This window comes from Microcebus murinus, chromosome 12, assembly GCF_040939455.1.
Source record: "Microcebus murinus isolate Inina chromosome 12, M.murinus_Inina_mat1.0, whole genome shotgun sequence".
NCBI classification, from domain to species: Eukaryota; Metazoa; Chordata; class Mammalia; order Primates; family Cheirogaleidae; genus Microcebus; species Microcebus murinus.
The window spans coordinates 48175739-48319917 of record NC_134115.1 but is presented as its reverse complement, the minus strand read 5'-3'; positions in this window follow the sequence as shown (position 1 = coordinate 48319917).

Genomic DNA, 144179 nt, shown 5'->3' with positions numbered 1-144179 from the left:
TCATGCACAAAACTATTAAAAATATTACATAAAATTATTTTCAGATTATGAATTAATATATAAGGTATATGTAAAACATAAATGAATTTTGTGTCTAGATTTGTGCCCCATCCCCAAGATGTCTCAGTATATACATGCATATATTCCCAAATCCAAAAAAAATCTGAAGTCCAAAAACACTTCTGGTCCCAAGCATTTTGGATAAAGGATAATCAATCTGTATTGTACTAAGTTAGACTCACAAAATACTTGTTCCCAACAGTTTCAGCTCTTGATTAGTAAGTTGGTATTCTTGTGGTAGCTAAATCTAAAAATTTTTCAGTATATCACTATTAGTACACGTCAATATAAAATTTATTCTTAGCTTAGATTTAAGTTTATTGGCTTCTCTGGAATGAAACAAGCCAATGAAACAAGCCAATATGTTTCTCTGGAATGAAATAAGCCAAACAAGCAATATAATGAGTATCTTCAAATTAAAAATACTACTGCTCAAGAGTAAAATAAGTTTAGTGATTAGAAAAAGAACCTGAGAAATTTCTTGAAATATAAATAGTGTGGCCTTTCATTATAAAGCATTTTTTAGAAAAGGGAATTAGTAGCCAACAATTTGGTTTCAAAACCTCAAATAAGATGAATTCTAGATACCTTACTGGTAACTTTATTTCCTTTTTTTTTTTTTTTTTTTTTTTTGAGGAAATCATCCATGCTAAGGAAAAACTCACTAAGAAAAAGTTTTGTAAGTCAAACAGAAGAATGGTTGCCCCTATTAGAGGCTCAATTATGGTTCCTATATTGAAATTTGTCCTATGACTAAAATATTTCCAGATTATGTCAATATATGATCAGAGACACACAAAAAAGTCCATTGTCAATTGTAATTGTCAAGTTCCCGAAGTTTGGCTTCATACTCCCTATTCTGTTCTTTTTTATGTTTTCATTGTGTTGCCCTCTCTTCTTTGAAATTTTGGATATCCTGTGTGTTACTTTGGGCTGCTATAATATACAATAGACTGAGTGGCTTAAATGGCAAACATTTATTTCTCACAATTCTGGAGTCTGGGAAGTCCAAGATCAAGGTGTCAGAAGATCCTGTGTTTTGTGAAGACCTGTTTCCTGGTTTGCAGATGGCCACTTTCATGGAGGAAAGCAGAGACAGCAACCTGTCTCATGTCCCTTCTTATAAGGGCATTATCCCATTCGTAAAGGCTCCACCCTCCTGACCTAATTACCTCCCAAAGGATCTACTTCTAACTACCATCATTTTAGGGATTAAGATCGGACATATGAACTAGGCGGTTGAGGGGTAAATTTAGTCCATAGCATCCTGTGATGTCCTCTTCTCTTCCTCTCTACCAACCCTTGAAAACCAGTAGGAAATTGACACTAACTGTGTAACTATAGGCTCATATTTTTCTAGTCCCATCTGTTGCTACATCATTTTCTGTGCCATCCTTGCATTATTGCCTTCCAGATTATGAGTTGATTCATAGAGAGCTCATTGCTTCCCAAGACTGCTCAATTATGATTTAGATAATACTAATTACATTTCTTTTTCAAAAGTTATTTCTTGAATTGAACCAAAAATCTTCATTCCATTATTTTCCTCCAGTGGGTTCTAGTCTGCTACCCATTTTCTACACAACAGCCCCTTTAAAATATTAGAAGTAGGATTTCATGTGTTTCTGAGTTATTTTACTTCCCTACACAACAAGTATCAACAGTTATTTATACCCTTCCTTGTATAAGGCACTGTTTGTTGTCACTTAGGGACACCATGGCCTCTACCCAAGAAGGGGAAACTATACATATTTGAAGCCGTGAAGAAACTGAAATTGAGTGTGGGTAGGAATTGAGTGTGAGAGGTAAGAGTGGGTGGGGTGAGAATCCTGAAGAAACATTAATGTTAAGAGAATGTGGTCAAAGAAGATATTCTTAGACAGTTCTCACTGGAGTGCCTAAGGATCTCTTGCTTTATAAAAAATTATTTTAGAGCAGAGATTCTGTAGTGAGAACACCTGGTTTCGAGTGCCAGGTCTACAGCAACCATAGATATGTCATGTTGGTCTAACTTCTCACGTCTCTGAGAAGTGGGAAAAATAGTAAATAATTTGAAGTTAAGTGAGAGAATATATATAAACTGCCTTAGTCAGCGGTGAGCTCATGATAGCTCACTAAAAACTAGTCTATGTTATTATATTTTCACTGGAACAAACTTAATAGCTTTCCTATATGAACAAATTGATCACAAAATGGAAAAAAAAATACAGATTTTATCATTTTGACTGGGAAGGGAACTTAGTACCTAGAATGGTAATAAATATGTTGCCAAATTTCATAATTGGAATTTTTGATTAATAACTGAACTTAATTATCATTTACTATCATCTTTTGGAAAGCCAAGAAAAGAAGCACTTTTAAAAATGAATTTGAATGACTTGGCTGGAGTTCCGATCCCTGATGATTATAAACATGATTTTGAAGCATTAGCTGCCAGACAGGAGGTCACCAATTAGCAGTGGTAAAAGTAATACTATTTTCCTGCAACAAAATTATTAGAATATATTATCGTAGAATAAAGCAGTAAAAGCTGATGGTTGAAATGTGAAAATCTCAAATTCTGATCACTGAAATGGCTAGTAGCATCCAAATTTAAACTAATAATTTCTAATATATTTCTATATTTTACTTAATATATAAATACATATTATATTTAATGTAGATTTATATATAACATAGAAATATATAAATATGTTTATACTTACAGGTAAAAGCAAATGTATGTGTATATATATAAATTTAAAAATAAAAAAATAAAAGAATTGGGTATTGAAACATTTAATATTAATATTTACTTTTTCGGTATAGCAAGTTATAAGCACCTTGTGTTTTGAATTTCTTTGTTTCCATTAGATTTTTTTCAGGGATTTGATTGGTCAGTGGAGAATTTAACTTTCAATGCACTGGTCTAATAATTGCATGTGTAAATCCTAGGCGAACTAGTAAACAAATATTTGCTGTGCATCCACTATATACCAGGCACCACGCAATGTATTTTACATAAATCATCTAATTTAATCATCCCAACAGCCATAGGCCTGTTGTGCTAAACTAAAGTTGCGCCATTTGACAGGTGAGGACAAAATGAGGAACAGCAACTTTTTGAGGCAGAGTAATTTGTCTGAGGCTTGGAGCTAAATGAATCAGGTTTGAATCCAGGTCTGTCTGAGACCCAAATCTATGCCTCTCATAGGTTTGGTAGGGTTACTTTCATGAGGAAGAAGTAAGACTGTGGATATTTTTTTTTTTTATTTTTTTTTATTTTGGCATATTATGGGGGTACAGATTTTAAGGTTTCAATAAATGCCCATTCCCCCCCCCAAAAGTCTGAGTCTCCATCATGACCATCCCCCAGATGGTGCACATCTCACTCACTATGTATGTATATACCCGCCCCCCTCCCCCCTCCCACCTGCCCAATACCCTATTACTGTAGCACCTATGTGTCTACTTAGGTGCTACTCAGTTAATACCAGTTTGCTGGAGAATATATCTGGTGCTTGTTTTTCCATTCTTGGGATACTTCACTTAGTAGTATGGGTTCCAGCTCTAACCAGGAAAATATAAGGTGTGCTATATCACCATTGTTTCTTAGAGCTGAATAGTACTCCATGGTGTACATATACCACATTTTATTAATCCATTCTTTGATTGATGGGCACTTGGGCTGTTTCCACAGCCTTGCAATTATGAATTGTGCTGCTATAAACATTCGAGTGCAGGTGTCTTTTTTGTAGAGTGTCACTGGATCATTTGGGTAGATGCCCAGCAATGGGATTGCTGGATCAAATGGTAGATTCACTTGGATCGCTTTAAGGTATCTCCATATTGCTTTCCACAGAGGTTGAACTAGTTTGCAGTCCCACCAGCAGTGTAGGAGTGTTCCTCTCTCTCCGCAACCACGCCAGCATTTATTGTTTGGAGATTTTTTGATAAAGGCCATTCTCACTGGGGTTAAGTGATATCTCATTGTGGTTTTGATTTGCATTTCCCTGATGATTAGAGATGTTGAGCATTTCTTCATATGTTTGTTGGCCATTCTTCTGTCTTCTTTAGAAAAATTTCTGTTCAAGTCCTTTGCCCACTTTTTAATGGGGTTATTTGATTTTTTCTTCCTAATTTTCGTGAGTTCTAAGTATATTCTAGTTATCAGTCCCTTATCGGATGCATAGGATGCAAAAATTTTCTCCCATTCTGTAGGCTGTCTGTTTACTTTCGTGACTATTTCTTTGGCTGTGCAGAAGCTTTGTAGTTTGATCATGTCCCATTTATTTATTTTTGTTGCTGCTGTGATTGCCTTTGGGGACTTCTTCATAAACTCTTTGCCCAGGCCGATGTCTAGGAGAGTGTTTCCAACTTTTTCCTCTAGAGTTCTAATAGTTTCATATCTTAGGTTTAAGTCTGTTATCCAACGTGAGTTGGTTTTTGTGAGAGGTGAAAGGTGTGGGTCCTGTTTTAGCCTTCTACAGGTGGCTATCCAGTTTTCCCAGCACCATTTATTGAAGAGGGATTCTTTTCCCCAGCGTATGTTTTTGTCTGCTTTGTCAAAGATGAGATGGCTATATGAGGATGGTTTTATATCAGGATTCTCACATCTGTTCCACTGGTCAATATTCCTGTTTTTGTGCCAATACCATATTGTTTTAATTACTACAGCTTTGTAGTATAGTTTGATATCTGGCATATTAATGCCTCCCATTTTGTTTTTGTTGCCTAGAATTGCTCTTGATATTCGGGGTCTTCTTTGGTTCCATACGAAGCGCAAAATTATTTTTTCTATATCTGTGAAGAATGCTGATGGGATTTTAATAGGTATTGCATTGAATCTGTAGATCAGTTTGGGTAGTATAGACATTTTGATGATATTGAGTCTGCCGATCCACGAGCATGGTATGGATTTCCATCTGTTTACATCCTCTGCTATTTCCTTCCTCAGTGTTTCATAGTTCTCCCTGTAGAGGTCTTTTACCTCTTTGGTTAAATATATTCCTAGGTACTTTAATTTCTTTGTTGCTATTGTGAAGGGAATTGAGTCTTTGATTTGGTTCTCAATTAGATTGTTGTTGGCGTATATGAATGCCTCTGATTTCTGTGTATTAATTTTGTATCCTGAGACTTTACTAAATTCATTGATCAGTTCCAGGAGTTTCTTGGTTGAATCCTTGGGGTTTTCTAGATACAATATCATATCATCAGCAAACAGTGAAAGTTTGATCTCTTCTGCCCCTATTTGGATACCTTTGATTCCATTTTCTTGTCTGATTGCTGTAGCCAAGACTTCCAGCACTATGTTGAACAGAAGTGGAGATAGTGGGCAGCCTTGTCTGGTTCCAGTTCTAAGTGGGAATGATTTCAATCTTTCCCCATTCAGTATGATGTTGGCTATGGGTCTGTCATATATGGCTTGTATCATTTTTAGGTATGTCCCTTCTATGCCTATTTTCTTAAGTGTTCGTATCATGAAAGGTTGTTGAATTTTGTCAAAAGCTTTTTCTGCATCTATTGAAAGGATCATGTGGTCTTTGTTTTTGCTTCTGTTTATGTGGTGAATTGCATTTATAGATTTACGTATGTTGAACCATCCCTGCATCCCTGGGATGAAGCCCACTTGGTCGTGGTGGATTATTTTTTTGATAAGTGTCTGTATTCGGTTAGCTAAGATTTTGTTGAAAATTTTTGCATCTATATTCATTAGGGATATTGGTCTGTAGTTTTCTTTTTTTGTTGCATCCTTTCCTGGTTTTGGTATCAGAGTAATATTCGCTTCATAAAAGGTGTAGGGGAGGTTTCCGTTCTTCTCGATGTTGTGGAATAGTTTCTGCAAGATAGGTACTAGTTCTTCTTTGTAAGTATGGTAAAATTCAGGTGTGAAGCCATCTGGACCGGGACTTTTCTTTTTAGGGAGATTTTTAATTGCTGTTTCTATTTCAGCTGTTGAGATTGGTCTGTTCAGGGAATCTATTTCTTCCTGGTTGAGCCTAGGGAGGCTGTGTGTTTCTAGAAATTTGTCCATTTCCTCCACATTTTCCAGTTTGTGTGCATAAAGATTTTTGTAGTATTCATAAATTGTATCTTGTATCTCTTTGGGATCAGTTGTGATATCTCCTTTTTTATTCCTGATGGAGCTTATTAGAGATTTCTCTTTTCTGCTTTTCGTTAGCTTAGCCAACGGCGTGTCAATCTTGTTTATTTTTTCAAAGAACCAACTTTTTGTTTTATTAATCTCCTGAATAGCTTTCCTGTTTTCAATTTCGTTTAGTTCTGATTTGATCTTGTTGATTTCACTTCTTCTGCTGGGTTTGGGGTTGGTCTGTTCTTCTTTTTCCAGCTCTTTGAGTCGTTTCATTAGATTGTCTATTTGTGATCTTCTTGCCTTTTGGTTATAGGCATTTATGGAGATAAACTTTCCTCTCAGAACTGCTTTAGCTGTGTCCCAGAGGAGTTGATAACTTGTCTCTCCATTGTCGTTTTCTTCATAGAAGTTTTTTATTTCCGTCTTGATTTCTTCATTTACGAAGTAATCATTTAGTAGGAGGTTGTTTAATTTCCACGTTTTTGTGTAGAAATGTGAGTTTCTGTTAGGGTTGATTTCTAGTTTTATTCCACTGTGATCTGAGAAGGTACATGGTATGATTTCTATTTTTTTAAATTTCTTGAGATTTTCTTTGTGTCCTAGGATATGGTCAATCTTAGAGAATGTCCCGTGAGCTGATGAGAAGAACGTATATTCAGTGGATTTTGGGTAGAATGTTCTGTAGATGTCTGTCAGACCCAATTGTTCTAGAGTTTTGTTTAAGTCCATTATTTCTTTATTAATTTTCTGTTTGGAGGATCTGTCTCGTGCCGTCAGTGGGGTGTTGAAATCCCCGGCTATTATGGAGTTGCTATTAATCCAATTGCTTAGCTCCAGTAAGGTTTGCTTTATGAATCTGGGTGCACCTAAGTTGGGTGCATATATATTTAAAATTGTTATCTCTTCTTGTTGGACTGTGCCCTTCACCATTATATAATGACCCTCTTTGTCTTTTACTACTTTTGTTGGCTTAAAAACTAAATCGTCTGAAATTAGAACTGCCACACCAGCCTTCTTTTGGCTTCTGTTTGCTTGGAATATTGATCTCCACCCTTTTATTTTTAGTCTATGTGCATCCTTGCAGGTTAAATGTGTTTCCTGAAGACAGCATATACTTGGCCTGTATTTTCTTATCCATTCAGCCAGCCTATGTCTCTTGAGTGGAGAGTTTAAGCCATTCACATTTATTGAGAGAACTGATAGGTAAGGTAGATTACTGATCATTCTGTTGGGTTGGATGTTGTTGCTATGATTTGTGTCTTGAGCCATTGTAATATCTGGCCTTTAATATCTTTGGGTTTTGGTTGTTTTTATATCCGTGGATTATTATTATGATGTTCCGTGCATAACGCTGTTTTAAGTACTTCTTGTAGGGCTGGTCTTGTCTTGGTGAATTCTCTGAGCCTTTGCTTGTCTGCGAATGTTTTTATTTCTCCTTCATATATGAAGCTTAGTTTTGCAGGGAATAATATTCTAGGCTGGGCATTGTTTTGTTTCAAAAGAGTGAGAATGGGGCCCCAGTCTCTCCTTGCTTGTAAAGTCTCATTAGAGAAGTCTGATGTTATTCGAATTGGCTTTCCCTTGTATGTCACTTGCTTCTTTTGTCTTACAGCTCTTAGAAGGGCCTCTTTAGTTGATACTTTGGTCAGTCTGATGACTGCATGACGTGACGTCTTCCTGTTTGCATTGAATCTCCCAGGGGTCCTCTGGGCTTCTTGAACTTGTATATCGAGATTTTGAGCAAGACCTGGGAAATTTTCCTCTATTATATCTTCAAAAAGCTTGTCCAGCCCTTGAGTGTTGTCTTCCTCCCCTTCGGCTAAACCTATGACCCTCACGTTAGGTTTTTTCACATAATCCCACAGCTCTTGTAGACTTTGGTCTTTTCTCTTGTTTCTCTGCTGTATTTCTGTGACTGATTTATTTAATTGGAAGGTGTTATCTTCAAGCTCTGAGATTCTTTCTTCTGCTTGATCTACCCTGTTCTTGAGACTTTCCACAGTATTTTGTAGTTCTCTGAGTTGATTCTTCATCTCCAGGACTTCGGTTAAAGTTTTCTTCACTGTGTCAATCTCTTTGTTGAACCTTTGTTCCATTTCTTGGAGGTTTTTTGTGTTTTCTTGGTGTTGGTTATTGAGTTGTTGTTGCAGCTGGGTGAGTGTTCTTATGATCCACATACGAAATTCCTTTTCTGTCATATTGGTTGCCTGATTTTGGTCGGTGTCCGTTTCTAGGGGGCTGGTGCTCCTCCTTGGGGGTGTGTTTTCCGTTTGGTTCTTCATATTTCCTGAGTTCTTTCGCTGATTTCTTCCCATGTCGATCAGTTGTTGTTTCTTTCCTTAGGTTGTTGTTTGGGTATTCACACACCTTGTTTAGTTTCTGAGGCGTTAGGTGGTGCCTGTGGGTGAAATTGGACCACTCCCTGTATATTGAGTCAGTGGGTGCCGTGGAAAGGCTGTGCAAGATGCTGTCCCTGTCAGTAGGTGGCGTTTGCTTGGAGGAACAGGCTATGGTGTTGATTTTGAGTCCTGTTATCAGCTCTCGTTCTGGGCGGAGCTGGGTTGGGTAAGCCTGCCCTCAGGCCGTTAGCAGGGGTCAAAGTTCTGTTCTCTGCTGTCAGGGCAGGGCTGGAATGGTCCCGCTCAACCAGAAAGTCTGGGTGTGGGGGTGGGGCTGTCTGAGACCCACAGTCTGCAGCAGGCCTCGCTTCTTTCCACCCTCCCCAACTCCGCAGCTACTCCTGAGCCTCTGCCAGCAGGCCAGACCACAAGCCACCAGGCCTCCCCGGACTGTGATGCCGGCGGGGAGGTTCCCTGCACAGGAACGCCACCTGGGTTGGGCGCACAGCCTCCTCCTGGGACGCCGTTCCGCCCGATCCGCCCCTGGAGGCACACAGACCTCAGTAGGCTGTTCACGTATAATCCTTCTGTGCCCCGGGCAATGCTAGCCCTAGGTGCAGGGGATCTGGTCTGCAGGTCCGACCTCTGGGTCCCAGAGTTCAAACTGTATTCCCACCAGGGAGAGGATTTCTGGTCCTAATTCACCCACAGGGAGCCCAAGCTGGGTCTATGTCTCTCAGCCTCTGAGTCGGCACCGTTTTCCTGGGAACACGGTGCCAGCAGCACCGGGGAGGGCGGGCGGGGTCCCAAACGGGAAGGTCCCGTTCCCTGGAGGTGCCTCCGGCTGGTGGCTGTATTGTCTCTCTGGGCAGCCAGGGGTAGGGTCGGCGGAGGGGGGGAGGAGGCAATATGGCGCCTGCCGCGCGGCTCTCCGTGCACACAGAGGTGCCCGGAGGAAGTTGGGAACCTGGTGCCACGTCTGCTACAGGCTCACCGTTGGCAGGCGGCGGCAGTCTCTGGGCTGATGTCCGCAGGTCTCTCCACCCGCTGGGGAGCCCACCAGCAGTCCCGAATGCAGGGGAGGCGAAACAGCAAATCCACCTACCCTTGCCGCTGGTCTCCGGGCTGCTCCGGTGGTCTCAGCCTCCAGTTCTCCTCCGCAGCCTCCTCCCGTGGAGTCTCCCGGGGTCTCAGGTACCCCTCCTTCCGGCCCTTGTCCGCTGTATGCTCGTCTTCTTGCTTCTTTCCTCTAGTTTCTGCTAGAATCGGTCTTTTCTGCAGAGACCCTCTGTCTGGCGGTGTTATTCGTCCGCCATCTTGCTCCCTATTCTCTCAGACTGTGGATATTTTTATGACTTAGAAAATTATTCTCTGGTATTCAAGTCCTGTTTTTACATAATGTAACAATGTATGGGTTTCAATTTTGTTGGGAACATTTTGAAAATCTTGTGACATTTCAAAGTTTTACTATATTAAATATTGACAGGAATGTATGGCATAGGCGTTTTCCAAAGAGTTTAAAGTACTTTTCTAGATCCTCTTTACCTGTCTTTACGTGCTTTTTGTAAGAATTCTAAGAAAAAGGGTTTTCTCTATGATGCAGGATATGAGAAAAGTGTTCTGTCTCTACAATGCAGTATATAACTCTAAAGTGACTTTATTAAAAAGAAGAGGAGACACCACCATGCCTGTTGCAGAGGTCTGGATTCCCTGCCTCACTGCAAACTGCTGCTTATTTTTACCTGACTGTGCTGTTTTCCATTTCTTTACAGAAAAGGACACTTGAAAATTATATTTCAGACCCTGCACTCAACTCTATGATATAGACAGTCAATTTTAAGATCCACTGGGAGATGTAGAAACTCCTCAAAATACAGTAAAGAAGTTAATTTGTGGTGCCAAGGCTATAGAGAATTTTAGGAGTCTGTCTCATAAGTGGGGTCTCTTTTCATACTTTGTGCTCCACTTCTGTTTAAAGCCCTGATTATAGTAATATTAGGCAGCATTTTCAATTTTCTTTCTCTTAAAAGCTCTATAATTGCAAAAATTGGAATCATGTGCACTGTTCAACATATCACTCTTATACAGTGATCTGGGAGGCTGGCTATTTGGAAGGTAAGTGTTTTAATTTACATGGCAGATTACCAGGCTATATAATTACTCTAGTATGATAGGCTGATTAGAAATATTTTAAGTGTATGCTTTCTGCTTACTAGCTGATTTTAAGAAACTGCATGGCTCTTTTTCATTTAACATGTTGACCTTAGAGAAGCCATTTCTTTCATCTTTAAAAAAAAGTCCTTCCTTACATTTCAACTTAATTCATCTAGAATTTACCTAGGCAATTATTACACACATGCAATAAAGCAACTAGGTAAAGTCTGGCTGAACTAATAACCAAACATTTTCTGCAGACCTATTGTGTGCCAGGTACCATGGAAGGTGCCTCACATAAATCATCCCATTTAATCTTCTTTTTTTTTTTTTTTTTTTTTTTGAGACAGAGTCTCGCTTTGTTGTCCAGGCTAGAGTGAGTGCCGTGGCGTCAGCCTAGCTCACAGCAACCTCAAACTCCTGGGCTCGAGTGATCCTTCTGCCTCAGCCTCCCGGGTAGCTGGGACTACAGGCATGCGCCACCATGCCCGGCTAATTTTATATATATATATCAGTTGGCCAATTAATTTCTTTCTGTTTATAGTAGAGACGGGGTCTCGCTCTTGCTCAGGCTGGTTTTGAACTCCTGACCTTGAGCAATCCGCCCGCCTCGGCCTCCCAAGAGCTAGGATTACAGGCGTGAGCCACAGCGCCCGGCCCCATTTAATCTTCTTGACATTTATGAGACATAACTGAAATTGCTCTATTTCACAAATGAGGAGCAATGATTTAGACTAAGTGAATTCTAATTTGCTCAATCTAATACTAGATTCTCAATAAACTTGCATTTTAAACTCAAAAGACATAGCAAAATGAAGTAGTTTATTTTTACAAAAAAAAGAGAGAGATGGTTTTGAGTAATATGCAATCCAGATTCCATGAATTTAATTAATATATTCAACCTCTATTTTTTAATCAAACACTTCAAGTCCTTCCTCAGAATACCACTTACCCTGAAGCTGAGATTAAAATTTATTTACACTTAATATATGGCCTAGCACTCTTATCTCAGATCTCTTTTTTGGTCTATAGCTCCTCATTTGGGAATTTTTTTTGTTGCATGTTTATTCATGTTTTTGTATTTAACATATCCAGATTCTCTTGCAAATCCTCTCAAATATGTCTGGTTGTCTGTTCTAGTCAAACAGGCAAGTAGTCAGGATCAAAAAGTCCCCAAGGCAGGAATTGTGAACAAGAAAAGGAAACTAGGGTAAAGACTAAGTTATTTATGATCTGGCCCATCCTGCCATAAATAGGAGACCTGAGCTATTTTCAACTGCTCAAGATTGCTGTGTAAAATTCATGCATTTCCAAAGGAAATTTTCAAAAAAGAAAAAAAACTTTTGCCCAGTTCTACCTTACCTCAACTACCGATGAACACAGTTATCGCTGTGGATTCCATGCACACTGATAATATTTACCATATAACTGAGAGTGGAAGACCTACCGGATTAGAATATGACCATGTGTGTCAGGACAAGCATGTAAATAACTTTCTGATCACTGGTCCATGATGTGGACATGGTATTTCCTTTTCTCGTCTTAAATTCCTTGAAATTATGCATTACACTCCTGTCCACTGCTTCATCACAGTGTGAAATAATAACCTAACTGGAAAAGGAAATCTAGTAGTAATCAAGCACTTGGCTTAGCAGCAAAAATGATGTGAAATCTGTTGATAGTGAGTCTGAGTTCCTGAGCTGTAAAGTTAATTTTTATAAACATTTCTAGTTAAATGGCAACAGACCTCTTACTTTTACAGGCTCTGTTACATCTGGAAACAACAGTGAAGCTTTCTATCCAACCAAATAAATATTTGAAAGGCACTGTGTGTGATTTTCTGTGAATATCAAAAATAATAGCTAATACTAATTTTGGATATTATCATCCAGGTACTATATTAGCAACTTTACATGTGTCATCACAGATAAGGAAATGAAGCTTTATAGAGGTTAAGTAACTTGTCCAAGTAACATAGCTGGCAAATGGCAGAACCAAGATTTGAACATAAAACTGTTTCTTTACAGGGATGGCTTCTTAAGTGCCACTCTAATACTGTTTTTCTGAAAAATAACAAACAATAATGTTTTGTTCTCTGCCTATACGCTCATTTTCAATGAAAGAGATAGATAGGGACAGACATAGAGGCAAACAAAACATTAATAAAGATAGCAAATCACAGTTGCTATCAAAGTGTAAAACAAAACAAGCCAAGCAAGAGATAAAAGAAATGAGAGAAGGGATAATTTCAAATGGAGAGTAATATTAATTCTGCCTAACATGGTGTGAGAAAAAGTTGTTACGCATGCTTATAGTTCCCTTTCTCTTTTCAAGATATTCGTTTTCCTCATTTTGCCTGAATCCCTCCCCATGATAGACACTACCAATTATCTCTCAGCATTTGTTTTTCCTTCAACAGAAATAGATATTGTGTTATTTTAGTTTGGCACACAACTACCGGGAATAGAGACTAAATTTCAATAACCCCCACTTGCTCTCTTGTGTTTTCTTGCCCTTCTAACTTCCCCTACAAGATAAAACAGCAAGAGGGTCCTCACCAGTTTCCAGCCCCTTAATTTTAAACTTCCCAGCTTCTAGCATTGCAAGAAATAAATCTATGTTCTTTATAAATTACCAAAATTGGGCCGGGCGTGGTGGCTCACGCCTGTAATCCTAGCTCTCTGGGAGGCCAAGGCGGGCGGATTGCTCGAGGTCAGGAGTTCGAAACCAGCCTGAGCAAGAGCGAGACCCCGTCTCTACTATAAATAGAAAGAAATTAATTGGCCAACTAATACATATAGAAAAAACTAGCCGGGCATGGTGGCGCATGCCTGTAGTCCCAGCTACTTGGGAAGCTGAGGCAGGAGGATCGCTTGAGCCCAGGAGTTTGAGGTTGCTGTGAGCTAGGCTGACGCCACGGCACTCACTCTAGCCTGGGTGACAAAGCAAGACTCTGTCTCAAAAAATAAATAAATTAATAAATTAATAAATTACCAAAATTGTCATATTTCATCATAGCAAGAGAAAATGAAGACAGAAAATGGTATTGAATAGTAAGCTGTTGCTATAACAAATGCCTGAAAATGTGGAAACAGCTTTGGAATCGTGTAATGGGTAGAGACTGAAAGAATTTGGAGAAGCAGGTGACTAAAAAAAGCTCAGATTGCCATGAATGGAACATTAAGGGCAATTCTAGTGATGCCCAGAAGAATACAAGAACTAAATGGAAAGCCTAAATCTTCATAAGGATTACTTTAGTACTCATGATCAGAATGTTGGTAAAAATATGGACAGGAAAGGTCATTATGATGAGTTTTCAAATGGAACTGACGAACAAGATGCTGGAAACTGGAGTACAGGTCGCCTTTGTAGTATACTTGCAAACAACTTGGTGGAATTGTGTCTGTGTCCTAAGACTTTGTAGAAGACAGAATTTAAGAGCAATAAGTGAGGATATCTGATGAAAGAAATTTACAAGCAAAATATTGAAGGAGCTGCATGACTACTTTTAAATGCATGCTGTGAGATGTGAAATGGAGACATGACTTTAAGATGGAATTTGTAATTAAAAGAAAAGCAGAGAAGAAAAACTTGGAAAATTTTCAGCCTAGTCATATAAACAGTGAAAAGGGTGTTTAGAAGAGCAAACCAAGGGTATGGCCAAATTACCATTCAATAAGGAGAGAAATACGGGGGGAAGAGAGCCAAGTGCTATTCACCAACACAATAGGAGAATGACCATGAAGGGGTTTCAGAAAGAGGCGAGAGGGATCTCAGGATTCCCTAATCTGCACCACCTCAAGTCCCTACTCCATGAATTTCCTGCACAGTGCTTCCTTGGCCCAGGGACAATCGTGCTGCTGCTCCAGAGAGCACAGGTGTTAAACCTTGGTGGTGTCTACATGATGCTAACTCTGCAAGTGCACACAATGTAAAAGATGTGAGGCCATGGTGACCTCCACCTAGATTTCAAGGGATGTCACATACATCCTTGGGGCACAGGTAGAGTCTGGTTTCAGGAGTGGAACTACCACAAAGAGTCCCCACTAGGGCAATACCTGGTATGCAACTCCAGCCTGAGAAAACTACAGGCACAACAGTCCAAATCATCCGAGCTTCTGTAGATTTAGCAAAGTCACACTGGCAAGGCTGCCTGAGACCTTCAGGGCCCAACTGTCACCCAAATGTTCCCAGGACGTGGGGCATGGAATCAGAGGAGATTGTTCTCCAGATTTAAGACTTAATGTGTTAGGTTCTGGACTTACTAAGAGTCTGTTACTCCTTTCTTTTTGCCCATTTCTCCCTTTTGGAATGAGAATATATATCCTATGCCTGTCCCACCATTGTATTTTGGAAGCATTTAATTTGTTTTGATTTCAGAGCCTCATAACTGGAGGGGAATTTGCCTTAGGATGAATTGTGTCTCGCCCATATCTTATTTAGATGAAAATCAAGAACTTTGGACTTTTGAGTTAGTACTTGAACAAGTTAACACTTTGAGAACTACTGGAATAAAATGAGTACATTTTGCATTGTGAGAAGGATGTAAATTTGGGGGGCCAAAGGAAGAATTGTATGTTTGAATGTGTACCCCAGAGTTCATGTGTTAGGAACTTAATCACCAATGTAATAGTGTTGAGATGTGGAACCTTTAAGAGATGATTAGGTCATGAGGGCACTGCCCTCATAAGTGGATTCATGTCATTATCACAGGAGGAGGTTCTTTAAAGGGGGTTTGTTACAAAACAGAGGTCAGCCCCTGCTTGTTGTCTTGTGTTCTACCTTCCCCCATAGGATGACACAACAAGAAGGGCCTTGCCAGATGTGGGTCCCTTGACCTTGAACTTCCCAGACTCCAGAACCATAAGAAAAAAATCTGTTCTTTTTGTTCTGCCCTTTTTTTAAAATTTTAGCATATTATGGGTGTACAAATGTTAAGGTTACATATATTGTCCATGCCCACCTTTTCCTCCCACCCACCCAACACCTGATAAATGTTATTCCAATATGTCCACTTAAGTGTTGATCTGTTAATACCAATTTGCTGGTGAGTACATGTGGTGCTTGTTTTTCCATTCTTGAGATACTTCACTTAGTAGAATGGGTTCCAGCTCTATCCAGGAAAATAAAAGAGGTGCTATATCACCATTGTTTCTTAAAGCTGAATAGAACTCCATGGTATACATATACCACATTTTATTAATCCACTAATGTATTGATGGGCACCTGGGTTGTTTCCACACCTTTACGATTGCTAACTGTAATGCTATAAACATTAGAGTGTAGGTGTCTTTTTGGTAGCGTGTCATTGGATCTTTTGGGTAGATGCTCAGTAGTGGAATTGCTGGATCAAATGGTAGGTCTACATGTATCACTTTGAGGTATCTCCATATTACTTTCCACAGAGGCTGAAACAGTTTGCAGTCCCACCAGCAGTGTAGGAGTGTTCCTTTCTCTCTGCATCCATGCCAACATTTATTGTTTGGGGACTGTTTGATAAAGGCCATTCTTACTAGAGATAAGTGATATCTCATTGCAGTTTTGATTTGCATTTCCCTGATGATTAGAGCTGTTGAGCATTTCTTCATATGTTTGTTGGCCTTTATTCTGTCTTATTTTGAGAAATTTCTGTTCATGTCCATTGCCCACTTTTTGATAGGGTTGTTTGATTTTTTCTTGCTGATTTTCTTGAGTTCTAAATAAATTCTAGTTATCAGCCCTTTATCAAATGTGTAGCTTGCGAAAATTTTCTCCCATTCTGTGGGTTGTCTATTTGCTCTCTTGACAGTTTCTTTGGCTGTACAGAAGCTTTTTAATTTGATCAGGTCCCAAATCAGAGCCAAACGAAACTGATAACAGGAAAACTATACGGAAGATTAATAAAACAAAAAGTTGGTTCTTTGAAAAAAATAAACAACATTAACACACCATTGGCTAGACTAACGAAAAGCAGAAAAGAAAAATCTCTAATAAGCTCCATCAGGAACAATAAAGGAGAAATTACAACTGATGCCACAGAGATAAAAGGTATAATTGATGAATACTACAAAAACCTCTATGCACACAAACTGGTAAATGTAGAGGAAATGGACAATTTCTTAGAAACACACAGTCTCCTAGGCTCAACCAGGAAGAAATAGAATTTCTGAATAGACCAATATCAAGTACTGAAATTGAAACAGCAATAAAAAACCTTCCTAAAAAGAAAAGTCCTGGACCAGATGGTTTCACACCTGAATTTTACCACACCTACAACGAACTGGTGTCTATCCTGCAGAAATTATTCCACAACATCAAGAAGGATGGAAATCTCCCCAACACATTTTATGAAGCGAACATAACCCTGATACCAAAGCCAGGAAAGGATGCAACAAAAAAAGAAAACTACAAACCAATATCCCTTATGAACATAGATGCAAAAATTCTCAACAAAATCCTAGCCAATCAAATCCAGGTGCTTGTCAAGAAAATAATCCATCACAACCAAGTGAGTTTCATCCCAGGGATGCAAAGATGGTTTAACATATACAAATCTATAAATGTAATTCACCATATAAACAGAAGCAAAAATAAAGACCATATGGTCCTCTCAATAGACGCAGAAAAAGCATTTGACAAAATTCAACACCCTTTTATGATAAGAACGCTCAACAAAATAGGCATAGATGGGGCTTACCTAAAAATGATACAAGCCATGTATGACAAACCCACAGCCAATATCATACTGAATGGTGAAAAATTGAAAGCATCCCACTTAGAACTGGAACTAGACAAGGCTGCCCACTATCTCCACTTCTATTCAACATAGTGCTGGAGTCCTTGCTACAGCAATCAGACAAGAGAGTGGAATTAAGGGCGTCCAAATGGGAGCAGAAGAGATCAAACTCTCACTCTGCTGATGACATGATATTATACCTAGAAAACCCCAATGATTCAACCAAAAGACTCCTTGATCTAATAAATGAATTTGGTAAAGTCTCAGGATACAAAATCAGTACACAGAAATCAGAGGCATTCATATACACCAACAACAGTACAAGTGAGAACCAAATCGAAGACACAATTCCCTTCAAAATAGCAACAACGGAAATAAAGTAACTTGGAATATATTTAACTAAGGAGGTAAAATACCTCTACAGGGAAAACTACGAAATATTGAAGAAAGAAATAGCGGAGGATGTAAACAGGTGGAAGAATATCCCATGCTCATGGGTCGGCTGAATCAACATTGTTAAAATGTCTATACTACCCAAAGTGACCTACAGAGTCAATGCAATCACTGTCAAAATACCATCATCATTTTTCAAAGATATAGAAAAAATAATTTTATGCTTCATATGGAACCATAGAAGACCCCATATAGCAAAATCAATCTGAAGCAATAAAAACAAAATAGGAGTTATCAATTTACCAGATTTCAAACTATACTACAAGGCTATAGTAATTAAAACATCTTGGGGAAAAATTGAAAGCATTCCCATTTAGAATTGGAACTGGACAAGGCTGCCCACTATCTCCACTTCTGTTCAACATAGTGCTGGAAGTCCTGGCTACAGCACTCAGACAGGAAAATGGAATTAAAGGTATCCAAATTGGGGCAGAAGAGATCAAACTTTCACTGTTTGCTGATGATATTATATTATATCTAGAAAACCCCAAAGAAACTCCTGGAACTGATCAATGAATTTAGTAAAGTCTCAGGATACAAAATCAATACACAGAAATCAGAGGCATTCATATACGCCAACAACAATCTAATTGAGAACCAAATCAAAGACTCAATTCCCTTCACAATAGCAACAAAGAAATTAAAGTACCTAGGAATATACTTAACAAAGGAGGTAAAAGACCTCTACAGGGAAAACTATGAAACACTGAGGAAGGAAATAGCAGAGGATGTAAACAGATGGATATCCATACCATGCTCATGGATCGGCAGACTCAACATCATTAAAATGTCTATACTACCCAAACTGATCTACAGATTCAATCCAATACCTATTAAAATCCCATCAGCATTCTTCACAGATATAGAAAAAATAATTTTATGCTTCGTATGGAACCAAAGAAGACCCTGAATATCAAAAGCAATTATAGGCAACAAAAACAAAATGGGAGGCATTAATATGCCAGATATCAAACTATACTACAAAGCTGCACTAATTAAATCAATATGGTATTGGCACAAAAATAGGAATATTGACCAGTGGAACAGATGTGAGAATCCTGATATAAAACCATCCTCATATAGCCATCTAATCTTTGACAAAGCAGACAAAAACATATGCTGGGGAAAAGAATCCATTTTCAATAAATGGTGCTGGGAAAACTGGATAGCCACCTGTAGAAGGCTAAAACAGGACCCACACCTTTCACCTCTCACAAAAATCAACTCACGCTGGATAACAGACTTAAACCTAAGGTATGAAACTATTAGAATTCTAGAGGAAAATGTTGGAAACACTCTCCTAGACATCGGCCTAGGCAAAGAGTTTATGAAGAAGTCCCCAAAGGCAATCACAGCAGCTACAAAAATAAATAAATGGGACATGATCAAACTACAAAGATTCTGCACAGCCAAAGAAATAGTCATGAAAGTAAACAGACAACCTACAGAATGGGAGAAAATTTTTGCATCCTACGCATCCAATAAGGGGCTGATAACTAGAATACACTTAGAACTCGCGAAAATCAGGAAGAAAAAATCAAATAACCCTATTAAAAAGTGGGCAAAGGACTTGAACAGAAACTTTTCTAAGGAAGACAGAAGAATGGCCAACAAACATATGAAAAAATGCTCAACATCTCTAACCATCAGGGAAATGCAAATCAAAACCACAATGAGATATCACTTAACTCCAGTGAGAATGGCCTGTATCAAAAAGTCTCCATACAATAAATGCTGGCATGATTGCGGAGAGAGAGAAACACTCCTACACTGCTGGTGGGACTGCAAACTAGTTCAATGTCTGTGGAAAGCAATATGGAGATACCTTAAAGCGATACAAGTGAATCTACCATTTGATCCAGCAATCCCATTGCCGGGCATCTACCCAAAAGTTCCAGTGATACTCTACAAAAAAGACACCTGCACTCGAATATTTATAGCAGCACAATTCATAATTGCAAGGCTGTGGAAACAGCCCAAGTGCCCATCAATCCAAGAATGGATTAATAAAAGTGATATATGTATACCATGGAGTACTATTCAGCTCTAAAAAACAACGAGGATATAGCACATCTTATATTTTCCTGGTTAGAGCTGGAACCCATACTACTAAGTGAAGTTTCCCAAGAATGGAAAAACAAGCACCACATATACTCACCAGCAAACTGGTATTAACTGAGCAGCACCTAAGTGGACACATAGGTACTACAGTAATAGGGTATTGGGCAGGTGGGAGGGGGGAGGGGGCATGTATATACATACATAATGAGTGAGATGTGCACCATCTGGGGGATGGTCATGATGGAGACTCAGACTTGTGGGAGGAGGGGGAGAATGGGCATTTATTGAAACCTTAAAATCTGTACCCCCATAATATGCCGAAATAAAAAAAATAAATTAAAAAAAAAAAATCTTGTGACTGGCACAGGAACAGGGACATTGACCAGTGAAACAGAACAGAGAATCCAGATATAAAACCATCCTCATATAGCCAACTAATCTTCAACAAAGCAGACAAAAACATACACTGGGGAAAAGAATCCTTATTCAATAAATGGTGCTGGGAAAACTGGATAGCCACATGCAGAAGACTGAAACAGGACCCACATCTTTCACCTCTCACAAAAATCAACTCACACTGTGAAACAGACTTTAATATTAGGTGTGAAACTATTAGAATCCTAGAGGAAAATGTTGGAAATCCTCTTCTAGACATTGGTCAGGCAAAGAATTTATGAAGAAGACCCCAAATGCAATCACAGCAGCAACAAAAATAAGTAAAATCTCTGTTCTTTATAAACCAAATACCAGTCTGTGGTATTCTGTTATAGCAGCACAAATGAACTAAGGCAGCAACTTACCCTCAAATGATGCAGAAGAAAAAATTTATTTGCCCTGTGCTTCCAACAGTTCTTTAAGCTTGTGATGTCTTTGAAATAAAAGTGTTTTTAAGAAGTAGACCATGGATGTTTGCATATGTCCAAACTCATCAAATTGTACATATTAAGTATGTATGTTTTTTTGTATATTTATTATACCTCAATGAAGTGGTTAAAATACAGATCTATTGGTTTACATTTTTTAAAAAAGAGTATAAATGCCATGTATTCTACCAAAATAAAATATTGTATCATTAACAATTTTGCCTTACATAGTAAGTCACGAAGCTTTGTATTATGATGAACACCAGATGATTTTGTAAGGCTAATGTCATTATGCAAATTGAGCTATACTGAATAATATGGCAATATATCCAGTGACATGGAGCACTTTGATGGCCTATGACCCCCACTTTTTATAGTTAATTCTTGAGACCCTATTCCTTTCGTCCTTTAATCTTTTTTATGTCTTATTTTTTTTTCAGTTTACATTTGTTCTTAGTACATCTTAAAGGGAGTTTTCTCTAGAAAATTCTGAAATATATTAGCACTTCATGAAATGGGAAAAATTCAGTACTTTCCTGATACAAAGCATCCAGTAGCAATCCCTAGGCTTTTTTTTTTTTCTATTTGTAGTTATAATCATAGGACTACTGATCAAATTTCTTAGCTCTCTGCTTTCTCCATTGGACAATGCAATATAAATGCTTAGTAGTCAATCTATGTGCTCACAGTAGTGTCTAACTGCTATTTCTCAGGCATATGGGCTTTGGTCCCAGGGGTCACTTACAAACTGTACCCACATAAATGTAAAAACATTCACATCATCTAGGTTATTAATAGTGTTGCATTTTGAAATAGGAATCCTATGCTAATTTATTTGAGAAGCCTACCATACCAAAAACATTTATTCAGCCACATTCCCCAAAGAATTTTTTTAGTAACCAGGAAATATAAAAGGTATTTGTACCAAATGTAATCACACAATCTCTGTCAGTTGAGCATCAGGATTTAAACTTTAAAAAATGCAGTTGACTGATGTTGAAAGTGACACATTTCTCAGGTCTTTTTATTCCTTCACATTCTTCTGTCTAGTGGATTTACTTCTATTCTTTTTTTTTTTTTTTTTTTTTTGGCCATAGAAATGCAGTTCTTAAGGTCCTGAACTTGTTTCTTCAGTACAGTGATTGCTACTTAGTACCAAAAGATACTTACATGGATATTATATGATTTTGGTGCTTCTTTTGTTACTGAATCCAATATGTGTGACTATATTTTATTGTTTACTTTTTTAAGTTTTATGCACAAAAACATTATGCCAGCATATATTGAACTCCAAATAAAAAAACAAAAGAGTATCACTTATGGTGTAGTCACCTCCTTCCTATACTTTGAAAGCTTGAATTTAAGTTATGAGAATCTAGCTTCGTGTATTTCAGTTTGGGCTGTTGTTGAAAATTCCTATGATGGTACCTTTTCAGCTCACAGTGATCCCTTTTTCTGAGAGTTGTGTCCTTTTATGTGATTTTGCTCACCCTCTATTGAGTCAGGGAAGTAAATTGGACCCAAATTGAGCCAAATATGTTCTCTCTCTTAGAAACTTGGAATTACAGTTCAGGAAAAAAATATATGTTAGTCTCGGATAGATTCAAGTTTCTATGGCAGACACTAGATACGTTTGGGATAGTTGTAAATACGAAAAATTAAAGAAAGAAATTTGGGGAAATTAAAGCTGATAAGCAGTGAGAAATAGACACAGAGGATAGAAAGAGCAGAGCCTCCTAGATTCCTGAGAGTTCAGTTGTCCTTGAATTTTGTAAGATTCCCAGGATCCTTTCTTTTTAAACGTTTTCTTTTTTTGGCTTAAGCCAGTTTCAAATATTTTTCTTCTATTTTTAAGACATGAGAAATAGAATGCCCAAATCATTCACAGTACTCAAGCTCTGATCAAATGGTGGTTATCAGAGAAGTGACAACTCTATGAAGAATGAGATTCCACTGTACCCAAATCCCTGGCCACTATAGCCCAGTCCATGAAGTCTGCTGGAATATTAAAGAGGAGATTAAGAGTTCAATGTTGAAGGATGTGTGAAGGGAAAGATTATAAGAAAAATAGTTCTCACTTACCTATTCACAATAGATACCACTAGTTTTACTATTTTACCATGAGAAAAACAAAAAGCCCACGTTTCTAAGATGGCTATACATACACTTAAACATATACATACACTTAAAACACACACACACTAAGAATCCACTGTATGTCTATGTATGTATAAAAGTAGTCTGCATACTGCTTGTGTATATGTGTGTGTGTATATAGTCATATTAGAATATATATTCTAATATATATTCTATATATATTCCTTAGAATATATATATTCATAACATTCTATAATGAGATTTATAACTACCATGACCATAGGGTACAGTTTATCCAGGACCATAACAGTTTATGCAGCTGTCTGTACTGATTTCAAATAATACCCCAATAACTAATGAAAGTATCCATTTTGGATGATAAATGTTATGGAAAGTTCAAGTAAACTCAAGTTCAAATCAATTTAAGTTATGGAGACATAATATGGTTAGGAGTAAATTTCTATGCTGCACATTTAAAACAAAATTAATGTAATTTGTAGTTTAAATTTGAAATAATTTTGTGGAGTATAAATTTTATATCAAAAGTTTTAAGAAGTGGAGTCTCTCATATTTTATATCTTCCAAGGTGCATCACAGATTCTCCATGAGGTCTCATAAGGACTTATAAATACAAGGAGTTAATATATAAAGATATTCACTTGATAGGATACACAAGTTACAGGTTACTAGTTACAAGTCCTGTGGCATTAGACTAAGACTGGCCCAGAAAGACGCAATGCATAAAGTGGCCATTTTGTAGGCCACAAAATGTGCAGGCTCCAAGATTTTATTTCAAAGAAAGTTTTTGTAAAATTTCAAGATAAACAGAAAACTACTGTGTACCTGGAGTTGTCAAATTTTGATTTTGCCAAGAAAATCTTTTACAGAAATAAATATCACCTCCTTTACTAGTTTATTAAAACAGAATAGATATTCTCAACCCAAAAACGTAGAAGGACATTTATCTCAGTAACAGTGCACTGACATAGAAAGAATAATAATAATAAAACCATTTTTTTTCAAATTTCAAACCTAAAAATAACCATATATAAATTTTAGATATAATACGATATGATACATACCTTGTCTTTATATAAACTCACCCAAATACATTTTGCAGCAACATAACATGGCAGGCACTTGAATATCAAACTTGCTCAGATACTTTCTTATATCATCAAATATTGAGTTTTAAAGTGGTAGGGATATTGACAAAACACTGAGCAAATGTTATGCCTATTTGTATCAATTTAGTAAAATCTGGTGAACTGAGGGCAACCTGGAAACCAGAGCCTTCAGCATTCCAATTACTTCTCTTACCACTTGATAGGTCTAGGGATCTGGTTAGCAAAAGTCAGGAATGAGGTTGCTTAGAGTATTTGATTGCTGTGATTGTCATAGTGCTCTTGAAAAATGTGGTAGTAACATGTAGTGTGACTTCCCATATATTGTTTTCTTGTTGTCACAACAATCGCCAATTGTCTACATGATGAGGTCTCCATTAGCCAGGATCTCTATGTCAGAAGTCATGGAACAGAGCTCTCAGTTGAACCGAAATAGGTATTTAGTGTAAAAAAAAAATAAATTTAGTGTAAAAAAAATAAATTTATAAGCAATTGCTTATAAAAATTTTAAATTGCTTACAATTTATAAGCCATTTATAGTTTTTTATTACCATAGAATATTATAGTCTATCTTATATAATGTTTACCCCTGCGAAGATACAGAAATATACCTGAAGTGGAAGCAGGAAAATAGTCATAGCGATCAACATATTAAAGGCACTTTGTAATGACAGAACAAATCAAAAGAAAAAAATATGATTCCTTAGGTAAAACAAATGGAGTGAAACTAATAATATATGGGACAACAGAGCTTCAAAACCAGGATAGAGAAACAACACATTCTGATTAGAATGTGATTAGAAAACCATGTATTATAACAAGTATTTGCTTCACTATTAGTGATTAGACACCCACGAGTTGAAAATCACTGGACTAGAAGACAGATTAGTTGGAAATTGACTTCCTTTTAGATTGCAAGCAATCACTAACTAGAAAACTAGAATTAGTAAATATTCAATATGTTTTTTCAAGTCATCTTTATTGAAGTAAAATTACCATATGATAATAAAATTTACCAATTTTAACAGTATAGTCTGATGTATTTTGACAAATGTAAGAAGTATTATATCTAAATTAATCAATATAGGCTATTTAAATTTAAATGCATTAATTAAAATTGAAATGTAAAATCCATTTAATCAGTCACATGAGCCACATTTTAAATGTTCAATAGCTACAGGTAGCTAGTGTTTATTGCATTTGGACAGTGAAGATTTATAAAACAATACCATTGTCACAGAATATTCTGTTGGATAGTGCTAATATAGAACATTTTCATCACCCCACAAAATTTCTCTCATGCCCCTTTGAAGCTAAGCCCTCCACCAAAATAGACTTTAACATCAATTGATCTATTTTCTATCACTATAGTTTCACCTTTTATATAAGTTCACAACAATTATGTCATATAGTATATAATATTTTGTGCCTGGCTTTTTTCACTTAGCATAATGCTTTTGCAATTCATCTATGTTGTTGTTGCATGTACCAGCAGATTTTTCCTTTTTATTGCTGGTAGTGTCTTAATGTATGGATATATCGTAATTTGTTTACTCACCAGTTAATAGGTTTTAGTTGTTTCAAACTTGGGACTATTATAAATAAAGCTATTAGACTCTTCATGTCATCATATATAGTATTGTTTATTTCATTTTAATTTTTAAGTACCATATTGTGCTGACATGTATTTTTGTTTCTCCTGAGTAAATACCTTGGAGTATAATTGAGAGATCATATGATAAGTGTATATTTAACTTCATAAGAAAATTATAAACTGTTTTTTAAAATGGATGTACAATTTTATATTCCTAAAAGCAGTTGCACCAGATTCTTGCCAACACTAGGTAATGTCACCCTTCAGTCATTTTATTCTAGGGTCATCTCTTTGTGATTTCAATTTACATTTTTCTACTAAACAGGTTATAGAATATCTTTTCATGTGTTTATTTGTTATTTATGGTTGTGTGTTTCTAAGCATTTGTCCATTTCCTCCACATTTTCAAGTTTATAAGCATAGAGATTTTTGTAATATTCAGAGATGGCATTTTGCATTTTTGTGATATCAGTTGTAATTTCTCCTTTTTCATTCTTGATTGAGCTTATTAGAGTCCTTTCTTTTCTGCTTCTGATCCATCTAGTGAGAGGTGTGTCAATTTTCTTTATCTTTTCAAAGAATACCAGAGAGATGTATCAATAAGAAGAGAAAGAGCTCCAGAGTGAGGCAGAGGGAAACCCTTGAGTCACCAGTTGAACACTGATCTGAGCCAACATATTTAAAAACTATAAGGCACTAGGGAAAGAATCAACAAAGAGGAATAGGCTAAAATATCTCTGGACTTCACATAACTTGAAAATACATTGTGTTCCCACCAGTCAAAGTGGAAAGACCTCCTAATACAGGGAACATTAGGTAAACTCCTCAGAGTATAATAGCATTAAAAGTGAGCCCAAATTAGTCTTAGAATAAAACAAACTAAACAGTATTTAAAGGAGTATCTCAACATCCAACATCCAATCATGTACATTTCATAATATCTAATATACCATAAATTCTCTAGGAATGCGAAGAAGTAAAACATATGACAAGCCAGGAGTGAAAACCAAACAACTTAATAAGACCCCTCAATATGTCATATATGGCAAAATTAACAGAAACATAACAAAATTATGCAAGAAAGCTATTATAAATAAACAGTATATTCAAGAATATAAAGAAAAATGTGATCATTATAGGGACCGATATGGAAGAGCTAAGAGTCTCCAGTAGACACTCTGGAGATGAAAAATATAACTGCAGAGAAACTACATTGGATATGACTTATAGCAGATCAGAGAAGTGAAAACTATTGAATTTGAAGAGATAAATAAATGATCCAAAATTAAATACATATAGGAAAAACAAAATACTAGAAAAATATTAACACAGCAACAATGAAATGAAGGCAATATTAAGCAGTCTAGCAGAAGAATACTTGAAGGCACAGAAGGAGGGACAAAAGAAGTGAAAAAATAATGTGAAGAAATAATGTGGAAAATTTGCCAAATTTAATGAAAATGAGAAGGCCACAAATCTAAGAAACTCAATAAACCATAGACAGATGAAACAAGAATAGTCATATTCTTTTCTCTTATATTTCTACTTTTGGTGATATTGTTGTCATTCATTTCTACTTATGCTATAAATTCTATACTACTTTTTATTTGAGACAGCCTATTACCTATTAAAATTAAGAAACAACGAAAATATTCACCCATAGTTACCATTTCTGACATTATTTATTCCTCTCCATGGATCTAAGTGTCCATCTGGTATCATTTCCTTTCAGCCTCAAAAAATTTCTTGTATATTTACTATAACATAGTTTTGCTTATGAAAATTTCTTGGCACTTTTATACATTTGAGGATGGTTTTGATTTGCCTTCACTTTTGAAGACATTGTCTAGGTTCACAAATTTAGCTTTTAATTTTGACACTTTAAAGATGGCCTTCCCATTGTCTTGTACCTTGCATTGATTTTATGAAAAGTATACGTAATTATTTGTTATTGTTGCCCTATATACAATGTGTCTTTTTCTATGACTCTTTCTTAGATTTTCTTTTTATATTTTATTTTTAACAATTTGACTATGATGTGTGTAAGTGTGGGTTTCTTTATATTTATTCTGCTTGGTATTCCCTGTGTTTCTTAGCTGTCCTTAATAGTTATCATCAAATTTGGAAATTTTCCAGCTATTACTTCTTTAAAATTTTTCTTCTCCAACATTTTCTGTAATTCTTGGATTTTAATTGCATACATATGCTAGACTTTTTGGCTTATTGTTGTTGTTTGTCTTTTCATATCACTGAGACTTGGTTCTTTTTTATTAGCTTTTTTTGGTTTGTGCATCAATTTCTGTTTCTCTCCATGTTTATTGATCCTTAGTTTCTGCAGTGTTCAATTTTCTATTAAACACACCTGTGATTATTTAAATTCACATATTATACTTTTCAATTCTAACATTTTAATTTAATCATTTTTATGGTTTTTATTTTTCTCTCAAGTTACCCACATGTTCACTTATTATGTACATTTTTCCTTTAAATTTTTACAAGTATTTTTTAAACTTTTAAAATTCATTTCTTTCTGCTAATATTAACATTTCTTCTATCCTATTTGATTTATTTCTTTTTCTGGGTTTAGATGACATTTTCTTGGTCACATTTTTACACAGGTCGAGTAATTTGCATTGTATTCCGGACATTGTAAATCGTACATCAATGAATATATGGATTTTTGTTGTCTTCTTTCAAAAGTATTGAGTTTTGTTTTTGAGAACAGTTAATTTACCAGTGTATCAATTTGTTTTTTAAACTTTAATGAAGAAAGCTTTTTATGGCCCATCCTCAAGGCCTGGAGTAGTCCTATTCATAATGCATGGCTTTTAAGGGGGTCTCAACTAAATTTCCAGCTCTCCCCATGCTGGCTGGTCAGCCCTCCTGCATTTTCAAATACTTTGGCTCTGGAATTTCTGTTCAACTCATCTCGCTACTAGTTGTTCTCTGACATGCTTATCAAAATTTCACTGCCTATGTAACCTTAGGGTTAATCCAAAAAATTAATGCTACTTCTATGACAATTTTTGAAGCTTTTATTCTGTGCACCTTTCATCTCTCTGGAACTCTGCCCATACCAAATTGAGCTGCACCCAAAACTCCAAACTTAGATCTCCAACTTCTCAATTCAGTGAAACCACCACGATGTACTTGGGCTCTTACTTTCCTGCACTGTGGTCCAACACCTGCATGCAGGATGAAATCCTGGGAAATCATGAAGCTCATTCTTTTCTTAGTAATCATAGTTCTCCACTACCTATATAAAATTACTGAAACTATAGTTTCATATATTAATAGTTTTTCCAATTTTTATAGCTGTTTATTTCAAAAGGACTAGAGAAGTTAGCCATTATTCCAGCATGGGCAGTGCAGAAGTGATGCTGTAATGCAATTTTAAATCATAGGATAGATGGCTTATTTTCTTCTCAAAATTGAATTGCAGCTTAATTTTCACAAAGAGAGTGATTGTTCAACCTTTCAAGTAAAGAAGATTTAAAAGAAATTACTTCAAAGAGGATTGATAAGGACCTCAATCTCACATTCTGCTTTATCTTCCATCTCCCCACAACTGCTAGCACTAATGTTAACTTGGGTTAGGGAATTTGGCTTTTCCAAATCTCTGAGCTCTAAATCAACAGCCTCTCAGTCAATGTGAATTTCAGGCTGCAGACTGAAAAAACTGCTCTGAGAACTGCTACATTCTCTTCTCTTTTCACTGTCAGATAAATCTTATTTCAAAGCAAGCTTATTTCATGTAATGGTAAAGGCCTACAAGAAGGATGAGCCTCAACCATGTTTGATAGGGGTTCTGGCTCTGTGATTCTCTTGTCTTCATTCTTTTTCTGTGAGTCAGCTTCATTGCCTGGTTGATGTTCCTTATGTTGGAAACATGATTACAGCATTTCTAAGCATTACATATATGTATCACACCATACCGGGGGAAGAAAGGTCATCTGTGTAACAGAATTTTTGTGAAAATTCTTAAGATGGGACACATGATTGGCTTAATCTAGATCCATGTTTCACCACTGTATCTTGATAGAGTCCCACAAAAACACAGAAGGCTATGGAAAAGGGAACATCAGCTGAATGGTTGGGAGGTAATCATAGTATTTATTACACTTGTATTGTGATTTTATTTAATGTTATATCACAAGCACTTTTCCACTCTTTAAAGTTTGTGGTTAATACCATGTTGACACAATAAACTATGCTTAATAAAACTCTATAATATTTTGAAAACTAAATTATTTTCATGAAGCCTCAAAGAGTAAAAATCTCTTCAGAAAGATCATAAAATAGTCCCTGGGGATAGCTTATTTGAGAGGGCTTATGTTGTTTTTGTTTGTATGCTTTTTCCTTATTATTATTCTGACTTTATCACTATGAAGAAGGTTAAAAGAATACAGGAAGAAATTATTAATCCCCTCCCTAATTTACAGATAATGAAATTCTGTCATATTGTGCTTAAATGGTTAGTCCAAATTCATGGAGAGATCAAATCAGTACAATATGAGATACCACACCAAAATTTCACTCATTGGACTATATCCACTTTAAAATATTCATCTATCTATTTATGTTATGGAAAAGATAGACAAAATTATAATTTCAGTCCATTTACTCAAATTTCAAATAAAGAGTTTTACCTTTTTTCAGATTATTGAAGACAGGATACTATTAATCAGCCAAAGAGTACATAATGGAAATTTATTTGTAAAGGTTAATGTGTAATACATGTTAATGACATGGAATCCTTTGTCCTATTGTTATATTAATCATTACCTATAAATTATTATGTTCCACCAGATATGAATCACTCATTCCACTGAAATTATTTTTGTCTTATTAATTTGGTACTTGGAACTTCGTCTCTCCCTGTCTCAGTTTTTTACTGTCTCCTTCCATTCTTTCCTTTCTTTTTCTTTACCCCTACTTATCTCACTGTCTCAAAAATATAGATAGATAAAGATGAAAAGGCTTAAGTACCAACAATTCTATTGCCATAAAACCCTATGCCTATATCAAACAAAAGAGTATCACTATCACTGCAACCCAACTATATCCAACCTAATTTTATGCCGGAACACTGCAAAACATATTACAATACTATACCTCAATTATATAAGTATTTCTTATGAAAGTTTTATCACCTTATCCTCATACACACTGCTACTAGTCAAGGGAGTAATAAATCATATAATTTATATATAGTACTTAGCACAATGCCTTGACAAAACAATAAATATTAGCTGTCTTTATTAACTATTATTAGAATATAGTACATATGTGTTAATTAAGTTATACTTAAAACAATACATAAAATCTAGAATAAAATTTTCATCCAAAAGATTCATGCAGTGAGAAGCTATGCTGTTCCTTATTCTTAAGTGCTATGTGTCCAGTTTAGCTTATAGATGGCACTACAGATTGTTTCCAACTATTGATGTTTCAATTTATAATTTTTTACCTTTATGATAGTGGGAAAGTGATACACATTCAATAGAAATTATATATTGAGCACTCATAGAACTATTCTGTTTTTCATTAAATTACTTGACATATTCAATATTTCATTATAAAATAGGCTTTGTGTTTGATGACTTTGCTCAACTATAGGCTAATATAAGTGTTCTGAGCACATGTAAGGCAGATTAGGCTAAGCTATGATGTTCGGTACGTGAGGTGTATTAAATACATTTTCAACTTACAATATTTTCAATTTACAATGGGTTTATTGGGATGTAATCCTATCATAAATCCAGAAATATATGTATTCTGCACAGAAAATTAGAGTTTTTTCATTACTACCTTCAAGAATTAGAGCTATCCCTGTTTGGGAATTTCAGGGGGAAAAAATCCAATGAGTCCTATGATTGGAGTTTTAAGAAATTCAATAGAGGAATATAAATTTTATTCAAGAAAAAGATTTGGTGATTAGAAGAGACTGGGAATTGATATTCTTAGGCTATAATTAGCATTTTAAAAGAATGAGATTCCACTGGTCTTTTTGAGCTGCTTGATTTATCCTATTACTTTATTCAAATGATAAGAACAGCTGAAAATTGCATAAGATGAAATATTTTGCATGAGGCCAAAGACTTTGTAACCTTAAGTAAGATTAAAGAGCTTTTCTCTGGAGGATCAACTTAGACAGACCCTGAAGTGTTTTCCTGGTCCTCTGACCTCAGACAGAGCTCTCTAGCTCAGCCTCCCACTGGGCTACTGGTTACCACCCCTCACTGTGGGGCAGAATTAATTAGTGTCTCTGAAGCTCTTCCAAACTACTGTCCAAAGGACATACATAACAGTGGCCCCTCAAGCACAATCATCCTGTCAACCTTTCACCACCCCATGGCCCATTTACATGGCTGGTGTTTTAACACTTCTAGTCCTGCAGTAAATTTAGCACAACAACATGCAAAGTGTTATCATTCTCCAGAGATAGCATATTTAATATTTTCTTTTGCAGATTAGCAGCCCTAAATTTACTCCATCCTTCCTGTTATTCAGAATAGCCAGTATTTTGGCATGCAACCTTAATAGAACTGTTTTTCTAAGCATTTGAAACACAAACAGCATCAGAACAATTTCCAGGCAAAGCACCAAATGAGAGCCTGTCGAAATAGAGGAGCACAAGCTGCAAAAGGATTGAAGACGACTGCACGCACACCATCCATCATGTTTCTGTCTGAGGCACTGAGTGGGGAGAGTTTGTCGCTTCTGCTGCTCCTGGGAGTGTAGAGCCTATCAATCTAGCTATTTCAGCAATGCCCGCTATGCCTTTCACTCTTTACTCGCATTGGAGATCTGAAGCCTTTCTGCAGATGATCCCTGCCCTTCCATCTGCTTTGGCATCTGTGCTAGAAACAGGAGCAAAGCTTCACAGCTGTGGTTTTCCTTGCCCAAGCCTCCAGGACCAACTCTGCAGATGCTCTAAACACAATATAATTGGGATATTCTTTCAATTGCTGCTCACATGTTTCTTTTGAGTTATGCAGAGAAGAAAATAAAATCTATAAGAAGTAATCCTAAAACAAAAAAGTTTCTCTTCTTTATCTAAAGAGCCACAAAAAAAATTTACCTAGGCAAACAATACATCAAGCTTACTTCTAAGGATGACTCAAATCACTGATAGTTTCCTACAGGACAGGTAGACAGAAACACTCTGTGGTACTGAAGATAAGAAAAATAAATATAAATCAAGACTACTAAATTTAGAATGATTTTTATTTTATAACTTGCTTGCGTGCGTGTGTGTATATATATATATATATACACACACATATATGTGTGTGTGTCTCAGTCTGTTTTGTGCTGCTATAACAGAATAACACAGACTGAGTAATTTATAATGAATACAAATTTATTTCTCACACTTCTGGGGACTGGGGAGTCCAAGATCAGAGAACCCACGTCTGGTGAGTTCCTTGCTGCATCCACACACAGTGGCGGGGAGAAGAGCTAAAGTGAGCAACATCTCCCCCCAGCCCTTTTTATAGTGGCATTAATCCATTTAGGAGGGTTCTGACTTCACTACCTAAACACCTCCCCAAATGTCCTACCTCCCAATATTTTTGTATTGAGGATTGCTTTTCCAACACATACGACTTTTGGGGACCACATTTAAACAATATCATTCTGCCCTGTTCTCCAAAGTTCATGTCCTTCTTACATACAAAATATATTCTTCTCCACAGCTCCGAAAATTTTAACTGATTGCAGTATCTACTCAAAACTCCAAAGTCCGAGTCTCATCTAAATCGGTATGGGTGAGACTCAATGTAACATTTATCCTGAGGCAAATTTCCCTCCAGCTGTGAGTGAGATTGTGAAATTTAATACGCTATCTACTTCCAAAATACAATGGTGGGACAGGTATAGGATAGACTTTTCCATTCACTGAGGGAGAAATAGGCAAGAAGAAAAGGATAATTAGTCCCAAGTAAGTCCAAAACTCAACAGGGCAAACATTAAATTATAAGGCTCAGAATAATCTTCCTTAAATCCATGTCCCACCTTCTGGCACAGTAGGGTGGGGGTTGGGCACCTAAAGACTCAGGCAGCCCTGTCCTTTTGGCTTTACTTGATGCAGCCCATGCAGCAGCATCCCAGGCTGGTGTTGCACACTGGGAGGTCTACATTTCTAGGGTCTTAGGGGTGACCCCACCTCCATATCTCCTCTACGGATTGCCCTAGTGGGGGATTTTTGTGGTGGCCCCACCTCATGCAACAAGTCTCTGTCTGGACTCCCAGGATGTCCCTGACATCTCTTGAAATCTAGGTGGAGGAAGCCATACTCTAAACTCTTGCATTCTGCGCACCTGCAGACTTAATACTTGTGGACGCTGCCAAGATTTGTTGCTTGTGCCTTCTAAAGCTGAGGCCTCAGCCACACCTGAGCCTTATTAAGTCATACCTGAGGGAACTAAGATTGCTGAGCCAGGATGCAAAGAGCAAAGACTTGAGGCAGCCCTGTGCGGTGATCCCAGGCCTCTCTTTTGACATATTATCTTTCCCTAGCTAGGCCTGTGCTGAAAAGACAGACACCAGTCATCTCCAAAGTGACTTCAGAGGTCGTTTTTCAATTCTCATGATGAATAGCCTCTGGCTTTGTTCTTGTCCGTACTAATCTCCTTATCAAGCTATTGCTTGGCCACACTTTCGGTGTCCCCTCCTGAAAATGTTCTTTTCATTCTCTACCACATGGTCAGACTGAGAATCCTTCAAATCTCTAAATGCTGTTTCCTTTTTAATTATAAATTCTGTCTATAAATCATTTCTCTCTTCTCTCACTTTACTGTATATAGTTAAAAGAACCCATGCAGCTCCTCCAGTATTTTGCTTAGACATTTCCCCTGCTGAGTGTCCTAGCACATTGCTCTCACATTCTGCCTTCCATAAAGCCCTAGGGCATGGACTCAATTCAGCCAAGTGCTTTGCCACAATGTAGTAATGATGACTTTTACTCCAGTTTCCCATACTTTCTTCCTCTTTTCCATTTGATCCCTCACCAAAATTTTCCTTGATGCTCTGTTTATGGCATCTAGGCTTTTTCTAACCTGCTCTCCAAATTCTTCCAGCCTTGCTCCTCCAACTTCTTCCAGCCTTTACCCACTACCCAGTTCCAAAGCTACTTCCACATTTTCAGATATTTTTGTAGCAATATCCCCATCCCACTTCTCAGTACCAATTTTTCTTTGTCCATTTTTTGCTGTTATCACACACTACCTGAGACTGGGCAATATATAATGAACAGAAATGTATTGGCTCATGGTTTGGAGACTTGGAATTCCAAGATCAAGGGGCTAGAATCTCACAAGGGCCTTTTTCTATGTTATCCCATGGCAAAAGAGCAAAGAATGGTCAAGAGAGAGCAAGAGATTGACCTCAAAGCCTCAAACTCTTTTATGATCAGCAGTAATCCACACTTGAGGGTGGAGTTCTCATGAGCTAAACACCTTCCATTAGGCCCCACCTCCCAACACTGTTGCAGTAGGGATTAAGTTTCCAACAAATACTTTTTGGGGGATACATTCAAACCACAGCAGACCCAAACCTAATGTCACAGGTAAAATTAAAAGTATCAATTCAGCCACACACAAACATGTATAGGTTTTATTTCTCTTAATATATAATATCATTTGTTTGGCAGAAATTCTCCACATCCCCACCACAGAGGTATCTTAAAGATTTTGGCTAGTAATATGTCAGTCCCAATAACTGTGCTATTTCTTATAGTCATTTTTGAGTTCTCTTCAGGAAGGAATTGCAAACATCTGCAGTGAATCACTTCAGAGATGAGTATGGATTGGAGTAAAAAGATCTACTCCTTCTCCTTCCTTCCTTTTCTCCTCTCATACACTTGCTTGTGTAATAAAGAAATGAATGCAGGGTGTGATACTTGACACACATTCTTGGTGGGGAGAAAATACTTCATACCTTTCTATACTAGCTTGTGATCCTAGTCCAACTCACTGTCTTGTCTATAGAATAAGTATGGATAAGGGGTGGGGACCTACAGCCTTCTGATTTCAAGATTGTTCTTTTTTAAGCACCAAAGGAGACAGGAAAAGCTTCATCGTTCTCTGCTGCACCACTTTTAATAAAAGTATTTGTTTTGTAAAATTTGGATTCAGTCAAAAGGCTGCACTCAAGGATCCTGAAGGCCACATGAGATGTCCAGTCATAATTCTGCATTCTTGTAATGGAAATGCCTATTTATCCCTCACTAAGGTGGACTATGATAAGCCTATGAACCCTCATCTGCTATCTATGGCCCCATTGGGAGATATGTAAGAACTGGTGGAAACATTTTTCTTACCACAGAGAAATTATAAGGAATGGAGGAGAAAGGAGGGGAGGGGAGGAAAGCTTTCTTTTTCCTTCCCATATGTTATGCTCTTATACCATCTTTCTGGCATTTTCCTCTATGGTCTTAGATTTTTGAAATGAGTCTGTATCTCCAGACAGAAAATTCTGGTCAGGGAATACTGTGTTTGCACAACCCATGCATTTTGTTGCGGAGTGGTAAAGAAGACGAGCAGCCTTTCTCATCTGCCCCATGAGTGCTCTATTGATCAACATGAGAGATTGGAGCCCATGGTTCTAAAGGAAATAGAGTCACAAGAAATTCAGGATAGAATTCGGGGTTTGGAGAGTTATGATGATGTTCCAGAAGAAGACGACTTAACTATATTTGAATAAATGTAGAATGTTGTATCGTACTTAAAAAAAAATAACACATTCCCTGAAAATAAGCCCTAGGATGTCTTCTTGAAGAAAAATAAATATAAGACCCTGTCTTATTTTCGGGGAAACACGGTAGCTTAGTAGATTCCTCATCTTGGATATGACTTCAAATTTTGATGAAAGATAAACTCACATCCATCTTTTTTTCTGAAACATAAGAGGAGATAGAAGGAATGAAGCATTATTGCTCCACAATATTGTCCTGTCCCAAATCTTCCTCTTCCAAAATGAGATTTTTTTTCTTCCCTTATTTAACCCTTTTTATTAGAAAAGATAGAGGGAAAGTGCAGGGGTCCACTGAACCATCTCTGCTCTGCAAACTCTATGTTGGGCTCTCTAGCATTTCCATCTTTAAATCCCCAGACACTTAAATATCAACACTCTCCACAGCACATTCTTTTTGTTAAATGATATCTAGAAACAATTTTTCTAAAATCTGATTTAGGCTTTCCTGAACAACAAATTCACCATGTTGCCAAAGTGATGATTTATTAAAGTTAAAATGAAATACTTTATGCACCAAAGCATAATGGACTTTTCTGCTGTTGTTGATATTACCCTTGTTTTATTAATATTTCACTCACAGTCTAGTGCTTTACCATTTCTATTTAAGTAGCTGCAATAATGTATATAACTAAGCAAAGATCACACTCCCAATATGATTGAAATACATGTAACTAATTAGTAAATATTTGTGAAACTGGTAAAATGTTAAGTCTGACAAGGAATTATTGTTTCATTTGTTTCTGAGAAAACATGTTTGTGGAATTGAGAAAACAATAAATAATGAGAGATCAAGCTTAAGATGTTGTGGCAATCCTGGATATTAGGCACAGAAAAGACAAAGAACTGAAACTGCTTTATCCTTGCTTTTATCTGCCTGTATACCTTTTTCTGTTAATAAGCATTTCTTATATGTACGTTTAAGTGGAGCCTAAAATTATTCTATAAATTCATAAGAACTTTTATGATAGTTTTTCATTAAAACTTTTTGATCGAAGTGAGGTAAATAGAAAAGAAACTGAAGACTATTTATAAAAATACCTAAAATTGTAAAATTTTTAAAAATGTTTAATTACTAGGACATTTATTTTTAGAGGAACTAGTAAAACATTAGAACTGCAAGCATGGGGGGAGATGAAGGAGAAGGGATCACTCCTTCCCACACTAGCAGCTTTCTAGTTTTCTCCCACTTCTCTTGGAACAATTCTCCATGCATAAAAGAAACAGAATGGAAGTGCTGTAAGTAATGGTGTTTGAGCATTGTGAACATGACCTCCCTTTAAGCATAGCTTAAGTTTTGCCCATGCCTGAAAGGGTTTTCTTCAGTGGTAATTATCTGGTTACATGGAAGAGAAACATAGGCATATCAACTAAGTTAAATGGAGGGAGAAAGGAAGTTGAAAAATTCCACAAAAATCTCAATGAACCCCAGAAAGAGGGAGTAAACTAAGAATTGAAAGTTGCCTGGCATCAAAGTAGCAACAATCTGCAGCTACATGATCTTTTTCTTTTCTGCTTTTCTCTAAATGTCTCTTTTTTATTCTCTATTTTTCTCTACAGACCAACTTTTTCTGATCTACTTCCTTATGAATCACCACTAGCCATTTCTACCTTGTTTAACACCTTAATTGTCATGTGAGTGTATTTAACTCATTCTGGTTTTGAGCCTAGGGCCTCACGGAGTATATGAAATTCACATGTCTCCTCACCTTGGGAGCTGCAAGAACTAGTTTTCAAGTTGTATGTAACTCACGCACAGAAAACAATAAAAAATAACAAATTTTTCATTAAATTAAAAAGAATCATTTTGTTTTTGAAGTTTTTATTCTATTTTTGTAATAAAACACTGTGGCCCCAAGCAAAAAAAGTTGTTTTCTTAGTGCATCAGTCAATGTGTTAAGTGTCCTGATAAGAATGACCAGAATTACTATATCCCAGCTCCAAATTCCTGGGACAGAGAATCTAATTGGCTACCTGCAAGCCAAAGGGTAAGCTCCCGCTGGATTAGGTATGGTCAAGGGGTCTAAGCAATTTAGTGTTAATTTTGTCTTCCCTAAGTCTACCAGGAAAAGATGAGATGGGTTGAAAAATTGACCTAGGTTTTACTACAGTCTGTAGGTGAAAGAGCAGCAGAGATTTCATGTTAGCCTGGGCCTTCATAAACTCCTCTCCAAGAGAACCAAAACCTTACCCAACTCCATCTATGCACAGATTAAAGTATAGATCTAGTTTTATTCCTAGAATATTGACTGGTTGAAGGTTTACCGGTTATAGGAACCAACGAAACCATTTTCTAGAAGCACTCTATCCAATAAAATCTTAATTTTGACATCTTTTAACATGAGTTAGAATGCTACCTATATCAATAAGTATTTAGTCAACAGGACTTAATTTTGACTGCCAGACTTAACTTTACCCATGGTGCCAATTCTCTTAATTAACTGCATGAAAAAACAATGTAAAATCAAAATGCCAAATAATTGGGAAAAAAAGAGTGTTATCATTTCTCACATTCTAATTCTGATGTCAATATTCTTAAGAATTAATATATCTCTTTCTCTTCTTCTTCCCCCTTCCATTTCATTCTCTCCTCTTCCCTCCCCTTCCCTTCTTGAATAATTCAGTCCAAAGGCCATCAGTGGAATCTCTTAAGGTAGCGAGGTGGTCATCCACATAATAAGAAGGGAAGTCACAGCATCCTGGCATGGAGTACTAGAACCCAAGAGAGAGGGTTATGTATGGCCTTTGTGAAGAAAAGTGTCCCAGAGGCAAGGAAAGAAAGGAGGGTGGGTACCCATGCAGAGGGGCATCCTAGGGGGAGGTGTCAGAGCCCAAGCAGAGTGAGGAGGGTACCCACTCAAAGAAAAATAGTGAAAGTGGCCTTATGTTAAAAGCCTGAAAGAGGTGAGTAGAGTGTTCCTCAAGCAGAGAGATGCTATAGGGGTCGGGTGCAGTGAGCCAGAGCCTAAACAGTGTTAAGGAGGATATCTTAGGTGCAAGGTAAAGTGGATGAAGCAATGACAATGGCAGTTTGGATAATTGCTTGAGTATGTAACCAGAATGAAAAATGACTCAAGTAAGTAACTGTATTGGAGATAAAGGGAACCAAGTGTCTTACTGTCAGAGAAAGAAGAAACCTAGAACAAATGCTGCAGTGTTGGATTTAAATTGCAGATATTAGAGTCAACTCATGGTATAAAACATGTAGATATAGAACTATGTAAAGATAGATGTAGATAAATAAATATAGTTAGATATGTATGAATAGATAGAATATTTTCTAGTTCTGTCTACTGAGAGAGAAAATCAACAATACCCCCAAACAATAAACATCCCTGCTTCCAAAATCTTGCTTTCTAAATGCTATTCTCCACATGAAGAAACCATGGATCCCTGGGAAAATAGCTGATTCCAATGTGGGAGCAGGCAAATACCATATGACTCCGAGACATCATTTTTGTGCCAGAAAGTAAAAAAGTGCTCAAAGAATGATGGCAGGCCAAAACAACACAAAATTGAGACGGAAGAGGTTTCTATTGAATAAATCTGGGACAATTTGAGTATACATAGTAAGTTATCAGATGATAAACCATTGAATAAAATTATATTACATGAGTTTGTAGTGATATAAAAACACAAATGAATATATTGAAATTTTGATGAGAACCAGAATTTTACAAAGCCTCTGAAAGTATTTCTTCACAAAACACTTAGTAATTATAATACAAAGGGCAAAAGAATAAATTTATAAGAGTGGAAAAGTCTATCAGATCCTATCTTAATCTAGTAATCAAAATAAATAGCACTTGTAATACGATAAATAAAAAAAGTTCATATGTTCCACTTGATGAGATAAGAATAATACAGCATTACTTTTGTCATATTCTTGCCAAAATGACACAATCTAAATATGATTTATAAGAATACATCACAAATCCAAATACAAATTGTGGCATATTCTATAAAACAAATGGCCTGCAATGTTCAAAATCAACAAAGTCATGAAAATTAAGAAAAGTCTGAAAAAGTGTTCCAGAATTTAAGGAATCTAAAGTGTCACAAATACTAAACACAAGTGTCTTTTTGTTAGAAAGGACATTATTAAGAGAACAGTTAAAACTTGAATGGGAGATTAGATATTGGTAGTAAATAATGCTAATTTCTTGATTTTGATCATTATATTTTGGTTGTATAGAAAGAATCTACTAGAAAAAAACTGAATATTGTTAAGCTCCAGCCATTGCATAGGCCTAGGAAGCAGGAAATTAGATGCAGGCAACAGAAACAAAAGATATATAAATAGAGTGATGAGGACTTTGTATTTAAGTGTTAACTTTAAATAATTAAATATAGAAACTGAACATTCTCTACAATTAATAAAAGAAAATGTTTATTAAGCTCTTTTAGTACAAGGTACTACATTATATTTCATATATGTTATCTTAATATAAAAAAGAAAGAATTATAATTTTTTTTATTTCCAACACAAAAAACTGGTTTAGGCAATGATTGCTTGTCTAAGATTACATCACTTATAAACATTAAGGCCAGTAGTATACTAGTTAACATTTAACTGGCTCCCTAGGGGGGGAAAAACCTGCTTTGTAGTATTTACCAATTTTTGTATTGTAAATACCCACATCAAGGCAATTACAAGGTACCAACAAGCATGAAGTCTCTGAACACAGAATTAGAAAGAGATGCACACAATCTCCTCTTGTAAGCAAACTAGCTTTAAGACAGTACTGGTTAAAGCCATATTTGTAAACAAACAGATTAAGTTCATAGCCCACTATGGTATAATGCCTGAATTTAGAGCTTGATACAAAGGGAAATAAATTATTTCAATGTAAGGGAGGTAGGTATTTGAAAAAAGAAAAAAGATTAGAAGAAAGCACCATTCCAAGACAAAAAGAGGAACCAAAGAAAATCAGAATACTTAGCTATAGATTTTACCAATTACTAGTGAAAAAATGAAAAAAAATAATATAAAATAACATTATATATGACTTCTTACACACATACATTATTTCATTATATATGTATAGATATGAAATTTGATGTGTATATATACATATGTATGTATACAATCTCAAATGCTATAATTCTGAACGTTCGAGTCACAAATGGTCAAAATCCCTAAAGTCTAAAATCCTGAAAATTACAATCTTATCAAAATTCTGAAAATATAATTCTGAAAAAAATAATTTAACAATTTTTTGAAAGACATTTACTTAAAATCAGGTACAGAAAGTCAAATATCCCATATTCTCCCTCGTATGTGGGAGCTAAAAAAGTTGATCCCATGGAGGTAGAGAGTATAGTGATGGTTACTGGAAGTTGAGAAGAGGCAGGGAGACAGTGGAGATGAAGAGAGGTTAATGGATGCAAACATATAGTTAGACAGAAGGAATAAGTTCTAGGGCTTGATAGTACAGTAGGGTGACTATAGTTAGCAATGATTTATTTTATATTTCACAATGGCTAGAAGAGATCTGAAATGTTTCCAACACAAATGATAAATTTTTTCAAATGATGGATATGCCAGATACTTTGATTTGATCATTATACATTATATGCATATATCAAAATACCACAGGTATCTCAAAAATATGTACAATTATTATGTATCAATAAAAATGCAATAAAATAGATCATACATGTAAATAAAGATATCTATCTACATTTTTAAAAAGGGATTTTTTTCAGAAATATGAAAACACAACAGAACACTTTATGGGCCAATTTACACAATAAAATAGACAATAATAACATACATATGTTTGCAAACATAAACATTCAGGTATACTAATGGTAGTCATGAATATAGCAGTTGTGAGCAGACGAAACATACTCAAAGAAATAGGTCAAAAAGTTTGAAATGTATAAATACATATCATTATGATTAGTAATTGTGTGCACTCAGCTTTATAATGGCAGTTATGTGAAATACTACAAAAGACCACCTAAGTGTTTTGAGGGAATCAATTAAAAACAGTGATGGGTCACATGGCATATGAATTTAGAGCTTGATACAAAGAGCCAAAATCTCAAGAAATTTCATCTTTTACAAATGCAGAGTACAAAAAGGACACTCTTCATTTCTTGGGAAAGTTTCAATATTTTTACATATAAAGTACAATGCTCATACATAAAGTCAATAATGTGATAATATATTTTTGTGGAGTCAAATTTGCAAAAAAAATGCATAAAACAAATTAGAACTCTCTAAAAGTCTTTGCACAATATATAACTCCAATATTGGGAATGATACAAAGATGAAATGCATAGCATAGCAAATTGGTGCTCTGTGTGAAGGGGCAGAAGTCATACATGACAGAATAATTTGACAGAGGAGAGTTTTGCATTTTTCATCTGTGATTTCACTTCTATGATCTTCAAAACACTTGCTGTTTTGGAGAGTGGTTGCGGTGTAAAAATTTTGCAAGTATATGCCATCTATTTGAAAGTCTGGTTGTTTCTCCGCCATTGCAATTAAGCTATTTTCTGCTTTCACAGTACCAATAATCATTAGCTTTAAAAATTTTATCTTTCACCATTAAGTAGTCTTGTACACTTAAACTTTTCTCAGCCTTTTTGTGAAGAAACAATTTCACAGACCTCTTCCACTGTGTTGTGAGAAATACAAAGGAAAAAGGAATGATATTCATCTTCCCCAACCTGTAATGGTCAAGGTTTTCCAGACAGACAGAACCAATATGATATACATATATAGATATATAAGACGGGAATTGGCTCTTGTGATAACGGTGGCTGAGAAGTCTCATGACAGGCTGTCTGCAATCTGGAGACCCTGGGAAGGTGGTTGCTTGACTCAGTCCAAGTCTGAAGGCCTCAGAACTAAGGAAGCCAATAGTGTAATTCTCAATCTAAGGCTGAAAACATCAAGACCCAGGAAGCCACTGATTTAAGTTCTAGAGTTTAAAGTCTGAAGTTTCTGAAGTTCTGATTTCCAAGGCAAAAGAAGAAAAGTCTGTTTCAGTTCTAAGAGAGAGACAAGTTCACCTTCTGTATTTGTTCTCTTTGGCTCCTGGACAACTGAATGGCACCAACATTGAGGGCAGACTCCCCCACCTAGTTCATTCAGACTCACATGCTAACCACCTCTGGAAACACCCTCACAGATACACCCAAAATAATGCTTTACCAGGTTTCTGGGAATTCCTTAATCCAGTCAAATTGACACCTAAAATTAAGTCCACAAATCCATCCCTTGTCTACTTGGCACCCATATGCATCTCCTTTGCAACTATCCTGCACACAACTGCAAACTCACTAATCCTTTTCCCAGTATTTGGCTTTCAGGATTTCAGTATTTTAATCTTTGGGAATTATAAATTTGGGGATTATAGATATTAGGGATATTGATCACTAGGGATTTCCACCTGCAGGATTATGGTGTTCGAGGTTGCATCCCAAGATTATGATTGGCATCCATATATAAGATTGGTTGTTATATTAAATATTTTATGAGATTGGTTTATTGACATTATCTAGATGAAAAAAGAAATAGACATGGGTAAAGAAAAATTGAGATTAGATCATTGCATATTATGTTTATTGTACATCATAAATTATATTACATATTGTACATATAATATATTAATATAATAGACAAATGAGATTGTTTGACATCTCTCTCAACCAACCAGTGATTGTTTATTTTATGTGTCACCTTGGCTGGGACTATTCTGCATGTTTCTGTGAGGCTGTTTTTGAATGAGATTTACATTTAAATTGGTATACCCAAGTTGAGAATCATTCACTCCGGAAAGTAGGAAACTACTTCTATCTAGTTAAGCTTTTTCTTCAGATTCATGGAATAACTAACTTAATAATTCTTTGAGTTCCAAGACTTTTACTTGTTTGACAGCCATTTAAATCTCACTCATATCTTTCACTAATATCCACCATATGTTGTCATCAAATGACCTTCCATTTAGTATATGTTTTGTCCTGGGTTTGTTCATTTTTCAGAATCACAGCACTTGGAAAGTTAGAGGAAACAGTACAATTTATCATACTCTTGCTTGAATATCAGACTTATATTTGTGATCAAAGAAGTAGCTATGAATTGACCAAGTCAAGCCTTCACACAGCCCAAGCTGCTGTCAAAACCTTGCCCATCTGAATTGTTTTCAAGACTGCACCACGTGATTGCAACACTGTAAATTCATCTCAACCATCTCTGGGTCACTGGGTCCCCATCTGTGTTATTCTTAGTTGTTTACTTTTTTTTCTGTTTCAGCTTAACAATCTGGTTCCCCTGTGTTATTTGCTACCTCTGCTTTCCCTAAACATGGCAATTATGGATTTTTCCTCTTAATTAGCAAGATCTAGATTAGATTAAGACACAATTTACTTAATAGATGAGGAAACTGAGGCTCAGGTACAATAAGAAATCTACCTGAGGACAGGACAAATGAGAAATAATGAGGTAGTTGGTAGAGCTGAGTTTACAATGTCAGTACAGAGTAGAATGCTGGAGTTGGCAGCTTCTTACAACTGGATTTCCCAGAGAAAACATCCCTTAGAAAACATCTACCTTTAGCAATCTTCAGATATATATTTTATTTTATTAACGACAACTATCTTACAATTACTCGTCATTCTTTATAAATGTGATTATCTTCACAGTCCTATTAATAGGCTGTGCTATTACAAACAGAATCAGTTAAGAAAACAGTCCTGATTCTGTGTGTGATTACTGTATAATCACACAATTTTAGATACATACAAAGTAGATTAGAACTTTGAGATTAATGGAGAAAATATTCTGGATCTGAACAAAATTATCAAAATGTGACTATATTCATACTTTCATTTTTAGTACATTCTTTATACCTTATGTGCCTAAGGGTGAAGGAAGCTGGGAACGGATACTTTAAAAAAAAAGTTGTATAAAACAAGAGAGAAAAATAATAGAATGGAAACACAAGGTCAGAAAAGATAGGATCCCTGTCAACTTATTCTCTGGAGTAGCAAATCTTCCACACAACAGCAATGAAAAGTTGAAATGGCTGTTCTCAGTCTATTCCTCTGGTACCTTCTTTCTTGATTGAATTTAACAACATTCATATTATCAAATAATATAAAATACATTTTCATGCTGCATTGTTTTATGCATGAATTCACATAATCACTATGAAAACTGAGTGAGGTATTATTTTCCTTAATTTATGGAATAGACAATAAAAATCAGACAGGTTAAATAACATTTTAAATATATTAAGTGAGAAAGTAAGAACTTGAGCCTGGAACCTGATGAAGTCAAACCAGTACCTGTACACCATGTCATTTTCATTTGGTATTCTGTAAACCAACCAATATTTGGGGAGGTGAAGCGAGAAGTACTTATGGTCTTATAAAAGTTTATATCAATCTCAACAATGCAACCTCAAGGCAATGTCTTACTCTAGGAACAGAGTTTAGAAATAAAAGAAATTCCAAACAATTTAAGATCTTTATTTGCATTTTTCTAGCACAATGAAGGGTATTTGCAAACCATAATTATGCTTCTTTAAAATGTCTTTTTTCCCTTTAATTTTCATTTCATACTACTATTGCTCCTATGCTTCAAAACTCCCAAAGTCTTTGCAACATTTAGCCCTATCCCTAACCCACATACCCCTTCCCTGCTTTCTCTTATTTTTCTTTATTGTTCTGAATTTCTAAGCTCTGAAAATCTTTGCATAAATTTTCCTATTTAGCCCTAACAATAACAGGGCAAGGTAAATATTAGTCTCAGAGAGGTCAACTTGCTCAAGGCTTTACATCTAGAAAATATCTAAGTAGATGTATCTAATTTCAAAGCCATATTCTTTCTGGTATGCCACACTACCAGTTTTATATGTCAAAACCCCCTAGAAGTTATTATAGAAAAACTTGAATTTTTGGTTTTCAGACACTTTTTTCCTCTGAATAGGTAGTGGCTTCATTCATGCATATATATATATATATATATATATATATATATATATATATATATATATATATATATATGAGTTAGTGTCATTTAACTGAAACTAAAGTAAAAATCCCCAATTAGAATAACCAAAAGATGCTGTTTCACATCATGAGCATCATCCACATTCACACTGATGCTTTACATGAACTGAGCTTGAAATCTCCACATTCCATATGTAAGAGTGATTGTGAGGCTCCCAAGGTTGATGTTAAAGTCACTAATGAGACAGCATGCTGAACCTCCTTTAGTCTTGCCTGTGTAAAAATGGCTTATGAACTATAAGGGGGGGAAGTAGCATTTATTTTCCTACTATTATTAACCCTTAGAAACCCTTTCCAACTTATTTTCTAAAAGGACATTTTACTAAAAATACAATTATTTCCCAATTTAAATATCTACTAATGGAACCCCAATTGTGCTTGTCAACATCATTGTCCTGGTCTAAGTTAAACACAAAGGATCAAATTTAGATGATTCTCAAATCTCTGAAGATTGCACATAATGGAGCCCAAGTGATGCTGCATTATTGGCAATCATCCTGGAACTAATAACAGCAGTAATTGGGCCTATAATCTCCTAAGAATTAATAGCCAATCTCTTTTTTCTCAATTTGCAGGACTTCATCATTACCATTAAAAGGCAGTTAAGATCATAGCGTACCACTGTAACTCAGACAGTGGGCAGTAAAGGGTTATGAATGAAAGTGCTGAGGCAGCAGTCCTGACTCAGACTATAGTCAATCTTGTGTTCTTCTTGGGCAGCTACTTGGAAAAACTTTTAAAGTGACAGAAGAGTGGGCATCTAAGATAAATGCTTTTATTTGTTGGTTTGTTTCTTGAGGATGACTCCCTTCCTAGTGGCCCTGCAGAAAGTCAGTCCTTTCCTACTCAAACAACAGAGTTTCCTGTGAGCCAGTTTCTGCAATAATTTACAATAATAACCAAGATTTTCAGAACAATGGAATGCAATTACAGCACAAAAAGAGTAGAGAAACAGTAGATGTAAGTGAGTAAAAACTACAGAAAACACTTGAAATAAAGCAAGGGCAGGGATATGCAATGCACAGAGTAGAAAAAGTGACAGAGATATATGATTGAAATCAATAAGAATTTGTTGAACTCCTGGTGTTTTGCAGGCATTATGCCATGCATGGATGATGATATGGAGATATGCAGCACACAGGGTCCCTACTCTCTTTGAGCTCACATTTAACAGAGAAGATAAACCCAGGCGATAATATTATAAATACATATGATAAATATTTGTAATGTACAAAAAAAATAAAAAACAGAGGATTTCATGGAAACGTACAGCAAAGGAGTCTAAGCAAAACAAAAAGAGGACAGTACAGAGGAGCACAACAAAACAAAGAGAAAATAGATGAACCAATTAGAATTGATATAGCAAGACCAATAAAGTTTAGAAATCACCAAAATGACTAGAAGTTAAATAACCTGCAGAAGAGGTATTTAAGTCCCTCCTATACTAATATTAATGATGACTACCAAGGGGAATATAGTCTTTTTACTCCTTTCCTCTGGATCCGTGTTACCCCAGGTCACAGTATCTGATCCACCACAGTTTCCCCCTATGTCCCTGCCCATCTCTTTGCTCCAGGGATAAAGACTGGAATTTCTTGTGATCTGCCTGGTAAACAGATGAAAATAAGTATGCAAAGACCGGGGCAAATCAAACTTTTAAAAAAGCAGAAGTTAATTTTGAAGATTGTTTGTTCTCCAGTCAAAAGAAAGAGAAAACGTACCTACTCCTGCTTCTCCATTAATGGAGAGTAAGATGTGGAAAAAGAAAGCAGAGAGTTGCCTGGGCACCATTGCCCCTTAAACAATAGAGCACCTTCCCCTCTGTGGTACTTTAGTACCTACCAGTAATATTATCTCTATTTGAGAAAAATACATCAGAAATCTCAAATATCCTGCCTAAGTTGGTTGAATTCAAACATATATGTTTGAGTTCAAACCCCATAATAGGATATTTTAAAGTTATGCCACTCTAAGGACATTTTGGAGTAATTAATAGGGTCAAAACATGGGAATGATGAGTTCAGACAGAAAGAACAAAAGCAAAACAAGAACATATGTGCATTTAATTAAAATTGGGAGAGGCAGCACAGTGGGTGAATGTTCAGTCTTGGCAAGAAGGAGAGTCAGGCATATCATCTTCTGTGTGATATGACCTTCCTGGGCAAAACACTGGAACCCACAGGGACTCCATTCCTGCATATTGAAGATAACTTGAAAGGGTTATGAAAGAGTTAAGCATATTAATAATTTTTATTTTACCTTCTCCTTTGCTTTAGTTGTCTGTCTCTGTTTTAAATGTCTTTGAAAAGCATGTTAGAGTATAAAGTGCCCAAACTAAATTATAGTCAGAAAAATCAAGGATTTTTTTCCTCTTTTGATCTCAACAACTCTTTATATAATCTGGGATCTGGGACAAATCAGCGTGTCAGTCACTGCCTTTTCAAATTCTTCAGTTCTTTGCTTCAACTTGCAGAATCAGCCCTATGTGTCCTTTAAGACAGTGATCCCCACAATTTTTGGCATGGTGGGAGACAATTGTCCACTGAGAGGGTAGGTTGGAGGGGCAAAGCTCAGGCAGTTCCTAAGTTTCATGGAAGACAATTTTTCCATGTGGAGGGGGAAGGGAGGAGAAGAGCTCAGATTCCTAACTTAACAGGCCACGGACCAGTAGTGGTCTGCTGTGCCTGGGGGTTGGGAATCACAACTTTACTGGGGGCCTTTCCATCCTAAACTTGGCTCCTGGTGTGACTGAAACTACTTGGCTTGAAGGTCTTACTGACAGTGGAATCCTACTGAATTTCGCTCAAGCTCTAAATCCCTGCTTAGTTAGCATCTACCCTGTCCTGTCTTTACCCCACAAGCAGACCAAAAATCAGGCCTCTGCCTCTAGATCTCTAAGATCATGCTCCTGTGGACTGACCAACTATGGCATATTAAAAACTCTCACCTGCCCATGAGGATATAATACATAAATGCATCTCCTGATGACATGCCTTTTCTACCATATTTGACTTCCTTGTCTCTTTTCTCTACCCTGATAAAAGCTTGTCCCTGCTCTCCACCCCTCTGTGGTGTATCCTATACCAAAGTTGTCAGCTGTGTTATTTCCTCCAATACAACTCACTCCTGAACTTACTTTCTCCCCTTCCCCACCTGCCTGCTGTCACTAAGCCAGCACATCCCACTTCATGATAACTTTGTGCTTTGAGCCCTGTGTTCTCCACCTATTTATAAATAATAAGAAAAGTCAGCAAAATGATAAAGAAAACTTTATGATAAAGTTTTTTTGAGAAAACTTTATGATAAAACAAAATGATGAAGAAAAAATGATAAAGAAACTTCTTAAACTCTGAAATTCACTCACAACCATGAATTATGCACTTAATAAATGACTCCAAATGTTTCCTTAGATTTTATAATACATAGAAAGTGTAAGGCTTGGAAGAAGAAACTTATAAAATCACTTTCTATGCATTATTATAAAATCTTAGAGGTTAAGGCCTTTGTATTTTTTATTTCTGTACCTTGCTTTCTTTTCTCCTTTCTCTAACATCAATCTTTCTCCCAGTGGATAGAGTAATGTCTTGCATCTAAGAAGCATTCAAAGTTTGTCCAATTAAATTGAAGGGAAATTATATAACAATGCTACAAGGGGAAGGTCAGAAGGATATTGAAATAAAATAGGACTAGGATGACAGTAATAGCAATGATAAAAGTGGTCACATTGTGGATATTTTTAAAATTAAAATCCAACAGGACTTGCTAAGAGATTGGGTATAAGGTATGAGAGAAGAGAGTATGAATGTCATCAGAATGCTCCCCAAATATTTCTGTTCTCCATTTTTCAGAGCATATAGCAAAATTTCCCTTGTGCTCAGACTTTTTTTATTTTGGCCAGTGAGTGGAAGCCCCTCTTGGGGTGAGCACATAATTGCTGGTTGCCCTCCAGAGTTTCTGTTTTGTCCCCCTCAGTTAGGACAGAGATCAACAAGGTTTGGGATGGTGACTCCTTCACCAAATGAGGAAAGACCCCCCAGACTCCATATGAGTCCTGGTGAACATGTAAAATAAGTGAGAGAGAGAAAACTTTTGGCTGTTTAAAGCACTGAGATTTGGGAGTTGATTCTTATACTAAAATAACTTGGACCTCCTTCTTGATTAAAAAAAAATGTTCCCTAGAAATACAGGGCTGCTCTAATAAAACCTAAAATGTATGGTATTCGTCATGACTGGTTGGGGTGCAAAGCAGAAAGGGTAATGCTGAAGGGTAAAAAGATGATAGTTTATCTTATATGAAAGTATCACCTATGGTGAATTGAAAAGCAGATAATAAACCCAATGAAGTTTTAGATTTATGGGAAAAATGGAAAATGGCATAATATGTAGTGGCTGTCATTGGCAGCATTTGGCAGAGTATTATAAGAATGATTTGTTAAAATACTGACCAGTTTACAAAGGGGAATGAAAAAGAATGGGACAGTTCCAAAATGTGGGGATTTGTAGCACCTAAAGGAACAACTGTAAAAGAAAACAGTGAATGAAAAGTTACGAAATGTGTTAAGTGACAAAGGCCAATCCAATCTCAGCCTGTGGCAAGGATCAAACCAAGAGTGTGATCATCACAGCCATTTTTTAAAATCTCTGAATGACTTAACAGATTGAATGAAGTAAAATGGTACTGGGAAAATCCTAGTAGTTCTGAAAAATGGGCCCTGGAAATGTGCTTCTCCCACCAAAGCCTCATGGGCTGAAGATCTCACAAGGAGGACCATGGGTTTGGTGATTGGCACATGTTGCTGACTAGAAACAAATAGGGGAAAAGTAAATACATTTCTGAGTGGGTTATTCTGGTAAAAAAGACCATCAGTTTGAACTAAATCATACTATAACTACTTAAAAATCTAAAATGACTCATAGGCTCCAACTCTTTTACAGGCAGGAAGCAGGATGAGAAACTTGTTCAGTCATCAATAAAAACATATCCTCCATTGCTTTCAAAAATATGGCCAAGGTGGATAAAAGAGAAAAAGAAAACTCGAGCATGGAGCTACGAGTCATAAAGAATGTTGAACTGGGGAGTGATGAAGGATCTAATTAATCAGCATTCTTCATCCCCGGGAAAGGAGATCTTAAAATATTTCCTCAGTGGGATTTTATATTCAACAAAGCAGAAAAATCTCTGTGCTCCTCCTCATATTTTCCTTTCTCAGTGAAAATATTTATTGTAATTCCTCAAAGGCATATTAGATTTTTGAAGGTGGAAAAGTTTTTTCCCTAGTCCATAGGACCCTGGATCTGGAGGAGCCATATTTGAACTTACTTTAGAGACTATCTTGTCTCAAGTGGTGATCCCAGATTTTGAACTTGAAGTAGTGGAGTGATGATTTGGAGTTGTCTTCCTTGGAGAGGAAGTAGTGAATTTTACATGCAAGAAGGAAGATAAATCAAATATTTGGTGGCAAGAAGGGTGTTTGTGTTAGTTCTGCATTCACAATTTTTTCCTCTTTCAGATCATTGGCATGATTTCCCCTCTAGTTTCCTCAGTACTGTGTCAGAGAAGGAAAAGAAGGATAACGAATGTTCATTAATGAGATCTGAGTGGAAGAAATGCATGTCACTATAGGGCAAAAATTTAATCACCAGTGCAAGACTATCTTTCATCCCTCTGGCATGAGGATCCACAATTTTCAAAACGGTGGCTATTCTAACAGCCTTGATCCCTGAGTGATTAAAATGATAGACTCCCTTGCTTACTCATAGTGGAAAGCTATGGTGAACAAAAAATTAACTTATATTATTTAAGCCACTAAAATTGGAGGTTATTTATTACCACAACATAATATACCTGTGCTGAATGATATAGAAAGAAACATTTCCATCTCAATATTTGTTGCAGCAAATAATTTATTCTTCTATAATTCAATTATATTTTATTTATTTTTATTACTGCTTATAGATAGTATGATTGGTTAGTCAAGGTTAATGGAAGGCATTAATTTCTTATGAGATCCCTCTGTTTCTATTTTTAAGAAAATTTATACCATTTTATTGACTATTTTTTTCTTCAGAAAAACAAAATAAAACAATCAAGTGGTAAAATGACTCAGCACCCCACTGATAAATGTTAACCAGACAGGTATCTGGTTGCTGTACTATAAAATAAACTTTCTTTCAAGTAACTCAAAAATAGTAAAGTAATTCTATTTGGAATTGTCATAAGCTTAGATTGTCATAAGCTTAGATTGACATGCAATCTGTTTTCCTTCTACAATATCATACCATCAAGATTTAAAACATAATGAAAAACTGTAGTGAAAACAAAGAAAAATCAACATAACCACAGATTGCAGATATTCTTTGGACTTAGGATCATGAATTTATTTCAATAAATATCTTTGCCGAGAAGGAAATAGATGAAACTACAGAGATTGAAACCCTTTGGGGTAGTCAAAATTATCTGAATCTCTTAAGAACAATGTCGCCTAACACTATTTCTTTTATGCTAGTGGAAAGTGACAGCTTCAGCTCATTCCCTAGAGCCTATTGCAAATTTTGTGTATTGAGATCTAACTTCTAAAGCCTAAATCTTCCTTGATTCAGAAGTCAGCAATGTGAGTGAAAACAATCATCTTTTCTGCTCAATCCAGTTTTGGGCAAAAAGGCAAATAATGAATTTAACAAGATTGATTTTTTTCCCCAGATCATAATGTTCACCCTTCAGTGAGCCAATGAAGTGGTTAACATGAAGGTTTAGGTAAAAGGAAAGATCTTTTAATTATGTGGATTTCTTATTTGGCCATTATACAGTGGTCAGAATAACAAAGATCAATTTAATTCGATCAACTTAAATCTCTTTGGATATAAGTTAAAAATCACCCAGCAGCATCAGACTACTCATAAAGATATCCCAAACAAACCAATTAAACTTTATATTTTCTTCTAAATATTTGGTTTCTTGGACCCACAGACTCTGCTCTATAACTGGAATCGTTTTTGTGTGTTTCACTGAGAATCTTCTATCATATTGTTTTCTTATTAAAAAACACAATTTTCTATATATGAAAAATTGTCCTTTATAATTCTCTAATATCTAGACTTCACCCCTAAGGATATGCTAACTCATCCAAATACTTGAAAGAAGACAATGATAATATGTTAAGGCTTCACTTGAGATAGACCTTAGGAAAGTTAATCACTCAAAGTCTCTTTCTTGAGTCTGTTAAATGGGTATGATAATAACAACCACAAATGGTGACCATGTGATTTGAATGAGATGATACATAAAACATCATTTAGATACATATAACATCATTTAGCTGCATCTCTAGTGAAAAGTAATCATTCAACAAATGCCAACTGCTATTAGCTCATGATAGGAATGATAAAATACAATACAGGAGTGTCTGGGGTGATAGAGTTGTATCAGGATCTAAAGATAACCCTTGAAATTTTAGTTGATAATAACTTTTTTTGAGAGCAAGGACAGTAGTTCATACAATTTTGGGATGTTTTAGAGCAACTTTCGTGTCTTGTACAAAGTAGATATTTAATAAATGCTTGTTAAGTGACTGAATTTTTACAAATATGAAGCTGAAATTCAGTGCCCATCTTGAATTTTTCTTGCAAGTTTTTGTGTGGTGGTTATGTTTCACATTGAATCTACCAATTTCATAAAGTTTTGATATGAATGCAGATATGAGAGAAGGGACTGATTGCCTACTTTGGAACTCTGTTTTTATTTGGTGGCTGTGTATTGTGTGGACAACATAAAATATTTTTCCATATTTAGAAGCTAGTAAGCTACAACCCAAACTTTGGGGTTTCTAAATTTATTCTCAATTGGCAAAAAGAATATTTTCATTTTTCAACAGGACTTAAAATGCTCAAACAGTTGCAAACAACGCTTGGAAGGAACATTTTAATGAGTCAAATGTAAATATATGTAAATAAATTAAACCCACACAAATTAACTTTCCATGCGAGCACTTATAATTAAGAGAAAAAGTGTCTGACAGTAGAAATTTTAGTTTTACTTAGCTTTAGCCAGCCAAGAGAAACAAATCATGTCCAAGATTATCCTGAATCTATTATGTGAAAATGTTGAAATATCACTAATTTCCTTGGGTTTCCACTGGCAGAATAGTTCCCAGAATTGAAGATAAATTCAACACACAGACGGAACCCATTAGCGTCCAATCCATGTTGTATGTTGTGAATCCATATATATACATAGTAGTAACTTTGAGGGGTGCCCCCAAATACACACACACACACACACACACACACACATGCACACACACACACATATATATACTTATGCATATATATAGACACACACAGACATATATATATACACTTATGCGTATATATAGACACACATAGACATATATATCCCTAACATTTGTAGGCACCTCAGACCTAGGTAAACCCATCCTCAATGTAGCCAATATCAGTCTGTTGTTTATTTGTATCTTAACAGCCACATCAAGTTTTTTAAAATATGAAACTTTAATATATTCACCCTTAATGTATATTTCCTCTCAACATCCACTTTGCTTTCTCCATCCTCACATAGTGACTTCCTAAGAATTGCTTCCTACATCTTTTGTCTGAACTCAGATTATATGAAGAAATTCCCCCAAAATAGCAGTTTTTCACAGTATGTTTTCCACACAATTGTTAAAAGAGTGACTAAGAGAAACAAACCTAAAGGTCCTCCTTAATACCAAGAGTTCTGGGTCCCAGAAGCATCAAGGACTCTATAACAGCTTTAAAGCAGAAACGATGACATTGAGGAGATCCCTCTATTTTCTGGACAATCTTTGTGGCTCCCTCTCTCCTTCAGGTAGGTGAGAACCACTCTGTGTCTGTGAACTCTAACCTAGGCAACTGCTGTGTGAGTTCCAGAAGCTCCAAGCTTGCTTTTTCCTGACTTTTATTACCATGTGGGTCAAGTGCTCATGGTCCCTCCCTCAGCTCCTCTATCAGAACATAGATCATGATGGGAATAGGATCCGTCTCCTGTGGTACTTTCCACTGGATATCTATCTGTGCTCCAGCCAAGCACATCTCTCCATGGGATAATGAGATCTTGGGAGTCCTGTCGAGTCTTTGCTTTTGTCTTCCTCAATAAATCACACTTCACTCTTTGATCATCTGTCCATATCCTCTGGCTCTGCTAATTTTTTCCCATAAAGATCACCCAGATCAACAACCCATGTAATACGAGATCTGTCTATTACATTTTCAACAGATTTTCTAGTGTCTTTAATGGTTCCCTATTGCTTATTTATTCATTGTCACTCATTACAAACAAATTATGACGTACCCACAGTGTTTACTTAGTAAGGCCCTGTTCTAGGATTCAGCAATTAATAATAAAAAACATTGTCCCACAGCATGCAAAATCCTCTGTAACCTGAGATCAATCTACGTTTTTTAGCTTTATCTCTCATTAGTAAAAAGATACTAACACATACAAGTACCTGTTTTAAGCCAGGCACCACACATTTTAATTCTTCTAGTTTTTTAAATCATCTCAGTATTACTACATGAGAAGCATACATGAAGACATCAACTTCTTACCCTAATATTGTTACCCTCCTTAAGGATTAACTCTCATACCTTCTTTGTTTCCTCCAACTCTACTGCCTTAAAAAACACCTGAGGTTTTAAAGATTATTTTTCTTATGTGTTATCACTCTGCTAATAAGTGGCAAGACAGAATTCAGATATGGGTTTATCTGTTTCCAGTGCCCATGTGTTCCACTATACCATGTAGTACTTGTGCCTAGCACAAAGTAGTTATTAATCTATATGTTTAATAAATATTTTTAATAAGTAGACAAATAAAGTAAAATTTTAAAAGCACCATCATTTTGCCATTTTGAAACTGCTTTTGATCTGAGGTCTTTGAAAATTTTGTATTACTTTTTATACAAAAGAAATCATAGTAAACATATGTTCCTTAACAATTTCTGAGACACATATTTTAAGATCATTTTTCTCTAGTTTTTCAGTGATCTCAGAAATAGTTCTCAAATTACTCTGTGTTCCCATCTTCTGCCTTTAATAAATGGATTGACAACTACCAAAACACATTAGCTTTAAAGTGGATAAAATGCTGCTTGACTCGTAGTTTGGATGAACTGCAGAAGTGTGAAGGCAATGTAAGGCCACTGATGAATTTTATTTACTGACTTAAGGGGGAAAATATCACTTAATTTATAAAGCCTGACCTAGATGAAACCCCCAAGAGCTAGGCTCTTACTTGAGAATGCACATCAGTGTCTTCAAATTCGATTAGTGTGATTTTCCAAGACATAATCTCAGCTCCCAGCAAAGTGTCCAGCCACTGGAAATACAATCAATCATGCCGGGCATCATAAGCTTAATGCAAGACCCCTGAGTCCATCACAGAGAGACATGGGAAAAACAACCAGGAAAAAAAAGGTAAAGCCTTTCTAAGTAAACATAATTCACAGTCAGAATTTAAAATTTCTCTTCTCCCATTCAGTGGAAGAAGATTTCATACTGACAATAAATAGTGGAGATTTGATACCTGAGTAAATCTTTAGAAATATCCTTTGACAAGCTAGGGGGCTAAACAAAGGAAAAATATCCAAGAGATATCTTCTCATCTTGGCATATAAATAATATAGATGTAAAGCACCTTCGAGAGCATGCTCTTCCAGGTAAAAATTATGGTGTGAATAAGTGACTTGTTCGAAGTCACAAAACAGTGTGAGCAAGGCTGAAACTCAAAATGAAGCCTCTGGACTCACAGTTCAGAGCTTTAACCACCCTACAGTGAAAGATCTAAGATTATAAAATACTGTTGGTTTGGAATGAGGAGAATGAGAAAGAAGAATAAATGTCCAGTGTCAATAAGTTAATACCTAAAATGATGCACTCTTAGATCTAGATGGACACTTACAGACCTGTACCAGACCTTTGATATTTTGTAGATGAAGAAACAAAAGTCACATAAATAAAAATATTTATTTAAGATTACAAAATTTACCACAAAGTCTGGTCTAAAATTCAGTTGTTGCTTTAAACGTTACCTCATTTTTCCCACACTTTACCATGGTAAGTTATATGCCTAGGCTAGTGCAAGGGTGGTCCTGGCTCAAGGCAGATCAGAGATTTAGATATATTTGTAGAGTGATGTTAAGTAGTATTGCTCAACCTACATTTACACCATGATTTACAGGATGGTAGACGAGTCTCCTGGAAGAATGATGCAGTCACATGCATTGCTGGACTGTAATATCACAGCAATATCTGACAAAAAATATGGACATCCAAAGAAACCAAATTGTCAGGGGAGATTAAAGAATGTCTCCTTCCAACTCCTAATAACTTTTCCTATGTGAGGAAAATATCAGGCACAATGATTAGAACTGAGCAACAAGGATTAAAGGTTGAGAAATTTATGCATTTTCTCTGTGTTTTCTAGTATGTGTATGTAGAGATTTTTGTAGTATTCATGAATGATATTGTATATTTCTGTGGTATCAGTTATCTCTTATTCATTTCTGATTGATCTTATTTGGGTTCCTACTATTTCTGGTTAATCTAGCTAGAGGTTTATCAATTGTGTTTGTCTTTCCAAAGAACCAACTTCTTTTTTCATTGATCATTTGTATAGTATTGTTTGTTTTATTTTGTTTTGTTTTTGGGTTTCCACTTCATTTTTTCTGCTCTGAGCTTTCTTATTCCTTTTATTCTGCTAGATTTGGGTTTGGTTTGTTCTTCTTTTTCTAGTTCCTTGAGGTGTGACATTAGGTGATCTTTCTGTCTTTTTTATGTAGATATTTAAGGCTATGAATTTCCCTCTTAACACTGCTTTTTCTGTATCCTGTAGATTTTCTATACTTGTACCATGATTGACATTCAGTTTGAAATATCTTTTGATTTCCATCTTAATTTTATTTTTGACCCAAGGATAGATCAGCAGCAGGTTGCTTGATTTTGATGACTTTGTGTAGATATCAGAGTTCCTCCTGAAGTTGATTTCTAGTTTTATTCCAATATGATCTGAGAAGACTCATGGAATGATTTTGATTTTTCTAAATTTATTAAAACTTGTTTCGTGGCTAACATGATATAACTTTTTTTTTCTAATATCAAAATAGAGCAATTTATTCAAGACACTGAATATGATCTGTTGATTCTCTCTTGAAACAAATTAGCTAGGACACCCACGGTGATTTTTTTTTCCCAAAGAGCTTGAGGGTGAGCATGAGTGGAGGGGAGAACCGAACGGGGTCGATGTCGTTGGAAGAGAATCTGGAAAACGCTGACAGAGACCACGTCTGGCTGTATGTATGACACAGAAAATAAAAACTGCAGAAGCCAGAAATCAAAACTTCAGTGAGTGGTGGAAGGAACATTTCTGCATCGGACAAGAAACACAATTTAAAAAAATGTGGCACAAAAGGTTAATAGAGAGAAAAATAACTAGGAACGAAGCAGACCCTAACATTTGACAAAGTGCACACACACACGCACACACACACACACCATGCACTACTACTCAGACATAAAAAGCCATGATATAATGTCTTTTGCAGCAACTTAGATAGAGTTGTAATAAGTATCATTACATAAGTATCATAAGTATCTCAGGATGGAAAAACAAACACCACATGTACTCTTTAATCATTAGAAACTTAATTATTGTTACACATGGGCATAAAGACATGTAAAAGACATTGAAAACCAAGAATAGGGGAGGATGTGAAGAAGTGAGGATTAAAACTTACCTATCAGGTACAATGAACACTATTCTGGTGCTTGGCATATTAAAAGCCCCAACTTAAGCATTTTAAGCATTATGCAAGGTATCCATCTAACAAAAACATTTGTATGCTCCTAATATTTTGAAATAAAAAAATGTTGAGGGAGAAGCAGGTCAGGGTGAGCATTACCTCAGACTCAATCAGTAGAATATGTGACATGCCCCAGGGATTCTCCAAATTACTTGAGATAACACAGTACTCTGAAACGGGGACTAAAGTATTATTACACAACAGGGGCTAACAATAAGATTCAAGTAATATTAATAATATAACCTTGCTGTTACTCACAAACTAGAAATACTTGAGTAGTTTTCATTCCCCTTTTAAAAAAATATAAAATAAGACAAGAACATGTTTAATAAAGAGTAATCAGAACCATCAGATTGATATTAACTGGTCGACACTCATATGCGCATATAGTAGTAACATTCTTCAGGTGTCAGGCAGGTGCAGGGGGTAGGGGATGGCTAATTCACACCTAATGGGTGTGATGCGCACCATCTGGAGGATGGACATGCTTGAAGCTCTGACTTGGGAGGAGCAAAGGCAATATATGTAACCTAAATGTTTGTACCCCCATAATATACTGAAATTTTAAAAAAGGCAAAAGAAAAAAGAAAAGAGTAATTACTGGCCTCAGAGATTAGATGTTATGGAATTACAGAGAATGGCATCAATGTAAGCAAAGATAATCAAAATAGTTATAATTATCAGAATGACCAGCTAATAGAAAAAGTAGTAAAATTGGAGAGCAAGGTTGAATAATGGAATTCCATAAACGTTAGCATTTTTTTTTAGGTTCTTGGTCATATCAGTGAGTTCTTATTTTTAATCCCTACCGGAAAAACATCCTAAACATTCTCAGATTCCATATATCAACCTTCTCCTTAAACATTATACGGAATGTAATTTTTAAAATAAACTTAAATATCCAGACTTTCTGAGATAAGTAGAGAATAACTGGGGGGTAAAAACTAGGCCTGGCAATTATGTGAGATACATGAGTTAAATACTACTTGATAAATTATGTATTACTAGTCTACCTTCTAAACAAGATCTCTAAGTTTAGAGCTAATGCTTTATGTATGGTAGGAAATAAGTTTTTAACTAGAGAGAGTACCAGAATTATCTAACTCCTTTGTTTAATCTGGAATGAGTACAGAGACATATGTAAAACTCTGGAAACATCTATATGCCACCTTGGTTCCTGATTTATAAAAGCTCCATTGATGACTTTGATATGCACCTCTAGTTGAGTACCTTTTATCAAATCCATCCTCTTCCTAACACTCTAGCCACAGCAAATGATTAACCAGACATAGCCTGAGTATCTTAAATGTATGCTAGTTCCATTTTTGCATAGTTGTAATCATTTGAGAATTTTTCTAAAAATAATTTATTCCATTTAATATCATATTTCCCTGTATTTTCTAGCCACTTAACTTTATTTCAGAGAAACACAGAAAAAGTCTATTCCCTCCATTGTAAGTTATCCAACTTTTTGAATTTATACATGAGGAAACTACAATTTGCAAAACTAATCTGACTTGTGTCATAACTGGGATTATAATTCAAGCCTTCAAACTTTAGTCCAATACTCTATCCACTATACTAGGCTGAATTCTAAATTTCTTCTCACCAATGAAATGCTTTGAGTTTTTTTTCCATACCCTAAGCCCATGACTATCAATCCTATCAGACTTAAAATATCCTTTTATATAAGAACTATTTTAACTCTCTTTTAGTCTCCTAAAACAAAATTCATGGATAATGCAACCTATGTACACACATAATTTTTAAAAAGCAAAGTGATTGTGATATAAAGTACTATATTTTAAAATATTATGTATTTCAGTATAAATGTTTGGGCATAACTACACCAGATTAGTAAAATGTCTGCACATGTGTGTAGAATAACTGGGAATGTTACAGCCACAGGTGCAGGGTGACTCAGGTGTATTGTCATATCATGAGCAGCACTGCAGAGAGTGACATGCATTTTTAAAATGATGAATAACTCCAGGTAAAGAATGAAATAAAATGCATTTTCAATACAATTTTCAGAATAGTAGCATTCCTGGGAAATTCACTTATGTTCAAACTGGGTGAAATTATTTTGCATTTATATATAAAATTAAGTTTTTTTCTCAGCTCAAAAACTATAAACAGGTGTTTCATGTACATTGATGTCTTGTGAAACATTTAGAAGTTGTGAGGGAAAAGAACGCAATTTATTGTTGAAGACTCTTGATCACTAAAAGCATCTGGTGTCCCTAGTGCAACCCACTAAATACCAGTAATGCTGCCTCCATTTATCAGAACAATGAATATTGTCCCTCAAAATTTCCAAAATATCCCAAGGGAGGAGAACTGCACTTATAGAAAACCAAAGCCCAGGCAATAATGGTAAGAACCACAATAGCTCTCCTGATATTGATTTCTACAGGAACTTATATCAATACTCATACAAAACTTAAATACAAGCAGATATATCTTATTTTCATAGAAAGAAAATTTAATCTGGACCCTTGCCACCAAATATCATAAAGCAGGGAGGTGGAACTCAAGCCTTCTGACTCCAGAGTCAATCTTCAAAAGCCTCTTGATCTTGATCCTCAATAGTGATACATTGAAATCAGTTAAGAGGAATGTGGTAAATATTTTGTTTTTGTTTTAAAAAATGACATAAACTATTGAATTTTTATTTAGATCTCCCATTTTATGAATAAAAAATATTTTATTATAAAATATTTACAAAGAGAGAATTTTACATTACTAATGTGACTGTATATCTTGATTTGTCTTCCGTACTAGCAAAATTATTATGAATAGTGCCCACTTTAACTCTCAAAATGTCCCAATTTTCAAAATAAATTGCTATCATGGATACCTTACTCTCATATCTTATGTTTGCTCTAGGATTTATTGAATGGTTTTGAATGATAAATTAATACTGCTGATTACAAATCATTCTGATGAATATGCATTGTCTCCTTCTCAATCTGCTTTATTCCATCAATTTTCCCCTTGAAAATCTAGTTGTGTTCTTCAAAACATGAGCTGCATAAGATAAAATGGTTGATAACTTCTAGTTAGAGAATGATTTCCTTTGAGCTCATGAGCAGTAGAATTTATATTGGGAAATATAAGAGAAACTGGCCTGGGTTACTCATTCTGCCTCTAGTTCAGAGAATCGGTGTTTCTTTATGATTAGCTAAAAAGAAAGGCCTGTGGTCATGATCTAATTGCAAACAACAAACCATAATGAGATGTGGAGGGTGCTCGTTTGGAAATTCTGTGGATGGAATGTAACCAAAGACAAACATCTATGGGAAGTAAGAAAGAAAGAATTGGAAGAATCACTCATAATGGTGCATTACACATGATCATTTTATTATAGATGGAGACCAAAATAAATTATCCTTAGTGAAATTAAATGGTGACAATATTGTATTACTGTTTCCAAGTTCATCTTTCAAACTGAGTCAGTTTTTGGGGTCCCATGTTTACAAAATTAAAGGAGACAATAACTATTCCTAATGCACCATGCCACTTCTCTCTTTATTTGATAAAAATATTTGCTATAAATAATTTTGAGAGCCTAAATACCCATGGCATGTGTATTAGTATTCAATTGCTACTGTAACAAATTACCACAAATGTAGCAGCTTAACAAATATAAATTTATCATGCCATTCTAGATATCCGAAGTCTGACATAGGTCTCACTGGATTAAGGTGAGCGTTGGTAGGACTGCATTTTTTTCTGGAGGCTCTAGAGGACAATCTATTTGCTTGCTTTTTCCAGCTGTTAAAGATTATATACATTCCTTGATTCATGGCCCCCCTTCCTTTCTCTTCAAAGCAGCAACAGTGGGTTGAATCCTTTTCATAGTGCCTCTCTCTGACAATTCTTTTGTAGTCACCTTTCTTTCTGGCCAGAGTTGAGAAAGCTTCTCTGCTTTTAAATGTTCATCTAATTAGATTGGGTCTGCCCAAACAATCCAGGATAATCTCCCCGTGTCATGGTATCAAACCTGTTTTATATCCACAAACTACCTTTTGCCCTGTAGGGTAATGTTACCTACTCATAAGTCCTGGGGATTGGGATGTGGACATCTTGGAGGTGTCATTATTCTACCTATCATAGTATAAAACCAAGAGTCAAATAATTCAGTCAAATAATTTAGATAGAAGTGCTGTCTTCAATGAGATTAGAAAAACAAAACCAAACAAGAGATTATGTCATACAAATGACTGCTTCCTCATGATGATGTTTATCTCCTATATTGCATTATATTCACAGTTCTGGTTACCTCTTCCTGATATCCCAAGTGGTCCCTAAGTCCTGCACAACCTTTATATCTCCAGAGCTGGTTTATTTCTTTTTTTATAGGTATTCATATTTGAAGGTACTCCAAGATTCTAGTGGAAGCTGTCTATTTAGAAATATGGGGCAGGATGCTTCATATTCATGGGCATTAGTTTTAGGGATGAAATTATGCTGGGTGTTCCCAAGATTAATTGACAGCATGGACTATTGAAAGATCATGTGACATAGAATCAGGTTCTTATTGGTTTGAGTCATAGTTCTACCATTTACCAATTTTGTGAAGCTACTTAACCTCTCTCAGTTTTAGTTTCCTCATCTGTGTAAAAACAAAATATTTTAGGTAGCTGTTAAAAAGACTAAATTAAAAGTATTTAAAAGTAATATATAAAGCACTAGGAAATGTACTTTTAAAAGTATATGTTTTTAAAATATATGTTTTACTTCCCAGAGTATATGTATTCTATTAAACGGTGAAACACATGTGTTTTTTTTTATTTTAGGGTAAACTTCTACAAGGTATAAATGGAACACTGGTTTTGTATAACATGTCATATGTTATTGATTTTAAATTGGGAGTGTATTTTTCTTTAAATATCAAATTTTATTAAAGTAGTAATACATAGTTGTGACTTAAAAAGAAATAAAAATCTTAGTAAGTTTTCTTCAAAATTTTTCACATCAATTCCTTCCTACTTGTGATGATAACTGCTTCCTAGTTGAGGTTTTATATTATGTTCACAAGAAATATTGAGAGAATTTTCTAATTTGTATCCACCTGCAATCCATTTTATAAAATAGTGTTAAAATACTGTTATTGCCATAACTTATTGTGTTTAGTCCCAGCTTTGCTGTGCCCCAGCTGTTAGCCAATAGACATATTTTCCTGAGTATAAAATAACTTCTTCAATATGACTACTTAAATTAAACTGGAGTATAAAATGAAAAAATTATCTAATGCAAACTCATTTTAAACATGTAAAAATTGATGCCAAGGGAGATTAAGCAATTTACTTGGCTGAAGTTGTACACTAGAGTAATTGATAGCAGAACTGGAATTAAAACCAAGGCAGCCTGAGTTTTAGTAAGGATTCTTAAGCTCTACATACTATTTGTAGTTGAAAAAAATCAATTTATCTGTAGGTAGTTACAACTAGTTATGTTAGATAATGTCTTAACTAAATATTTTTACTCCAAGGCCAAAAATTAAGTTGTAAAAGAAGGAACCAGCTTTGTGCGCATGTGTGTATGTATTATTTTTGCCAGACCCACACTAAAATATCCACATCTGTCTCCAATTGATGGGTGACCCTGTTATATCATATTAGGAGTTATTGCTCTTCAATTCACCTCAATATAGAATCAAAATTGAAGTTTATTGGGATTGTGATGGTTGGTCATTTCCAATCTGTGTGTGGAAGACCAAGGTAATGCCAAACTAACATGTTGGCATAAACAATTAGGAAGAAATTGATTCTAATAAATGGTCATTGATTCTAATGGACCCCAAGCATTTGGACATCCAGGTCAATTTATTTTCATTCTGTTTTTACTATTATGCCATTCTATCTATCTTATGATGATTCAAGTTTCTATCTTGGTCTTCACTAATATATGAGTATAAGGCATACACTTAAGGAAAACATGATCAGATCCCATAACTAATGAATACAAACACATACAAAAGGAGAGTGAGAAATTCCATTCCAACTGCTAGTTTATTTTACATTGAACATTTGGCAAATAAGAGAGTCCTGAAGTGTTATTTTGCTATTTATCTAAAGGTAAAAGTATGGCAGTTAGTATGATACTACAACTTATTTTACCCTTAAGAAACAGAAGATAGTTTACCAGAAAAGAGAAAGGGTCAAAAAAAGAGAAAATATAATAAGCTCAATTCCAATTTAGAATCAGAAGATTGAAAAAACCAGAAATAATTTTGATAAAATAATCACCTAGGAGAAGAAAGACTGTTTCTTCTGTCCACATGTTTGAAGCCATGTGGACTTAAATCAGTTCAGCAGACATGAATAAAAGTTCAATAAAATGCATAGGGAAACAAAGTCTAGATTTAAAAGTCTAAATGAAAAAAATAAGGAATAAAATCCTAGGAATAATAATAAAGTACCAAGAACAGAAATACTACAATTCTTTAAAACATAATTCATTTTGTTTATAATTCGTAACTGAGAAATTACATTCTAATTTTGGTACTGTTATAGGGAAGAAAAATCCCTTTATTATGCTTAGGCTCAGCCCTCCAGCATGATTGTGAATACTCTCCTGTGCCTAAGATTAAGAAATAATGGCCAAGACTAATGAAGCTATAGATTACTTACTGCATATTATTTTTTTTTAACTTATGTATCAACTCTATTGGTACTTAATGAACCAAATATCGTCAAGATTTTTGCTAATTTGAATTAAAACAATTTTCTATTTCTTATTGTACCCTCTGCCACCACAACTAAATTAATATTCTCCAGTACTGCAAATCATTTATTCAGTAGCCAAAATTCTGTATTCATTTCTAAATTTTAAGTCTACTTTTACCATCTCTTAATAATTTATCCATAGAATAAGACCATCTCCAAATGAATTGATCTCAAAACCAATGTTGAGTAAAAATATATTGAGACACAGCCAATTTGTATGACAACTATTATGTAAACTTTTAAAAAAAAAGTCTGGCATATTTTCTGCAAAAGTGTATATTTATTATTAAAATTCACCATGGAAAATTCATTCAACTTTCCAGATTCATCTGAGGTACAACTTCTCCAAAGAATTATTTTGGTACATACTTTGGTACTCTACAAGAATTTGTGTTATTTCTATATAGATAATAATAATATCATCTTCTGTTTTACTTTTTATTTCATATATTTATTTATTTTTATTTCAGAATTTTACAGGGGTACACATGCCTTGGTGACACAATTTGCTTTTATATAGTTGGAGTCAATGTTATAAGTGTGCCCTTCAACCAGTTAGTGTGCATTGTGCCCGTTAGGTGTAAATTTACCCATGTTCCCCCTCCCATCTACTTGATTTCCCTTGAGTTTTACTTCCATATGTGGACATAAGTGTTGATCCATGAGTTCCAATTTAGTATGGAGTACATGTGGTGTTTGTTTTTCCATTCTTGTGATACTTTACTAAGAAGAATGGCCTTCAGTTCCATCCTGGTTGTTACAAAAGATACTAGATTGTCTATTTTTTTATGGCTGAGTAGTGTTCCATGGTATACAGATGCCACATTTTATTAATCCACTCATGTATTGATGGGCATTTGGGTGGTTCTACATTTTTGCAATTGTGAATTGTGCTTCTATAAATATTGGAGTACAAGTGCCTTTTTTTATAAAATGTCTTTTTTTCCTTTGTGTAAATACCTAGAAGTGAGATTGCTGGATCAAATAGTAGGTCTACTTTTAGTTCTCTGAAGTATCTTCATACTACTTTCCATAGAGATTGGACTAATTTGCAGTTCCATCGACAGTGTACAACTGTACCTTTCTCTCTGCATCCTCACCAGGATCTGTTGTTTTAGGATTTTTTTATAAAAGCCATTCGCACTGGAGTTAGGCGATATCTCATTGTGGTTTTGATTTACATTTCCTTGATGATTACACACATTGAGCATTTTTTCGTGTGTTTCTTGGCCATTAGTCTATCTTCTTTTGAAAAGTGTCTGTTCATGTCTTTTGCCCACTTTTTAGTGGGGTTGTTTGATGCTTTTCATGTTGATTTTCTGAGTTCTATACAGATTCTTGTTATCAGCCCTTTTTTGGATGTACAGAATGAAAATATTTTCTCCCATTCTGTAAGTTGTCTATTTGCTCTATTGACTGTGCCCTTGGGCTTCTATTTTAATTTGTTCATTCAAATATCTGTTTTTTAGATTTGAATATAAACTTCTTAAAAAATGGGACTTTAATTTTTTCTCAGTAATTTTGGTTTCAAGAGTTCATAGAATTGTGTCTATGTCATAAGTGTTTAACATATAGTTCAGATTTAAAAACAAGTGAATTGCAACTCAACTTTTGATACCCACCCAAGTCAAATGATCCTACTTGAATAATGCATTGCATTAGTTTCCACTACTGCTGTAACAAATTATAAAAACCACTAAGTTTTTGCAAACCATTAAGTTTGTGCAAACGACACAAATTTATCATTTTCCAGTTCTGGAGGTCAGAAATCCAAAATACATCTCACTGGAATAAAATCAACTTTTAGCAGGGCTGCATTCATTCCTGGGGACTCCAGGGAAGAATCCATTTTCTGGCTGTTCTCATCTTCTGCAGGTTGTGTATACTCCTTGACTTGTGCCTATCTTCCATTTCAAAATAAGCTATTGCTGGTCAAGTCTTTCTCACACAGCACCACTCTGATTCTGACTCTTCTACTTCCTTCCTTCACTTTTAAAGACCTTTTTAATTACATTGGAACCATCCATAAAATCCAGAATAATCTCCCCATTTCAAGGTTAACTTATTAGTAACCTTAATTCTCCTATTTCCATGCAACTTAAATATATGGAGTTTCTAGGGATTAGGACATAGAGATTTTGGGGATGACACTATTCTACCTACCATACACAAACACCTTAAAATGGTCTACTTAAACTTCAATGAATTAATAAATAAACATCTGGGATATGTAAATAGTCCTGAAAATCTGTAATACTTTTAATATATGATGCTTTAATATATAATACCTTTAGTTTATAAACAGATAAATTAAAAAACATACGTATAAAAATTCTTAAGAAAATATTGTATTTCCTAGGTCAAAATGTATACCTAAATCAAGGGATAAACATTATTCTACAAGATTAGAACCAAATTAAGTGGAAAGAAAAAGATAGGAAATAATGTTCTTAGATTTAAAATAAGCAATTGTTGAGAATAGACTTTACAGTGTGTGGTGACTTTCAATCTATTCTTTGGAAACTCTAGTGTTTCCCAAGCTCTAGAGAGGCTTTCTGTTCTTAACACTGAATAAGAATGATCTTTTTTTTTTTTTTTTCAATTTGCAGGGGTAAAAATGTAAGTTATTTGAAGATATGTTTTTCCAATTTTAACTTTTTCTCCCTTAAGAAAATCTTTTGGCACCTACTGCCACATTTTTTGCTATTAAATACGAGCAGACAATAAAATCACTGAATAATTGAAAAATAAGTATTTTTAAGTGATAGTAAAATAAAGCACTATCAGGAACAGATCTTCCTTACTTTAACATCTAGTTTTTCTTATTTTCACATGGTTGTAAAGTTTTTCTATGATATTTTGGAGAGAGAAAATAATTAGGCCCTGTAAAAGTTAATTTTATGCCTTTATATCTCTTTTTATAAATAGTTACCCTTCAGATTATTTGTTACATTACCGGAGATGCCCAATGTATATAAACAGTGCTCATTGTGTTACCTCTCTTCTCTCCCTTCTATTTACATTCATTCAATACCTATGTGTCAGATTTAATTCAATTTCACATGCTCCACAGCACTTCCAGATAACACCAGCAAATCTCACCTGATCTTGTTCACTGTATACATGGAATTATATATCACATGGCCATTACATGATGCTAATAACAAAAATAAGACAGTGTGTTATTTCCTATGTACAAGTTTCCCTATACATATTTACATATATATGTGTTTCCCTATGTACAAATTTCTCCCCTGAAAGCCAAACATAGCCATCTGTCCATGGATGAGCTTATTAAAATCACTGAGAGGAATAAAAATAGAAAGAATAGCTAGTATTCAGCTTCCCTTACTCAAAACAAGATTTTGCAGCAAGAAATAGGTTTTGTAATCCTGGTATATTTGAAATGAATTTGGTATACCTCTTAGTTTATATTTGGGTGGTCCAGAAAGAAAGAGGAAGGAGGGAAATTCCTGGCCCGCAGTCCCAGCAAATTAAGGGTAGAATGTGGGACAGGGGTAAATTTTAGAAGCTGCTAGATAAGTAGAGGAGTGGCGAAGCACATCAAGGAAGTGGCACAGTAGCAAGGAGAAAGCAAGTCTCTACATAATCTCCAAGACCAATGGTGCCAGAGTCCCGGGGCTCCACAGGGAAGACTGCAGGTTTATTCAAATAGCTACAAACAACTAGTAATAGTAGTGCAGCAGGCACCACTTCCAGGAGCAGACTACACTTGCAGTAAGTAGCTAAAGAACAGTGGGATGATTGGAGGGCTCCATCTTTTCTGTGCCATGATGACACAATAAACCTCCTTTTCCCTATATACTCAAACACTCTCTGGGAATGGAGCAAGTCTGAAAGACTGAGTTCCTTTCTGAGACATCTAAAAATAGTTTGAATTTCATTTAAAAAAAAAAAAATAGTGTTGTTTTGCCATGAGACCGTAAGATAGGACTGAATGTCTTTCTCTGTTACCCAATGGATTAAAGTTCTTAAGGAAAATCAGAGCACTTGCAGACAGTATACATAACCTATACATTGGTTCCATGTGAGAATTATAGTGTGAATAAATTTGGAGCCACAGCTTGTTCATTAATTGTCTTGCATGTGTATCTTGTCTTTGATGTGCTTTTTCATTTGGCACAGTGCTAGCCACAAAGTAGACATTAATGCTTGATTAACAGAAATACACATACCTTCACAAGTGTTCTTGAGGAGTTTCAGTCCATCTGTGATTCTCAATAAAGGCTGACACTACTCCTTAGGAGGTACTGGCACTATAAGGAAATATTTTTGCTTTTCACAATGGTTAGGAACTGGTACAGCATTTTAGTGAGTGGGAGCCAGGATTGCTAAATGTCAAAAAAGGAGAAGGAATATTCTTCACAATAAAGCATTATCTTACCTCCACTGAGAAACACTGATAAAAAGAGGCACTATAGCTACAGATATGGGACAAATCAATTACAGAACAAGAAAGGAAAGGGAAAGAAAGAGAGGTGAATGTATACCAATACTGCTAAGAGATAAATACTGAAGAATCTAGAAAGAATTCTTTTAAAATACCAAAATCACAGAGCATACCTATATAATGTTCATTTACTAACGTGCACTACTGATAACTTTTGGTTTATGAGCAAATAGCTCTCTCAAACTTCCTGAAAATTTCTAAGATGTGCTGCAGGGCATAGCAGGGGTTGCTGGCAGTGGCCAGAAGGGAGGGAGGAAGAGGTGAACAGATTGGAGATACTAAAGGTGGTAGGTCAACTTCTCCATACTCTGCAAAACTCACCCTCTGAGTAAAGATGCTAGCCTTCTGACATTAGTGGAAACCAGATGGAGGTTAAATTTATAAGTAATAAGTTCAAGGCCCCTCGATGGCAACAGGAGGGGAAAACTTAAAGCTCACCCAGAAATTTCCATAGTTGGAGCCAAAAAATTAAGAAAGACTATTGAAATCTTTTTTGAATTTCCCCTTTTAAATACATGTTTATAGTAACTTAAAAATTTGAGACTGACATCTGTTTCAGAAACTTCAATGTGACTGACTTTTCTCTCTCAACCTTGTGTATTCAACTACCAGCAGAATCAGTGGTTGTGAAAATGACTCAGTTCTGTACAGCACATTCTGGAGCTATGGAACATTTGCTGTTATGCCCATCAAATATAGACATTTTACTCTCTAATAAATATGAATCCATGGACAAGTAAAATGAGTTTAACCCTACTTCCTTGTACCAACCTTGCCAATCAATTTTAGTAAATTGTAAACAGAACAAACAATATACTGAGAAACTAAAAGAAATTTTCATGCTTTACATTTAATATGAAATAACCATGTGCCTTTAGGTTCTTGTTTTCCTTATAGTTTCTCTAATTAGTCTTCATATTCCTGAACCGACCTTGAACTACTTTTCTCTTTTCTAGGTTTTTGGTTGTATATAAAAAACAATTGCTACCCCTGTGAAAAATAATCACAGACTCATGTAACAAATAGAAAAAACTGTAAAGAAATAGAGATAAAAAAGGAAATAAAATTGCGTATAAAAAGACTTTGAGCGTATTTTGATCCCTGTTTTTTATTTTCTCCCCTGTTCCCTATGGTGCTGGTGCAGGATCTTAGAGATCATTAAGAGTAAATGCTTGCATTTTCTGAGCATAGAAAGGTGGAAAATAACGGAAGTCAGATCCAGCTGGCTTGAAAGCAAGCACTTAATAACAAATACAAGTCAAACCAATTCAAACTTTGTCAGTCAATTTACTATTTTTAAAATGATTTAAACTGAGAAATAATCTTCATAACTATATTAATAAAACTGATGACAGTAAGAAGAAACAAGTTCTCCACGTGGTAGACATTTGACCTGTTTTGGTCAACTAATATTAAAGTATCTATGAAGTCACAAACACATACACACACACCACAAAGCCAATTTGCTCTCTTTGCTTAGATAATATCAAAGCCTTTGATTAATACATATGCAAAGATTAAAAAAAAAACAGTGTCCAATCCTTATTTAAAATCCACATTATAAAATCTACCCTAAAAAGGCAGACTTTCAATCATAAAGGAAAATCAAATTTCTTAATTTTTGCTTCTTCACATTTTATTTTTGAGAAATGAACATATTAAAATATACCTTATCTCTTGAAAAAGAGTGTTGATATATGAGAAATTTGACTAATAGGATTTCCTGATGGAAATTAAAGGCTTAAGGAATTCAAAGACATTTATAAAGCCAAAACATGTATTTATATATTGTCATTAGTCTTTGCAAAATGAATTGATAAATAATTTAGAGAATTGAGAATAAAAGAAATGTTAACTTTTATTTTGGTGACTGTTACATCAACTTACTCTGTCTATTAACTCCAATAGGAGAAATTAATTTCTTTTCTGAATAATGGTCCAGGGTTGAGCTGTAAAAAGATGAGTGAATTCTTCTCCACTCTAGGAAAATTTCCATTTGCTCTGCCATTTCCTGCATAATTTAGGTGAACCAACAACAACTTCAGCTACTTTATAGTCCATAGAAAGGGAAAAAAAGAAAACAGAATATAAGTAATATTTGTTTTTAGAGCATATAAGTTTGTATTTATACATATCACATCTCAAGAATCCTATAGGCTGGCTACAAGGAAGACTGAAAAGAGTACTTCTGAGCCAAGCATCCATGCAATCAAATAAAATTTAGATGTCAGTTAACTGAAAGGAATAAAGCAAATTTGTATACTGGGTGCTAATAACAGACTGACAGGTGACTGATTACCTTTCTCAAGGGAGACTAAAGACTTGGGGTTCAGAGTAGGGGAGAGAATTGATTATCATTACACACAGTTTGTTCTGTTTATATTATCTATTATATTTTTCATTTTATACTATGTCAACTTTTATTTTATTAATATATTTTACTTAAAAAATAAGTTCTTCATTCTACCCAAAAACTACAGAATGCACATGCTTCTCATCAGCACATAGGTCATTTTCCAGGATTGATCATGTCTTAGACCACAAAATAAGTCTCAGCAAATGCCAAAAAATTAAAATCAAACCATACCACTGTGGTCCCAGACCACAGTGAAATAAAACTAGAAATCAACTCCGAGAGAAACACTTAAATCCACACACAGTCGATGAAAATTAAATAATCTGCAGGTGAACAATTATTGGGTCAATGATGAAATTAAGATGGAAATCAAAAGATCCTTTGAACTGAATAGCAAAGGGGACATAAGCTTCCAAAAACATGGGATACAGTAAAAGCAGTGCTAAGGGAAAAGTTCATAGTTTTAAACACTTACATCAAAAAGACAGAAAGATCACAAATTAACAACATAGTGTCACACCACAAGGAACTAGAAAAAGAAGAGCAAACCAAACCCAAAGTCAGCAGAAGAAAAGAAATAACAAAGCTGAGAGAAGAACTAAATGGAATGCAATCCAATAAAAAAAAAATAATACAAAGGATCAATGAAACAAAAAGTTGGTTCTTTGAAAAGTTAAACAAAATTGATAGGCCACTAGCTAGATTAACCAGAAATAGAAGGGAAAGGCCTCAAATAAGGTCAATCAAAGATGAAAATAGAAACATTACAACTGATACCACAAAAATACAATATATCATCTATTAACACTACAAAAACTTCTATACACACAAAGCAGAAAATCTGGAGGAAAAAAAGAAATTTCTGGAAACACCCAACTTCCCAAGCTTGAATCAGGAAGAAATAGAAATCCTGAACAGATCGATAATGAGCAACACATTTGAGGCAGTAATTTAAAAATCACACAATAAAAAGAAACCCCAGATCAGATGGGTTCACAGCCAAATTCTACCAGACCTACAAAGAAGAACCGGTACTATCCAACAGAAATTATTCCAAAACATCAAGAAGAAAAGAATCATCCCTAACTCATTCTACAAAGCTAGTATCACCCTGATAACAAAGCCAAGAAAGGACATACACACACAAAAAAGAAAAACACAAACCAATATCCTTTAAAAACAGAGATGCAAAAATCCTCAATAAAATATTAGTAAACTGAATTCAAAAACACATCAAAAAGATAACCCACCATGATCAAGCAAATTTCATCCCAGGGATGTAAGGATGGTTTGACATACGTAAATCAGTACATGTGATTCAATACATAAACAGATGCAAAAACAAAGACATACGATCATCTCAATAGATGTAGAAAAAGCATTCAATAAAATCCAGCACCCTTTTATGATAAAAACCCTCAACAAACTAGGCATAGATTGAACATAGCTCAAAATTATAAAAGCCATATATGACAAACCCATAGCCAACATCATATTAAATGAGGAAAAGTTGAAAGTATTTCCCCTAAGCACTGAAACAAAACAAGCATGCCCACTATCATCATTTCTATTCAACATAGTACTGGAAGTCCTAGCCAAAGCAATGAGGGAAGAGAAAGAAATAACGGACATCCAAATCAGGAAAGATGACATGAAACTATCCATTTTTGCCAATTATATGATCTTGTATCTAGAAAATCCTAAAGACTCCACCAAAAGACTCCTGAAATTAATAAATAAATTCATCTAAGTTTAATTAATTGACACAAATCAAGTACCATTTCTATATTCCAATAATAGTCAAGCTGAAAGTCAAGTCAAAGACTCAATACCATGTACAATAACTACAAATAAAATAAAATAAAATGTATTTTATTAACCTACAAGGTGAAAGATCTCTATGGAGAGAACTACAAAACACTGATGAAAGGAATCATGGATGATGCTAATGAATGGAAAAATATCCCATGTTCATGGACTGGTAGAATCAACATTGTTAAAATGTCATATAACCTAAAGTGATTTACAGATTCAGTGCATCCCCATCTAACTACAAATGTCATGTTTCACAGATCTAGAAAAAAATAATTCTATGTTTCATTTGAAACAACAACAAAAAAACCCAAATAGCCAATGCAATCAGATACCGCCTTACCTCTGTTAGAATAGCCAATACTGAAAGTCAAAAAACCATAGTTGTTGGCATGGATGTAGAGAGAAAGGAATGCTTATACACTTTTAGTTGGATTGCGAATTAGCGCAACCCCTATGGAAAACAGTATGGAGATTCCTCAAAAAAAATCAATGTGTACTTACCGTTTGATCCAGTACTACTCAGTATCTACCCAAAGGACAAAAGGTCATTTTATCAAAAAGACATCTGCACTCAAATATTTATTGCAGCACAATTCATGATTGCAATGATATTGAATCAACCTAAGTGTCCATCAATATATGAGTGGATAAAGAAAATGTGATGCACAAACACACACACACACACACACACACACACACACACACATACACCATAGAGTACTACTCAGCCATTAAAAGGAATGAAATAATGTCTTTTGCAGCAATTTGGATGGAACTGAAGACTATTATCCTAACTGAAGTATCTCGGGAATGGAAAAATGAACACCACATGTTCTCACTAATAAGTGGGAGCTAAAAGATGTGCATACACAGGTACAAAGAAATGTAAAGGCCATTGAAAACCAAGATGAGGGGAGGATGTTAAAGGAGTGAGAAATAAAAACTATTTACAATGAACACTATTCTGGTGATAGGCACACTGGAAGTCCCAACTTCAGCATTATACAAGGTATCCATGTAACAAAAACATTTCTACCACCTTAATATTTTGTAATTTTAAAAAGTTCTTAAAAATAATCTTATAAGGTTTTAAAAGAATGAAGAAGTAAATAAAAATATAATGGTATTTTCCCAATGTGTTCAGCATCCTGACACTAGTTGAAGCTTGATCTTTAGCACTAAAGTATACAAATGCTCATGTGTGAGCTTTAAGATTTATCTTCACATACTTTTAAACTTTGTTAGTGGAGCGATTAAGAGCACTGCTGGGAGCCAGACTGCTAAATTCACACACTAGTATGGTTGCAGCACCTGCTAGCTGTATAACCTAAGGCAAGTTACTTAATCATTCTGTGCATCCAGCTTCCTCATCTATGAAAAGTGTTAATACTAGTATCTTTTTTCTTAGGCTGTTGCACAGATTGACTGGTTAACAATAAATCATTTATAACACATATTAGTGTTTGCTATTGGTATTGATAATTATTTATTAATAAAAGATACTAAAGCAAATATACATAATTGCCTTCCAACAACCATTCTCCTATTCATTACTTAATAACAACCTAATTGTATTCTATAAGGCAAAGGTGTGCAATTAAAAATATCCAGTTTCAACAGTGATATAGCACCTCTTGTATTTTCCTAAATAGAGTTGGAACCCATTCTACTAAGTATCCCAAGAATGGAAAAATAAGCAGCACATGTACTCACTAGCAAATTGTTATTAACTGATCAACACCTAAGTTGACATATAGGAATAACATTTATTGGGCGTTGGGCACAAGGGAGGGGAGAGGAGGGGATGGGTTTATACATACATAATGAGTTCGATGTGCACCATCTGGGAGATGGACAAGCTTGAAGCTCTGACTTGGGGAAGGAGGTGGTGGGGGGGAACAACACACATAACCTAAACATTTGTACCCTCATAACATGCTGAAATTTAAAAAAAAAAAAAAAAAATATATATATATATATATATATATATATATATATATATCTCCAGTTTCATGCTAACCTCAAGATTAGGCATATATATTTGACTGTCCTGGCCAGGGAGATAAAAAGTCACTAGCCTAGGCATGCCTGCTTTTAAGTTATTGTCATTTGTCTTGAGGCTAAAAATATATTTTTTTAAAACTTTGTAGGCATTGGAAACCACCTATCAAGCCCAACAGAGATTTATAAAGCCAGAATAAATTTTCTGGTTAGTCTATTCTTGTTGTATTGATGACATTTTAAAATTCAGATTGTGGCTTCTAAAAATGAGATTCTTCTTGTAAGATTTGAAGGTTGTGTCTATAAAACGTCTAAAATAATAATGTTCTTTCATCTAAGATGTCAGTACTATTACGTGATTCAGGTTTTCATTTATTTCGAACCTTTATTGATTACTCTTTGAAAGCAAACCATCCTTGGTTTCCAAAAGCAATAATATCTCATTTCAATATCAACCAATAAAATGGTATAGCAGGACTAGCACCATGTTTATTATCATTTTTCTTCAGATAAATATAGAAAATTATCTTTAATATCCTCTTTCCCCAAGGTAGCATTCTTATTTTTTCCAGACTGAATAAATTTAGCTTTTTATAAAAGGCAATTTTACTCCAAATAAAAGGGGCATTACAATTTAGAAATGTAAAAGAAAAAGGAGAAATGCTCTGTAACCTTGGCTTAGACTGAAAAATATCTTTTTTTATACTCCAGTGTTCTTCTCTGTCCTACAACCAAGTATAAAGAAGCAGACAAAATGTGTTGTCCCAACCCTCATTAAGTTTGTACTTTAGTGTAAGATAGGGTTAAATATCTCTTCATAGTCACACTAATTGGGTAACGCTACGCTTACAGTTTCCTAGTTGGCCATTTGATGATCTTACTCACCAAGAGACTTCTCTTGCCAGAGGAGAACTATATAAAGAAATTTGAGTCACACCAGTATTTTCTTGATGAAATTACTGATAATACATATGTAATGTGTGTATCATGTAAAACTTAATATTCATGGCAATACCAAACCATTATCAAAGAATTCAGCTTCAATTCTTGTTACACTGATTATTATTTTGTGATTTTAGCATTTGCTATTTATCTATAAGATTACAAAGTTGGAATAAATGACCTCTGATACATTTTCCAATTTTCAAAATTTTTCCAATGCAAAGAAAAGTAATGGACATAATTAATAACCATAGGTTGTAAATTGAAAAGTTATGGTATCATTATGCCATACATTTTTAGCTAGGATGAATTTGTCATCCATATGGCTCTAATTTTTACCCCCCTTTTTGCTTATTGGGAAAAACAATAACTTTTTTCTCAAATTCTCTTGATTATAGATTTATTTTCATTGATCAAATGAAAGAAATATAGTGTTAAATGGAATATTTTATGTCCAGTAACACAACAACAAATGTTCAATTAAATATATGTGAGATATTGAGATCACCCACACATACAAAGCACTTAACTTTGAGAGTTTAAGAAATATTAAGTGTTATCTAGAAATTTGAAATAAACAACAGAAAATCACAGATCCTTTTGGAGAATTATAGTCTAAGAAGATTATGCCAGAATAACTAGTCAAGCACTTATTTAGAGGAACTAGCATGTTTATCTAAACAGGAACAAAATGAAAATTTCATAAACCCTCTAGATGCCTTGGGTCACAGTATGTAGCTTATAACCTAATCAAAGGAAAGAATTTGACAGATTTTACAGGTGAGTCATGATAGAAATAATTTTTATGATTTATCTGACAGGTCCTTTAATATTTTTATTATAGGTAAAGTACAATGGAGACATATATTACACAGTCTACCATGCTCTCAGTCTGACTTTAGTCCATAGCTTTAGTTTCTTCTCTAGTTTTCTCCCTACATATTTAATTTTTTTTTTTTTTGGTAAAATTGAACAACAAATCACCTGAATTGCTTCCCCAAAAAACAGGATAGGATTGGAGTAACATGGAGCACCAGACCCATTTAATTTTTCTCCATGGGTGACTGAGAAGTACTCTGCCTGTATGTGATATTTTGCCAGATTCTGTGATATTTGTGGTGAGAGTCACTGCAGATAGTCTATGGAGCCACTTTTGTCACATACTAGCAGTGTGACCTTGGGCAATGTATTTAACTTCTCTGAGCTTTATTTTCCTATTGTGAGAAATGGGAATAAAAATTGTATTTTTATGCAAATTTATTGTGATACTTAAATGAGATCACTTCTACAAAGCACTTAATAAACCACATTGTATTTATTCTTTTGACAAATATTTATTGAGTTCCTACTACCATCCAGGCACTAAGGCATAGATAGTGCTTATAAATACTAGCCATTATTGTGTTCATTATTAGTAGCAGCATTATCTTATAAGGCCAGTAGTGAAACATACCAAATCAATTATTCATACCACAATTTCAGGAGTCCCTTTGTTGGTCATGATGGGGTGGTAAATAAAAGGTCATTTTTCACCTACTTAAAAAGGCACGCTTTGGGAACAATCTACATTGGTTTATTTCCCTAGATCTCTTTGTTTAAATTACCTGGATTAGTTCTGACTTTGAATGCAAAAACTGAGGTTTGTTGTTACATAATTAATATTTATTCATTTGATAGTTTATTTTTTAAAAGCCCTATCAGGCCACGTGAGAAATTAAAAAAAAAAAAAAAAACACAAGTTGTCTTAAAAGAGGATATTTCAAATCTAGTAAGAAAGACAAAACAAGTGTATAAGAATCAAAATATATGATAAAGGCCACTTTGGTGGTATAAAGTGCTGAAGAAGAAAGCTATATAATAGTGTATACTAAAAATAAACCTATATTAATAATAGCTTCAGTCTCTATGACTCCAATATAAATGTGAAGCCTAGTACTTAACCTCCCTCCCTTCTCACACAATGTGACATCATAAATCAAATCAGTTATTCAAAATGGAATCCCCAAAGAGCAAATAGAGGGCCTCAAAACTGCCATCCTTAGAAGCTGCTGGTGTTCAGAAATTTTATGACTTTTCTTTTTAAACTGATTGTGAAGCCTCCATTTTAGTGAATTTCTTTGGTTCTGCTCCTCTTTCTTTGTAACAAAAGGATAGTTATTTTGAGTCAATCCCCTGACGCCAAGTGAAAAGAGAACAATCTTGTATAGAAGAATTAGACACATTTAGAAGCTAAATATGGCACTCCTGTTAAGCAGTCTTGGAAAATTTCAAGGCAAAGGGATTCATAAGGAAATTGCAGTTGAGAAGAGAATAACAAGCATCTGAAAGCCAGAGAATAGAATGAGAGGATTAGTTACAAGTGCAAGTATAGAACCCGATAATTGAGGCAAAGTGTGTGCAGTGCTGTGAATTCTTCAGAAGAAAGTTACAACAATATAGAAATTAAAAGTAAGCTAACACTGAACGTTCCCAATATAATTAACAACTGAGAAAAAGTACAAGAAAAAAATCATAATATAGTAACCACTCAGCTAAACTTTGAGGTATACAATTGTTTAGATAAAGCATTCAAAATGCCCCAAGGTTGTTGAGAAATGGGTAGTTTCACAAGTTATTTGTCACACCTGCAATTAAGCTGTGAACACAAGCTAGACCACCGTGGCGGAATTCACTGCACCTATGTCCAAAGTCATGATCTCTGTGAGACTTAGAGGTACCACATTTGTGATAAGGTAACTAAATATCTTAAATTCTAGGTAGCCAGGGAATATAAATTAAATCACATGCAAAGGGATTTTAAGACATTTCCCCCACAAAATGTTTTAAAATATTAATATAGAATTTAAAACTCTATGGAGTATTTCCAGAAATAAATCCATGCTAGTTGTGTCAGAATATATTTTATTCCTAAAGATATAATCCTATATGTTCAAACTTTTGGTGCTAAATCCCAGGCTATCTTATTTTGTCCATCTACAGTCTCTCTTTCTTTTTTTCTGTCTCTGGAAATTCTCTTGTAATCTCATGACTTAAATTACAATCTATTTTCTGGCAGTATATCTCCAACCCAGGCTCCAACTTATAAACAAAAACCTACCCATATATATTCCACTGCCTACTGAACTTTACTCCCGAGATGTCTTGCTGGCACTTTATACTCAATGTAACCCAAACTGAGTTCATGAGTTTGACTCCAAGCCTGTTCTTCCTCTGGTCTTCATCATTTTATGAACAGGTGTCATCATTCACTTATCTTCTCAGCAGAGTCTCAGCAGTTTTCTTAGATTCCCTTTCTACAAAACCACCCTGCCTCCTGCTCTTATCTAATTCATCACAGAATCCACATATTCTGCTCTCTAAATGTTGTAGATGTGTCTACAACTGAGATGATGATAAAAGCAAATACCTATATAGCATTTACCCTATATCAAGCCCATCCTAAGCACGTAACTCATTTAAGCCTATCAGTAACCCTCCCAGGTAAGTACTATTATTGTTACTATTCCTATTTTGCTAAAGAGAATCTTAAAGAGAAAGAGGGTAAATAACATGACCAAAGTAGCCAAACTGGTCTGGTGGAGGCAGGATTTGAACTCAAGTAATCTGGTTCCAGGTTCCACTTTGCTACCATTTTACCCTAGCCAGATTTAACAGCAGAACATGGAATTCCCAAAGAGCTAATAGAGGGTGTCAAAGCATCCTTGGAAGTTGCTGATGTTTAGATGGTATAAAACTTTCATATTTGTAAATGTCTTACTTAGATTGTTCAGAGTGTCATAATTTGTCTACTTTTCTTAGCCGCTTTGTTTTCTGTGTTTGTTTGTTTATGCCCACCTCACATGTATTCTCCATTGTAACAAAAATAGGCTTTCTACTATCAAAATCTAGTCAGGGTACACCCTAGTCAAAAACAAACAAGCAAACAAACAAAAATCCTTCCATGTCTTCCTATTGCTTTTAAGCTTGATCTATGGGACTCAGTCCCTGCCAATTTCTTCAGGCAGATCATCTGGCACTCTATGGCTGTCTATGTTAAGGTGTTATATCAGTTTCTTGAGTACATTTCCTTTCTGATTCTAGATTTTGAGGCATGTTGTTTCCGCTTCTGGAATGTTTCTTCCTTCTCACCTCAAATCTCAGTTTAGCTAAATTCTACTCGCCCACAAAACTATATGTTTCATGCAGTCAAGAATTGCAAGTCTGTCTTGTCTTCTCAAGGCTCACCAGGGCCAAGTACATTGTCTGGCACTTAATATGTACTAGATAAATATGATTTTAATAATAATTGAATAAATACTTTTAATTTTGTTCTGTGTGCTATGTTCACATAGAAAACATGCAAATTTTAAAACAATAGAATTTACACTCCTCCCTAAAACCCAACAAAAGCAGTAATGACTTTAACACATAGATAATATTTTTAGTCATTATTTTATATATATATACACACACATATAATTTTAAATCTTATGGTTTTACATCCCTTATAGCTTAATATGATTTAATTGGAATTGCTCACTACTACTTTATTTTTTTTCTTCTTTTCTCTCATGAAGCCAGTAATACCTGTCACTATGTTTAAGTTACAATTAGCAGATAATTATCAAAATCTCAGTTTGTATAAGGCACTATACTGGAAATTAAAGTTCTAAAATATATAAATGAATTCTCCAAAAGGAGTGAGGGATGTTTTAAAGAGACAGAAAACACTTTTGCCATTTTTTTTCAAGGCATTTGTTCTATTATGTTTCTCCCCTCCCCCACTGGTCAATATTACCCTTCAATATCTATGGGAGGAGGGGTGACTACTCTGTTACAGATCTGTGAATAAAAGAATGAAGGAAGGAAGGAAAAAAGGAAGGAAGGAAGGAAGGAAGGAAGGAAGGAAGGAAGGAAGGAAGGAAGGAAGGAAGGAAGGAAGGAAGGAAGGAAGGAAGGAAGGAAAAAACAAACAAGGGAGAATGGACATGTGGTCCCAATGCTGATCACTCTGCACTCAGTTTTCAGTGTAGGGTTCAGTCTTTGATGAAAGTGGATTGAAAGAGGAGGTAGGGAATTAGACAGGAAGAAAGACCACCTAGACATAAGCCTCATCCTGTATCATAAGTCCAAGAAGATACTGGGATAAGTGGGGAAGAAGGGAATACTTCAAATTAGGGGATAAGACCAATGTTTGTTGGCAGTGAAATAAAGGGAGAAGAGTAATACAGATGCCTGGCAATACAGACTTGCTTCCAGATTCTGAATATGGGCATATGAATCAATCCCAAGGTGGCTGGGGTGTGATTAAGCTACAGACAGGTCTACATGGATGGGCTTGGAAACCAGAGCCTGTTTGAGCCTATATCTGGGAGCAGTCTGTGAGTAGGCTGCAGTAGGAATGTGGGAGAATCGTACATGGGAGAAACAAGATAAAGGCCCAAAGCTGAGAAATCTAGGTCCAGAATCAGGCATTGCAAAAAGCCCAAGAATTCCTGGGAAGGAGCCGAAGTGCAGAACAGAGTTATATTTTTTTTTTCCAATTCAAAAAGTCAACCCCTTAAAATGTGTTTGGTCACCTCTGAATTCCCAGGGAATGCCAGAGAGCTTATTCCCACCCTACAGATAGGGAGCTCATTCAAACATCAAAGAACTTTCTAGGTTCATCATGATATCAAACTGGAATTCAACAGTTTTCATAAATGCCCCAGGGTTTCCCAAGTCTGAGATTAAACCCAAAGACATTCCTATACAAGGTCACCAGACATCAAGGAGCTATAAACTTCTTGGTGGCCCTAACAAGTGCCAAAAGATTTGATGCCTCAGGGCAAGTTTCTTGCTGCTTCTTTCAAGAAGAGATGAGTAATGGTGAACAGCACAAGTGGGAAAGAATCTTTGGAAGGGAAATGAAGGCAAAAGCTGAAAAGGGAAGTGCTCATGGAAGGTTTATCTAGATGAAGTAACAAAAGGTAATGGAGCAAGTAGAAATTGTAATTTTCGTGAATTTTGAAAGACAATTGGCATGAAAATATTTTAATTTATTTGAAGTATAATACTTAATTTGAGGTCATGAAATGAAATTAACCAGCTACAGCAAACCGATACTGAATGTATAATCAACTGCTCATTCACTCTGTGTCTGGATGAAGGGGATTGAAAGTGCCAAGGCCCAATTAACCCAAACACGAATTGGAGGGAAAGAAGACATTTGCCCATTTTAATTTGAGTTTATGGCTTAGCTGCTACGTGGTGACTTTTGCACTGCTGTTCCTTTCACAGAAATTTACAAGGAACAACTCCACAGCTGTGTTGATTCTTTTGTTTCTAAAGGAAAATATCAGAAAACTATCTCTTTAGTGCTATTTTAATTATGCTCTGCTTAAAAGTATTATACATGTGTGGATCTTGTGTTCATGATCATAATTAGGATCATAGTTAGATTCAGACTCAAATTGGACTGAATAATCATTCCCATTACCTAGTGTTTGATATAAGACATCAGGTTTGTGCCAGTTGTACTGGGAGCCTTGTACAAATACAGGACCTTATTAGTGCTGTGTTTTTCCTGCCTCTGCCTGGTTTCCTTCCCTTTTCTGAAACCTGATATGTGTGTACAGGAGGCAGCAAAAGCACCCTGTACATGTACCAGCAATTTGGGGAAGTGGTAGGGAGGAGGAGAGGGTAGCAGCATGGGTATAGAGACCACCACATTTTAAAAACATATTTCTAACTCCACTGTGCTCTAATGAAAGTCTCATTCTCTTTCAGGTGGCCGTTGCTACCCATGAGATGCATTGTTTCCACCAGTTCTATTCAGCCCAGAATTCTACTGAAATAAGGGTCATAGCCTTTCTTGAAAAATTGAAGTATTTTTACATAAGGAAATTTGGTATGGCTAGAAAAAAAATAATGGTTTCTATCTTGAGAGGATGTAAAGGATTATGCTGCCTGAGATAATCTATTCAGGACGATATTTCTCTAGTTTAAAAATCACATACAACTTGTAAGTGGCCACTAGCTCTAAGGGGTTTTTTTAAATGAATTAATGTATTGTTTTTCCTTTTAAAGGTGGTGAAAAATGAGTTTCTAGGGGTTTGTTTTCTTGCTGTAGAGAGGGCTGACACAAAAGACAAGTCCAGTAATGCCCCTCTGTGGCAAAAGCGTGGCATCACAGAACGTCCTTACAAAGCATGAAGAAGCAAGTCGACATCAAGCTCACCTGGTCTCCGTTTATAAACTAGGTGCTTTAAAAAAGAATAGAAATAATAGAAATAGAAATAGTCTACATTAACCCAGCAACATAAATGATTAATAAGAGTATACTATATTTAAATAAATCCTGCCACTGCAAAAAGGCTTCTACATATTTGGAAAATGCTAAAGGTGGCAGAATCTTTAAAGAATCAGCTTTTAATATAAAGAATGACTCATTACTTACAGAAACCCATGTTCCTGAGCATGAAAAAAATCCTTAAAATGGCATTGATGATGCATACAGTGAGAAACAGTGGATTTATATTCTTTTTGTTGTTGTTCAATTCTTAGAATCGTAAATACTAAACAAGTAACTAAAAAGAAATTGTAGAGCAGGATAGTATTGCCTTGGAGACATTCATAGTACAATCTCTTAAAGTCAACTCTACTAGTGAGTATATGGAGGAAACTCCAGGCAGCCCATTCATTAGGATGGAGAATATTAGTGTTGGTCATTCTGTCTGTTCACTTTTTCTTTGTAAATGTTGTCTCTTGAGCAAGGAAGGAAAGATGGAAGGAAGGGAGGGAAGGAGGCAGAAAAGGAGGGAGGGGAAAGAGACAAAAAAACAGAAAAAGGGTGATCGAAAGGGAGAAACATAGCCTGTTGGCACGAAGATCCCAAGCCTTGTGGCTTAGGTCCTGCATAAAGTGGACACTTGACAAAGTTTACTGTTTAATCAATGCACACCTAGTTTCAAAGAAAACCAGAAAATATAGTCCTTCAATGGGCAGCCACATGTCCAGCTCAAGCTCTGAGGATTTGATTACCAAATAAGGGGCAAGAGATGTTGGAGGACAATCATCCACCATCACAAGGAGGACACACACTGACTCCCTGGTGTGGCATAGGAGGCCCTCCATGACCTGCCTCTGCTCACCTCTGTGGTGTCGCTGCTCTCCCTGCCAGAGGGGAATTGGATATTAGAAGACAACTAGCAGTCTCGGCTACACTTACCACCACACGGAGGTGCACACTGACGTGCTACTCACAAGAGAGGTTCTCTGTGACCTGGCCTCCTCCTCTCACTTCCTCAGTCTCACCTCACCTCCTCTTCTGACCCCTGTCATACAAGTTTCTCATGTGCCAGTATTTCCTCCTCATGTATCACACCATTCCACACCTTTAGGCCTCTGCCTGTGAATTTCTTGTCCTCTTATTTCTCTTGATTAATTGACAGTCGGCGGTGAAAAGTAGGCTTAGGTGTCTCATCCTCCAAGAAAACATCCCTCATTTTCCAGACTAAATGGCAAGACCCTTCTCTCTGCTCCATTAGCACCTGTCTCACCCTTGTCTTTACACTCCGCATTTTATACAGATGCTCCTCTGCTTAACAAATGTGCAGGTTACAAGGATTCAATAATGTGAGAAAAGGGACAGGACAAAGGAAAAGAATGTCAAGTTGGCCCATCATCTCCACAGCAGGAGTGATTGTCCTCTTAGTTTAGATATGGCCTTGAATAGGTTGTTGGTCTGTAGCATGTGCATCATACTTGAGTGTTGTTTTATTATACATTTATCTGTAATAAAAAGTAAAATTCAATGTATAACCATCTATATATATAGTTTTCTAGAGGATGAAAAAGAAGAGTTAAATTCAATGAACATTTATAGTTCTCACAATAATTGTAGATATGTATATATAAGTCATGTTGAGCAAATGAACTTATATAAGCAATATATGCATTAGAGTTTATTTTTATAAGTAAAAAATAAGTGTCTATATGAAAATATTCTATTTGCTTGACTATTTCCCTTATTAAACTGCAAGCTCCTTAACTCGAGATACCATGTTTTATTTTTCTTTATATCTCAGTACCTAGCACAATTCCTGGTAGGCAGAGTGTTTCTAACTACCTTAAAAATGCTTTTATGGAACCCCAATTGGGTCATATTAGAAGAACCCACATAGATTCACTGTTTTTCCTCTCACAGCATCACACATGGCACTTTCCAAAAGAGATTTGTCCTCCCTGAGTTCAGCTGTTCCATAGGAGGAGAAATCTGAAAATCAGTAAATTAAACTAAGCCTTAAAATATACCAGTGAGGTTAATTTAGCAGTGAAATTTTCTAATATTAGCACATAAGTTTCTGCAAATATGAGTCCCATTTCCCCAAAGTAAGAGAAAGAACTAAGATACTCAGCCTCTCTCACAGCCACGTAATTATCATGAAAATGTGATCCAGGCTCTACTGATCAGGTCGTCCATGGAAGACTTTTCATCCATACATGAGCATGATGTGGGTAACATCAGAAGCATCTGGATGCAAGTTTAATTCCAAATGAAGAGTTAGCATTTATTGCTAGTATCACTAGTAGTTTCAGAAAATCTAGTTGTTGAAATCTTCTGCTTGAAGGTGTCAACAGAACAGGCAATGTTTTCTTCATCAAGCCCAGTGTAGTAGGGCACATTGTTCTTGAAAGTTTGGTGTCAAGTCTATTCCTCCAGAATTCCCAGCAGTTCTGAGACCACTCCGATATCTTTTACTATATGATCCTCAAAATGTGGTCCAGAACCAGCAACATCAGCATCACTGAGAACTTGTAAGGAATTTACACTGTAGGGTCTTATCCTAGATCTACTGAATCAGCAATCTGTATTTAAGCAAGCATTCCAGGTGATTCTGATGCATGATCACATTTGAAGCCCTTTTCTGCTATTTGCAATTAAGATCTCCGATTGGTATATTTACCAATCACTATTTGCTTTTATTAGGAAGCTGCCTTTTGCTGACTACCTAATTAAAGGCCAATACTAATACTAAGGGATTCATATGGTTTCACAGATTGAAAGAAAAACTAGAAAGAGGTCAGAGTATCTTCTACATAGAAATAAATGAAAAAATTTAATACATTTCTTTTCAATACCTTTTATGCCAAATTGAGTCTGTAAACTGAAACTTTTACAGAAGACAATGTTATTATAGTTTGTTTTTGTTTATTTTACTCATGAATGAGATGTTTTAATGAAAAAAATGTGTTCAAATTTTGTAACTGTGGGCCTTCTAAAGCATTTGGCCTTGCCTATAGTCTGGGAATATTATTTTATTCAGTCACATTTTTCCATTGTGCAATCAAAAATTTAAATTTTGAAAGGTAAAAAGACAACGCAATTTTGATAATATTCTAACTTTAAAATCCGACTGTATTTTTTAGCAAATATGGGGAAGAGATAGTTATAAAGTTACTTCCAAGTTGGAAGAGGAGTGGAGAGCCATTCTGCCTTAAAACATCATTGCACACATTTGTTACCGTGTCTTAAATTCTCTTACAAATCATAATAAAATTCCAGGCTAGAAGAGCTATCACAAGTTATCCCATTAAGCTATCTTTAAAAATGTCATATTTACAATATATCTGTCAATGGGAGTTAAGTCTAATGTAGCATCCTCACTGAGAACAAATCACCTTGTTCAGAATGCACAAGGTGCAAGGATCCTTATTACGGGGTTCTTATTGTTAAAAATTTCTTCCTTATATTTAGATAATATCTGTTTATCTTTAACTTTTACCTACTAATCTAATGATTTCTAGGGTTACACCAAAATTTTTCAACTAAAAAAAATTTAAAAACCTTTAGATCATGCACTTGGTGTACCCTATTCTTGTTGGTAGGCTGCATAGATTCTATTCCCTGAAGTTCCGGGCCCTCTTCATGCAACAGAGCTTGAAGCCTCTTTTTGTCCAGTCTGTTCTGGATGTGTTTTAGTTTATCTAATTACCTCTCAATAAATTCTCACTGTTAAACCTAAACAGTCTTTAAAAAGGTGGGCTGGTGCCCATCATTCTAAATTCTATTTATTCAATCGACACATACATCTCCTAAGCCCATATAAGCTTTGGGCACATCCGCATCCCATTGTTGATTTCTAAAGATATGACTGTCATCTAATGCCTCTAAGCATTTTCACACATTCTGCTCAGAAGCTATAACTCCCTTACCCTCTGCAGTTGCATTTGTTTTTTTGACCCAAGTACAGGACCTCACATTTATCCCTGTTAAATTTCATTATGTTATTTCAGCTCAAAATGTTCTGGCCTGTCAAGATATTTTGGAATCCTAATTCTGCCATCAAACACATTCTGTATCCCTCCCGGCTTTGTCATCTGCAAATTTGATGAGACTTCTCTCTATAGTTTTATCTAAGCCACTAATTATAAAATGAATGAATAGGATGACACAGTCCTCAGGTTGTCAATAGAAATTTCTCTCTAGACAGATATATAACAATAAGTCAGGTTGTTTGGTTAATGTTCTGTCAATTACTAGTTCACTTAATACTCATGAAGATACTCACTTCATACTCATCCTTCTTATCCATGAAAATACATGATAAACTTTGCTAAATAAATTATTGAAGTACAAATACTCCATGTCCAATGCTTTATCTCCAATCTAATAACTCTATCAAAGAAAGAGATGAGGTAACTCTGCTTCATTTGCTTTGTGACCATATGGTGATCCCTAGTGACTAACACTTCCTATCACCAGCTAGGATTCTAGATTTAAAGAATTCCTTTCAGTTATATTATTTAGTCTCATGACAAAAGAGCAATGGTGCTGAAGGGTGGTACACTAGTCTGTAATCCTAACCTTTATTTAAAATGGTAAAACCTATTCCTTAAGTTTAAAATATATATATATATATATATACATATATATATAGGTAACATATAGTTTATTTTTATTTTAAACTTATTTAAACTTATTTTAAAATAAGCTTATTTTTTAAGTAGAACTTTTCTGATTAAAATTAAGAGCAGGGGTGCAGTACCCAGAGTCTCAATGGTTTAAAGCTCCAGATCTCTGCAGCTATTCATCAGATTCCATCAAATAATCCCTAGAAAGTCATAGAACACAGTTTAAAAAGCACCTCTCTAAGCCCTTTTAAACCCTTTTAGCTACACATGAATTAGTTTTTATGTCAACTTTCTAAGAAACAGCTAGCTGTGAGCAGGGTCTTAAAACAAAAGTATATTTTGATAAGACAGAAGAACGGGAATATAGGTAGAACCTAAAAACATGCCCAAACTCTCCAATTCTTCAAGGGAATGGCAGGGTAAGACGCCTCTGAATTCTCTGACTGACAAAATAGCCAGCAAGTAAGCATATCCCTTCAGATTTTAACCACAAACTTACTTTATAGGTGAAAGAAGAACCATTATACAATTACAAACATGTAATGCATATTTTCTCATTCACATGACAATAGAAACTAGAAAGACTATAAATGAATAGAAATTGTTTGCCTGTAACATGAGAGCAGGATAAAATGCAAAAAAAAAATATTATATACCTTTGCAATTTAAAGATAATCTTTTTAAACAATCATGTAACTCTTTTATTTGATAGACATTATTTCAGCACTATGTGCTAGGCACCCAGTTAGTTACTTTTGAAAAAGGGAGCTAATTTCTTTAGCATCACACACCCAGTGAGACACACACATGAGCAACCTGAGTCTCAGAGGAGCAAAGTTTCTTGCTCAAGTTTACAAACTAGTAAAAAGTAGAATCAGAATTTAAACCTACATAAGACCAGTCCCTACCTTTCAAGAAGCTCCCTATGTAATTAATGAGGTGATTATGCAAATGAGAAATTGCATAGATTATTGCATCTATACAGTCATACTGATAGCTCTCCTCCTGTAACCGGGTCTTTCTACACCATGCTTGAGAGAAGCATGGAAAAGGGAAGGAAGAGCAGGCAGCAACCAGGAAAATCTATTCCCACACTTAAGAGAGGCATGTGACAGTTGCCATTCTACAAAGAAAACAGCATGTACATTTCCTTCGCGCTCTATGTGTTTGAAGTACTGCCACCTAATAGGCAGCTGCACTGAAGTACGCTCATGACATCTGCTTTTAAAATAGCTTGCCAGAGAACGAGTTTGGAGATTCCTCTCTTAAACTTCTCTAAGACTCTTGCTAATGCTGTGGTCCTGGAAAGGCTAAAGAGCCATTAAATCATGTTTATGTCAACGGCAGCTCTTAAAGCCTTGGTTAATTTTTTTCACGGCAGCGAAGGGAAAGAAACAAGACCAGCATTTGGCATCAATGCATCCCTGGCTACCTCACTGTGCCATCAAGCCTGACTTGAAGCATTTGTAGAGCTTTTCAGCTGCTGCAGATCACCTCTCTGCAACTCAGCAGATGGTTACAGCTGTAGCCGAAGCAGCAGAGGCCATTTTACGCTTCAGGAAATGTAGCACATGCAGGTTCCAAAAGAAAATTATGCCCAACTTTGCCTTTCATCTTTTTCTTCTGTCTTGAGATGTGAGATATTTCCTCCCTATCTTTTGTCTCTGTCTCCACTTAACATGGTGGTAGGGTATATCAATGAGCTGCAGAAGGGGTTAGAAATGTGCAAGGATGATTGCGTAGCAGTTAAGATTAATATTTCTGGGTATCTTATACAGAATGCTGTGTGTTTCCAGATTTTTTACTTGGAGCTTATAGCATGTCCACATATGAATGCATAATTTCACCTTCCTATGAATCCAGAGTTTGACTTGGGGAGAATCTCATAGGATTTAAGATCAGAGGCATTTTAATAAGTAGGTACAGGAAAGTTTGGGAAAGCAGTTGTAGAGAAACTAGACATAGACAAGTTCATGTAACTAGTATTTAAGGCTGTTGAATTGCCTCCTCTTCTCTATGTGCCATTATGCTCAACCAAGAGAAATTATTTTAATACCCCTTTCTCCTGGCTTTCCTCCTTTTTATACCACTCTCCTGGGGTTTTCATTTTCCCACCCCTCATTAGTATTTAGTATTATGCAGGGCTTTATCTTGGGTCTCAATATTTGATATACTATGAATTTTCCCTGATGGCATCATATGAACCCCTGGCTTCATCCAATTCCCATATGCTGATGGTGGCCAGGATATTCTTTTGTTCCAGATTCCCATAATTAGCCAACTCAAATCAGTGACTCTCAATTTTAAGCAACAACTTTTCCTCCCTCTCCCCATTCCAAATCTAAATTTGTTTCCAGGTTTACTGTCTAGATATCACATTCCACCCAGTCTTCCAATCCAGAAACCTGGAAGTTAGACTATACTTCTCTCCCTCATCACCCCAAACCAAATATGTCATTAAGAATTGTCCTTTCTACCATTAAAATATCTCTGGAAAATTTTGTACTTTTTATTTCTACTGCCATTGCTCAGGCACTCAGCTCATCTTGCTTGGACCATGCTACTAACCTCCTGACTTAACCCACCTGTTCATAGTTTATTCCTTTTCTATTTTATCTAAAATACAATTCAAACATATTACTCTCATAATTTTCTTTCACATAACCTTATAATCCAGCCCAAACTTCTCTTCCTTTCCTAACATTCATGAACTCTATACCCAAACCGCACTGCACTACGTATAGTTCCCCTTATGTTCTAATTTATTTTATATTTCCATGCTATTTCTTCTGTCTAAAATTAGCTATCTTTCTTTGAGGTGGCATCATTACCCTGGGAGTTCCTCCATCACAGCCATTAACCCTATGAACGGGGATAAGGTTGGATATAAGCTGGTAAACCACATAGGTTCAGGGGGCACACAGATCCTACTTTAATGCTCAATTGTTCCTCGTACTAGTTGTGAGATCTTGGGCAAATATTCTCATCCTCTCTGAGCCTTTGTGCTTCTCATATGCAAAGTGGAATTAAAAGCTTCCATAATTTCAGATTATTGTGAGGATGAAATGATATAACACATGGAAAATGTTTATAACAAAGCCTGGCAAATTCAAAGTGCACAGTAATCTGTTGTTGTTGCTATTATTGTAAATGATTGGCTTACCTTTTTATGAGCGCCTTGAAGCCCAGGTGCATGACCTTCACCTCCAAAACACACTGCCAGGTGCATAATAAGGACTCAACAGATGTTTATGTGAATGGGTTAAAACGGTCCTTTAAAAATGTTTTGTAAAATTCAATGAGGACATTCAAGCTTCATTTGCAAGAAAGATTGCTAAATTCTTCAGTTTACTACTGTTTTGATAATGGATCCTTAAAAACCTAAGATGTTTTATAATTTTGCAAAAAAGATGCTCTCAGTAAAATTGGATTTTAAAATGTCTAGATATATATTGAGGCTTCATTAGTTATTTTTTCTCTATTATAACATAGCAACTTGCCCTAAATTCCTAGATTTAAGACATTATGACTTGTTTCATTCTTTAGTTTCTAATAATTTTTAAAACATCTATCACGTGCATTATTTACTAAAACTTCATTGTGGAAAACAGTCTTCCCTTTGATCACAGTCTTTATGCTATTACATAGATTAGCTATTGCCTAGGAAGATGTGGGAAGAGTGGTTTTTGAGGATGATGAACTTACTGTGTAAAGAAAGATGACTGCACATGCTGACCTCCCAAAACACAAGGTAAGACTGCATCATATGAAAACACCAGCTCCCTACTGATAACACATAGTAAAAAAGAACAAAAATTATGGTATGTGCCTAACACACAGCCAAGCATGTAGCAGTAAATGTTAACTGCACTCAAATCTAAAACCTTTGCCATACTGAATGACTGTGTGAAAAGTCTATGTCCAATTCTGTGGCAAAAATAGTGTTCATGCACTTTGCAGGTGCACCATTTATTTGTCTTTAAAGAGCTCATTTCAGTTGTTGAAGTTTACTGAACCGAAGGTAGTCAACAGAATAGAATTTGCCTAATATTAGCCTTCAGTGTATGTAATTAAGGTGTTGATGCTGAACTGTTGGTATTTATCACATTAGCTGGAAAGGAAACAGACATCTCCATTAGGACGTTAGATTGGATTAATCACTGATATAAAGAGCATTATAAAGCAAACACCCTGTTAAAAAACAATCTATTGACTAAAATATTCATCTATTGAACAAATGTAGAAGTCCTATTATACTCCATGCTAGCCTAATTAAATCTAAACTAGGTAAATGAATTCAAATATCTAGAAAAAGACATATTTCAGATTTGTTAAAAGAAAAATTGAGAGTATTTCAGTAGACTTTTTAAATATAAGCTCCTTTACTATACCTGAGATAGATAATAGTAACTTTCATAATATAAGTGTTTTCATTTTCCCACTACACATGTAAAGCCATCATCAAGAAAATAACCTTATAACACCATAATTAGAATGGTGATAGAGGTCCAGTGGATGACATTTAGGAGTTGATCAATCATATTTCATGGTTGCTCTAGTCCTTCACATGCCTCTATTGGCTTTTCCTGAAAGACTAACTGGAGAACTGAGTCATATTTCAATAGCTAATGCAACTCTCACATCCTCTGAAATTCTTCTCCAAATAAGTGATTAAAACTGAGTTAGAAGCTTTCTTTTCAGTGACCATGAAGCAATTTGTTTATATTTCAATTGCACTGTTTATCACATTATGTTACAATCTATTGATTTGTCTCTCAATTAAACTGGCTTACTTATCTTTATATGCCTGATGGAAAACACAATGCTAAACACACAAGGAGCATGCAACTAATATTTCTGCATGAATAAATAAATGAAGGAACCAATCAATCATTAGAGTTTTATGTCAGAGATTTTATTTTTTTAGAATAGTTTTAGGTTCATAGCAAATTGGCCAGAAAGTACAGAACGTTTTCATATATCCCTTACCACCCCACACATACAACTTCCCCAACTAGCAACATCCCATATTATAGTGGTACATTTTTTTTTTTTTTTTTTTGAGACAGAGTCTCGCTTTGTTGCCCAGGCTAGAGTGAGTGCCGTGGCGTGAGCCTCGCTCACAGCAACCTCAAACTCCTGGGCTCAAGCAATCCTGCTGCCTCAGCCTCCCAAGTAGCTGGGACTACAGGCATGCGCCACCATGCCCGGCTAATTTTTTCTATATATATTAGTTGGCCAATTAATTTCTTTCTATTTATAGTAGAGATGGGGTCTCGCTCTTGCTCAGGCTGGTTTTGAACTCCTGACCTTGAGCAATCCGCCCACCTCGGCCTCCCAGAGTGCTAGGATTACAGGCGTGAGCCACCACGCCCGGCCAATTTTTTACAATCTATGAACCTACTGTAACACATCATTATTGTCCAAAGTCCATAGTTTACATTAGGGTTCACTCTTAGTATTGTACATTCTATGATTTTGGACAGATATATAATGATATGTATCCACCATTGTAGCATCATATAGACTAGTTTCACTGACTTAAAATCCTCTGTGCTCTATTTATTTATACCTGTTTCCTCCCTTTCCCCTGGTAACCGCTGATCTTTTTACAGTCTCTGTAATTTTGCCTCTTTCAGAATGTCATATACAGTAAATAGCTTTTTCAGATTGGCTTCTTTCATTAAGTAACATGTATTTAAAGTTTCTCTATGTCTTCTCATGGCTCAATGCCTTATTTCTTTTCAGTGCTGAATAATTCCTTGTCTGTATGTAACACAGTTTATATTTATCCATTTACCTACTGAAGGATATCTTATTTGCTTCCAAGTTTTGGCAATTATGAATAAAACTGCAATAAACATCTATGTGCAAGTTCTTGTGTGGACGTAAGTTTTCAATTCCTTTGGGTAAATACCAAGGAGTACAATTGTGGGATCATATGGTAAGAGTAGGTTTAGCTTTGTAAGAAATTGCGAACAAAATAGCTTAGCATTTTGCATTCCCACAAGCAATGAATGAGAGTTCCTGTTGATCCACATCCTTGTCAGCATTTAATTTTGTTGGAGTTTGGGATTTTTGCCATTGTAATAGGTATGTCTTGGTATATCAATGTTTTCATTTGCAATTCCCTGATGATGGATAGTGTGGAGCATCTTTTCATATGCTTATTTGCCATCCTTATATCTTTTTTGGTGAGGTATTTGTTCAGATCTGTAGCTCATTTTTAAATTGGGCTGTTTGTTTTCTTATTGTTGAGTTTTAAGAGTCCTTTGTATATTTTGAATAATAGTCCTTTATCACTGTGGTTCTCAACCCCCAGGTCACACACTGGTATGGCACAGGTCTGTGGCCTGTTAGGAACCATCACTCCCATCGATGGAAAAATTGTCTTCCATGAAACTGGTTCCTGGTGCCAAAAAGGCTGGGGACCAGTGCTGCAGATGTGTCTTTTGCAAATGTTTTCCCCACTCAGGCTTGTCTGCTCATTTTCTTGAACCATTAGGATTTAATTCTATAAGACTTCTGATTTATAGTTCCTGAAAAATAGCTTTATATTAATAATTAAGAACTTTGAGACTGTAGCATTCTAATGTTTCCTTCCAGGATCTACTATCAAATCACTATTCTATAACCCAACAGTTCTCATTAAGAAGCACCTAGAAGTTAATTAAAATACATTGTCTAAACCCACAGAGCATCTGATGTGGATGGTTTGGAATGTGATCCGAATCTTTAGTTTTTAAAAATCACTATAGGTATTTCCAATACAAGTAGCACCCAAAGAATACTTTTCAACAGGATGTGCTTCTGTTTGAATGGTCAAGGAGTAATCTTCAATTCTGGCAAGGAAAAAATGCAAGGATTTCAGGTGAGTCAGGTGTATCTTACAGTTCTCTTATTTCTCTAACCTTATTTAACAATCCTTTTCATCATTTACAGATTCCTGAGTCTCTATGGTCTGAAACTTCAGTTTATTATCTGTTTCTCAAACCTATGACAACAGATTACATGCCCGCAATGGCAATTGAAAAGCCACATAAGGATTAATTAAGCCTCTATTTTTCTTTGGATCACTGACCTCACATCAAACCAAAAAATGCTATTGAGCCTCTACCCTACAAACATGCTACTCATGCATACTCTATGACTACAAGACATGCTATGGAGTCTCTACTACCATTTGAGATGCTGAGGACTCAATGATACGAACATGATCCATATCTCATGGTGCATACTCTCCAGTACAACATTTTTGCTGAATAAAGACATTTTGGTCTTTATTCACCTCCCATCTGTCCCACCTCAGGCAGACTTGTTTACTTTTAGATCATAACTTTTTCCAGAGTAGGAAACACAAATTATACCCTGTGTTTCTTGGTACTTTCACATATTTGACTGCCGTTTGAGAGATTTAACAATATAGACAAGTTTTAAAAAATACAAAAAGAAAACATGATTACAGTATCTAGAATGAATTATTTTATTACTTTTTATTTGATTTTTTATTCAATATTCAGAAAATATTACAAACAAAATCAATCTTTTTCTGAAAATCTCCCTCAGTCCCATTTCTCTCTGAATTAACAATCTACCTTCCAGCCCTACTGCACCACTACCAGAAATTTGGTATATAACTTTCTAGTCTACTTACATTATAATTCTGTGTGTTTAAAACTTATGTAAATGCTATCATTTTGTACATATAGTTGATGTATTTATCCCACATTGTTTCACAAAGGAGATTAGGTTACATCAAAAATTATATGTTGAATTTTAAAATCTGCCGTGGCAATTCATAAACTAGCCTTCTGTGGTCTGATTTTTTTCTTAATTGATCAACTTTTCTGGCATTGGGTATATAAAATCCCAATCCAAAACATATATGTAGATGCTACTTTAATGAACTTTTTTCAATAGGAATCAAAGTGAGTTATCTCTCCTTATTGGCGGTGTGATTAAACTATTAGAGATCTACATCTGAAAATCTTATCAAGTGTTACTAACATGCTGTTTTTTAAAAAGTTATATCCTAAATACAAGCCAATAATTATAAATGTAAAAATGCAATCCCTTCAGAGAAGAAAATCTGCAACAAAAATAAATGTATATGCAAAAAAATATAATAAAGATAATCATTAGGATAACCCAATGTTCAAAACACATAAAAATTATAATTTGCATTTCTATCAACTTTGTAATTTGCTGAATGGTTTCATATACATTATCTCATTCCCATCTAAGGTATCAACCAAAGAAGTGGAGGACTTACAAAAAGGAACCACAATCTTTACTTGGGTGCATGCAACTCAACATTGGCAAGCCTGCTGCTCTCCCTTTTCCTTCACTATGTTTTAGCTAGTTAGTAATGTAATTGGAGATTCTATTTCTCCCCCTGGTGATTTCTCTCTACACAAGTTAATCAAGCATAGTGTGTGAGATATATTCAAAACAAATATTTATTTTTTTTACTTCTGCTGCCCCTTTAAAGTTTGTTCAGTAGTGAAAGTTTTTTTTCCCTCACCCTAGAATAAAAATCTCTAGGCTCCATGACCTCCAATGTTCTATAACCAATTTAGATCCAAAATACAGTCTCAATTTAAAAATTAGAATATCCTTTCCCATATAGTGATCAATACACTCATTTTAGAATAGGATTTTTCTGCAGCCAAGGCTGATAGCAGGCATTGGAGAAGGATGAATAGTAGATTTATTCTCTTTCGCCAATCCTCTTGCCCCAGCATGTTAACCTTGACTTCAGGCCTCTGCATGACTGTCACACAGAGACAAAGAAAAGAGAGTAGGATAAGAAAAGACTTACTTGATCTGGCACACTCATAAATGAACTTTGTGGCATCTGGGTCTGCTGGATGTTTAAAGCTGACTATGTCATGGGACACTTTTGTTTACTGGGAAATCCTAGTTAATCTTCACAAGGTGATGTAACAAAATCATTCATCATCAGGGCTAGTTACAACAGCATCCTGGGGAAAGCAAAGGAAAGGATGATGCCACAATGTTGTGAGATATCTGTCTATGTCTCATGCCTGCTCTTACTAAGCCTTTCTTCACCACATTTTTCAACATGTTTATCTGAAGTATCCCCTGCTCCGTAGTAAATGACTTTTGTTCTATGAAATGTATGAAAATTGTCTCTGAAAGAGTCATTTTCAATCCACTCATTACTATCTGCAATATCAAAATCCAGCACAGGCTGGAGAACCAGACTGCATAGGTTCAAATCCCGGCTCTGCTGCTTACCAACAAAGTGACGCTGGGCAAGTTACTCAAACTCTCAGTGTCTCAATTTCCTCCTCTGCACAATAGGAAGGGTGATAGTAGTATCTACCATAGAAGGCTGTTTTGAGGATTAAATGAGTTACCACATGTGCACAGCATATAGTAAGCATTAGTAAATATCAGCTATACTATTATTATAGGTCATATCAAGTGGGCTGGGCCACTGAAATAGCATGGACCAACAGGTCACTTACAGATAGTTTCTCATTACCACATTTACTTAAAATATACTATGTAGAAATATATTTTCTAAATCTCATTAAAACAATTCCATTAAATAAATAACGGTGACTATAACAAAGTGAAATTTCTGTGACACATCAGAGAATGTTAAAGTATATCAAAATCAGTTAATAGCTAGTATGTCACGCTCTTTATATAGAAATATTAGAACCAGTCATTGAAAAACGCTTTGCTTCTCCATTAGTGTAGTCTGTGTGAAATTATTATTGAAGATTAACAATTGGAAGAGAAGGATCCTTTGATGAAATGTTTTAACCTAACAATATGCATATGTGTGACAAGCATATGATGCCATTTTTGTATGTGTATGTTTACCTAAATTGTGCCAAAATATATCCCTAAATTATTCTCATCTTAAAAATACATGAATCCATTATGATAATTTTTGTTGAAACTTTTCTTCTCCAGTCTCCTGTGCTTATTTCACAAATCAGTTAGTAATGGGCTACAGGTACTTAAAATCATCAGTTTCTAAATCATCAAGCTGTATATGCAAAGATTTATATATTTTTTGCATTAAATTATGCTGCTATAGGAAAAAGCTTATTTCAAAAGTCATTACAGTTTCAATTTAGTTCCCTTACAGGCAACTGTTTTAGCATTAAAGAGGAAAAAATCTCCCAGATACAATCAGCAAACATAGAACTTGATTATTGGTCACAATGGACGTGAATGATTCCTGTTCCCATGGCCACTTTGGAGAGAGTCCCCCAAAAGAACTGGTCCAATGTTTCAATCCCCCAAAAGATCTGGAGCAGTGTTCTAATATAAGAAATTCAGTAGCAGATGTCTGAACACATTAATTCCCATAATGCTTCACTGGACACAAGCAAAGTCCAATATCCCTAACCAAATAGTCACTATGTAACACAGACCAGATACTAAATTCAATTTTCTGCTTGGGTAAAATGGAATAATTGTTTGTCTCCTCTTCCTATTTATGGCTAAGACTTCTGAAAACACTCCAAAAGAAATGTTAAAACTTCAAAATAGAGATATTAATGATAATTTCAGCAATTGTCATTTGAAAGGTCTATACATTTTAATTATCTTCAAGTAATGAGATGTCAACCAAAATATAATCATTGCTAATGCTAACTTTTAAATTCCAGGCATTCAAAAGCATTCCGTGCCAGGCTAATCTAACAATTCTCCCCCTAAGTTAACTTTGAAAATGTATAAGACAGTGCTTGTGAATTATAAACAAAACACAGCAAATTTTTTTTAAAAAAACAAATCATATCATCCTGATCAGAAGAAATGTATTGGAGTAAAATGAATCACAAAAATATAATTCAGAAATTTTCATATGCCAGTTATAAAGTCTTGGGACTTGCATTAATATTCCTTAAGTCTAGGTACATGCTGATAATATTTGGCTTTACTTTGGAGTTCAGAAAGTTATACAGACTGCTTCTTACAAGTTTAGATACTTTTAAAAATTAATACAGCTCTTTTAGCAATGGAAAAAAATGAGTACAGTAGTCAAAGCTATCTTTGCCTTCATGCGTTCTCATCTTGTTACAGGGTTTGCCTAAAGCCGAAATGCAGCTGTACAGCTAATTTCAGGCCTACCAGCCCTGACAACACTCCCTTTCATAAGCAGCTGGTGATTAACCATATGGGAAAGTGTGATTGAACTCCAGATGGAGTTGACTTCTTCATATAGCTTCAGACTAGTCAATTTGGGACAGATATCTTTAGTGCTACTGATTATTGAATCACCTATTGCTTTAAAATAAGATAATGCTGGGAGGTTTAATGTCTTAAAGAGAAAAGTGGATTGAGGCAAAGACTGTTTCTTCTCTGTAGAGAAGTAACTATTCATACAACAAAGAGAATATAGAATTGAGTAGCATTCTCCAGGAATGACCTAAGCTAGAGCATATTAATCACATGTTTAGAGGTCAAATTCCTAATGATACAATTAATGCACTATTTCTTTCTATCTTGAGAAGATGAATGTATAACCACTGAAATTTCACAGTAAATCAGTGATATGATAAAACTAAGTGTGATTTGGTCTAAATAACTAAACGTGTTTTACCTCTGGGGAACTTAGCATACAATAATCAAAATGAATGGTTTACTAAATAATTAGCCTATTTCTTTCAAACATTACCAGGAGATGGCAAAGGCAATACGACAGCAAATACAAAGCAAGACAGTAGAATAATTTTTTTCCACAGTTACAAGTGTTAGATTTATAGCCCTTGAATTTGAGAGATTTTGTTTTTACTCAGAATTTACCCAATGCTGAATTGGGTAAATATCTACATTCTAAATTACTGAATATCTACATTCTAAATAAATTCACAAATTTCCACAGAATTATCTCACATAATTTTAAAGTTTAAAAAATTTTTACATTTATTATGTATAGCATCTATGATATACATGACCACCAATTATTTTGCGGTAAATATAACACTGCAACTTCAGGCCAGAGCTTCATCACTGTGATAACAAGATAAAACCTAAATGAGAATTTTTTCTTTTTCTATTAATTCACTATCATTATTATATTATATATTTATGGTATAAAATTATCACTGTTATCATTTGAAATTAAAATAATCTTTAAAATGAATGAAGTAGATTTTCTTTTATTCTTTCTAGTGTTTTTAAAAGCATTACTAAAAACCCGTATTAAAATAAATTTACCATGAATTAAAGCTCAAAAACTAAAGCCAAATATACTTTTTTAAATGATTTGTACATGTATAAAAATTCATTTTTTTACCAAGTCTATCTCAGTCTCTAAATTTCCTTATTTTTTCTAGATTCTAAATCTTTCTAGTTACTAAAGAGAAAATATTCACTAGCTGCTCCATAAGAGTGAGGTTAGTGGACTTACACACAACCCGATAAACATACTTGGTGTACAGCAGAGCTCCTATCAGTGAATATGCAACCTCAAAGTGCATACAGACAAAAAAAAAACCCAAAAAAACAGGCTAACTCATTTCAGCAATGGTATCAATGATTAGTAGACTGAACTGCTTCTCAGATGGAAGGAAAATCAATCATACTTCTTATGCAACCAATTTACCACATGTTAAAATATCTTAATGAAATCAATTTGTCATCTATGATCAATTAGGTAGTCCTAACTTAGAAAGGCATATGTAAATCAAACAGTTTTAAAGAACTGTATAAACAGACTGAAAGAAATATTTACAATGTAACAATAAAACGTAATAATGCCTCATTAAATTTTGACCAACAATAACCTAAAACAATAAATAGCATAATTACATATTTCTAACCATTAGATTAATTTAACCCTTTTATGAATAAAACACACACAAAACACAGCATCACTGACAGACAACCTGGGCTCTCTCACAAAAACATGAATGACCTAGAAGAACCATTCAGAATAGCACTGCTAAGAATCAAATGCTACCGCCCCACATCATGCTCATTCCTATTTCTATGTTTTTCATACTTTAACACCCTGAAATATCTCCTTCCAAAGCCAACTATCTAAATCTATCAAGGGCCACCTCCTTGATAGATTGGATAGTGAAACTTGATAGATGGAAAGTGAAACTTTCCATCATATTCAAGCCAATATTGATTGCTTCCACTTTTGACTTCTTACAGAATATACGTTGAAGTATTTGAATATTTTAAAATAATAATAATGCTTAAAATTTCTTGCACACTTTCCATTTACCAGACCTTAAGTTAAAGGCTTTATGTGCATAATATTAGTTGCACCTCAGCCATACAAGCTACGTGTTATAAATTTACACGTGAAAAAAAACCCTGAAACTTAGAGAAATTAAGAAACATGTTCAGGGTCACATAACTAGTAAGTGACAAAGTCAGGATTTTAATCCCATATGAAGTATCTGATTTGTCTGTCTTAAGTTCCAAACTAATTATTTTTTGTGTAAACATCATGTGCTCAGATTATATTCTTTGGGTCTTTACATCCCTCACATCACCCAGGAGGTTGATTGTAGACACATAGTTTATAGTTCAGAAATAATTCTTGGCTTGTATTGAATCTAAAGGAATGTAAGAAGAATGATTGTATCTTCTGTACTCCCTAATTCAGCCCTCTTTCTGGTACTCTAACTGCAAACCTCTTATCCTCTCAAATTGTCTCATTTATTCCATGTCTTTTATTTTTTTATGAAGTAGAGATGAATTAAAATTTGTTGTCAACTGAGACCAATTCATGTATAAGAGAGAAACAAAAATCAATTATCTTTTTTGACAAGAAATAAAATTGTAATAAAACAAGTACAACCCAATTTACATTTGGTTTTGGTTCAAGACTTTGATACATACAAATAGGAAACAGTTTAGCACAATAGTTAAGAGAACATTCTCTGGAGTCAAACTGTTTGCTTTTAAATCCCACCCTACCCTCAGTAGTTACATGACCAGAAAAAAAATTATTTACTGCAGTAACCTGCAGTATTCTTATAGGTGTAATGAAGACAACATCTCCTATATTACTGAATTTAAGATTCAGTGAGATGATTTACGTGTGGCATCTATCAAAAAGTAAGCTCTCAACCACTATCATCTATTATTATCAGTGTTATAGCATGCATATATGGAAAAGTAATGGTTTAGTGATGTGATTCATTGAATTAAGCCAGCACCATTTTCCAGGTTTACATAAAAACCACCTTGAATTCTCCAGCCCCAGCTGAGTAATCACAGCTGACACTGGTGAAAAGGGAAAAGTTTTTTCTACAGAGATTTGCTCACATTTTAGATTTATAAACAAAATAAATTTCTGTCGTTTTTTTAAGGCACTAAGTTTTGTGCTGGTTTGTTACTTAGCAAAAGATAGCTATTAAAATATTGATACCAAAGATGAGATACTGCCATAATAAAAACTCAAACATGTGCCATCTATTGGTTTTGGACAATAGATCAGTAGAAACTGGACAGCCTTGAGAAGACTACTAGTTAAAGCTTAACGAGCTTCAACTTCAAGAAGGCTATTTGTAAAGCCCTAAAGGAGAGTGGAAAAAAATATTAAGGGAAACAAAAGGAAAGGAACCCTTAGCAGAAAACTTTGTAATGCCCACAGTACTATGAAAAATGGAAATGTAGATGCCTTTTGAACTGAATGGTTTAGCTAAGGAGGTTTTTATGAAGAACATTGAAAGTGCTACCTGGATTCTTTCTGCTTCTTATGATAAAATTCAAGAAGAAAGAGATAAATCAAAGAACAAAGTGCTAAATATAAAGGAGCTAGGACACACTGAGTTAGAAAATAAAGCTGTTTCTTTTTCACAAATTCTCCAGACACTAAATTATTCTCAAAATAAGAAAATGACTCAAACCAAAAACCAAATGTCAAGGGAGTCTGCAATATACACTTTGTTAAGATACTCTCATAGCAGCATACACATTCACAAAAGGCCTTTATGCATCTTAAGGGCAAGCTTCCTGGATCCTCTTTATTAAACGATAGGGTTTCTAAGAATCTTAACAGGATTATCCCACAGACCCCTCACAGTAACCTCAAGGTAGAGAAATGTTTATCTCAAAAACATAAATGGGAGTAGTTTTTGTCTAATAGAGCGAACATTAGCAAGAGTTATAGAAAACCCACAAAGTTTTTTAAGAGAATTGGTCTAGCAGAAGCACCACCATGTTGGAAGAAGGAATACCGAGACAGTGTAAAATAAAAATAGGCCTTTGGATTCTAAACTTCATGAGCAGGAAGCAGGCAAAGAAGGCTATTCAGTTGAAAACTCAGTTTTCTAAAAGAAAAGGGAAGAAAATTCAAATGGCAGAACCAAGCACCTGGAAGGCAGAACAAAGAGTCACAGAGAATAATCTTCAGATTATTAGTCAGCTCTAATCAAAGAACTGGTGATGTGTGTACACTTGCTATGGACCTATTGCGTTGTGTCTTCCATTTTTCCCTTTTTGAACAAATGTGTTACTAGTAGTAATCTTATGTCTTGATGAAGAGAATATACTTATATCTTTAGTTCAAAGATCTTCAGATCAAGAAGAAAGGTGCTCAGAGAATCATCCCCAAGGAATTACATCTGAGGATCTTCCCCTACACCTGCACAGGTTTAAGTAATGAGATCCTCAGATTCTTAGTCTCATTGAGACTGAGGTTCATGCCACAGTGAGATGAGATATTTTGAGTTCTTAAGGGAGCAATGAATGTATTTGGCTTATAGATAGGTTCCAGATTGTGGCCACAGTACAAAGCATGGCAAATTGTATTTACTGAAGATGGTTACAACAGTATTTCCCATCCCATATACTCTTATTGAACCTTCCACTCTCCGTCAAAAGGAAGAGTCTTCCCTTTCACCCCAAGTAGGCTACTGTGATTAGCTCGATCAAAAAAGTATGATGGAAACAGAGCTGTGATTTCTGATAGGTATATCCTCAAAAATGCTATGCTCTTCCACTTTGTTCTCTTATAATATTCACTCTTGAAATCTGGCCATGTGGTGAGGAAGCTCATGAAGTCCACGGAGAATAACATGTGCAGAACACACAAGTTTCCTAGTCCCCACCTTTGGCTGAGTTCCAGCCAGCAGCCTGAACCAACTTCCAAGCCATGTGAGGGGGCCATTTTGAAAGAGAATCCTTCAGCTCCCCAGTCAAGCCACTTCAGCTGATGCTTCATAAGCACAAGCCATCTTCTTCAAAAAAGCATGCCCAGACTTTTAAGAAAACACATGGTTGCTGTTGTTTCAAGATACTAGTTTTGGGCTGGTTTGTTTCAAAGCAGTGGATACTGACATAGATTTTCAGTACTTCATAGGTGAATTGTTGCCAAGTGAAAGTTCTATGATTTTCATTTTACTGTTTTATCTATGTTTCAATTATGTTTTTTCTTCAAAATTTCAAATTGTATTTGAAATTACAAATTGTATTAAATTTGTAATTTCAAATGACAAAATTAAAATAGAAATACTTGTTATGTGACAAGAAAAAAGTTTGTTAAGGTAATTTCTGCCACTTACAAGTAGATGCATGTAAAAAATAACTTTTTAAAGTGAAATTTTACTATTCTAAAATAAATATGCCCACTGTACTTATCTATGGGAAATTTGTGGTTTAAAATGTAAAGATGGAATTTTTATTTGTTTTCTTTGAATATTTTTTTATTTTGTCTTACTTTTGTTTTTGTTTGCAAAATAGCATTTAATTTTAATTTCTTTGACCAGTTAATCACGTTTTCCCCAAACAGAAAATATCTATACAAATTACTAAATCCTAGTTTGATATACAAGATTTTGTACTTGTAATTCTCTGTAGAAGAAAAAAAAATAGTATTTTTTTAATGTTACAGACTTTGACATTTTTTTCTCTAATCAACATACTAATGTCTGTTTTAGACATATGTATTGAATTGTTCTCATCATAATCAATTCAGAGGATGTGGGCCATATTAAAACTGTTTTTCTTCAGTATATTGAATCACTTAGGGCATATAGTATCTATTTAGCTTTGTCCTTGATCTGAAAATATCCTGAAATGCTTCTTTTCAGTTTGACATAGTCTTTGAAGCTAATGTTCAATAGAAAACGTGTTTGACCAATCTTTTTTGTACCAAGTCATCTGCAAGTAGACAATTATACATTTTCTGTTGCTATCCATAGCTTCCATTATGTTAAAATATTCTTTTTTCATTTGATACATCATTTTTACAATAAAAAAGAAAAACAGAGAGAAATAAGGAAAAAGACTCTACAAACTGTAATAGATATATATTTATTGAAAATAGCTATCATTTTCTGAGTATCATCTATAAGCCAGGCATTTTATATACCTTTTAAAATTTTATCTATGCACCTGGAGAGAAAATATTTGCAAATCATATATCTAATAAGGGGTTAGTATACCAAATATAAAAAGATCTCCTACAACTCAACAACAACAACAAAAATTTAAAAATAGACAAAGGACTTTATATTAGTTTGACAGGACTGCCATAACAAAGTACCATAGACTGGGTGGCTTAAAAAATAAAAATTTACTTTCTCACAGTTCTGGAGACTAGAAGTCTGAGAGCAAGGTGTTGGCAAGGCAGATTTCTTATGCAGCCTCTCTCCTTGACTCATAGATAGCTATCTTCACTGTCTGCCTTCGCATGGTCTTTGCTATGTGTATACACAAGAGTAAATTTCCTTTTCTTATAAGACACTAGTCATACTGGATCAAGATCCACCCTGAATACTTCATTTTAAGTGAATTACATCTTTAAAGAACTTATCTCAAAATATGGTTATATTCTGAGGTTAGAGGTTAGGGCTTAAATATATGAATTTTAAGGGGACACAGTTTAGTCTATAAAGGAGTTGAATAGACATTTCTGCAAAGAAGATATACAAATGGCCAATAAGCACATGAAAAGATTCTCAACATCACTAATCATCTGGAAAATGCATGTCAAACACACAGTGAAATATCACTTCACACCCTTTAGGATGGCTATAATTGAAAAAATTCAAACAAAAAATAAAAAGTGTTGGTGAAGATGCAGAGAAATTGGATTCTTTGTATATGACTGATGGGAATGTAAAATGGTGTAACTACTAGGGAAAAGAGTATGGTTGTTCCTCAAAACTTTAAAAACAGAATAACCATATTATCTAGAATTCTACTTCTGGAAATAGACCCACAAAAATTGAAATCAAGGACTTGAAGAAATATTTCTATAGCCATGTTTGTAGTAGCATTATTCACAATAGCCAAAAGGTGGAAGCAACCAACTGTCTACCAATGGATTAATGGATTTAAAAATATGATAAGAAAGAAATTCTGATATATACTAAAAACTGGATGAAACTTAAGGACATTATGATAAATGAAATATACTAGTCACAAAAGGACAAGTACTATATGATTTCTCTTATATGAGTTTCCTAGAGTAGTTAAATTCACAGAGATAGAAATTAGAATGGTGTTTGTCAGGGACTAGGGAGAGAAAGAAATGAGGAATTTTTGTTTAGTAACTACAGAGTCTCCATTTTGCAAGATAAAAAAATGTTCTATAGATGGATAGTGATCATGGTTGCCCAACAATGTGAATGAACTCAATACTACTGAACTAACACTTATAAATGGTAAAAATGATAAATTTTATCTTACATATATTTTACCACAATGAAAATAATAATTGATACAGCAAATTATACCCAGAAAATATTAATATATATTCTTATTTTCATTTTTGCAGATAAAGTGACAGAGGCTCAGGAAGATCAGAGAGGTTATATACTTAATGAGAAGCAGATTCACATTTCAAATACATTTCTGTCTCACACTAAAGACTTGCATGCACAAAGATAGAAAAATAACCTTCACCAACAACACTTCTTCAGCATGGTTCAAGTATCATTTGGAGAAAATATTGACGAGTGTTATAAGAGACTGTGAAACATAGGAATCTATTAAGAAAGTTCAGTTTATTAATGCTATATTGGCCCTAAGTGTTAGTGAAGTTTTCTCTCTAATGTCTTTTCTTCTTGGGCAGCAAAGATTCAGTACACTCGTATGAGAAGAGTTTATCATTCCAAAGAATTCTCAGTATAAGGTCTTAAATATCAATATGAGGAAGAAAAACACATTCTGTTGCTGCTCATTCTTTTTAGGAAACAAGTATTTGGTTTTCTACCTTCCATGTGAGAGAAGCAATTATCGAACTGCTTAGGAACCTGAATTACAAAAGATCCAATGCTTTGCCCTAGTTTGTAAAAGAAATTAGTGTTAATGCTTATGTAAGATTTCTGGACTGCCAAGCTTTGTGCTTCGTTTTCACACTAGTAAGCCAGGCTTTTCTAAAGCTCCAAGGTTAGACTCTCCAGAGAAATTATTTCTTCAGCCAATTTCTTTTTGACTTCATAGTTTATAAAATAAAACATGATCTGAGATACAAAGAAAATACAAATTAATAAAACACAGGACTAGAGCCTCATATCAGTGTGTAGAGGATTTATGCACAAATACTGCCAAGAACAGGTTTTGAAACAGACCCTATAGACTTGCAGTTGCCATAGTAACTACACAGTTTTATTGAATGTAAAAGTGTAAACAGATGAGTACAGCTCAGGTAAACCATCAGCGTTGCCATTGTTGGCCTCTGAGTGGCGGAAATAAGAAGTGCATGGTGTTGCTTCCCAGAATAAAATAATCGTAATCATAATTTACACCCTAGACTTCTTGGTCTGTGAATGCCATCCCCTTAGAACCTTCTTTCAGTGCTGCTTGACTAATTACTCATGAAAGGAAAGGTTCTAGTGAATTATTAATAATTTTGTTATTGAAACAGGTCGGGGAACTACACTACAAACAGCAGTGATTGTAAATATAGCAATCCTGCCAAACATTTGCATTCTGTTCTCATTCTCTTCATCTGAAATTGTTCTTTAATTTACCTATGAAAAAAGAAGAATGAGATAGGGTGTAAAATCACTAGTAGAAGTGCAAGCCCTGCTCTGAGAGATTGCAGGTTACTTTCACAAAAAATAAAATAAAATGCAAAGCTTTCAGTTAGAATAACTAAAAACATAAAATGTTGGTGGAGAAAGATAATAAAGAGCCATAATTGTTACAATACTTGAAAACTAAACTAATGTTTCTATAGGGGATCTTTCTTTTCTTTTTTTTTATTTTTTTTTTTTTTTTGGGATGATTTTTGGTATAGGGATCTTTCTTTTCTCAAAAATAAAAGTATATGTGATTACCCAGAGTCCTAATTCTTTAATTAGACCTAATCTAAAATATTTGGGGAAGATAAGAGATGATAAGGCAATAAAAAATAACCCAATAACACAAGCATGTTTTTTTAATGGGAAGAAGAAGATCTGGAGTACTAAAATAATATGTTCAAGGAGATGGTCAAAACATTAGCTAGTTCCATAGCTAAGATTTAGATACCATAGAATTTCTTCTTTTAGAAAACAAATGAGAATATGAAATGCTTATTCCTAATGCTATGAAGTTGTTAGAGAAGGGTATGTTTGATTTACTATTTGAACATAGGAATAAAAATCTGGAATTTTCTAATGTTTTTTAATTTACTGAAGAAAACGTTAATAGAAAAGGAAAACCTTGCTAAATAGTAGTATAAAGTTTCTGAATGTCTGTGACAATAATAGACTAGAATGTGTAATTTATTCACTCATTAACAAGCCCTCAAATATTAAGCAAAGGCATGTTTCATACTAATAAAATGGCTATAACATATCAAATATTTAATATAAACTGAGCATTATGTTAAATGCTTACATACATTATAATTTACTGGTTAGGAACATAAGTTTTGAACTCTACGTTGGGCTCAAATCTTATCCCACTGCTTATGAGCTATATAATCTTGAGCGAGTTTCTTAATACCTAAACCTTAGTTTCTTCATAAAATAAAGATAATAATAGCCCTTGCCTCAGTGTTACTCAAAGAATTATCATAGGCATTAAATTAAATACCCATGTGAAATATTCAGTTATAGTATTAGCAATGCGTAAAGGTTAGTTAGCAATTTTGTATCATTACCTCATTAGTCCTTACAACAACAGCAGGAGTTTGATAAAATTACCCTCATTTCACAAATAACAAAATTTAGGCTTAAAGCATTTAACTACCTTGGCCAAGTAGTGGAGCCAAGATATAAAATCTGAGATCTATCTTGTTCTAAAATCTATGTTTTTCACTGCCACACCACACTGAATGAAAGTGGGAACTAATGTTGAGGCCTGGATAGATGTCTTACTCTTTCTCTGCAGTCTTGAGAAAGGCCTTCGGCCAACTTATGTTTATTAATTTCTACCATGTCCTAATGCTTTTCTGCATCTCAAAGGGACACAAGAAAGGTACAACTCCTGACTTCCTGGGGGTCACAATTTATTTGCAACATTGAAATAAGGACCCTAAGAGATTAAATGGATTTCATGCCTAAGATTCAGTATTCAGTTACACAAAGCAAAGGTTTAGATGTATAGGAATTGTCAAAGAAGAGTACAGCACTAAGTTGAGTTTTGGAAGATGAATATATGTAGATATGCTTACAGAAGAGAGGAGAGTATTTTAAGTATAAGAAACAGAATGAGGAAAGGCATCAAAAGTGCTATTGAAAAATAATTTGGACTTAAATTTGGAAGCTCTAAAGTATGAAGCCACAAGTGGAAAGTAATGGGTAAATTAGTGATGTAATTGATTTAAAAAAATAATAGTACTTAGGAACAGATTTGAAAATAAATGTGTAGACAAGAAAAAAAAAACAATATGACTTCACTTACAAATAGGAAAAAACTTTACATATCAGAGACAAAAGTAGAGTAACTCAGAAAGAGAACAGTTTTACTAGGGAAGGAGAACACATGATAATGGCATATTTAGCTTGGCAGTTACTGTATTTGAGAAACTGCTAGAATAATCACTTATTCTGAAGACAGTTGGTAAGCAAATAATACCAGCACAATGATAGCCAAGAATGGGGTAAAGTACTTTTAAAATAATATGCATGTAATGATAATGAAAGACATAAGATAGGTTGGGTCCTTTGCAGAATAGTTGGGAATATACAGTTTTGGCAGAAATATTAGAAATAAGAACTATCAAAATCCAATGTAAGCAAATTACAGTCAGAAATGAGAAAGCTATGAAAATAGAGTTTTACCAAAGCCAAGGAAATGTCATGAAAGTGTTAAAATTGAGTTTTATCAAGATATTTCTCCTCTTATAACACCTATACTCCCCATTCTGGAATCTGCAAACAAAGACAATATAAATTTATATAGGTTGAATTAAGTATCTTAATTTATTAATAGTATTTCTGTACTATCTTATAAAAGCTTGATTAGTCTTAGTGCCTCTGCTATGTGGACAAATTTTATTTCCTCATTTCAACAAGGAAAGTTATATACCCCTCTGAAAAAGTCACAGCAAGGTAGCTGATAATAGGTGTCCATTAAATGGTAGGAATATTTATTTCTGCTTTTTTATTTCAGAATATTATGAGGAGAACAAATGTTTTGGTTACATGGATTGCTTTTGCACAGCTTGAGTCAAAGTTATAAGTGTGTCCATCACCCAGATAGTGTACATTGTACCCATTAGATGTGATTTCCCCCATCCCCACCTCTCCCCTCCCACCTGCTTGATTTCCATTGAGTTTTATTTCCTTATATGCTCATGAACACTGATCAGTCAGTTCCAATTTAATAGTGAGTGCATGTGGTGTTTGTTTTTCCATTCTTATGATACTTCACTTAGGAGAATAGTCTCCAGTTCCATCCAGGTTGCTACACAAGGTATTAATTTATTATTTTTTATGGCTTAGTAGAACTCCATGGTATATATATACCACATTTTATTAATCCACTTATCTGTTATGGGCACTTGGGTTGTTTCTACATCTTTGCAATTGTGAATTGTACATATAACACATATTATTAATCCACTCATCAGTTGATGGGCACTTGAATTGATTCTACATTGATTCTACATCTTTGCAATTGTGAATTGTTATGCTGCAATAAACATTCGAGTATAGGTGTCTTTTTGGTAAAATGTCTTTTTTTCCCTTTGGTAAATACCCAGTTGTAGTATTGTGGATCAAATGGTAGGTCTATATTTCTGATTTTATTTGAACAAAAAATATATTCAATTGAGATAGTTATCCTGCAAATATAAATCAAATATATATCTCATCTGCTTTGGCCTAAAAGATCTTTAATTTCCTATGTCTAAATTTGGGGTCGTGGCATCTCAGAAGATATTTTATAAATGAAAAACAACTGCTATTGCAACCTCAAAAGACATTTATATGTCATTGAATTCCAGGAGTGCTATCACCCTATCTCATATTTACCCTTTAATATCCATGTGCAGAATTGGTTGTAATGTCCTCCCCCATGTGTATGCCTTCAAGTATCCTCTTCAGTCTTCAAGATCAATTTCTAAGACTTCTTCCGAGGAAGGTGCTAAGGTGTAGGTTCAATTCTTTTGTCCATAGGACCTCCTCACCCAACTTCAGTACTACTCTTGCTCTCCACCTCAGTAATGCTTAGTACAGAGGGAAATTTTAGTCTTCGCCTTATGCTTCACATATAAATAAATTCACTGCATATGTGTGTGTGTGTGTGTGTGTATAATACTTACATTGAACAATACATTCTCATAAACTTTATTTTCCAAAAAAGTCCTGAGTTTATAAAAAACAAATGTTCTGGGAGTAAAGAGTATATTCTGTGAACCTGATAACAAAAACTGTCACAAAAAACTCTACTGCACAAAGGCCATTGCAATCTTGCATGAAAAATACTTCTGTGACGACATCTCTTCACCAATGGCCTATCCAAACTCGGACTGCAGCCACCTGTGTTACTGATCTTTATAGTCAAGGATAATCATTTCAAAACAACTAAACAATTACATAGTAATCCTTCTTATTTTTCCTTTAAAACCCTTGGTCTTCGTTTATCTCCCTGAATACGCAGAGTTTTCTATAGCATATGTATACCCATTGCAGTGTCCTACTCCTGAATAAATACCATTTTATTTTAGAAAACCTATATGTGTTTGCTATTTATGTTGACAGTTTGCATATGGAGCTTTTCTCAGCATTGAAAAGTTGAGTTCAGATTCACATCTAGAGTTCTAGAGAGTGCCAACTTAGGAACCAAAGTCTCAAGATGACAGTTTCTCTTAGTCTTAAGTACTAGAAAATATAAATATAAAAGTGTGTATATATTTGGCTTTATCAAAATTTCTTAAAACTAAGAAGAAGTCTGATTCTTGTTTAACTTCAAGTATCTCTTCAATCCCTTCCTCATCCATCATCTCCCCAAGAAATGATAAAATTCCAGCTTTTCTCTAGGAAGGGAAGAATTTTTCAGGAATAAAAGTAGTTAAAATTATATTAACAGCTAGATAGTGGTCCATAGCACTGTAGGGTAATTATAGTTAACAATGATTTATTGTATGTTTTCAGAAGCCAGAAGAGAAGATTTTGAATGTTCCCAACACACACACACAAAATAATGATAAATGTTTGGTGATAGATATGCTACTTATCCTGATTTTATCATTACACATTATATACATTTATTGAAATGTAACTCTGTACCCCATAAATATGTACAAGTATTGTATGTCAATTGAAAATAATAAATAAATAAATGTAGTAAATATTGGGAAAATAATTAATGTTTGGATACCAAGGAGTGCTTAAGAAGGAAATGTAAAAGAATTAGCATAATAATTGGTACATAATTGACTTAATTTTTCTCTTCTCATAAGTCTTTTAAAGATATTCTACAGCAATATGTGGAGCCAGAATTTGGCATCTGTGTGTAACAGATACTTTTTAAAGAACCAATAAATGTAAAAAGCTCCCAAGGATGCTTTAAAAAATGTAAATCATATTTTTGCACATTTCAGAGCATTTGGTACAATCTCTCTTTTGATCTCTTAACACCAAAAGAACAACATTATCATAGAATCATTTCACTGGAAATAAAGAGGAAGAATGAATGGAAGAAAATATCACTGAAGGTAGAGCTGAGTACCGATGCATGCACTGTGACTGCCATAGTGGACATTTGCTTAAGACAATCAGATAAATACAAGGAGATAAATACTTGTAACCTAGAAAATATGTTTGTCTGTCTGTAACTGTTGGGCTCATGCTTTCAAGTTTCCTATCATCTTTGGGATCAGATATTTATCAGGCAATCCTCTGCAAATAGCATCTGACAGATATTCATCTAATATCTTCAACCAGTTAACATCATCTAACAGCACAGTATGCTGAAACACTAGTGTGTGTTTAGAGAATGCTGAAATCACTAGGATGGAACCTCAACTATGGAAATAACTTGCTTTATTACACATTCCCACACATCTGTAGGTTTGACTTTTTATATCACATGCCAACAAAAATCATTCTGTTCTTCCCAAAGCAAATATGACCGCAGCTCTTACTCAGCATCTTTGAAAGCCTGGCTTATATATTTATAGATGCAAACATTCTAATGTTATCATAGGCTAAACTGGTTAAGTCTTGTCAAGGCACATTTAGCTTTTGCCATATGCAGAAGCAATAAGGATCTGCTAAATGCTGTTATCAAATGCAGTCCTATCAGCACTGAACAGTTGGCTTGGCATTTTGATAATAACATTTTCAAGGAAGTGGACAAGATGGGATTCTTCTTTATATGGTAAATGGATAATAAATAAGAAGCATCTCTTATTGGGTTAGTAACTTAAAAAACTACGTAGAGCTTGTAACATAAGAAACCTAAGAGATGGTATCCATGATAAATTCTTACTCTGGGAAAAGAACACTTTAAATAGCTGTTTCTGAATTTGTGCTCTAATTCCAGTTGAAGGCCTGTTCATTTATACAACTATTTTACAAGTGATATTTACAGGCCTCGCAATGTTAATGCAGAAAGACATTCTACTTCAACTATAGCTTGTCTCCATGAGGAAATCCTTATTCACAACTTACGGAAAGAATAGGAAAATTTCCCTACATCAGAGAAGGAGCACTATGTGGATATAGTGATAGAAATTGGACTGAAGAAGGAAAAAAAAAAAAAGGTAACTATCTCTTGACCACAGCAAACCTATTTTCCTTCACCAGCCTGCTTTTCTGTGTTCCTGCTTGGCCTTTCACTGTGCCTTTCTGGTTTGTGGCTTTTCTTGCTTCTTGCTAAAATTAAGAAAAAAGGAAAAAATGTTGCCTGCTGATTTTTAAATTTTTCTCTCAGTAATATATGTTTAAAAAATCTGAGAACTCAGCACTCATTTAAAAGTGCAGAGAAGGAGCTTTTCTGCCATTGCAACTGTACCTTTTAGCAGTTTAGTGGATAGGTACCTCTATAAGGATCATAACAGAGCAGAAAACAAGTCCAAAGTGACTAAAGATAGATATCTAAGATACCTGGTGAGCACAAGGCAAAGGCATGTTTTCACTGACCTCTTCTAAAATCAAACCTCACATTCCTCCCATACTACTGTACTCTCCTCTCAAAAGAATGAGAGTACAACACAAGCAAGAATAGTCAGTGTGGTTTTCTCTAGTGACCACAATTTCTAAAGAAATCTAAATCTGCAAGACTGCCCCTATTACCTTATATAAAGTACCTCCCACCTATATCCACCATGCTCAATCTCAACTCTTTATTTCCTGCTTGCCACTTACCACAATGTATAACTAAAATATTTTTCTGGTTACTTACTTGTCTCTCTTATACACTAGACCATAATCTCTCTGAGGGCAGAACAGTGCATGTTTTATTTATGGCACTCATTTTGTCCAGCTGCTAGCACATAGTAGAGTTACCATAAACATTTGCTAAATGTGTAACTAGTTAATTTTCTTTATAATTTACACAGAAAAATCAAGCAGAGTTTGTTGTGATATCACTTAGAATCAAATCCTCCAAGTGCTCAAATTAAGCTAACGAAAAGCAGAAAAGAGAAATCTCTAATAAGCTCCATCAGGAATAAAAAAGGAGATATCACAACTTATCCCAAAGAGATACAAGATACAATTTATGAATACTACAAAAATCTTTATGCACACAAACTGGAAAATGTGGAGGAAATGGACAAATTTCTAGAAACACACAGCCTCCCTAGGCTCAACCAGGAAGAAATAGATTCCCTGAACAGACCAATCTCAACTGCTGAAATAGAAACAGAAATTAAAAATCTCCCTAAAAAAAAAAAATTCCGGTCCAGATGGCTTCACACCTGAATTTTACCACATTTACGAAGAATAACTAGTACCTATCTTGCAGAAACTATTCCACAATATCGAGAAGAACGGAAACCTCCCCGACACCTTTTATGAAGCGAATATTACTCTGATACCAAAACGAGGAAAGGATGCAACAAAAAAAGAAAACTACAGACCAATATCCCTAATGAATATAGATGCAAAAATTTTCAACAAAATCTTAGCTAACCGAATCCAGACACTTATCAAAAAAATAATCCACCACGAACAAGTGGGCTTCATCCCAGGGATGCAGGGATGGTTCAACATACGTAAATCTATAAATGCAATTCACCACATAAACAGAAGCAAAAACAAAGACCACATGATTCTTTCAATAGATGCAGAAAAAGCTTTCGACAAAATTCAACACCCTTTCATGATACGAACACTTAAGAAAATAGGCATAGAAGGGACATACCTAAAAATGATACAAGCCATATATGACACACCCATAGCCAACATTATACTGAATGGGGAAAAATTGAAATCATTCCCACTTAGAACTGGAACCAGACAAGGCTGCCCACTATCTCCACTTCTGTTCAACATAGTGCTGGAAGTCTTGGCTACAGCAATCAGACAGGAAAATGGAATCAAAGGTATCCAAATAGGGGCAGAAGAGATCAAACTTTCACTGTTTGCTGATGATATGATATTGTATCTAGAAAACCCCAAGGATTCAACCAAGAAACTCCTGGAACTGATCAATGAATTTAGTAAAGTCTCAGGATAAATCAATACAATAAATCAATACACAGAAATCAGAGGCATTCATATACGCCAACAACAATCTCATTGAGAACCAAATCAAAGACTCAATTCCCTTCACAATAGCAACAAAGAAATTAAAGTACCTAGGAATATACTTAACCAAGGACGTACAAGACCTCTACAGGGAGAACTATGAAACACTGAGGAAGGAAATAGCAGAGGATGTAAACAGATGGAAATCCATACCATGCTCGTGGATTGGTAGACTCAATATCATCAAAATGTCTATACTACCCAAACTGATCTACAGATTCAATGCAATACCTATTAAAATCCCATCAGCATTCTTCACAGATATAGAAAAAATAATTTTACGCTTCGTATGGAACCAAAGAAGACCCCGAATATCAAGAGCAATTCTAGGCAACAAAAACAAAATGGGAGGCATTAATATGCCAGATATCAAACTATACTACAAAGCTGTAGTAATTAAAACAATATGGTATTGGCACAAAAATAGGAATATTGACCAGTGGAACAGATGTGAGAATCCTGATATAAAACCATCCTCATATAGCCATCTAATCTTTGACAAAGCAGACAAAAATATACGCTGGGAAAAAGAATCCCTTTTCAATAAATGGTGCTGGGAAAACTGGATAGCCACCTGTAGAAGGCTAAAACAGGACCCACACCTTTCACCTCTCACAAAAACCAACTCACGCTGGATAACAGACTTAAACCTAAGGTATGAAACTATTAGAACTCTAGAGGAAAATGTTGGAAACACTCTCCTAGACATCGGCCTGGGCAAAGAGTTTATGAAGAAGTCCCCAAAGGCAATCACAGCAGCAACAAAAATAAATAAATGGGACATGATCAAACTACAAAGCTTCTGCACAGCCAAAGAAATAGTCATGAAAGTAAACAGACAACCTACAGAATGGGAGAAAATTTTTGCATCCTATGCATCCGATAAGGGACTGATAACTAGAATATACTTAGAACTCACGAAAATCAGGAAGAAAAAGTCAAATAACCCCACTAAAAAGTGGGCAAAGGACTTGAACAGAAACTTTTCTAAAGAAGACAGAAGAATGGCCAACAAACATATGAAAAAATGCTCAACATCTCTAATCATCAGGGAAATGCAAATCAAAACCACAATGAGATATCACTTAACCCCAGTGAGAATGGCCTTTATCAAAAAATCTCCAAACAATAAATGCTGGTGTAGTTGCAGAGAGAGAGGAACACTCCTACACTGCTGGTGGGACTGCAAACTAGTTCAACCTCTGTGGAAAGCAATATGGAGATACCTTAAAGCGATACAAATGATTCTACCATTTGATCCAGCAATCCCATTGCTGGGCATCTACCCAAAAGATCTAATGACACTCTACAAGAAAGACACCTGCACTAGAATGTTTATAGCAACACAATTCATAATTGCAAGGCTGTGGAAACAGCCCAAGTGCCCATCAATCCAAGAATGGATTAATAAAATGTGGTATATGTATACCATGGAGTACTATTCAGCTCTAAGAAACAATGGTGACATAGCACATGTTATATTTTCCTGGTTAGAGCTGGAACCCATACTATTAAGTGAAGTTTCCCAAGAATGGAAAAACAAGCACCACATATACTCACCAGCAAATTGGTATTAACTGAACAGCACCTAAGTGGTCACATAGGTACTACAGTAATAGGGTATTGGGCAGGTGGGAGGGGTGAGGGGGGCAGGTATATACATACATAATGAGTGAGATGTGCACCATCTGGGGGATGGTCATGATGGAGACTCCGACTTGTGGGGGGAGGGGGGAAATGGGCATTTATTGAAACCTTAAAATCTGTACCCCCATAATATGCCGAAAATTAAAAAAAAAAAATTTGGAATTTTAGAACAGTAGAGGGCTTTAGAAAACCATTTAGTTTAACCATTTTGTCTAGCCAAATCCCTGAATCCCAGAGAGGTTAATCAGCTTACTCAAAGTCACACAGTTAGCCACAGAGCTGGGACTAGAACTGACTGAGCATTATTAACTTTATCTAGTTGTATCTGTCATTACTGAACAAAGGATCTAGGGAAATTGACTGTAATATTTAGACAAGGCAAAAGTTAGTACATTACAACCAAGTTTAATGGCAATTTTTCTTAAAGGTTGAAATACTTTATTTAGCTTCCAAATAATACTGATTTATACAACAAAATATGGTTCATTATATATCACTGATGAAATCAGGCATTCTGCTTCATAATTTATTATACTACATATCAGAATAGAAAGCATTTTAAAACATATTTTAGTCCTCCACACTTCCTCCAAAAATCTAGCACTTCTGAAATAAAGGATTTGAGAAGCTAAAGTAATATAACAAATAAACCATAGATAAATGTTTTATATCTAACTTTCCAATTTCTGCATCAACTCAGAGAAAATCTTTAGCCTTCTTGTGGCATCAAGAAAATGGAAGCAAAATGTTTTCCCACTCGTCTACTAAATATTAATATACCATCTTGGGTACTTAACATATAACATTTTGCATCTTAGAACAAAGAGTGCTCATAAATATATACCAAGGATCATTAATGTTATTAATATTTGAAGTTTATACCATTGTATAACAAAAAGAAGGGGGAAAATGTCCAGACTGAAATCATCTGTATTTCACACCATGGCAAGTGGTTATTACAGCCCATATGGAGTGAAGATCACCCACAGCTGAAAGTTCTGTGAGAGTGTGCAAGGTGACATGCAGGAGTCAAGTGTTGTATGCTAGGTGGCAGCTCATTTTGTAGGGGCACAGAACTCGAGATAGAAAAAGGATGTACAAAAGCAGCAATGTCAACAGGAGTGAAAACTGGAGAATCTAACAAATGTTGCTAATTCAAAGTTGCTCTCCTATGATAATAACCAGCACCAAATGAGTTGCCATGGTGGAGAGCAAGCTGTGCTCAGAGACTAATTGCTGCACTTGTTAGAGTGTGCAAGAAGGTGTTTATTTGTTTTACATGTGTTTGGTGCCAAGGCATCCCAGGGATCTGGAGCTGAAGCGGAAACAGAATGACAGTGTTTAGAAAACTAAACACAAAACAAAAGGGAAGGAGAGTGTTTTTTTTTTTGTGAAAGTGACTTGAGCATTAAACGTATGAAAAGCTGGAGGCTCTTATCCTGGGTGATTAATTCTTCAGTCTCCTTTAGATCAACCCGTGGGAGCACACGCTGGAATGGAGTGTATTAAGTCTGGGATTCTTTGATGTTGTTACTTTTATTTAGATGGTGAATTATTCAAAGCAGGGAGGATCAGTCTGAGAGCTACCAATAGAAATAAAAGAGAATGAACTCAGGAAAAGGAAGGAAGTGAAGCACAAAATGTGGGTGTTCAAACAGTTCCACCTGAATGCCAAAGTTTAGAATATGTACTATGGGGAATTTGCCACACTGTGTTTTTCCAGCTTCAGAAATAATAACTAGATTTTGACTGACATTTTTAAAGGTTTAATGATGGAAATACTTATACTGAAAAACCTTGGGTTTCTTCTCTCATACTTTATAGACTTCCAGAGTTTTTCTTTGGATAGAAATTTGCTACTCCAGATTTAAATCCAAAATATTTCTGGGATATGGTTAAGGATTAAATTAATTCCTCCAAGCAATGAACATGGTTAAGTATTAAAAAGAATTATTTTTACTCGTTGCTTTTCTTTTGATGCACAGAGATATTTGAGCATGAATAAACTCCTCAAGCACAAGTTTGATACTATTGTATTTTTATATAATTAACATCTGTAGATTATTTGTTAATTAAAATTGAGGAATAATATTAGCAATATTTATTATGTATCATATATCATTTTGAAGTACCTGTTTTACATAATCTGTGTGACAAAAATCAAGCTATCAGTTAGATTTTTTTTTAAATGTTCCCTTTATTACTTCAACCATTTGTACATAAAAATTTTGCTTGGTTCATGACATTCTCTCTCTCTCTCTCTCTCTCTCTCTCTCTCTCTCTCTCTTCTCTATCCCAAGTTTTTGAAAATTTGTCAAAAAAAAGAAGTTATAACCTTAATTTTTCATACAAGGTCAATAACACAAATCTATACCCACCAAAGATTTTTTAAAGCCCTTCATTTTAACGTCATTCACTTTCTATTTTTCACTGCTTCCTGCCACATATAGTGTGAATGGTTCATTAATGTAGTGAAAAACATATGTCAAATTGGGATTCATGCAAATCATCCATCCTGCACAAAAAGCAAATTTCCTATCCATGAAAATTTTGTAACTCTTTTAAGATTAAACTTATATTTAACTTCAAAACTATACTCTGTTGATCTTTGAAAGCTATCAGGGAGAAGATAGAGTTTGTATCCTCTCTAAGTAGTCTAATAAAAATTCAATTCATGCTTTTTATTTGGTCTTTCATACATGTGAAGAAATTTATTTGCATACATCCTTATGGCAAAGAAAAGTCAACTTGCTTGCTAAGAAAATAATCCTTTGTTTCTGGTTTAATGCAAAATACAATAAGTAAGTCAGCCACATGTATTTTTAGCCCAACTATTGCAACTACATAGATTCTCTTCTGTCTCACCAAAGCACCTTAAACAGAGAAGCCAGAAAACCCAATAAATGAACAATTATATGTAAAAGTGTTTGTGTGTGTGCATATGTATGTGTGCGTTTGCGTGTGTGTGTGATGACATAATTCTAATCCAATATCAGAGATTACTCCTTGCTCTCCCATAATCTTTATTTTTATCTCTAGTCTATCTGCATCCCCTTCAACAAGCACTCAGCTCCAAGAGCAGGGGTGTCACTTAGAGAATCATTTGCCACTGTCCCCACTGCCAGCTCTAGAGCCGTGGCTCAGAGATTTTGCCAGCAAACTGTAAAACAGATGGCCCCTTCCCATCTCTTCCCAAAGGAACTGGCTTCATTTCCAACAGAATGTGGAGAAATTTAAACCTGAAGGTACTCTCATAAATAGTAGAGGTTGTGGTAAAAGGAGATTCATGGATCTAATGAAGGTACAGCCTAGACTGTTGGCTGGCTATCCCACAGCAAAGAACTGGGAAATAAGAAAACTGGGAGAAGTCCTTATGAGGTCAGAACAAATATCCAAACAGTGACCTCAGAAATTATTCCATCCTTTGAAGGAGCTATAATTTTATTTAATTAGCTTTTAAAGAAATGTATGTCCCCAAAGTATTGCTGAAAACAATAAAGCAATCAAATGGAGATCAGTGGAGTTTAATAGGTTGGTGTGGCCAGGAAGAGTAGAAGAGAATTCTACCAGAACTATTGTTGTCCCAGGGTAATCATGGGCAAACCTGTGCCTCCCTGAAGAGCAACATCAGAGGCTTAACACTGAAAGGCAGAGAAAATGGACCTTGTTAAAATAATGCTGCCACTTACTAGCCAAATAAAGAAGTAAATAACAAAAGCCCTGGAAAAAGGGTAAGATTATCCAGAATTGCTATAGTATATTATTTAAAATACCCAGTTTCCAAAAAGCTATTATCTGATATATAAGCAAAAAGAAAAAAAATGACCCATACACTGGTGAGGAGGGTAAAGTATCCAGCAGATGTCAAATTTCACAGAAAATTATTTCAAAGTAACCATTATAAATAAGTTCACAGAACTAAAGGAAAGCATGATTAAAGAAATAAAAGAAGATCTGATAACAATGCTGCATTGAATAAAGAATATCAATAAGGAGATAGACGCTTTTAAAAAAAATAATCCAAATAGAAAATATGTAGTTAAAACTACAGTAACTGAATTTTTTTTTAAAAAAAGTTAACTAAAGAGGCTTACCAATACATTTGAAGAAAGCAAAGAATTAGCAAACTTGAAGACAGATGAATGGATATTACACAAGCCTAAACAGAGGGGTAAATGAAGAAAAATAAAGACTCAGAGAGATGGAAGACAATATTAAGTACAACAATATAGTTATAATACCAGAAGGAGAGGGAAAAGGAAATTATAAAATATATTCAAAGAAATAATGGCTAAAACCTGCCCAAATTTATTTAAAAAACTATAATCTACACATCCAGAAAGTTTAACATACTCTAAGTAGGATAAATGCAGAGATCCACAAACCCACTATAGTAAAAATGCTCAACAACAAAGACAAGGAGAAAATCTTGAAAGCAACAAGACAGAAATAATGCATAATTTACCATGGAACCCCAGTAAGATTAACAAATGAATTCTCAGCAGAAATAATGGGGGCCAGAAGGCAGCGGGATTACATATTCAAAGTAATCAATGAAAAACAAAACTGTCAACAAAGAATCCTATACCTAGCAAAACTATCATTCCCAAATGAAGGTGAAATGAAGACTATCTCATATTAAAACAAAAAAAAATTTAAAAAAACAGAATTTGTTGCTAGTAGACTTTCCTTACAATAGATATAAAAAGAAGTTCTTCATACTGAAAGCAAGTGACTTCAGAGAGCAATTCAATTGACACAAAGAACACTGGTAGAAGTAATTATGTAATTATAAAACACACTATAACTGCATATTTTTTCTTATTTCTTTTCTTAATGGATTTTTAAAAAACAATTGTATATCTGTAGAATGTATTTTTTGGGTTATTGCATATAGAAATGTAATAAATGAGTAATATATTTGCCAAAAGCAGTAAAGAAGAAGTTGGTTAAAGCAAAGCTATAATAGGCTAAGAAATAGTAAGATATGGTAAAGTACTAATTAACATAATATATCATTGGGTTTGTAACATTGATGGATATAACATGTATAATAATACCAAAAGGGGGGAAATGGGAATACAGTTAAATAGAAGTAACATTTCTATACCTGATAGAAATTAGCATAATCTGAGACTGATTCTGATAAGTTTAATTGTATATGGTAAACCCTGGAGAAAATATTAAAAATAATAACTCAAAAAGAATAATGAGAAAATCATTAATGAAGTTAAAATGGAACAAAAAAAGTGATGCATATAGAAAACAAAAAATAAAATGATAGACATAAATTTACCTATATCAATATTATCATTGAATTTTGCATGAATTAACTAATCCAACCAAAAGGCAAAAATTATTAGACTGGATTTTAAAGATCCAACTTTATGTCATTTATAAGAGAAGCACTTTAGGTTCAAAAACACACATACATTGAAAGTAAGAGGATGGAAAAAGAGATATCATACAAACAACAACCATAGGAAAACTGGAGTAGCTATACTAATATCAGACAAAATAGATTTCAAAACAAAAAAAATGCTACCGGAGATAAAGAAAAAAATCTGTATAAAAATTTTAATTTAGCAGAATATATAACAATTATAAGTGTATATGTACTTAATAACAGAGTACCAAAATATATAAGATGAAAACTGACCAAAATGAAGGAAAAAATAGACAGCTCAACAATAATAGTTGAAAACTTTAATATCCTGCTTTTGATAATAGATAAAACAACTAGACAGAAGATCAATAAGGAAATATTAATAGAGGACTTGAGCAACAGCATAAACCAACCAGAACTAACAAACTTGTATATAACACTTGACCCAACAATAGGCTAGACATTCTACTCAAGTGAAAATGAAACATTTTCCAAAATAAACCATACACTAGACCATAACACAAACTTAATTAAATTTAAAAGACACAACAACAACAACAAAACAGAAATCAACAACAAGGAGAAATTAGGGAAAACTCATAAATATGTGAAATTGAACAATACCCTCAACCAATGGGTCAAAAGAGAAATATCAAAAGAAAAATCAGAAAACACTTGGAGATGAATGAAAATAAAGATGCTATATATCAAAACATATGAGATGCAGCTAAAACAATGCTTAGAGTAAAATATATAGCTCTAAATATCTACATTAAAAAGAAAAATACCTCAAATCAACAACCTAAACTTCCACCTTAAGACATTGGAAAATGAAAAGCAAAGTAAACCTAAAGTAAGCAGAAGGACAGTTAAATATTACAGTGGAAATGAATGAAATAGAGAATAGAAAAATAAATTATTTTTAAAAAGCAAAAAAATTGGCTGCCTTTACCTAGTTTGACAAAGAGAAAAATAGAAGAGATTCAAATTATTATAATCAGCAATAAAAGAGAGGACATTACTACCGCCCTTATGTTAAAAAAATAGGATTATAAAGAAATACTGTAAGCAATTGTACACCAACATTTAGACAACTTAGAAGAAAGGGGAAAATTCTTAGAAAGACACAAACTCTTGAAATTGACTCATGAATTAATAGACAATCTGAATAGAACTATAAAAAGTGAAGATGCCAAATTTATAATTTAAAAAATCTAACCACAAAGAAGCATAGACACAATCCACACGGCATAATCAGTCATCCTTCTGGCTTCAGCGACCTTGAGTGCATGTACCACGAGGAACCACTGGGTTTCTAATTTGCATGACTACATTGGGGATCATGCTAAGTGCAATAAGTAACAAATGGAGAAAAATAAGTCTAGAATTTGAAAGAAAGAAAATAAAAGCATAGACAAATACAGTTTCACTGTTGAATTCTATAAACCATTCAAAGAATTAACACAGTTCTGTTCCACTGGTCAATGTCCCTATTCTTATGCCAGTCCCAAGCTAATTTAATTACTATAGTCTTGTAGTGTAGTTTGAAATTTGGCAAATTGATACCTCCCATTTTGTTTTTATTGCCTAGAATTGCTTTTGCTATAAACTCAGATATAAAACCATCCTCATACAGCCATCTAATCTTTGACAAAGCAGACAAAAACATACACTGGGGAAACTGCTAATAGTATTTTATTGCCTCATCCTTATACTTGAGCTCTGGTTTTGTTGCAGGAGAGGGTCTCAGCATTGTGTATTTGTCTTTGTTTTTTGTAGCAGAGGAGAGAAGCCAGTTTTCCTTTACACTGCTATTTTAGAACTGGAAGTCCTCTGATTGCAATTTTCATAGATCTACACAACTCTCTTTATGGAAAAAGAAGGTCATAATTTTCTCTTTTGCTCTCCAGATTTTTGAAAGTAACATCTCCTTCCAAGAGCCCCAGCAATCATCAATATTATCAATCCTATATGTACTTTGAAGTATGAGGTGTCAGTCAGGAAGTTAAATCTTATGTAGCTCTATATTTGTAGAGAGGATAGGCAAACATTTCAAACAAGTCCATGATGTGGTTTTATGTTTTTGACCCACCAGGTTTGCCTGTCATGCCCAATGTGTGTGAAAATGTTTTATCCAATTCTGATACTCCTCAAAGTGATTTTATCAGTAATGCCTCTGGAGGGCCAAATGAAACTTGTTCAACTAGAACTAGAGGCAATGACAGTAGCAAGCCTCAGGCAATTCCTGCTCTTGAAATGTTAAAGGTCAATGTTAAAATTTATAACATATTGTTATCTAACATTAACACTTCCAGTGATATACTTTCAAAAAAATTTTCACTTTGATATGTCTGAATCAAAGTTTGTTTCATGATCTAGGTTCTTAAATGTGTCCCTTTACAGCAAGCACAGAGTAGTCAATCTATTGAAATATTTATACAGACACATCCACAGGTTGTGAATTAGTTGGTTCTCTGGTTCTGAGCACAGACTTTGAAGAAAATATTATTTTTGCTTTGACTCTAATTATAACTGATTTGGTAGTCTTTTCTCTACTTACTCACACTTACAATTTTATAAATAAATCTGTCATGTAAAGGATGACACACATACCATTATGATCACATATGATCACACATACCATTAATGCTACAATGTATTTTTTAATTAAAAACAAAGAAGTAGTATAACATACGCAATCCTTCAAAGTCTCATTTGCTCCACAATGGTGACTATGCCTAAGTTGGGCATAGCTATATTACATACAACAAGGAAAAGCTCCAGGCAAGGTGTCTACCTTCATAAGCTTCTACATAGAGGAAAAGGAGCAAAGCAGTACTACAGGGAAGACGTAGGCTCCCAAAAAACCAATAGCGGTCCTCCAAAGAGGAAAGCGGCCCTGTTAGAAATAATTGGGGTGGTGGAGAAGACTCAGCCTCTGGTATAAGCCTGTTCTTCTCTTGAATTAACTCAGACTTACTGAGCCAGCTGCCTGTTAAACTAGCAAAAGGTGAGAAGAAATGCACCTCCATTGCCATCCAAGACCATTTTCTCTCCTTCAAATGTCTTGTTGGATATAACAAAACACTATGCTGCCAATATTGTATGAAGTTTGGACATCCCAGTCAAGATTGAACCTTTCTCTGGTGTCCACCTCCCTTACCCCTACAACCCTGCCCTTCAGATAAGAATAACTTCTGTTCCTCCCCAACAAGCCCTACTTTCAAAAAGGGAATTATACCTGCTCAGCTCAATGCCCCAGACACAACAGCCATCTAATAATTTCTTTCTATTGATTGTGATGAAAAAGTGATCCCTTACACAAAGCTCAAAAGAAAATTATTTTGATGCTTTACTTAGTTATCTTTCTGTTTTCTTTTTTTTTTTTTTTTGACTTTACATAAACATTATTTTATTTTCCTGGGTAAGTAAGAGATTAATTACTTAATTTTGCCATTCAAAGCATAGAATAAAGTGCGCAATTTTTTTTAACAAGGCAACAAGACCACAGCAAACAATTATGACTATGCACCTGAGATAGTCCTGTTTACTCAAGTCATCTTTGTAGAAGGACATAAATGTTCTTTCCTCAATCCTTTTAAATATTATTAGAATGATATTAATGCACAACAAAAGACCAGAGATGCAGGTGGTGGCACTCTCAGATACGCTAAAGATGGCACAGATTAGACCAGTAGTTTTCACCCTTGGTCACTTATTATAACCACCTGGAGACATTTAAACATTATAGATTTCTGGTGTCTAAGCCCTGAGATTGTGACTTAATTGGTCTTAGGTGTGTCATGGGCATGGCGATTTTGAAAGTTCCCTTGGTGAGGCTAATGTACAGTCACAGCTAAGGATCACTGGTTTAGATTGATCTAGTGATTCTTCTTTAAAAATATTTTTTATTCCAGCATATTACAGGGGTAGAAATGTTTAGGTTAAGTATATTGCCTTTGCTCCACTGAAGTCAGAGCTTCTAGCATGTCCATCCCCCAGATGGTGCGCACTGCACCCATTAGATGTGTATATACCCATCCCCCCTCCCATCTGCTGGACACCCAGTGAATATTATTACTATATGTGCACTTAAGTGTTGATCAGTTTATACCAATTTGATGGTGAATACATATGGTGCTTGTTTTTTCTTTTTTTTAAATTCAGGATATTATGGGGGTACAAACATTTTGGTTACATGAAATTCATTTGCCTCACTCAAGTCAGGACTACAAGCATGTCCTTCCCCCATACATTGTGCCCCGTTTCCATTAGCTGTGGATTTACTCCCCCACCCCCTCTGCCCCTCACCTGACTGGCACTCAGTGAGTATTACTACCATGTGAGCACTTAGGTGTTGATCAATTAGTACCAGTTTAATGGTGAGTATATCTGGTGCATGTTTTTCCATCCTTGTGATACCTCACTTCAAAGGATGGGCTCAATCTCTATCCAGGATAACATAAGAGGTGCTAGTTCACCACTGTTTTTTGTAGATGAGTAGTATTTCATGGTATACATGTACCACATTTTATTAATCCATTCATATATTGATGGGCATTTGGGTTGTTTCTACATCTTTGCAATTGTAAATTGTGCTGCTATAAACATTCAAGTGCAGATGTCTTTATTATAGAATGTCTTTTTTTTCTTTTGGATAGATGCCTGGGAGTGGAATTGCTGAATCAAATGGTATTTCTAGTTTTAGCTCTTTGAGGTATCTCCAAATTACTTTCCACAGGGGTTGTACTAATTTACAGTCCCACCAGCAGTGTAGGAGTGTTCCAATCTCTCCACATCCACACCAGCATTTGTTATTTGGGGATTTTTTGATAGAGCCCATTCTCACTGGAGTTAGGTGATATCTCATTATAGTTTTGATTTGCATTTCTCTAATGATTAGAGTTGTTGAGCACTTTTTTATACATTTGCTGGCCATTATTCTGTCTTCTCTTGAAAAGTTTCTGTTCATATCCTTTGCCCATTTTTTAATGTTGTTTGATTTTTTTCTTGTTGATTTTCTTAAGTTTCATATAGATTATAGTTATTAGCCCTTTATTGGATGTTTAGAAAGCAAATATTTTATCCTATTCTGTAGGTTGTTTATTCACTCTAGTGATAGTTCCCTTGGCTGTGCAGAAGCTTTTTAATTTTATTATGTCCCATTGGTTTATTTTTGTTGCTGCTGTGGGGGATCTTCTTCATAAAGTCTTTACCTAGACTGATGTCTATAAGAGTCTTCCCAACATTGTCTTCCAGAATTATTAAGGTTTCAAGCTTTAGGTTTAAGTCTTTTATCCACTGTGAGTTGATTTTTGTAAGAGGTGAAAGGTGTGGATCTTGTTTCAGTCTTCTACATGTGGCTATCCAATTTTCCCAGTACCATTTATTAAGGATTCTTTTCCCCAGTGTATGTTTTAGTTATCTTTCTGTTCATAAGATCACTCAAGTTTGAAAGTTTTTAAAAAGTTCATCTAATCTGAATACCATTTGAAAAGGGGCAGTGTGGCAAACACCGATGGGTTACTTGGAGGAATATTTATATATTTACATATAAATGGAGTAATAATGCACACTATCTCTTTTGCTTTTACTTATGTTGGAAACTAGCAACCTTATGTAAATTAGTGGCTTAATGTGCTCAGGGAATTGATTCCCTATAAATGCAAATAATATTGTAGTCTTTACCTAATTCAATTTTGTAAGAAATAGAAGGGAGGAGCTACCTATTAAATGGGCTGAGGTGCTTTCCTTTTAGTTAAAGCAACTCTTGGTAACAACAAAACTGTATTTTGTCTCTAGACAGTAATTTGGTGTTTTATTATAGCTTGCCAATGCGATACAACAGTTGGGCATGCTGGCTCTGCGTTAGCACATTTATTACATTATAAAGAAAGAAAACAGAATTTCCTCTGCAGGCAAACAGTTGTATCTGTGTGTTTTCTTCACCAAGATATTTAATTTGGACTTGTTTTAAAATATAATCTAAATATAATTTTACAATTTAGTGGGCAAGTATTTTTATATGTAATATTTACATATACTATTATACATAAAAATATCTTCTCTTCTTTTCCAGTTAAGCATTTATATATTATATATAAATATAGTCACATATAATATTTAAAGATATATATTTGCCTACTGCATTATAAAATTACATTTATATATTATATATACATAAATATGCATACACATGCACACATATATGCATGCACATACAGACATATATAAATTTGTATATATACATGTACATATATGCATATATGCATATATAAATGTGCATGTATAGTGTGTGTGTATGTGTGTGTAAATATATACACATATATATCAAAGAAAGAAACAGCATGCAAAAATGTAAACTAAATATAAACTAGTTTTATAGTTAGATGATCTAGGCTTTAAGTCTAGGTTTTACAGCAGTACTGTTAGGACAACTTGGGAAAATTACTTAACCTTTCTTGGGCTATTTACTCATTTATAAAATTGGGATAAGTATTCTCAAGATATTTGAGAGAATTAATGAAGTGTAATGAAATGTCTAATATAAAGTGCTCAGCACAAGTAAGGATGGCATACACCTGGGGCACCAATCAATAAGGAAAGCTAATACGTCATCAGAATAAATTGAAACTATGGTACAAGTTAAATTGAGCTCCTGAAAAAGGTTCCTTGTGTAACTGGACTTTTGTGATATTTCAATTTGCACAGAAGTAGACAGCGCCCCCAAGTGGAAATTTTAAAAATCTCCTGTTATAGAGTTGACCCATTCTTCTGAGCAAGGTGTAAATAACAGTACAACTATGAGAGCATGCCCAGGAAGAGACACAGCTGAAGTTGCTTAAGACCTGCAGCCATCTCCATCTATAAATCTGAAGCACAAGGTTGTGTGTGGTGTAGTGCCATCTTCCAATAACAAATGAGTTTATCATCTAAATTATAAATCTTTTAAAAATCATAAGTTTCAATTACAGAGACTTAATGCTGGTCATTGTTAAATTGATTAATGAAGATATGTTATTGCTTTTAGGCTTTTCACTGTGTTTTGTAATTCCTTGAATAAATTCTTCATTCCCAGAAGTTCTGTTTGATTTTTCATTAATATTCCAATTTCTTTAGTGAAGGTTTCCTCTAAGTCCTGGATCTTTTGTGTGGTTTCTTTGTGTTAGGTATCCATTTTCTTATAATCCATGTTTGAAATTTTGTCATTTCAGTGTTCTGAATTTGGTTAATATCCATGCTAGAGAGCCAGTGTTCCTCTTTGGGGGTGTGCTTTCCATTTGATTCTTCATACTTTCAGAGTTCTTTCACTGATTTCTTCCCATCTGGAGCAGGCATTACTTCTTATCTTTAGATTCTCATTTACATAATGACAAGCCCAGTTTAGTCCCTCAGCAAGTAGGTGATGTTTGTGGGTGAGATTTGACCACACCCTGGGTGATGAGTCAGAAAATGCAGTAAAAGGGTGTGCAAACTGATCTCCCTGTCAGTAGGTGGTGCTTGCCAGGAGAGGCCAGCTGCAGTGTTGTCTTTGGGTCCTGTAACTAGCTCTCATTCCTCTGGAGAGGCACTAGTGCCTCAGGTGGTAGGTAGAGCCCTGCGACTTCCAGGTGTGTCCTTATCACCTCAGTGGGGGAAGGTGGGGCAGGGTTGAGTGAGCCTGCCCTCAAGCTCCACAAATGCTATTAGCAGGAGTCAAAGGTCTGTTCTCTGCTTCTGGGAAAAGCTGCCAGGGAAGGGCTAAAATGGCCCCACTCAGCCAAAAAGTCTGCGTGTGGAGGTGGGGCTGACTGAGACTTGCAGTCTAGAGCAAGCCTCCCTCCTTTCCACCCTCCCTTATTCTGTGGTTTCTCCACTACCTCTGCAGCAGGCAGGACCTCAAGCCAGTGGAGCTCCTCTGACTGTGATGAAAGCTGGGAGGTTCCCTGCCCAGGATCACAGCCTGAGCTGGGAGCATGGACCTCCTGTGGAGGGAGGGTTGCCCCTCAAGCACGCTGCATCTAGGACCCACTCTGATCTGCCCCTGAAGGCCCACACACCTCAGTCCCTCCTTTTGTTCCCCCCATCCCACTGGCAATGCGATGGAGACCTGGGTGTATGGGATCTGGCCTGCAAGTCTGTCCCCTGGGCCCTGGAGATTAAACTCTGACCCAGCCAGGGAGAAGAATGCTGGTCTCAAGTCACCCACAGGGTGCCCAAGCTTGATCAATCTCTCTGTCTCAGGGTTTGCCCCAATCTGCTGGAGTCACCAAGCAAACAGCACCAGGGAGGGCTGGGGAGTAGGGAGCTCACAGTCCGAGTACCCTTCAGTCCACTGCAGGGCCCCAAAAGGAAAGGTCCTGTTCCCTCTGGATATTTCCAGGTAGTGGCTAAATTTTCTCTTTTGGTAGCCTCGTAAAGGGGAGAGGAAGGAGATAATGAAGCAAAATGGTGCCTGCCCATCAGCTAGGGTCTGTCGGGTGGGACATGCCCCAAGGGAGCTGGGAGCCCCATGCCCTGTCGCAAGAGGCTCACCACTCACTGGCAGCAGCAGTCTCTGTGCTGGTGTCAGCAGGTCTCTTCAGCAGCTCAGGAGCCCACTAGCAGTCTGAGATGCAAGGGAGGGGAAATTTAACTGCTCCACCTACCCTTGTCTCTGGTCTCCAAGGCTCTCAGTGTTTAGACCCTGCCAATGCCTTTGTCCTTCCACTTCTGATCCGCAGTCTCTTCCCATGGAGTCTCCTATAGGTTCAGGCACCCTTACTTCTAACTTTCATCCAATCTGTTTGTCTGCCTGTTTGTTTTTTTCACTTTCATCTGAAATCTTTCCTTGTAGAGACACTCTGGCTGGAAATGTTTCTCTTCCGCCATCTTGCCTCCCCCCATTCAATAATTTTAAAGTCATACTTTGGTAAAAATTTGTTAAAATTTGTTTCTTGTAACTGAACCTATTCACAGTTTCCATCCCTACTTATTTAAAGGTTTCTTGTAAATTAGCATGAAATACATTACATTTTTCCTATATATATAAATATTTTTGCTTATTTTGTTAATGCAGAAAATTATATTGATAAATTTAATGATTTAAGCTATTTATAGATTCCTCAAATACATGACTACAGTGTATTTTTAGATTTTAGATACACAGATGAATTTGATATCCTCATTTCCTTTGATTTAAGATTCTACAAAAATAAATGTTCCCTGTCAGCACTTATCATGTTCTGGTATCAAGATATACCTCAGATGACAAGTTTAACAAGTGCTCTCTCTTCTTCTTTGTCATTAAACAGTTTGTCTGACATAGAGATTATGTGTTTCTTGAATGTTTGGTAAACCTTGCCAGAAACTCTGTGGATCTGATATGTTCTGATGAGAATAAAGGGCTGCATTTTTTTAAAACTACATATTTTATTTCTTTAATGGTGGTTTCTCACCTCCACCAATTTTTAAATAATTTTTAGAAATGCTTGCAATTAATGTAAATTTTCAAAAAAATAGCATTCATAATATTGACATGATGTAATTCTTCTCTGATGTCTCCTATATCATTTGTAATATTACTTATTTATGCCTTCTCTTTCTTTCTTGGTGAGCCTTTCTATAAAGATTTGTCTATTTATTAAACTTTCATAGAACATAGGTTTCACCTTTTTGATCTGAACTTTAGTTTTTTCTACTGTACAAATTTTCTTCTCTCACCCTGTTAAGCTGCATTACATTGTGGAATAATTTGTAGCTATCACTCACTTCTAAGTATTTTCACAATACTCCATTGAAATTTTACTTCCTACTAATTACTTGAGGGTTTTTTTCACTTTCTTAAATGTGGAAAGAGGAGGTAAGAGGAAGAAAGTTGATGACAATTTTTTCCTTAATTTCTTGTTTTTAATTTCTAATGTAACCCCATTATGGCCATAAAAATGGCCTTTATGATAATCAATCATTCTCTGAAATTTTTCATACTAATCGAGTAGCATAAAAATGAACAAGTTTAAACTCTTTCCCATCTCAGTAAATGGAAACACCATTCAACTAAATTGTTTAGAATGAAACTTTGGTTCCTTTCTTTTACACCCCACATCCAATCCATCAGTAAATTCTATCATTTCTACATTCTATATACAATCTGACCACTACCTACCACCTCCAATTCCTTTTCCACAATCTTCTTCTAAGCCACCATCATCTCTTCTCTGGCTTATGCAATAACCTCCAAATTTGCTTTCTGGCTCCCTTCTTTGTTCCTTACAGCTGATTCTCCAAAACACAGCTAGAATTATCTTTTTAAAATGTATGTCAAATTACGTTTTCCTATGCCAAAAATCCCCTCAACTTTATATGTTATTCTGAATTAAATCCACACATTATCTATGGGTTATGTCAATGTAATTTTCTGGTTGTAACACTGTACTAAAATCATGTAAAATGTTACCACTGGGGAAAACTTGGTAAAGTGTATATGAGATGTTTCTATACCATTTCTCACAATGGCATGTAATCTTTAAATAGTGCCATAATAAATGTATTTTTAAAGAGAGTGAAATTGACAATAGGACATGTAATTAAAGACTTAAACTAGGCATTTTCTATTATTGGTTCCCCATATGTAACATATGCCCAACCTTCATTGAGCAGTAGCTTGTCTAATTCAGACAGAGAAAAAATACCATTTCATAAACCTATAAAATTGAAAAAAATTGACAACATATGAATTTTACAACATGTCATATGCTCATTTGTGTTGTGTCAACTTGGCTGAGACTAGAAACCAAATTTCCTATGATTTCCTTCCCTGTATGGTTCCAAGTTGGAGTTGGCCAAAAGAGGAATTCTACAAGATTTACAAGGCAGAAGGGAAGCAGAAGTCATTACTAAGAGAAAGTATTATGGTAAAACACAGTGATAGATTCAGATGTGCCCAGAAGGTTTTGTCCTCTTTTTCCTCCACTCCATAATGAGCTTATATTCCTAATTGCTGATTTTTCTGACCAAGAGCAGCCCCATTCCCACCAGGTGCTTGGCTGAGCACTAACAGAAGTAGTAGCTACACAGAGAAAACTGCTTTCTACAGATGCCTCCGAAAGTGCCCCTCTATCACGCCACTGTGGTGAAATAAACTGCAATGGTTTTTGGAGATTAAAATGTTGACGTGGATTTCTTATGTATTAACTGCTCACTCACATCTTAATTATGTTCCCCAAGATACTCTAAAAATGTCACTCCCTTGATGAGGAAAGCACCACATCACTGGAGTCCTCAGTTGTGGCTCTTCTCTATGCCTGGGATATCTGTAAGCCTTGCTGCCCATAAAATAGGCTCCCTGAATTCAAAGGGGATAATGAGATCCAGGAGTAGTGAAATCCAAGTGGTGGTAATTATATGCAAGATATAAGAATCTTGAATTCTATTAAAAAAATTCAATGAATTTTGGGGATGTGAATTCTATTTTTAAAAACTGGGCTGGAGCAGTAACCTGAATGATTTGACTTACAGAGACCTTTCACATTGACTAATCAATAATTTTGTTTCTGGGACTGAAATAGATGGACAGCTTGTGGACAGCTTGTCGAAGTCATACTTGATTTGTGTAAGTGGAAAAGCGATAGGTTTGAAGAAACTAAGTCTGTCTTGAATTACCACAAAAGAAAGTCATGGCCCCTCAAGATATTTCTAGCCTTGAACCTGTTTATAGATCCAGAGCCTCTTGTAGAAAATGAGGATAGGTCCTTCTAAGTAGAGACCTTGCTACACTTTCAATAATTTACAATGTAAATATTCCTCCTACCTAAACCAATTTACCAGGTGACTATGCATTGAGAAAAGGAAAATAATCATATTTTTTCAGAGTTTATTGGCCAAATAACTAATCCCTGGAAACCTAAATTTCCACTGTGATCCACCAGGCTGGATAGAACTTAAAGAGGAGAGTAAGGTCTAATCATCAATGACATTTTGATTCAGGTTTATCATAAAGTTAGACCAATGGGTTTCCAAAATTATCCTATGTTTATTTCCTCATTTCTGGTAAGTAGAGTTGGAAGACCCACACTCAACACCTTGTAGAATTCCCACACTGGACCCTGACCTATGGATTGAGGACATTACAACTGGAAATATCAAATGAGGTCTCAAGGACTTCCACTCCCTACCAAAGTAGTCAAACAAAAGCAACAGCACATTCCTGGAGGGCCTGCCAAGGTTTGTGCCACCATTAAGGACTAAAAGGGTCCCACCACTTTCCCATTCCACTCACCAATTTGGCCTCTGGGGAAGGCAGATGGATCTTGAAGAATTACAGTGTACCATCATTAATGTAATTAGGTAGTAACTACAACTGCAGCTGTATTTCCAGATGTGGTTGCTTCACTGGAGCAAATCAACACAGCTTTTTTTTTTTTTTTCTAGTTTTAGACGATTGATCTCATAAACATTTTTTCTCTATACTTGTTAGTAAGGACCACCAGCAGCAGTTAACACAGTGTAATACCCCTTCTTAGGGCTGTATCAACTCTAGAACCCTCTGCTAAAATGTAGTCTACCAGGAAACTGTTTGCTTCTTTCACTCTACAGGACATCAAGAAAGCCCACTACATAGTAGATGATATCGTGTTTATCGAACCTGGTAAGCAGAAAGTACCAAATACTCTACATCTGTGGTCCACAGTCTCCCTGCCACCACCATCCCCCGCCAGAACAGCAGGGGGCGGGCGAGCGAGTGAGCTAGGCCCCACCTGCACCCACAGCCGCTCCCCATCGCTTGCCTCACCGCCCCAGCCCCGCCTCCCTGTCAAATGGGCACAGGCATCAGATCCTCATAGGAGTAGGAACCCCGCTGCAAACTGCACATGCAAGGGATCCAGGTTGTGCGTGCTCCCACGACAATCCAACGCCTGATCTGAGGTAGATCTGAAGCGGCATCGCCACTGCCCATACGTGGAAAAACTGTCTTCCACAAAACCAGACCCTCGTGTCAAAAATGTTGGGGACTGCTGAAGATATGTCAAAACATATGTTTGCCTGGGCTGGAAGAATTGACCCCATAAAAATTCAGGGGTATGCCATATCTGTGAAATTTCTAGGGATGAGTGGTCTGGTGCATATTGAAATATCTCTTATCAGATAAAGAACATTTCTGCATCCAACGCCTACTACCTTTTAGAGGTGGACATCTGTATTTTGGTTATAAGAACCAGATTTGGGCATCTTACTTCAATCCATTTATCAAATAACCAAATAAGCTGTCAATGCTGAGTCAGGCCCAGATCAAAGGGAGGTTCTTGCAACAGAACCAAATTGCCATTCAACCTGTCCTGCCACTGGGGCAACTTAATCCAGTAGACTCAATAGAGCGTGAAGTGTTTATGGCAATTAGGAATCCTTAGGGAAAACTTTGGCAGACCCTTATAAGTAAATCATAGTGCACCCTTCTTGGACTTTGGAGAAAAGTTTTGCTTTCTCTGCAGAAAAGTATTCTCCTTTTAAGAAACAGTTTCCTTCTTGTTAGTGTCCTAATAGAGTTCTAACACTTAGTATTGCCCATCAAATATAATGTGACCTTAAGTAGTCAAGTTCACAGGATGGCCTACTGGCCAAGCCTTATGTAGCAGTATGCCATCAAGTGGAAGCCATAGATAGATTTTTCTCCAAAGGTTTTGAAGTCACAAATAAGTTGCATGAAAAGTGGCTTAAATGCCCATGGCTCCTATTCCTGCAGCATTGCCTCCTCTCTCTTATGCAGAGTTGTCTATGACTGCAGAATTAAAAAGAACAATCTGATGCTTCTTCACAATGGTTCTGTACACTATTCTGGCATTATCTGAATTAGACAGCTGCAGCACTAATGTGTAGCCTTGAAGGATAATAGTAAGGAAAATTTTTCCAATGGGAAGAACTTCAAGCTGTGCACCTGATTGTTCATTTTTCCTGGAGGGAGAGATGGACAGAGGTACATATCTAGAATGAGTCATGAGCAGTGGCTAACAGTTTGGCTGGATGGTCAGCAACTTGGAAGAAACATGATTGGAAAATCAGTAACAAAGTCTAGAGAAAAGGTATGTGGAAAGACCTCTCTTCAAATAGGCATAAAATATGAAGATATTTTTGTCCTATATAAATTCTCACCAAAGAGCAATCTCCAAAGAAGAGTATCTTAATAATCATATGCACTAGGTGACCCATTATTTTATTTGCATAATTGCCCAATTGGCTTATGAAGAGAATGATCATGGAAGCATGGATGGTCATGGGCTCAGTAATATGGACATCCATTCACCAAGGCCAATTTGGCAAGAGTCATCACTGAGTACCCAACCTGCCAAGAGCAAAGATCAACACTGAGCCCCTGAAATGGCACCATTCCCTGGAGGAACCAGCCAGCCAACCCAGTGGCAGGTTGATTACATTGGATCACTTCCATCATTGGAAGAGCATCTCTTTGTTCTTGCTGGCAATAAAAAAAAAAAAAAAAAAAAAAAAAAAAAAACACTTATGCTATATATGGTTTTACCTTTCCCACTCTTAATGTTTCTTCTAAAACCACTATCTGGGGCTTACATAATGGCTTATTCACCTTTATAGTATTCCATACAACATTAGCTTTGACAAAGAAACTCATTCTGTAGCATATGAAGTGCAATATTGGACTCATGCTCATGGAATTCACTGGTGTCATCATGTTCTCCTCATTCTGAAACAGCTGGCCTAATAAAATTATGGAATGGCCTTTGGAAGACTCAGTTATGGCACCAGCTGGTGAAAGCACTTTATGGGGCTAGAATAATGTTTTTCTGGATGGAATATAGGCTTTGAATCAGTAATAAATATGTGTGATGTTTCTCCTAGACCCAGGATACATGAGTCTGGAAATCACAGGTAGATATGGAAATGACTCTTTTCATATTAATTCTTATGATTTGCTGATAAATATTTTTGTTTCCTTTCTCTAAAATTTTTGGCTATTTTTGGTTTAGAGATGTTACTTCCCAAAGGAGAAATGATTCCATAACAGCATACAACATTGTACTGGAACCTGAGACTACTATTGGCTATTTTGGGCACCTCAAATCACTGAAACTACAGGAAAGAGGCAGGAGGTAGAATTTCCAGTGTACAGGAGAGCCCCTAGAGTGTCATTTAGTCTCTCAATATTTCATGGTGAAAGTTAGTGGAAAACTACAGCCACCTAATAGAGGCAGGACTGTTATTGGCATAGACTCTTCAGGAATGAGAATCTGGGTTACTCTACCAAGTAAGAAACCACAATTAACCAAAACACTTTCTGGGAGCAAAGAAAATATGAAATGGGTAGTAGAGGCAGGAAGTTATAAATGCCATCTCTGATCCCATGACAAGTTATGGTCCCATGATCAAACATGAGAGCACTAGTAAATAGAAAAATTTATTTCTTCCTTGCTTCAAAGTAAGTATATATATTTATGTGTGTGTGTGTGTGTCTATGCACATGTTTCCCCTTTTCCCAATTCCCTACTATAAAAAATAGCTATTAATAGTGGTTACCTGTATCTCAGGATTAAAGTTATATGATATTCAAAGGACAATTTGACTAAGTAAAAGAGGAATGAGCAAAACCCAATCATAGATAAATCGCATTGCAGGTCCTCTTTGGGGGAGAGGGTTAGCATGTTTTTATTGTACAGAGGCTTTTTGATACAACAACCACCTCGGGTAAAAGAATGACTTTGGTTTTGCATGTATTCAAAAGTAAATATGATTAATATAAGTGAGTATGAAAGCCACGCTGGCAAGGAATACCCATACTAGATCACGCTAAGTCAGTTTGGCTAAGACTAGGAAAAATTAATACAATCATCCCACTTTTCTTCCTGCCTGCGGACCCCGCTGGCCCACAGTGGTGCGGGCCCACTACCAGGTGTTTACTCGCACACCCACAGAGCTAGACGCCTCACAGAGACACTAGCCTCCCACAGAGCCCCTTCAGAACCTCCCCTTGGGAACATTTGAGTGACTGGGCATGCTGGACTTCACAGATTTTCTGCAAGTTCCCACTTGTCCACCCATACCAGTGCTTCCAGCAGATTAGTGTCTCTTTCTCTCATCTGCAATTTCTCTCTTCCAGACTTTCATTTCCCAGCTCCTCCTTTGCTTGTGTTCAAATTTCTATAACTCCCTTATTACCACATATACTGACAGGGACACTGTTTTCCTGACTGAATTCTAACTGGTAACTGTAGCATGAACAAAACTGTGGTTTTGCTGTTCATTTTCTTCAGATAGCCCTTGAAAGAATCCAAGTAACGTATGCAATAATACGTTGTGAAAGTGTGGCTCACCTACGAAATGAACAATCAAACAGGAATGCTGTACCTAAGCCTGCACGTTCCTCTGCTGATGGCAGCCCTTTGGGTTCCACATCCATTAACTGGATTAAATGCAATTACAATGCTCCTTGTTGAAGGACTGCCACCAGGGGGCAAAGATATCTTAATACAAAGTACTAACAGTAAGAGTTATTTATTTAGCATCCAGTATATAAGCATTGCTGTACTCAGCAGTTTATTTAAGCTACTTTTATCTCTATGAATTTCGTAAGTTTGTTATTATTATCCTGTTTTACAGAGAAGAAACCAATGTGCAGAGAATTCAAGCAACCTGCCCAAGTCATACAGCTAGTAAGTCCATGCTAGATTCCTCAAGTCCAAAGCAAGTGCTCCTTCCAGAAAGATATATTGGTATGTACTTTATACCCTTCTTCTATGTTCTCTTTGAGCCCTCTTCTTTTTTCTCATGCATATATATTTCACATTAACCTGGACCAGTCTGAATCCCTTGTAAATCATGCACTATATTCCCTCTCTTCCATTTCTGCCTACTCCCAGGAGGCTATCACATAAGAAAAATTCTGATGAGCAAAACTGCACTGTGTTTTATTGACAAATAATGGCTGGGTATTTTCATTCACATGGCCTTAGAATTGAAATTCATTCATTAATTTATTTAACAAATATTTACCATGTTTCTAATTAGCTACTAAACGATTCAGTATTAATACTGAGGAAGTAATGAAACATTCCACAATTGGGTCTCTGATTAATATTTTCTACCTGGTATTTTCAATCAGTACAGGATACGTTATCACACAAGGCAGCCCATTTCACTCTTGGACAGTTGTTAACTTTGAAAAAAGTCATTCTTTATGTTCTTTGGAATTCTCTCTCCATAAAAGTTTTTATCTTCTACGCCCTCTACATGATACAGAATAAACCTAATTCATTTTTGTTATATGCTAGCTCTTAAAATGTCCCTACCCCTCTTCCCACCCACCCTTAATTAGTGGCTTAGGAGTTCGGGCTTCAAGCAGCATCCAGGGACATTAACGTCAAGATTACAAAGGACTCACTGATGTACCAACATTATCAAATAGTTGGTTGCTTTTGTACACATGACAATAAAGACTGAACAGTCTGAGGTGAGATCTTTTATTTTAATCATCTTTTTATCCCCTGCGTCTAGCACAGTGCATGGCACAAAGTAGGTTTTTAATAAACAGATGTTGAATGACTGAATTCCTAAGCTAATTCTTTCTGTCTTTTATTTAAATCTGTCAGTGGAAACTTATTTGAGCACCTATTATGTGTTAGACACCCCCTGTACAAAGCTGAGAATGGACAAAATAGACATGAATCCTTCCTCAGACCTTATCGCCTGAAATTGCTGAAGTCAGTACAGTAATTCCACTCCGGATGACCCATACTGTTAATCTTAGAGATGGACAACACTACTGCTGAGCCTTAGTTTCCCCACACACTACTTAGTGGTTGGACAAATGACCTACTCTATAAGAGTATTCAAGTCCTTAAATTATTATAAAGGGTATGGAATGTATAAGGCATCATGTAAACTAACTTAAGTTTTAAGATCATAAAATTATTTTCAATAATTTGAATACTGCCCCAAATGGGTGTTCTTTCCAGTTCAAAAGTAATTCATTTTCTCAAACAGATACATGCACATCATTATATAAACCACATAAATAATCCAGCAACTCTACAATTCTTGTTTTAAACCAGATCTCTATTGTATAATGTAACTTCCTTTAAAGCACAATATTTTACACTTGGTATCCTCTATGGGATCTAACACTTTTCAGAAAAATAGCATTCAGTAAACAGATTAATGCAATATAAATAACTTAAGAATCACCAAGGATTTTAAACTGAATAGCATTTAGGAGATACAAGAACCTCATGAAATTGTATGCAAAACTGTGTAACTGTAGGCCATTTCGTAGAGTTCTTCAGTTTTATAAGAGTCTCAAAGAGGTCTATTACATAAAATGGTTTCTTACTGAGTATATATTAATTGAATATCAACTACTTGCCAGGCTTTGTACTATTTAGGTTTAGAATCTAAAACGTTTTTGTAATGAATGAATACTGAGTGTATCAAAATTTTACAAGATCTGGTTTCTCACATCCACACCATTAAAATTAATCCATAATCTATTAAACATGTGTACATCCTGAATCAACATCAATTACTCTGCAGTAATTTAATATGACATTTTCTGGTAAAATATGCTTTGGAAATATATTTTTAATGGCTTTGTAGAAAAGCCTTCATGATAATAGAACCAATAGGGCTTTAGCATATATCTACATAGATACATATATATATATATGCATATATACGCAGGCACAAGTACATAAATATAATTAAAGAAATCCTTCTAAAAGTAATAATAATTAAAGAAATATTTAGTGAGTCATACTGCTTAAATTGTTTAAACCATCTCTAATTTGTCAACTGTCTTTTACCACAGCTGGGTTTCCATTTATTCCTAACAATAACAATGAAACAACTGTCCTTCAAAAAAATGATGGCATATATAAGAAAATTTTATAAACTTGTTTGTAAGCAGTTTCCTCAGGGACTTTCCACTGACTGAAATAAATAGCTTTCAACTGCTTCAGATGGAAAACAAAAAGCATTTTTAAAATCTCAAGAATACCTCCAAAATTTAATGGCAATTTTTCCTCTTTGGAAATCTTGTATCTCTCCTCAATGTATTCAGCATTATCTGTCTAGATTCAGTCAATATTTATGTGAGCAGCTATTTTCTGTATTAGTTTCTGTTTTCTGGTTAGTTTTCCGAATACAATTATTTTTGCCTTTGAGAATGGCTGCCATATTCCTGTCCCAAACATATATGTCTAGGGATATTTCCCCAGGTGCAGTGGAAACCACACTTAAAGATTAAAATTTTCATCCACAATAGATGTGCACTTTTCAATATGAAAATTTTAATGTAGCATGATCCAAAGTGATTATTTCAAAAAACTGTTAGTTTATACTATTAGGAAACATTGCGTTTCTAATTCATGTACTCCGCAGAACTGAGTTGCAATTAGTGATAGTGACCAGAAGATGGCGAAGTTTCATTTCCTAAGATTTACTTTACAGGCCTTTGTGTAAATCATGTTATCTTTTAAAGAGAAATGTTATTTAATGACACCTGTTTTCATAAATGGCAGGCAAGAAATGAAATAAGACATTTATAAAAAATAAAAACTTAAAAATTCTCAAAAGTTTCACTTATTACTAATCACTTATCTTTAAATAAAATTTGAATAACTTTTTTCTCTTCTGTGAACAAGGAACAAAATAGAAGAAAAAGTTTTAAAATAGTAATTACTTAGAATTATCACAATTATTCAATTCTTCCTTTTGGTTCATTTTGCTTTACA